Source organism: Schistocerca serialis, chromosome 3 (genome assembly GCF_023864345.2).
Source record: "Schistocerca serialis cubense isolate TAMUIC-IGC-003099 chromosome 3, iqSchSeri2.2, whole genome shotgun sequence".
NCBI classification, from domain to species: domain Eukaryota; kingdom Metazoa; phylum Arthropoda; class Insecta; order Orthoptera; family Acrididae; genus Schistocerca; species Schistocerca serialis.
The window spans coordinates 636,807,358-636,951,536 of record NC_064640.1 but is presented as its reverse complement, the minus strand read 5'-3'; the positions used below and the strand labels follow the sequence as shown (position 1 = coordinate 636,951,536).

The 144,179-nt window shown below is 43.0% G+C and overlaps 1 protein-coding gene across 1 annotated transcript; it reads left to right on the top strand.

Moving 5' to 3' along the window:
* The first annotated feature begins 50,201 nt into the window (after positions 1-50,201).
* LOC126471062 (bone morphogenetic protein 2) lies at positions 50,202-101,630 on the top strand. Its single transcript, XM_050099127.1, has 3 exons — positions 50,202-50,425; positions 75,090-75,234; positions 98,289-101,630. The coding sequence occupies exons 1-3, from the start codon at positions 50,264-50,266 to the stop codon at positions 99,128-99,130; spliced, it is 1,149 nt and encodes a 382-aa protein (XP_049955084.1). The 5' UTR covers positions 50,202-50,263; the 3' UTR covers positions 99,131-101,630.
* Positions 101,631-144,179: the final 42,549 nt, after the last annotated feature.

Below are 144,179 nucleotides of genomic sequence, written 5' to 3'. Positions count from 1 at the left end.
GGCGAAGCTGGTCGAATGTTCACGTGCTACTGTCGTGAGCATCTACGGAAAGAGGTAGGAGAACAGTGAAACTTCCGCAAGGAGCTAAATGGTTGGACGTCCACAACTCTTCACAGAACGTGGGGTCGGAGGCTTGTCTGTTCGGTAAAGGAGGACAGATGGTGATCTGTGGCACAGTGCTGATGCACGCACAATTGTTTCGGAGCACACCGTTCATCGTACATTGTTGAACATGGAGATCCGCAACAGACCACCCCTACGTGTTCACATTTTGACCCAACGACATCGTCAATAACGATTGCAGTGGGCACGTGTCCATTGGGATTCGACAGTCGATTAATGGAAATGTGTGGGCTCTTCGAGTGAATCACATTTTTGCTACACTAGATCGGTGGTCGTCTTCACAAACGCCTCATCGAGGTGAACAGTGGCTCGAAACGTGCAGCGTGCCACGGACGCAGGCTGGTGGGAGCAGTATTATACTATGGGAGACAATCTCCTGTGCTTGCATGGGACCTGTGGTACTAATCGAAGACACTCTGACAGCTGCGAATCACCTGCATCCCTTCATGTTTGATGTCTTCCCCGACGACCATGTCATCTTTCAGCAGTATAAGTGTCCGTTCTCGGAGCCAGAACCATGCTATAGTGGTTTGAAGAGCGTTACAGTGAACTCACGTTGACGTCTCGGCGACCAAATTCACCTGATAAAAATCCTACGGAATCCATCTGGGTCGCTATGGGCGGCCCCATTATTTACGCGAATTACATGACCTGTCCGTAGACATCTAATGCCACATACCTCCACAAACCTACCAACAAACCATCGGATCCCTGATACGCAGAATCAGTGATGTATTTCGTTTCGTTCCAAAGACGGTAGTCGTAATGTTTTTGTTCATCAGTCTAAGTGACATGGGCCTACTTGCGGTTTTCGATGGTACTGACAACGATTTACAGCAAAAGTTCCATATATTCAACCACCTCCAAAAGAATCAGATTTGCTAAAGAGTTGCAAAATAAAAACAGGGAACTAATTGTTAGATTTGAAACTATTTTAGAGCATATTAAATCAATATCGTTATTTTCTATTAATCCATCTATGCAGTGAATATAATTCCTGCCCACTCTTGCCACATGGAAGCCCAAGAAGCCGCATTTTTTCACCCCACAGCGAATCGCTCATTGAGCACACTTCTAGCCAAGCAGAGTTCTTAAAAGGAAATAAATATGATCAAATCGATCACAATTAATAATGGACACCAACCATATGTAGTTGATCCCATCTTAAGGGAAAAAACAGCTAGTAAATGTTCATCTTTAAGTAGCAGCAATATGAAGATAGAAAGAGGGAACAAGAAGATTCTTTCAGTACCGTTTTCAGGTAATGCATTGTATAGATTTAGTATATTGTTGACGCAGAATCGCGTTCTCAGTTACTAATAATTTGAAATAAAATCTAATCCACACAATCGAAGTACAAGAAAACCTATTCACCAACTCAGATGTATATAAAATTTGTGCAGTGACTGTCCTACTTATTACACAGGTCAATCAGGGAAACCTTTTAAAATTGGATATAATGAACATATGCTGGGTAAGCGAGATAAAAATTTTCACAACTCAAATGTTGCCGAACACTTGCCATTCCACGAACACTCATTGTGGAAACTTGAGGATTTAGTGCTCTTACATAATGCTACAGACTAGATTTCTTGGAATAATTGGAAATCTTTCTACACGACTACCAGAGACATATTACGGTAAACAGTCAAGGTCGCATAGCTCCAAGGACGATATACTGCAAAGCTATATGTACTCGTATTAATACGTCTCTCGGATTTTCGCAACATGAATGTGCAGTGTCAAGGGAGGCCACTTGGACCCAATAATATGAAGTGGCAAAATAACATATTGCATCTTCAAATATAGGCTACATGATTTCATCGCAAAATGGATATATGTATTGCGTGATGTAACCTATACCTAATGGAGACATAGCAAGAGTCATGGTGTAGGCTGACATTTTGGGCTGTTACTTTCATTAATGGGAGTGTATACGTTAAATTATCCACCAGACTTTAATATGATCTTCCTTCTAGAACTTGAAAGCAGCAATTACTTTAACTAGTTACGCTATATCAATATCTCTGCTACACTTGGCAGCGAAACCGGCTGTATATTTTTCAAGAGAAGACACACAGCCTTCATTGGAGGCGTTCATTGACAAGAAATTAATGTCAGATGAAATGTTTTGATGTTGTGAGCTTTGTTTTCCTTGCATTTCTTATTTTGTTAAGTACTTTAAAAGTATTCTAACTCTGACAGTCTCGCCCCAGTCCTCAGACGCCAAGAACCGGAAGCCTTCAGTCATTTAGCATATTTCCTTCAGCACCCGCTCGATGACCTGTGAATCCCTACCGCAGCGTAGCGAAGTAGTAGCAAGAGCTCCATTGTTCAACACGAGCGATTTGTGTACGCGGTAACTGTGTGAACCAACCGCGCTGTTGCCGCATAAACTAAGTCAGCGATAGACGTTTTTGAGATAGCAGTCGTTTCTTGATGATGCTACTTGTACGAAATGAAATTGTAAAACTGGCATTGCACAACAGCATGTGTTTACAGTCACCGGCCGTCGGAAAGGATTCTTCAGGTAAGATGAATTTGGGAACAAGAAAGTTCACTTATTTCCCTCGGTTAATTTTTTTTTTTTTAACTGGTCAGTTTTGTGCTGCCTTTGGGCCTGCGCCCTTGGCTGAGGCCTACCTCGCCGTGCTCTCGATACGGCCTGCATCAGAGGCGTATTTTGGCGTAGGCAGGCTAGGCAGCTACCTAAGGCGGCGGATTTTGAGGGGTAACTTATAAGACTCTTGAAAAGGAAATGCGTACTTAGAATGAAATGCCCATGAATACCATTGGCAAAAGTCAGCTCAAATTTCATGAACGGTCTGGTCACGCAACGGAAAAACGACAGGCTTTGTTTTAATAATGGCGTTACGTTGTGACAATGAAACCACTATTCACTTTATTCACTGTTGCGTCTTCTCTAGCCATGAGAAACTCGAAAACATACAGTGCCGAATATGTAGCTGTTCTAGTATTTGTTTAGCCATATCATACACACACATACGCACACACACACACACACACACACACACTAACGAGTAAATAGTTCTCTGTAACCTTAAAATATCTTTGGCAGAACTTTGAAGTACACAATGAGCTTACAAATACCACATTACACTGAAGACACCAACTGAAATTAAAGAAAACTAGCAAAATAACCAACAGCGTTTACATTAAAGCGGAAGTGAAACAGGGCATTGCTTAGTTCGCAGTCCTGTTTCATTTAGCATTGAAATATTCTGATGCATAGAACAGGCAATAGGGATACAACAATAAAGAAATTTCGTCAGATATGAGCATTTGCGGATGATGCTGTGATTGTGACTAGAGATATAAACATTTTTAAAGAAATATATGAAATAACTGGAGCAGAAAAAGTGAAACTTGGACTCACTGTAAATGAAAATAACACATCATATATTATAATGTCCATTTCTAAGCCTATAAGAACACAAGGCGCCCCGAAGGCCTCTGGAAATATTTTAAAGGAGTAAACATTTAAAATTATCTAAATTTTCTTTCAGTCAGTGATAACATTGTGAGACACTGAGTGGTATCGTCCAAAGATCACCCTGTCACACGAAAGTTGGTAACGCACATTGGTGTCACAGACATTAGCGATGTCTCAACGCAATCTCCAACGACAAATGGGAGAGGCTGACGAAGACACGCCCTCTCCCTCAGCATGGCAGCACCCTCACGTGGAGGCCAATACAGAATCGAGATTGGAAGCGCTCTGAGTTCGTTACTTAAGTCGAAGCAGTCAAAATTAACGAGTAGTTTTAAGGAGTTATTCAAGTCTCAGACGGAAAAGTACTTCTGTAAATGCTGAACACTGTACTTCAAGAGAAGAGTTTATTAATTAATGGATCAAGTGATGCTTAAATAGTCGAAGACAATTGTAAATTATCAAGCACCTCCGCGGCAAAGAATTATATCAAGTTAAGTAGATCAATCCATTCATTCCTGTTTTGTAAACAGACTCTCTTAGCTCAAAAAAATTTTTAAAAAATGGTTCAAATGGCTCTGAGCACTATGGGACTTAACATCTGGGGTCATCAGTCCCCTAGAACTTAGAACTACTTAAACCTAACTAACCTAAGGACATCACACACATCCATGCCCAAGGCGAGATTCGAACCTGCGACCGTTGCGGTCGCGCAGTTCTAGACTGAAGCGCCTAGAACCGCTAGGCCACACCAGCCGGCTAGACTCTCTTAGCTACGTCAAGCTGGAGCGCCCTGTGAGCCTGACACGGCAGTTCCGTCTAACAACACTAACTTCCGCATAACACAAAATCGGTTTCATGTTCAGACCAGATACATCCAAAATTCTAAGTACTGTATTCGAAACTGCTGACCGCATGTTAAGAGTGAAATACCGTTAAGTTCGTCGCTTTTACAACAACGATATTAGCAGTAGAAATTACTATCGTTCCATTACAAAAGCGAAGCTGACACCAATATCTCTGCGATTAATATAGCTATCGAAAGACACCATACGTCAAGAATAAAACGTTCTCGGTTTTCCAGCCGCGTCAATTGGGACATTGCGAATACCATGTTGTCAACTCGAAGAAATTTGTTGAGACACTCAAGAGAATGAAGATAGGCGCAAACGACCTAATGGTTAGCCTGGATGTTTTGTCACTTTTTACGAGGATGCCAATACAAGATACGCTGGATCTTTTGGCTCAACATTTTCCATCTGGAATCATTAAGTTGTTGCATCACATCTTAACAACAACGTACTTTTTGTACTGCGATGACTACTATGAGACGACTGACGGCACAGCCGTGGCATCACCACTGTCTCCAGCAGTCGCAAATTTCTTCATGGAGCACTTTGAGGATCAGGCTCTGCAAACTGCGACATTACGGCCATCTTGCTTTCTACGATACGTTGATGACACCTTCCTGATATGGCCTCATGGTGAAGATACACTACAGCAGTTCGTCGATCATATGAATGGTATCCATCCCAACATTAAATTTACTGTCGAGATGGAGAAGCACGGCAAGCTACCATTCTTGGATGTTTTGGTTGAGCGGAAGGCAGGAGGCCAGCTTGGTCACTCAGTGTATCGGAAACCTCCACACACTGATCGGTACTTGAACGCCAATAGTTTCCACCACCCTGTACACAAGAAAGCTGTTCTTAACACGTTGGTTCATAGAGCCAAGATTATCTCTGACGACGACCACCTACAGTCTGAATTGCAGAACTTAAAACGTGTTTTCGGGGAAAATGGATATAGCAAAAAAGGCATCGCAAACGCTTTCAAGGGCCGCCGACGAAAGACAGCTGGTGAATCAGAAGAAGAGGCCAAACGGACTGTATTCCTGCCATACTGTGGAGCAACTAGCAGTAAGTTAGGACGTCTGTTGCAGAAACATGGGCTAAAACCAGTGTTCCGGCCCGCCCCCAAGATACGAGATATGTTACGCCCTGTTAAGGATGACATTGATCTCCAAGTGTCCGGAGTGTATGGTGTACCTTGTGAATGTGGCAGCATGTACATTGGACAGACAATTCGCACGGTTGCGGAGCGTTGTACTGAGCACAAGCGCCATATAAAACAAAGGGAGCTTGACAAGTCGGCCATAGCGGAGCATTGCCTAAAAAACGGACATAAGATACAGTTCGCAAATACAAAAGTGCTGGCTCATGCTTCTACATATTGGGACTCCGTTATAAAGGAAGCGGCCGAGATTCGCTTAAACAGAAACAATTTCAATAGAGACCAGGGACAGACACTCAGCAGGGCATGGGGACGGGCGTTGGACATGGAAAGAAAGCAGAGACAGATGCGCGACGCGGGAGCGGCAGTTTCAAACGTGGCGCCTCCCCCTAGCGCCAGCTGACGTCACCGGTGCTGCCACGAGCTGCCCGGGGTCGACTTACGCGCGCGCGCCTCATTGGATCGATCTGATTGGCTGCTCATGATGTCATCGCGCCTATATAAGCGAGAGACCGTAACAGCCCCAGCAGGCCATCCGAGGGTTGGATCCCCTCATTCGAAGGCGCCAGATTCCAAAGCCTGGGCTACTCTCTGGTTGGAATCTCCGCTTTCGAAGATTGTGTCCGTCTGTCTGTCTGCCTGTCTGCCTGTCTGCCTGCCAGTCTGCCCGCCGCTTACTGTTGTAGCTGTTCGTCCGTCCGTCCGTCCGTCCGCCTGCCTGCCTGCCTGCCTGCCTGCTCGCTGTCCGTCTCCGCTGCTGCCTGCTGTCCGTCCGTCTGTCCGTCTGTTCGCCGCCGCCGCCGCCTGCTGTCCGTCCGTCTGTTTGCCGCCGCCGTCGCCGTCGCCGTCCGCCCTGGTCGTCCGACCCTGGTCTTCGTCCGTCTGCGTCTTCGCCTGTTCCCAGTTTGTGTCCTTTCCTTTTCGTGCTGTGCGTTTTTTCTTCCTGTCGTCATGTCCGCCCCCACCACCACCGTCACTACTACCACCACCGCCATCGTCTATACATCCCCTTCCGCCGCCTCCACCACTATAACTTGGTGTGCCCAGTCCCACCCCCCTCCTTCCATCCCACCTCTCCTCACTCTCCCTTCACCCTCTCTCTTTGTCGCCCCCTCTCCCGCTTCTTCCTTTCGCTCCTCTCGTTCTGATCCTTTCCCCCCACTCCCCCAGCCTGTCACTGCAGCTCCGGCTCAGGTGGTGGCCCGTCGGGCCACTGTCCACGCCCAGCTCTCCCCGTCACCTTCGCCATCACTGCCGCCACTGCCACCGTCATCGTCATCGTCGCCGTCGCCTTCGCCTTCACCGTCACCATCTCCGGCGCCGACTCCAGCCCCGGGACCTGCCACTCCCCCCCCACATTCCAGTTGTTCCCATTCCCCACACCTCCTCTGCCGCCGTCAAGCGCCCCAGTGGCACTCCTGTCTCGTCTGCTCCAAAAAAGGCTCCGCCTCGTCCCCCTTCCCCCACCCCTGATGCCATGGATGTCTCCCCGCCCGTCCCTGCCCCCTCCTCCTCCTCCTCTACCCCCTCCTCCTACCGCTACCTCCTCTCCCGTCCGGATCCCTCCCTCCTTGAAGCCCGGAACCTCACCCTCTTCCTTCGCCAGAATTGTCCTGGTGCCCCCATCTCCCTCCTCACTCCTCGCCGTGATTCGGTACTCATCTCCTCCCCCAGCCCTACCCTCCACACGGACCTCCTTTCCCGCATCCTTATCACCCGCTTTGGCCCTCATGGCTCTCTCACCGCTGCTCCCTCGCCACCTCCCTCCCGCCAACTGCAACCTCCGCGTTGCCTGCCGACCCTCACCGCCGTGATCACTCGGCTCAGTCCAGTGATCACGGAGGAGGAGGTGTTGGCGGAGCTTCAGGCCCATCCCCATCTGGAGGTGCGTGCGGTTCGCCGGATCCATAACGCTGCCGGCCCCACCTGCCTTATGCGGGTTTTTTCTGAGCATGCCCCCTCCATAGACCATCTCCTGAAGGAGGGTGCCCTCCTTTTTAACCAGCGTTATAAAGTTGACCCCTCCCGTTCCCCTCCTCAATCCCTCCGCTGCCAAAGGTGCTTGCGATATAATGTGCACCCAACATCTGAGTGCTGCGAGGCCCCCACCTGCCCGCACTGTAGGCAAGCCCACTTTTTACGGCAGTGCCCCAATCTCCAGTCCCCCCCCTCCTGTAATACCTGTAACCTCCCTCATCCCACCTACTCCCAGAAGTGTAAGGCCCGACCCCCTCCTACCACTCCTGAACTCACCATTCCTGTCCGCCCTCTGGACGCCCCCACCCCTCCCGGCAACTCCCTTCGCCCACCCCCTACCGCTGAGGATGTCATCCGATTCCTCACCATTGTCCTGCAGAATGTACATCCTTTTCAGCGCCCACACGCCCTCCAACAGATCTCCCTCGCCACCCGATCCGTTTTCCACCTCAAAATGTACGCCACCTACTCTAACAGCCAGGCCCATTTCACCTTCTCCCGTCTTGACACCCTCGTTTAAATCCCTGTCATGGCGCGACAGCAACGTATCCTTTTCAACAACATCCGCTCCCTTCCCGCCAACAAGAACCTCTTTCTCCATACCCTTGCCACCCACCGCGTGGACGCCTTCCTCCTTATTGAAACCTTCCTCCAACCCCACCACACCGTCCACACTTCGCCCTACCTCCTCCACCGCTCCGATAATCCCCTCCCAATTGCGCGTGACGGAGTTGCCATTGGGCACCATCGCCAGATCCTCGTTCGGCTCCAACCTCTCCTTCCCGACCCCACCGAACACCTGATCCTTAGTCTCTTCTTCCCTGGCCTTACCGTTACCTGCGCCACCATCTATGTCCGCCCTAACGCCCCTATTCCCTTCGACTTCCTCTCCCACATTGACCATACCTTCTCCTCCTACGTGATCGCCGCCGCCGGCCGAAGTGGCCGTGCGGTTAAAGGCGCTGCAGCCTGGAACCGCAAGACCGCTACGGTCGCAGGTTCGAATCCTGCCTCGGGCATGGATGTTTGTGATGTCCTTAAGTTAGTTAGGTTTAACTAGTTCTAAGTTCTAGGGGACTAATGACCTCAGCAGTTGAGTCCCATAGTGCTCAGAGTCATTTGAACCATTTTTTGGATCGCCGCCGACCTCAACATCCATAGTTGTTCCGCCGCCCAGTTACGGCGGTGGCATCGGTTCCTCTCCTCCCTTCAAGGCGACCTCATTCCCATCCCCCAGCACACCCGTCCTGAATCCAACTCCACTCCTGATGTTATCCTCTCCTCCCCCAACCTCCTTGGCCACATAACGGTGGATGTCCTGGAACCTATTGGTAGCGACCATCTCCCTGTCCTCCTCACCGTTTCAGACGGTCGTCGCCCTCGCCCCTACCCTCGTACTGACCCTCCCCCTAAGTATGTCCACGACTATTCCCAAGCCGACTGGAATGCCTACCGGGATACCCTTTCCACCCGGGTCGATAGCCACCTTCTCACCTACCACCACCATGACGATGTCACCCATGCTGCCTCCTTTCTCCAGCAGACCTCGTCTGAGGCCGTGGAGGCCCATGTCCCTACTGTCGCCATCCACCCCCACCGTCCTACCTTACCCCCACAGGCCGTTCTCCTCCTCCGTGAATCCCGTCGTCTCTACCGTGCCTTCCTCCGCACGCATGACCCGGACACACTACGACGCCACCGGCAACTCCAGCGACACATTCGTCTTTTGCTCGCGGCTAAGAAACGCCGGGACTGGCGACAGACATGCACCCGTTTAAATGCTACCCTACCAATCAACTCGTCCAAGTTCTGGTCGGCCTTCCGTCGCCTTACCGGAACTCAACCCTCCCCCTATTATCCTCTTCTCCATGATGATCACCCTTTCCCTGACTCTCTTAGTAAGGCCAATCACTTTGCCTCCTACCTCTCCGATGTATTTTCCATCCCCAATGATCCCCAGTTCGATTACTCCCTCTTCCCGGATATCCGCGATCGAACTGACACCTCTTCCCCTCCCCTCGCTCCTGGTTTCCAGTACTTGGACAACATTGCACACATGGAACTCAATGCCCCTATCACTACACAGGATCTCATTGCCACACTCCGCACAAAATGCAACACCGCTCCTGGTCACGATCGTGTCACCTACCGTCACCTTCGTCAAGCTCCTGTCTCTTTCCTCTCCACCCTGGCCAGGCTCTACAATGTAGTCCTGTCCACCGGTTACTACCCCGACCTGTGGAAAACTTCCCGTATCCTCATGTTCCTTAAACCCGGCAAACCACTGTCTGCCGTCTCCTCCTACTGCCCCATCAGCCTTACCTCGGTCTTCAGCAAGGTCCTGGAATCTATCCTCACCCGCCGCATCCACCAGCATCTCCGCCAGCACCGCCTCCTTCCCGTCACCCAGTGTGGCTTTCGGCCGTCCTTCTCTTCCGACGACCTTCTCCTTCACCTCACTCATCTCCTTTCCGAACAGCCTAATTCCCGTCACTCCGCAATCTTCCTCTCCCTTGACCTCGAACGTGCCTATGATCACGTATGGCATTCCGGTCTCCTCTTCAAGCTCCAAACCTTCGCCCTTCCCATTAACTACATCCGTCTGATCGGCTCCTTTCTCTCCCGCCGTCCTTCATATGTCACCGTCCATAACTCAGATTCCTACACCTTTTTCCCCTCTGCCGGTGTGCCCCAAGGCTCCGTCCTCTCCCCCCTTCTGTACCTTTTGTACACGGCGGACATGCCGCCGCCGTCAGCCCCCGTCCACCTTCTCCAGTTTGCCGATGACACCGCCTTCCTTGCCCTTGCCCCCACCCTACAGCGCTCCCAACACCTTCTCCAATCCCATCTTGACCGGTTCACCGCTTGGTGCAACCAGTGGTTGCTCAAGGTCAATCTCTCCAAAACCCAGGTGATCATTGTAGGCAAAACCACCCCTTCCTTCCGCCTCCTTGATTTCTACATCACCATCTATGGCCGTCCTATCGCCCTCACTCCCACCCTTAAGTACCTTGGCGTCACCCTCGACCGTCGCCTCTCCTGGACTCCCCACCTCCGGACAATCCAAGCCAAGGCACGCTCCCGACTCAGTCTCCTCAAGCTCCTCTACGGCCGTACGTGGGGTCTGGACCCCTCCACCATCCTCCACACCTATAAATCCCTCATCCGCCCTATCCTTTGTTATGCCCATCCGGCTTGGATCTCCGCCCCCCCTCCCTTTTATAAATCCCTCCAAATCCTTGAACGCCATGCTCTCCGCCTCGCCTATCACATCCGTCTCCCCTCCCCCACGCGGATCCTGTATGATCTCATCCCCTTCCCCCACCTCCTCCTTTTCCTTGAAAGGATACGGATCCTGTACACCTCCCGTAAACTCGACCCTCCTCACCCTCTCGTCTCATCGATCCTCACCCACCCCCGCCCACTGCCGCGCCTGTATTCCCACGTCCCACCCGGTCTCCATCTCTCAACCCTCCTTACCCTCTCCCAAGGTGGCTTCCGCCAGCTCCCCCTCCCTGATGATGTCCTCCTCCCCTGCATCTACCCCTCCTATCAACTTTGATCCTCCCCCCCCCCCACCTCCTGTGTCCTTTCCTTTAGGCACCCTCCCTCCCCCCCCTTTCCCTTCCCTTCTCTTTCCTTTCCCCCCTCCCTCCTGTCCTCTCCCCCGGGCTTCCCCTCCCCCTTCCTCCCTCCCCCTCTCTCCTTTGCCCATAGCATCTCTGCTCTCCCCTCTCCCATTTCCCCTTCCTCCTCCTCCACCTCCTCTCTTGGCAGGTCCCCGGACTCGCACACGCTCAGTGAACATTCGCGCGCCGGAGATCATCGCCATCAGTGTTTAGTGTGTGTGCATCGTTTTGTGTTTCGTGCAGTTACATCTCAACTTTTCACATGTGCCGTCGCCATTCTCCGTGTTTTGTGCGCCGTGTCTCCAAGTGTTAGTGTTTTTTTCGTCCAACATGAACGGCTTCTTGTTTATTGTTTTTTTGTATCTCCATTTTTTGCCCACCGTTTTTTGTATTGTATATATCAACTCTCTGTCATGTTTATTGTTCCACTTAAGGCTGAAGAGCAGCGTACTATGCTGCTGACAGCCCGCCTGTATAGGTGTTTAAAATTACAATAAAGGAAAAAAAAAACAGCCCCGGCAGTCAGTGAACTCCTGACGACGATGGCGGAGATGGACATCGAAAGCTCGAGCATTTTATTTGAATTGACGTGGCTGGAAAGCTGAGAACGTTTTATTCATGAATGCCGTCGCGAAAGACTCCAAGGACACAGACACCATATGTCGTTTAATGAAAACCATTTTGCAGTATTTGGGTGAAAACAGAATTCTGACTATCTTAATTGGCCCAGAAACAAGAGAAGTGAACAGGTTAGCTGAATAACACTGTATATTTAGCTCCAGATGGAGGACAGCGAGGACAAAACGCCTCCCATGAGCATCATTGGGACGGAAATCAAGTCCCGATATCGAGCTAATCCCTTCTTATCCCTAATGTTGTCGTACACGATACGACACTTGTTATCGTCTTTTAGGATGTAACAATCACCTATTCCTCTTACGAATGTATTACATAAGCAACAACATCATCATCTCTATGGACCTGCGCAGTCAGAGTTTTGTGGTGGAAGACAAACTGCTCTGTATCCAACATTGATTCTAATTCGCTGCAAATTTGCAGTATCGATACGGATTCCGAGATTAAGTCGATGGTAAGCAAACACAGTTCGTTGCGGCTCCACAGGCGGCGCAAGACGAGAATACAACGCGTGCGCCTCTGGCGAAATTCTGTACTCTGCCACTTCCCTGTTGACACTTGAAGTCTTCAAATCGCGACATTTGATAAACTGTTCGGCTGTTGCTGTTCTTATGGTTACATTCCTTCAGGTATTTACAATGGACTTAACTTGTTTACGTAGGACGACCTTGTTGTATTCTGAACTACACTGACGGAAAAAGAATCGCAAAAAGTAATTGATGTAGAGTAATGAAATTTCAGGAATATATTTTTCTAGCTAAAATATTTTAGTGATCAACGTTGCAAAGTCACAGGTTGATGTAAACGCGAGGAAAGCCATTCCAAATGTGAAGCGCAGATGCATAAAATAGGTGTAACCGCCAGAATGGTGAATGCAAGCATGCAAACGTACATCCATTGTGTGGTACAGGTGCCGGGTGTCAGTTTGTGGGATGGATTTCCATGCTTGGTGCTCTTGATTGGCTAATACAGGTATGGTTAATGGTGTACGTGGATGTTGCTGGAGTTGTCGTCCGATGATGTTCCATATATGATCGACTGGAGAGAGATCTGGTGATCGAGCAGGCCAAGGCAATATGTCAAGACTCTGTAGAGCATCTCGGAATACAACAGCGGTATACGGGCTAGCGTTATCCTGTTGGAAAACTCCCCCGGGAATGATGTTCGCCGACCGCTGTGACCGAGCGGTTCTACGCGCTTCAGTCTGGAACCGCGCGACTGCTACAGTCTCAGGTTCGAATCCTGCCTCGGGGATGGTTGTGTGTGATGTTCTTAGGTTAGTTAGGTTTAAGTAGTTCGAAGTTCTAGGGGACTGATGACTTCAGATGTTAAGTCCCATAGTGCTCAGAGCCATTTTTGAATGCTGTACATGAACAGCAGTACGAGATGTCGGATCAACAGGTTGACGTACAAATTTTGCAATCAGGATCCGTGAGATAACCACGAGAATGATCCTACTGTCATACGAAATCACACACCAGACAATAACTCGAGTCGTAGATCCAGTGTGTGTAGCATGCAGACAGATTGTCTGCAGAACCTCAACTCGCCTTCTTCTAATCAACACACAGTCATTATTGGAACCGAGGCAGAATCAGCTTTCATCAGAAAACACAACGAACCTCCACCCTGCCCTCCAATGAGCTCTCGCTTAACAGCACTGAAGTCGCAAATGGCGGTGGTCAGGGATCAGTGGAACACACGCTATAGGGCATCTGGTTCGTCGCTGTCCTCGAAGTAACCGATTTGTAACAGTTCACTGTATCACTGTGGTGTCAACTGCTCTCATATTGCTGCTGCGAATGCAGTACGATGTGGCAGAGCCATATGCTGACCACAATGATCTTCCCTCTTGGTAGCGCCGCGTGCCCCTTCGGAGTCTGGTCTTCTTACGACCGTTTATTCTCGTGACCACCGTGCTAGCAAGGATGTGCAGTGGGTACATTTCTCCCAAGTTTTTCTGCATCATCGGAGAAGGAGCATCCAACTTCTCGTTGCCCTGTTACACGACCTCGTTCAAACTCAATGATTTGTTCATAATGGCGTCTTTGTCTCCTAAAAGGCTTTCTTGACTAACATCAACTCACAACGTCCAATGTCAAAGGGAAACAATGCGCGCCACCGTTGCAGCTTGTATTTAAAGCAAACCTGATTTGCACTCTGACAGTGACACTGCTGGTGACACATTCTTATGCGACTAGTGCGAAATCTGAGTAGACATCATCTTTCAGCTTCCGTTTATGTCGGACAACTCCTTCTTGTTACTGCGACTTCTTTTCGATCAATGTGTATTTGTAGCCAAGCACTTTGTCGTTTCATAGCACTCCCCCTCACTTTGTCCATATTCTCGTTCTTCATATATGTGTCCATGTCTTCCTTCTCTCTCTCTCTCTCTCTCTCTCTCTCTCTCTCTCTCTCTCTCTCTTCTTTCCCCATAAGAATAGGAGGTGGCTGGTTCTTACTCAATCAGTATTCCTTTCCGGATAGTAACTACATTGTGTACCAAGTTTGATTGAAATCGATCCGGAGTTGCAGGAGGAGCTTCTCACGTGCAACTTTGCCAGAGTACACTCATGTTACATATATTTAACATGTACTTAACATATTTCACTCACATTTGTACATATATTTCATCTGTATCTGGTGCTGATTCCGCCCGGCAGTTTCTTTTCACGAATCTGAATTTCTATGACGTCGTATCTCCTGAACAAAGAGTCGTACAATGTCATTCAGTGGCATATTTGGATACTGTCCGTGAAATGTGTTGCGAATAGAATTAGAAGTAAAGATGTAATAAATTGAAACGTCATGCATGAAAAATTCGCAATGGACGCTAATATAAAAGCGAATTGAGGCTCAAAATTCGGAATTACGTAATAAATGGTACTTTATCGTGGATTGTTACCAGAGGAACTGCTTTTTCGGTGATAGTTTCAAACAGTGTTATTTTCTGCGTACAAATACCTAAAAAGTAATCTGTTTCCAGTTACTGGGATTGTACAATATCTGGCATAGCGTGATTTGGAAAGAAAAGAGAGACAAACGTAGCAGTGTGTCATTGTACTCGTAAGTTAAGTAGTGAGAGATGTTACGACAACAATGGGACAGGAGAAAGATCTTTCACAACAAAGATAAATACCATATATCGCAACAAAGAAAGTGATACGTGCAGCAGATCAGTTGTATACTTCGCTTATTACTCCGCGGTTGTGGACACTGCACACGAGTAAATTTTGTATCACAAGCTATATGTGAGTGGATTCCTTTCATGATTTATGTACACACAGTAAGTTACATTTTCTAAATCTTTTCCCGGTCTTCTTACAGTGTCTCCTCCAATTTCAGATGGAGGAGTGCGCAATACTACGATTACTTAATCATTAGTGTATGTGATTATTAAGGACAATTTACCCTTATCTTGTGTTGAGAAGGAAGGTATGAAAAAATTTGTTCATGAAATATGTCTTCGATATAAATTACCATCAAGATTCAAGGTGAATCCTCCAAATCTCCTAATATTTTTATTTTACGAAATGTTGCTAGTTATATACTTTTGGAATTCAAGGCTAATTTCAAACAATTGATGATTTTTAGGTAACTGGATTGGAGGAAGATAAATACAGTGCTGCAAAAACATTGTTCTCAAGTGGCTTGTTAGAAGTAAGGCTCCTTGCAGTAAGCAGTAATATTGTTACAGTGACAAATTCCACCTCAAGTTTTTTAATTATGGCTATCCACTATGTCTGTGTCACTGATGCAAGTCTCAGCAGCTGTTGCCTTACTGCTCATAACATGACTCAGGTAACGCAAGTTCTGAATATTGTTTTTCATGCTATGTAAGAAGTTGGTAATATAATGTTAGCTATGTTATTAATTATTTATTGCTTTTCAGGGACACACAGGAGAATATATCAAACAGTGTTTTGAAAAATTCGCAAATAAGTTCTCAAATGATAAAGAAAAAGTTATAAATATTATCTTTGACAATGGTAACTACATGGTAACTGCTGCAAAGCTATTTTTGGGGGGGGGGGGAGAGGGGGTGAAAGAAGTCCCTGTGTTGCTCATGGTATTAATTTGATAATTGATGGTATTGTGAAAAATAATCCGAGTTTTTCAAATTTGGTTGTCCATATAAAAACAATTGTGAGATATTTTAAGCACTGTCTTAGCGCTTCCGATGAGCTCAAATTCGAGCAAGAAGGAGAAGGAAAAAAAGAAGGCCGATTACTAATGCTTATTCAAACAGTAAGCACTCGGTGGAACTCATGCCTGGACATGATACAAAGGTTTTTGCAACTACCTTCAACTGTCGGAAAAGTGTTAGCAGGATGAAGCAATCATAATTTCGCAGACATGGCGACAACTTCACAATTAACTGTGCTGTGTGATTTAGTTGAGCTTCTTTCGACAGAAAAACGAAGTGCAGAAAAATATGTGACAGTTAGTTCAGTTATGCCTCCTGCCAATTTTTCGGAGACATGAAGTTCAACACAGTACACACTCTGGAGTACGCAGTTGGAATATCTGTGCAAAACGTGAGTTATTAAAGGCACAGTTAACCGACTGGTGCCTTTGGAACACAACTTGTTTTAGCCAAAGCCACTGTAAAGGATCCGCGTTTCAGAAGACTTCACTTCAGTTGACACAAGCTGTTTCTGAGGCAATTTCAGATTTAGCCAATGAAATTACCATGGAACGTAAAAAGAAAATAAATTTATTACCTGCTGTAGGAGCTACTCCCTGTGGGGTGGAAGAAACCAGATCATCCCTTTGGGATAGACAAGAAAAAATACACTTAAAAATGTGTCAAATGAAGTGCTTAGCAAGAATTTTGGTACAATGGCAGCGTAACTGAAGCAATATTTAGATCGGCCTAATATTTCAATAGCTACCAATGCCCTTAAATTATAGACATAAAGCAAGAATTTTATGCCAGTGCTGTCAGAAACAGCTTTAAAACACATGATTTCTTCAGCAACATCAGTTGCTTTTGAACGTATTGCTTCGACATTGAATCCTTGAGTTCCTAAGAATAGGAGCAGCCAAACAGCTGAACATATTACGCAAGGGCTGTTTTTAAAAATACTTCCTGAAAAATACTGGAATGTGTAACTGCAATTATTTAATAAAAATTATTCCAGTAATCTTACATTTTAATTTATTTCATTACGTTCTTGTTTATCTATTAACTGTCATAGACAAATACAAAAGTAGGCCTGTAATTTGATCTACAGTGATATTGATGATAGTGACTAGTGAATACTTCCACAAATAAAATGTGAAGCTATATTCTTTTTTTAAAACAAGAAAATTAAATGATTCAGGTGTATCTGCAATCTGGATCGGTTAACCACACTTAGAATAGCCCACAGCAGAATTATACAACAAATAATTCAAATTACATAATTGTAGTTGCGGTACTGCTTTTGTGCTTTGCTTACACAACCGGTTATCTATAAATGATGAGAGTTGTGTTAGCACTATAAAATAAATTTACATTTTGACACACTAAGAATACAAAAAAAAGAAGTTTCTATAATGACACAGTTATTACATGATAAATGTGTTTTTGAAAACTAGTATCCCTATGACGAAAAGGCAAACTTACCTACTACATTCCACACATGAGGATACTCGATGGAACACTCGAAAGTTTCTTCTAGTAACGAAAGCACTGTGTAAGATATTTTGAAATTTCGTGCATCAGCGTGACAAAGGTTTATTTCGACATGCAGCCAATGACAAATTAAGAAAATAAGGAATGAGAGGTTAACTGGAATGAAATATTGCATGACGGTGCACCATGTACACAGTTGTTAATCAACAACACAACAGTCGAGCAGAAAAGTATTGTAATATGAATATATCTGTACAAAGTCCCATTATTAAATTACAAATTTTCACATTGTTTTTTTTTTAATTTCAACAGTCCTAATCCCCAGCCCAGTAGGAGGTTGCTGGTTCTTATCTCCACAGCATTTCTTTCCAGGTAGTAATATGTGTACCATGTTTGGTAGAAATCGATCAGACGGTTTAGGAGAAACAGTCGAGCCGCGGCTTTGCCAAAGTATACACATGTCACATATATTTGACAAATATTTAACGTTTTTCATACTTATTTGTACACATATTTCACCTGTATCTGTGGCGGGTTTCGTACTGCAGTTTCTATTTCACGCAACTCAATCTTTATGACGCCATATCTCCTGAACAATGTGGAGTACAATGATATAACTTGGCAGATATATTCAGTGGCATGTTTTTATACTCTGCACGAAATATGCTCCGAATAGAGTTAGTAGTAAATACGTAATGAATTAAAACTTCACGCATGATGCAACAGTTTCTCTCTCATCTCTTTTTTTATCAAGTGAAATCTCCCGATCGAAATGCTTTGGAAATGGAGTTAGCAGTAAAGAAGTAATAAATGAAAATGTCATGAGTGAAGAGGGCCGCGCGGGATTAGCCGAGCGGTCCAGGGCGCTGTAGTCATGGACTGTGCGCCAGATCCCGGCGAAGGTTCTAGTCCTCCCTCGGGCATGGGTGTGTGTGTTTGTCCTTAGGATAATTTAGGTTAAGTAGTGGGTAAGCTTAGGGACTGATGACCTCAGCAGTTAAGTCCCATAAGATTTCACACACATCTGAACATTTTTTGAATGAAGAGGCACTCTGTCGCGCAGCTCAGTATTTGACGTCATATCTCCTGAGCTGTGTCGTACGATGATATGATTTTGTAGATACATTCAGTAGCATTTGTGGAGATTGTCTTCGGATTTTGTTGTGAATAGAGTTAGTAGCAAAGAAGAAATAAATTTTTACGTCGTGCATGATGCGGCAGTTTTCTTAAGCTTCTCAGTATTTTTGGCTGGGAGTGGTGGCGTGCTCCTGTAATCCAGCGACCTGGAGGCCGGGTGCAGTGGATAGTCTGAGGATGGGGGTACTGTTTCATAGCATCCTGTGTTGAACTGGCGTCCGCACTGAGATCGCCATCAATATGGTCGCTTAAGAGGAGTCTTGGGCGACCAGGTTAGCTAAGGAGGGGTGCACCGGGCCAGGCGGGAAACTGAGCAGCCAAAGGTCCCCGTGGCGGTTAGTAGATGTAGATGTCATAATATCTCCCGAACTCTTTCTCGTAGAATGATATAATTTTGAAAGCACATTCAATAGTAGTTATGAGTATCGATTGTTGCGAATGCAGTTAGCACTAAAGAAGCGACAATAAAAAACATGATGCCTTATTCGGCAGTTTTATTGCATGAACAGCGAAAATGTACAAAGAGATAAAAAATTTCGTTTCACTATTTTTTGGGGTTGTCAGAAAAAAAATAATTCTTAATGGTTTGAAATTATATGTAAGTTTGTTGGTAGTTACTAAGTGCCCTGATTCTCAAATACTGGATGAATAAATTTTGTGAATTCAGGCGTTATACTTCTTTTTCACCCCGCCCTGGACCACTTTATTGTTAGGTGGTTCTTATCCATACATGGATTCTCTCCAGACAGTAAGTGGTATATGTAACAACTTTGGTTCAAATCGGTCCAGTGATTTAGGAGGAGATGTGGAACATATACACATATAAATATACGTACGTTCACTTTTGTAATATGTATGGATACCTACATACGTAATCACAACCATTTTTATAATATGTATGGATACCCTTGTGTCGTTGAGTGCTTTAACGGTAGACTGGTTTCAGTGCGTTCGAAGCTCTTCTCAGGATTCTAAACAAACAGCGGGAACAGTTTATAAAGATCACTTAATAATGGAGGCAGCATTTCGGTTGTAATCCAATAGTCTAGCGCGAGAATTTCGTTGCATACTGCTAGTACTGCTGCGTTGTTTTTCCACAGCACCTCCGACAAGTTCGGTTCTATTAGGGTTACGAAAGGAGATTCCTAAAGCATTCTAACGACTGGCAGTTTTCGGTAGGTCTGTGGATGTTTTTTACTTGTGTTTATTTTCATTGGCAAAGAACACTGCGTAATTTTCTTTAAGTATATAATACATAAGTATATCTGTTAATATAATTTTGTGTTTAGACCAGAAAAACACCTCTCATTTGAAAGTTATTTCTTTCTGTTTATTCTTAGGCGCTCAGAGGCGGGGAGGGAATGGACTGCGAACACTCATTCTGTAATTAAACGTAATTGCCACCGAGAAAAGGGAAGACGATGGCTGCAAGCGGTGAGAGCCGCGAAGTTCAAATGGTTCAAATGGCTCTGAGCACTATGGGACTCAACTGCTGAGGTCATTAGTCCCCTAGAACTTAGAACTAGTTAAACCTAACTAACCTAAGGACATCACACACATCCATGCCCGAGGCAGGATTCGAACCTACGACCGTAGCGGTCTCGCGGTTCCAGACTGCAGCGCCAGAACCGCGCGGCCACTTCGACCGGCAGAGCCGCGAAGTGTGCTGGCGCGTACTGGAGGGTCTTCGCACGCGGGCTTTTGAAAGGCGGCATTTGAAGAAAGAAACACTTCCAGGCGGAAAATCCACTCCTACATTGCCAAATACAAAAACAATAACAAAAACATGTGTTCAGAATTTCAGTGCCGAAAACGGCAGTAAAATAGAGTGGTTATCAAAATGCAAAAAGACATAGAAATTATATTATTAGCCATGCGTGCTTTTTTCAAATGAAAACTGTGTGTGGCCTTCCCCAGGATTCGATGACATAAACAGTCTTCTAAAAGCTGCAGATCGTCATGAGCAAGCACAGTCGTATATAAGGGCTGAAATTTTTTTCAGAATTTTTGGTACATCAAGAATTGATTCGTAGTTGGATCAGCAGCGTAAATTACACATCCTTAAACACCATGAGATTGTGAAACAAAACAAACTGATGTAGTTATCTTCCTCGCTAAGCAAGAACTTTAGTTTTGGGTTCACGCGAGATAGAACATTCGGCATACCTCGGAAACTATGTTGACCTAGAGTGCAGAGCGAGGCGCAACTGCTCTGTGAGATCATGTGTACCTTACACTGTAAAAGAATGAATGTGGTCCGAAACTAGTAGCTCAGTACTACGATGGGGCCCCTGTGTTGTCTTCAGAAGAGAGTAAAGGACAATTACTCTGACACAATTTTCATACACTGTCTTGCTCATAGGTTAAACCTAGTGCTTTCTTAGTCCGGCCCTCTATAAAGGAATGAAAAATATTTCTCATCACACTAAGTACTTTTACAACCTTTTTCTCTAACTCTACAAAGAGAATTGCTGCGCTGAACAGGGTGTTTAAAAAACGATTTCCAAACGTCTGTCACATACTGTGGATCTATAATGGAAGGCTAGAGTAAATCTTTAAAGAACATACTTCCGATCTTTTAAAACTGCTTGACAGCATTTTTGACGATCCTGACGAACTGGACTGTGATATACACCATGAAGCTCGAGGTTTCACTAATGTTCTTCGAGAATTTAAGTTTCAGTTCTTACTTGAGATATTGTTTTAAGTATTTGGGATGACTGATATTCTTCTTGACATTCTGCAAAGTAAAATCGTGGATGTAAACTTTTGTATGGCTAAGATAGCAGAAACTAAATTGTACGTTCGCCAGAAAAGAGATGGGTTTGATTGAGTTTGGTCTAGTTGAGAAGAAATCTGCGAAGGGCCCAATAAGACACGTTGTTATCAGTAATCTGGCCCCAGAACCAACTACCGACGTCTATACTATGTTGTGTGCGATATCATAAATTGGCAAATGTAAGTTCGGTTTGAAGGACTTGAAAAACTGAAATTTCTTCAGTTATAATATGCTGCATAGTAAAATAAGAGAATTTTCCTGAAGAACGTCTTGGCTCGCTAAAAGCTAATATGGCCAAAATTTTGATTTTTGTCGTCTCAGAAGATAAATCATTGTGGCATATTCGATGGACGAAAACGTTCTATGGAACTGAACCAGCTTCTTCCCTACTTGAACATTACTGGTTTGTTATCCTGTGCACTCACTGATCTTTATAAGGTCTGTGCCTTTGTGTTGACAATACCTGCAACCAGTGTAGGAGTTGAATTTTCTTTTTCTGCATTTCGCATAATTCATAGTTACTGCAGAAACTCCGAAGGGCAACAAAGACTCTCGAATCTATCAGTACTGTCAAGAGGAATGAAGCTGCTGAAACATAATTAGCTGAATGTGAGGAAGAGTTCTATAGGCATATAATGGAAGATCTTAACCGGAAGGAATAAAGAACTCAATTGGCATTCAGGTAAAGTAAACGCAGTAAGACAAGGGTGTAATTTTCATTTATCATCTTTTAGAAAGTTCATATGGAAGAGCATGTACAGGGTGGCGCAGGGAAACGGGAAATTTCGAAATAACGTCATTTCCATGAATAAATTCATAAAACTAGTAATTTATTAACGAAAGTGAATGTATTCAGTATGCCATTATTCACTATGTCTTACAATCAAAATGTCCAAAAGTGTCTCTTTACTTTTTAAAGATGACATCGGAAAGATGTGCTCCCATTCGGTGTTCACACTCTAACAGCCTGTTATGAAAACTCTGGAATGCGCGGTGAAGCAAATCTTGGGGAATGGCAGTGATTTCGTTTTCAATGTTCCCCTTCAGTTCACGGATTGTTGCAGGACGTGTACGGTACACCTTCCCCACAGGAAGAAGTCGCACACACTAAGATCAGGGGATCTCGCAGGACATGCAATGTCACCGTTACGTCAAATAATGCGTCTTCCGAACAATTGACGAACTGCTGCCATCGATTGTCGAGCAGTGTGTGACGTGGCTCCGTCCTGCTAAAGCCACATGTTTTCGACGTTAAGATTAAGCTCGTACAGTCTCGGTGTAAAGAGTGTTTGAGGCATTTCAACATATCGAGCGGATGTTACTGTCACTGCACTACCATCCTCACGTTCAAAAAAATAAGGGCCGATAACACCATGACATGATACAGCACACCATATTCTGACCTTGGCGCTATGCAGTGGTCGCTGGTGAAACTCACAAGGATTGTCCTGTGCCCAATAACGAAAATTCTGTTTGTTCACGAAACCGTTCAGGTGGAAATGGGCTTCTTCTGATATCCATAAGTTACCAAGGAAATTTGCGTCCTCGTTGATTTTAGCCAATATCTGGCTACTAAACTCCATACGTGACGCTGGGTCTCGTTCATGTAAGTGTTGCACAATCTGCAACTTATAGGGATGGAAGTCTAATTCGTGCAGTATTCTTTGTAAGCTTCGTCGCTTAATGCCTAGCGAAGATGCATGCTGTCGAACGGAGCGGCGATGACTTCTCTCGATTGCAGCTCTAGCAGCTGCAATGTTCTCTGGGGTACGTACCGTTGGAATGCCACCTGGAGGTTTCTTTTTCAAGGCAGATCCTGTTTCTTCAAAATTACGCACCCACGTTGTAATCGCATGCGCAGATGGGACACGTCCAAGCTGGTAATGCTATCGAAATGTTCTCTGCGCGGCAGTCGCACTATCAGCATTTTTGTAAAACGCTCTCACAGCTACTGCACGTTCCGCACCAGTCCAATTCTCCACGATTACTAAATGGCAATGCGTTCACATCAATTGTGCAGAGCTGCCAACTGTAACATTCAAAATTTCCCGTTCCCCAGCGCCACCCTGTGTTTATCACTGATGTCCTATTTCAGATCTGCCTCCCAGCTATTTGATAGCTTGCATACATCAACTTAGAATTTATGATTAATTGAGAGTAAATAGTTTAACGTGTAATTTGCTTAAAAAATTCTCCTAGAAATAAAGACTTCTTTTGTTCAAATGTTACCGCACGCCACTACTCACAGTTCCCTCAATCACTACCAGCCGTGACTTGAAGTCGAATCCGACGGCTCCCACCCGCGACGCCAGGAGTAACACCGCCACGCCTCTCTAGTCATTGGATAGTGGAATCTCTCCCCAGACTGCCGCCATACTCACAGTCGATAGTCATCTGGGATAGTGCATTACTGCCTTTCACCGCTGAACACAATCGAAGCTATTCATCCTGCTTCCAGGTGATGGCTCCACTCCAAACGCAGCCGTTGGTGTTGTGGTATTACGGCAGCCTACACATGCGACGGTGACCTCCTAGTCTGGCTGCCGTTAGGACACGGAATGTTATAGGAAGTCCATTACTTTTTCACTGGTGGTTGCAGATGTGGAGGGTTTATGATGTGCTTGGTGCGCAATATGGCAATCCTACCTCATGGCGGTCAAACGTGGTCGACCTGAACCTTGACAACGTGTGTGCCTGTCTTCACATTCTCATGTAGTCCAACAATGGGCCATTGTCACATTCTAAGCTCCCACAAATGTGTAAGAGACACTATTCGACCAGCCACCCGAATGGAAAACTACAATTAGGCTACTTTCAAACTCTGTCTCACTAGAGCACGTGGCATCTTCGTGTCCTTCACAGTGTTTTCTGTGGGCTTCACTTTTTTCTCGTGCAGTGGGTGCATATATATTCACACTGTTTCTTCGGAGGAGCTCCCTTCGATTAAATAGTTATGTGCGATGACTGATCCTGGATTTTCATCAATTGGGAACATGTCTTCTGTCACGTTGTTAACAAATACAGTCTTAATTTTTGATGATATCAGTCCTTCTGTGATCTGCAGCACAGTAGACATATGGACATGCCACCGTACAGGCTTTCTCCTTTAATGAATGATGTTTGTGTCCAGACGTGACTGTTTGCATTTTCACGAAGTCCTCTGGCCGTAATGTTTTCAAATTATAGTCCGAAATACAGTCCTTCCTCAACTTCATAAAGTACCAATAAATCAGCATTTTCCAGTAATTAGCTCGTTGCACGACGCCTGCCTTCACTAACAACTGTAACATATTCCACAGGGAATGGTATCAGTCTTTCCTTTGCGTGGATGTTGAAAACCTCGTTGGTCGTTGGTAATCTATGAAGACTGTTTTCATGGTAAGCAGAGCAACGATGCCATTGATGAAGAGAAGCTGGTAGCTGACAGCTCCCAATATAATAACAGAGACCGGCTGCGTGACTAGTCCTGTATGTAGCGCTGATTAGCATAATTATTTCACAGTAAATGTGCTTCAATAACTTTCAAATACATAAGGTCCTTACCGTGTAGCCATTACATTTGAAACGTACGTCACGTCTACTATTCTCGTGATCCGAAAGGACTACGGAGATGGCTAGAATTGCTGTGGTTAAATTTCACTTGCTTCGACTAGAGGTCAAGAATGTCACCAGAATTAAATTAAGAATGGAATTGCATTTATCAAACTCACTCGATTCGTGATGCACTATAGAGTGAGCTCTTCCTGCGCAACCTTGAAATCCTTGTACTTTTACTTACTTATTTTTCTACTAAATGAACCTCTATTAGACAGTTGTTATTGCTTACATCAGTTTAGGTTACCGAAGAAACACTTTCGGTCTGCTTAACTATGCTTTCTTTCTAAGGAACACTGCCGATGATTATCCACTTCTATGTGATCAAGAAATTCCAGAGCGAACGTTTGTCTTGCTGGCAGGTCAGCAGGAAGCAGTTCCTCAATATGGGTGATTTTGTATGGAGAGCAATGCAGGATGTTTGGTGGGATTTTATGCATCGGGCTAGAAGGCCAGTCCAACGTTCGGGCAATTCCCTGTGCACTGCATGTTTGCACAGCACCGCTCCACTTCTCCTACTATGCTGTAGCCATATGTTCGACAGACGTCGGATCAACTGCTTTTCTTCCTCTGTCACACTGCACCCACGACTCATGTACTCAGAACCGGTCTTTTCCAGTTTTGTAATTTCTCCAGACTCTTAGCAGAGATCGGACCAATGCCTTTTTCTATACCCTTGAGTGTCTGGAACTTCTGCAGGGCTACTGGCGCACAGGCACCGTTCTGGTAAAAGAGCTTTATCTACAGCACGCAGTCCCTCATAGAGGCAATCATGTTGGGTCTCTCGAACGCAAACTGAGGAACAGCATGTGCCACACTTCTGTTGGTGTGCATATACTGACGCTTACAGCTCCATCCGTTGATAGCATTTCCGTTTCTTTTCTTTTTCTTTTTTTAATGTCGTTTCCCTCTGCTTCAAAAATATGCGGTTAAAATTTGACGTCATTCTGAGCAGTGGTTCTCTTTCTACAGCGTTTAATTTGGGACATACTGTACCTATTTTGTTTGACTTATCCCAGTGCAACTACTTTCCCTTCGTCGTGTAATGCATATTTGTCTGAAATGCCGTAGGCGGTTCTCATGTCGTTTTCATCAAAATTAGAGTGCGAGTTTGTAATTCAGAGACTGACAACAGAGAAAATCGAAATGAGAATGTTTACCAATGATATGGAAACGTGATGACTGGCAATATGGTGCTCTATGTAATTTTCTTTTCTTTCCTTTATTAATATGGTGACGGGGTCACTGGTTCGTTAAGGTTTCTGGCGGGCATGCGGATACACAGCCCGTTGGATGAGACAGAGGCAAACAAGAAACGCTACGGCCAAATGGGACTAGCCGGTAGCAAAGACCAGGGTGGCGAATTCTTCAAACAGAGGCCTGCCAAAGCTCAGAGGGGCGGCAAACTTTTGTCCACCTGCAGATCTGCACAGTCTAATGTGCAGATGGAGGACAATGAAGTTCTGAGTACATGAGCCGTGGGTGCCGTTTCGTTTTACGGAACACCTTTGAAGATAACCATCTACTGCATGTAGAAAGCATGGACTACAGGAAACAAAATCTAGCCTCGTAGTGTAGCGGCTCTTTCTTTATTCCTCAAGCCATGAGTTGCAAGGCAAATGGCATAGGCGGGAAAACGCGCGGTTGGCCTAATGGCATGTGACGTCAAGAGTACAGCGCGAGGGATATTTTTTTTTTTTTTTGCCTTGGTATTATGGGAGATTTTGATATGGTGATAGGTTTCTGAAGGAGACGCTCTATTTTGGCGGGGTTCGATAGTTCGAGGGATACCTCACGACTAGGCCGCAGTGCTTCTTAATTTTGTAATTGACAACTGGCGTTGTGCGGTAGAAAGGAATTAGCAAAGTGTAAGCGAGTGTCACAAGAGAATCACTTGGGGTTAAGATGTGTAGTTGTCCGCATCACTTTTGGTTTAGGGCGCAGAGGTATCAGCACCAAATCCGAGTACGATGTCGTTTTAATAGATGCGTTTGCGAATAAATCTGAGTATTTAACTAATCAGCGTTTTTGTTTGGTACCTTCACTTACATTTATATCAGTGTTCGGGTAGATAGTTTCAATCATATTAAATCACATTCAAATAACTATTTTTCCAGACAGACAGCGTCCATCAGATAAAGGTTTTTGGAAATTCCCTACTTGATGCTTATGGACGTAATTTCGCGTTATCCACATAACTTCGAGAACAATTAAATTTTAAAGAATCGTTCTTAAAGACCTGGCCTGCACACAGTCTTAATGGACAAAGAATTCAACCACGAAGGGATTTCGGATAATTTGACAAAATATGCGAGGATGGAGCTTCGGTTCTCTGGGATTCAGTGTCATTAATAGTAGAGTTGGCGTAATTTGTGAGTAACAGAAATTTCAGTTTGGGTACTCGTCGTAAACGCGTAGGTGACTGAAACAAGAGACAACAGATAGTATTGCGGTGGTTGTGGTACCCGATGGCACAATTACCTAATGTTTGTGTATTCTTTCCTATATCTGACGATACACCTGCGTTGGAGACAGCGTTGTGGATATTTTGAATGTGTTCAATATGTATAACATGTTATAAATGATTCACTATATGTTGAATATCCAGGACTGTCATGGAAACTTTAAGTTTGTTGTTGCGGTGTTTGTCGAACGTGTATTTTTGTGTTCCGTTGTTGGAGTGTGGAGTTTAGTGGTAGGTGTTTGAGAAGCATAAAGAGTCCTAACACATCAGTAGCAAAAGTACGGAACCTGATTTTTTTTAATTCAGTGGAAACTCTTGGTAATCAGGAAACTTGCGTCCCACGAAATGTAGCCAGTGCAATCTCAAGGGGGACAGCGCATCATGCAGCCAAATGAAACGGGTAATCTGTGGAAAATGCAGACAATACGGACGCTATGAAAAAGATTGCGAGAGCTCAACATGGTTGTTTGTATGGAAAAAGAAGTAGTGGAGCAGCAAGCGTGGTGTAGTGATAGCTAGCAGATGCAGATTTTGGATGGAGTTATTATTTGTGAGAGAAGTATCATAATCAGAAGAACACGAGGAATATTTAATGTGATACAAAGGGGGAACGTTAAGGACTTTGGAGATCATAGATTCGTGGTCAGTGAGGGAAATTTAAAATTTTTTACTTGGCATCATTAAGTCAAGGTAAACACATAAACGAATATGAAAGCAACTGCTATACAGGAATTTAAGGGATGTGAATCTTTGGTGACATATGTTTCGCACTTTGTTGCACTAAAGAGACTGGTAAATATCATGGCAGCAAAATTATCGGTCTCGGTTACGTTATTTGTGAAGTTACGTGCGTTGCAATGCGGTGTGATTTCGTAGCCTGCGTGAAACCGCAGGATGTACCGCATACCTCTGACGTAGAAAAAATTAAAGGCGAGGTATATGAGATGAAAGAAACTTACATCAGTCGTGAAGGTCAAATTAGCTTCGAACGGGTACACTGTGAAGACCAGGAGCAGCGAGAGGGACTCAGTGATGCAAGAAGCGTTGGAAACAGGTGGAACTACGAGGCAATAAAGAAGAAAGGAAGAATCGTAGAGCAGGAGGAGAAGAAGGAAGTCTGTACAGAACGGGTACCACAGACCACAGCGATCTGCTGGTGCATGAGGAGTCAGTACATGGTAGAGAATAAGAGGAGCAAAGAGAGCCAGAGCCAGGAATAATTTCTACCGAGGAGAAAGAAAATAACAGCAAAGCAAATGAGGATGCAGATGAGATCGACCCAGTACATTCTAGAGCATCTTCACCAGATAAAAGTAAGAGTCAGGAGATAATGAATTCTGCATCACAGACTTTTTAAAGGTGTTGTGGGGAGAAAATAATGACGTGGCGGAGCAGAACAGGCAGTAAAGTAAAGACATAAGGAAAGAAAATAGAGACACATAGGAACAGAAAAGAGAAGAGAATAGAAACAAGGAGAAAAGTTTATGGAAGGAGATTCGAGAGATGAAAGAAGAAACCACAAAAATGGACAATTTGGTAGAGCAAATGAATATGATACCAGAGGAAGTGCGCATTAAGACACGGGAAGCTGAAAGGAAGGCGATGGAAGCAATGGAAGAGAATAAAAGAAGAGAAACATTAAGTCGCAAGGATTTATCAGAATTAGAGAAGACAATCGAAAAATGAGAAAAGTAACTTGAAGCTCGGGAAAGCTTGGGAGTCAAGACGGTGGCGCTTAGAGATCAATTAGAGAGGGGTACAGACGCAAGATTAGATGAAGGCATGCATCAGTCACGGGGCCAGATGGTCGAGGCGACAGTAGACACCATGGGCGGAAAGCACGACGTGGCCTGGAAAAATTCCACAGGAATGCAGCATTTCCAATCTTCGAACGAACGCAGGGTAATGCTTTTGCCATTGTGAATCCAGAGGAGGAAAGGATGTGGAAGAATACGGAACAACGGAGATAGGGAAGACGTGCGGTAAGCGGTACCTTACAGATAACACGAATGTAACGGATTGTTGAACATTCGCAAAGGTGAATGTCCGCAAGATATGAGGCGCAGAATCCCAAGGGACCTTGGGGCTGTCAGTCATAAGGATGTTGAAACGGAAAATACGGAAGGGAAGAGCGAGGCGCATACCACAGTTACACCGAAAGAACAAGCTAGGATCGATTGCGAGAAGTACCTGTTGCTCTGTAGGCTCACCGAATTTAAAGACGATTGATTCTCAATTCACCCGGTGCCTTCGGAACATCAATTTTACGATTGACTCCCACCACGATGAAAGAGCCGACAATGACTATGCAGAGACACACCTCGACCTGGAGACACTGAACAAGCTGATACCCGTCTTACAAAATGTTCACCATTAGTGGTGTTTCGAGAGAAACTACTAAACATTTACTGTACATGTTCGAAACAGAATGCGATACAAGAAGAACTGATATGATTATCGGCGTTAAAGGAGTCGGGACTCGAAACTCCAGCTCTTGTACTTCTCGAACATACGGAGAAAAATTTATACCTGAACGAAACTTTTTGCGATACCGAAATCATTTGATTATGCAAAAGTAAGCTGCCGAAGAAATTTTAATGGGTACCGAAAGGGAGAAACAAGAAGAATATTAAAAAGTTCACAATGTAGATTGAACACCTGTGGCGAATAGAATGTGAGGAGAGAGAGGAAGGAAGAACTCCAGCTCTTGTACTTTTCGAACATACGGAGAAAAATTTATACCTTAACGAAACTTTTTGCGATACCGAAATCATTTGACTATGCAAAAGTAAGCTGCCGAAGAAATTTTAATGGGTACCGAAAGGGAGAAACAAGAAGAATATTAAAAAGTTCACAATGTAGATTGAACACCTGTGGCGAATAGAATGTGAGGAGAGAGAGGAAGGAAGAGATCGACATTTAATTAGGAAGCGGCTTGGACGACGTTAATGGGCGCAAACCGACCATTGCAAGAAAGCAGTGACTGTAGTGGACATCAGTTTCTTTACGCATAGGGTGCTAGGCAGCGGACACGGAGGGGATGCAAATGGCAAAGCTCCAATTAATTCCCTATTCCATCTCATCGATAAGTCATTCCATCACAGAAATTGGTGAGGAAAATTCTTCATTTGTGTGGCCATATTGTCCGTAGCTGCTTTACAGTTCCTTGGTGTATTTTCGTTCTGTCGTTGCAACCACAAGAAAATGCGTTTTTGTTTTTTTTTCACTAGGCCCCGTAAGAAAAAAGCAACATATTTGTTAACTATCTATTTTTCGATCTTAAAAACAAATCAAATTATAAATATCATTAATTAAAAACCACTGATGATACTTTACCTCAATAAAGCGAAACGTGTCTGGTGAAATAAACACGCATTTTCTTATAGTTGCAACGAGTGAACGAAAAAATCCTCAGGAACTGAGAAAATATTTATTAACATGTAGTAGATAATAAATCCTGTTCAAAAAGGATTGTGCAGGATCATGTGGTGATGAGAAATGGGGGCGCTGGCATCGTGGTACACGCTGGTAGCTTGACACAATCGAAGGGAGATACAGCGGAGGCAGTGACGTCAGAGCGAGCAGCAGGCGAGCTGGGGGAGCGTCCGGGTGTCAAGTGCTGTGGCCAAGGTCAGCCGATTCCAGCTGCTGGGCGTCCTACAGTGGTGCGCTGAACTGAACCGAGTGCCTCAAAGCACAATGGAGAAGATCCACTAGACGCGGTGGCGGCCAACAGGTGGCTGCCGTGGTGGTCGAGTGACATAACGGGTCTGCTACGGCTGAGCGTGTCGTCTAAGGAATTTCCGCAACCTGCGAGAGCTGTTACGACTTGTATGCTGCCACACACAAGATTTCTGCAGTCGGCAATCCGTAGCAGAACGGCTCATCTACAACTTGACACACTTTACATCCACTTTTCGTGGTGAAACCCAGTTCAGAAATTAAATTAAATCCATTTCTTTTCTCTTCTACCACCTAATACGGAAAAACATAAACTATTTACGAAGAATATTGCAGTATTGCTCCAGGAGAGGCACTGCATTATATATTTATGATTTATCGACCTGTTAATTTTTTGTGACGTACTTACTAAAAAGTTGCATCATATTTCAAATCCGAAGAATTCAAGATAATGAGGGTATATCCTCATGATGATCAAGAGTTTAATCCATTCATCAGAAGCGAACTATTTTCTATGACTATATGATCATGAATCGTTTCTACTGGAAATCGCTTATCCTCAATTGCAAAGCTTAAAAATTTATTAACATGGTGAATCAATAACAGAAGGTGAGTACCAAAACCTTGCAATGTGTGGAATACATTATTAAGTAAAACTCTTGGAGACTTTTCCGATTTAAATTTGAAAATTGGCATGCTGTCGTTGCTGATGAGTTTGAAAACTTTCATTTTCTATGCCTTAAAACAACTAATTTGATCCTGTAGTTTATATTAATTTATCTAGTTTGGCATGGATGCTCTGCCAAAAGTTACTAGAGCGGAGTTCCAACTTATTACCGATGTTGAACAATTCCACAGTGTAGAAAGAAGCAGTAGTGGCGTATTGACCAGTCTTCTTGCAGATATGCCGTTGGAAATAACAGAGTCATGACGAGTTATGGTGAAGAACTGACGAATATGATTATAGCTGGGTGATGTTGCAGTATCTGTTCTTGTACTGTTTTGTGTAGATTTCTCCAGCGAGTGCTGTAATTTTTGACGTGGGTAGCATACCAGATGACTCCAACATAGCACACATTTTAGAAGTGGATCTTAAAAGTCCCAAGAATAATATTGATTTTCATGCATATTTGCTCTTATGTCCAGAAAATGTCACCACCATCGGATAATAAGAAACCTAAGATATTATTTTCGACTTGATATGATGAGAAGACATGTTACTCACTACAGAAATCTAAAAAAATTGGTTTTAAAAAAGGATTCATCGAATATTACCTCATAGACAACCTCCCTGGATGAGACCATACACTGATATTAACGCAAAAATATGCATCAGCGCAAGTTATGACTTTGAGAAAAACATTTTCAAACTGATGAATAATAATCTGTTCGAAAAAACTATGTAAAATGTGCGAGAGGCGCAGGAAATAAGGTAGTAACCTCATGAGAAGACAGACATTTAGCAGCTGCGTCAGTTGACAAATCAAATTTTCAAATGAGTCTAATTTTTATCAAAAATTTAGTTGACATTGAAGTGAACAGACTTAATATAGTCTTTGAAACAACCATTGCAGTAACAAATGTCGATTTTCAGTATTTCAGAAACTCTTCTTACCAATTGCCATTGTGGATACATATTAAAGAAGTTTCCAGTAAACCACATAAAACTATGCTAGACAGATACTTATAGAGTTATCTATCACATTACAAGTCCAAATATTTATAAGGATGACAGGAACAATTTCCATACAAGGCTCGATACTCTGGGTTTTCCTTTAAGTAACAGATACAATTATTTTCAGCCATAATGGCTATGTTTGTAAACCGTAACTGCGTGGGAAAATTATTTATTTCAAGTTTCCGCTACTAGTTACTTTTTATTTTATGCTTAATCTAACATAATGCAACACGTTTCGAACATGTTTTGTTCATTTTCAAGCGTTTGTACATACATACATACATCGAGAAATGTTACTTGAAAATAAACATTTTAAAACTAGATTAATTTAGAACACTTTGTTTTTTACTGCAGCTGCTGGTGTGGCATTTGGGGGGAAAGATGGGGGCAGTGTATATCTAGAAATCGAAGTCAGTGAGTCTTCCGCTGGTTTTCTTCTTTGTTGTTGACTATGTATATCACAGCCTGTATCGGATGCAGATAGATTTGCATCAGTTATGTGTTACGAAAATAGTGTGAAAGGCTTTTATATGACAGTTGATCACTTACAGTTGCATCTTCTTGCTGTTTCACTTGTATCACTGGTGTAATGGCGGAGCTGTTGATTGACATTACACTATTGCACATTATATTTTGTCACTGAATGCCACTGCACAAATTGCTTCGATGTTATACACACAACATAAGATGGCGGACTGTAGCATGTGAGTCTGTATCGATTATCGAGGTTTTGTATCGATATTCTTGGTTCTAGTCGATTATTTACATTGAAATTTCGTGAATCTATTGAGTTACAACTGGCTTAAGACTGTTAAGAATTTTGAGTATTTAAATACGATTATTTCATTAAGAATGTTATCTCCATGATTTGTGTCATGTTTGAAAATATCCATTTCTTCCATGATATCCATTCTTTTACTTTTTCCTATTTTGTGTAAAATTTCGAGGTTGTCTTCGATTTTCAAAGGGTGGCCGATGTCTTTAATGTGAGTTGCTACAGCTGATTTGTTACATTTATCAAGCCTGTAGCAGTCTAAATGTTCTTTGAATCGGGTTCTGAAATTTCTACCTGTTTGGCCGATATAGTATTTATTACATTGGCTGCAGGTAATTTTGTAAATACCAGATGCATCAAGACTTGTATCTGGTGGTTTTATATTGTGAATATGCTTCCTACTTGTTAAAGCTTTGAGGGGTACGTGTTTTTTTATTTGGTTAATACTTTTAGGGCTGGTATCAACGAAGGTATTGAAGCAAGTACTTTTTTTTTTAAATGGAACCATATACTAATTATAGCTGCTTGCGATTGCTCTTGATAAGACAATTATAGTGATATAGCGTTTGTTAATGTTGACGTTGAAACCTGTCGTACAAAAAATTCGAGAAACGTCCTAGAATTTGAGAGCACGGTCGGCGGAATCGGCAATAGCGGTGCGAACACCGCCAAGCAGAGCTCTCGTGCTGCTATGTGTCGGAATGTCAACACATTTGCAAGTTTACTTGTCTGCACTGCAGGCCGCTCATTTCTGCTTCAACATTCGTTGCATGGAGACATGTACACCAGTGAAGAGAAGTTGGATATAGTGAAAGTAAAAGAACTGAAGTAAAAGCAGTGCAGCGGTATAGGGGCATCTATCCGGATCGCCGATGTCCGACGCCCCAGGTAATTGTACGAATTATTAAGACGCTATGGCGAACAGGCTGCGTGAACGTCAAAAAGAGGACAAGAAAGAGGACTGAAACTGACAGAGGATACGAAGAAGCAGTTCTGGCTATGACGTTAATGAATACGCACAGTGGTACGAAACATATTGTCAAGTAACGCGGAATCAACAGGACGAGTGTCATTCACATCCAGCATCGACAGAAGTTCCATCCGTACATCTGTCACTACATCAGGCGGTCGACGACCGTGGTTTCGAATTTTGTCGGCTTGCTCTTGAGCAACCGAGAGACGACCTTACGTTTTTCATGTTAGCTGTTTGCTGATGATGCAACGTTTACTAACCACGTTAAAGTAAATTTGCATAGCGTGCACTACTGGGTAGCCGAAAATCCACACTGGCTTCGTCAAGTGCAACATCAAAGGCCGTGGGGCATAAACATATGGCGCGGCACCACAGGAAACTACATTGTGGGACCTAACTTCATTTCAGGCATTCTAAATGGGCATTTGTACACACACTGTCTGAAAAACATCCTGCCCGTTCTTCCGGAAGAGTTACCACTGGATATTCGTCTGTGTACGTGGCTGCAACACAACCGTTGTCCAGCTCAGTCGTCCCGTGTTGAAACGCAGATACTGAATAAGAACTTTCCTGGACTTTGGATAGGACGAAATTCTGTTGTCAAATAGCCTGCGAGTTCCCCCCGATCTGACGCGTGTTAATTGCTTTCTTTGGGGAGCACTCACAGGTGACAAAGCCCCAACTACCAGAGACGATATGTGTTGTCAAATCGCCAATGCATGCTCTAGCATATCATCTGTTGGTCGTTTATTCGAACGGCGATCGCAGATGGGCCTTTCAGGCCATGGTCAGCAGTTTGAACACATGCTTAAATAAAAGATAAAGTTATTTTCTTGGAAGACAAAATTCATGTTATGTGATCTGGATGCTTATCAAATCATTGTTAGTAAGGTGTTTATTTCATTTATGTGTGTACGAAATTGCACTGCAGTGTCAAATAAGTCGACAGTGTGTATTCCACGTAGCTGGTAACATTGTCATTACGAGCTTACGTTCACCATGAAACAACACTTCGTTAAGAAGAATATTTATTTTGCCGTGTAAAGGTGGTCACCAAGGCATTTTTAATAAAATGTTTGGTTCAACGAATGTATCTCATATGATATAATTTAGAGCGGTTTAGATAGAGACAGTTGTTCGACATTTTACCTCTTACAAGCACACAGATCCTTATAGAAAAAGACAGGCTACATCCTCCTTCCAACATTTAGATATTGAATACAGTAGTTGCTTTTTGCACCGCCCAAGACCTCATGTGACATCTTCCTTCAAACACTTAGGTATTTAATTCAATAGTTACCTTTTGCAGCGTGCAAGACCTCTTTATTTCTGATGAATGAACAGTTGATTTCTCTGTTTCAGCTCACGTAAATCTGAGAGGATAACCAAATCTGAAGCAGTTTTTCTAAGCCCTTTGTGATACGCTAGATTCTAGCCCGTGTCGTATTTCCATACAGAACATTCGTAGGTGAACCTGCACCTAGATCGTAAACTGGTTCAAGGGGAAATAAAACTTCATCCTCGTAGCACAGGTCTACCTTACGGTTTACAGATACGCGGCCTGGTCCAAGACGCCTGCTTGGCAATGTTTGCACCAGTAATGCCGAATCTGGCCACCGTTCTTTCACATTATAGGACATTTCTCCAATTTTTTGTGACAGGTTTCAACGTCAACATTAACAAACGCTATATCACTGTAATTATCTTCTCAAGAGTATCGAATGCAGTTTATAGAAAATATACGGTTCCATTAAAAAGCACTTACTTCAATATCGGAGTAGATACAAGCATTAAAACACTAACCAAACAAGAACATACTTTCCCCTCTATGCTCTGACATTTGCCGAGAACCGTGTTTATGTGTGTGTGTATGTGTGTGTGTGTATGTGTTAGGAAAGCTATTTGGTGTGGTTTGCTGTTTATACGTCGATTGCGTTGCAGATTTTATCGGGTTTATAGCTGAATTATGGATGTTAATGTATGTTGCTGTAGACTAGATACACTTTTCACTGCACATTAACGTATCAGATAAGCTGCTGACAGTTCTCTGTTTCACTGTGTATGTGTATATGTGTGTGTGTGTGTGTGTGTGTGTGTGTGTATGTTCACGAATGATGGGGAATGTTTTTGGAAGAACATGATATCATGTTTGCATTATGTCATCCGGAAATGGAAGGTATAATTAAGGAACGAAATATGCGGGCAATTAACGATTCGAAGACTGAGGTATCTGTGACCTTACAGTGTACATGAGATTCTGTAGGACGGGTAAACCGTTCCACAAAGAAACAAGCGCTCGTGGAAATCATGTTACATGACTACCCAGTTATGCAATGTCTAATAGTCAGTAGCTACTGAATGTGGCTCTAGCCTTTGGGCAGGTTTGGGAAACCGGAGCGCAAGCTGAAACACACACAGCCGTCCTTTGTGCCCGAGTGGTTCTAGGTGCTTCAGTCAGGGACCGCGCTGCTGCTAGGGTCGCAGGTTCGGATCCTGCCTCAGGCATGGATGTGTGTGATGTCCTTACGTTAGTTAGGTTTAAGTAGTTCTAAGTTCTAGGGGATTGATGACCTCAGATGTTAAGTCCCATAGTGCTTAGAGCCATTTGAACCATTTTGAAACACACACAAATCAAATGAAAATATATCGGAACATATTCAGACTTTGTGGCCGCGAATCGGAAACGAATCAGTGGGACAGGCAAATGTCAATAGCGTATCTGATACGTAAATGTGCAGCAAAAATTGTGTCTAGCCGACAGCAACATATATTAACATCCAAAATTCGTCAAAGAGCCCGATAAAATCCTCAACACAATCTATGTGTAAACAGCAAACCGCACCAAACAGCTTTCCTAACCAAAACACCACTAAATTTTACGGATATCTATAGGTTATGTTAAAAAGAAAAACAGTAACAGTAACATACACTCCTGGAAATGGAAAAAAGAACACATTGACACCGGTGTGTCAGACCCACCATACTTGCTCCGGACACTGCGAGAGGGCTGTACAAGCAATGATCACACGCACACCACAGCGGACACACCAGGAACCGCGGTGTTGGCCGTCGAATGGCGCTAGCTGCGCAGCATTTGTGCACCGCCGCCGTCAGTGTCAGCCAGTTTGCCGTGGCATACGGAGCTCCATCGCAGTCTTTAACACTGGTAGCATGCCGCGACAGCGTGGACGTGAACCGTATGTCCAGTTGACGGACTTTGAGCGAGGGCGTATAGTGGGCATGCGGGAGGCCGGGTGGACGTACCGCCTAATTGCTCAACACGTGGGGCGTGAGGTCTCCACAGAACATCGATGTTGTCGCCAGTGGTCGGCGGAAGGTGCACGTGCCCGTCGACCTGGGACCGGACCGCAGCGACGCACGGATGCACGCCAAGACCGTAGGATCCTACGCAGTGCCGTAGGGGGCCGCACCGCCACTTCCCAGCAAATTAGGGACACTGTTGCTCCTGGGGTATCGGCGAGGACCATTCGCAACCGTCTCCATGAAGCTGGGCTACGGTCCCGCACACCGTTAGGCCGTCTTCCGCTCACGCCCCAACATCGTGCAGCCCGCCTCCAGTGGTGTCGCGACAGGCGTGAATGGAGGGACGAATGGAGACGTGTCGTCTTCAGCGATGAGAGTCGCTTCTGCCTTGGTGCCAATGATGGTCGTATGCGTGTTTGGCGCCGTGCAGGTGATAGCCACTATCAGGACTGCATACGACTTAGGCACACAGCGCCAACACCTGGCATCATGGTGTGGGGAGCGATCTCCTACACTGGCCATACACCACTGGTGATCGTCGAGGGGACACTGAATAGTGCACGGTACATCCAAACCGTCATCGAACCCATCGTTCTACCATTCCTAGACCGGCAAGGGAACTTGCTGTTCCAACAGGACAATGCACGTCCGCATGTATCTCGTGCCACCCAACGTGCTCTAGAAGGTGTAAGTCAACTACCCTGGCCAGCAAGATCTCCGGATCTGTCCCCCATTGAGCATGTTTGGGACTGGATGAAGCGTCGTCTCACGCGGTCTGCACGTCCAGCACGAACGCTGGTCCAACTGAGGCGCCAGGTGGAAATGGCATGGCAAGCCGTTCCACAGGACTACATCCAGCATCTCTACGATCGTCTCCATGGGAGAATAGCAGCCTGCATTGCTGCGAAAGGTGGATATACACTGTACTAGTGCCGACATTGTGCATGCTCTGTTGCCTGTGTCTATGTGCCTGTGGTTCTGTCAGTGTGATCATGTGATGTATCTGACCCCAGGAATTGTCAATAAAGTTTCCCCTTCCTGGGACAATGAATTCACGGTGTTCTTATTTCAATTTCCAGGAGTGTATTTAGTAGATAAATAAAATCTAATAGGGCTTAGGAAAGGCGAACTAAAGCGACGGTAAGCGTAAAAAAGGGGCATATTCTGCTTTTTCCCGCAATATAAAGTTAAAGGTTATATTGTAATCGAAATATTCAATTCAGAAATTTCCCTAATGTCAAGGTGTTGCAGATGATGTATTAATTTAGATTTTTAGCTAATTTTTGTTGGTAATCACAGAGCACACTTAATGTCAAAACAAAGGTAAAGTACATATGCAGTCTAAACAACAACAAAATTTAATGTCAACATATTCCTAATCTACATAATGTTTGCACGTACATATTTCAGAAACAGTAAAAGAAAGTAAAACTCACTGAATATGCCATTTCTATGGTGAGACATATTTAAGGATTAAGCAATTCAAAAATTGTGTTCATGCAAGGAGATGGACCCTCTTTAATTTAATGTTTTATGATTTTGACAGCAAAAGATCAATTTCAGTTACCTATTCCCAAGCCCACCACCTCAGGAACTATTGCATATTTTCGTGCTATATCTCTGATCACTAGGTCCAGCCACAAAATCTCGGCACCTGTGGAAGTTAATAACCCGCGATTCATGAAAATAATACTCTCTATCACAAACAGGCCTCTACGGGCTGTCGTCTATTCACGTAAGTAGCTTCAAATCGTTGTGACGCGCACACTATCTGGTCAAAAGTTTCTGGACACCATGTGTAATGCAGAATTGATCACTAGATATCACCAGAGGCAAACCCGCAAGTAACAGAGGAAGCGAAGAGTTGTTGTTGGTAGAGATGCAGTAACGGCAGAATGGGTCGATCAGAATTATATCAGTGACTTCGAATGTGGATTAGTCATTGGATGTCATCTCAGTAGCAAATCCATCAGGGAAAACGCAACATTTCTAAAGCTCCCCAAGTCGACTGCTGGTGATGTGAATGTGAAACGAAAACACGAAGGAACAACTGTGACATCCCTTACGTGCAAAAAGTTACCCAGATCCAAAAAACTGACTGTGAGCCAGCCTCGCTTTTAAACTCTAAGCTATAAATTCTAATATGTACAACTTTAATGGATAAAGAGATTTTTAAGGAACTGGCTGTAGATCCCAAAGTAGTGACTTACACATAAAATAATATGAATGGAAGGTGTTTGACGCAAGCAGTTTTTTTAGTTAACACACTGATTTATTCAGTAAACATATTCATATCGAATAGATTACCAAAGACTGTGGAAAAGTTTAAAAACTCTATATATACAAATTCTAATTAGTGAATTTCTGTCGTATCGTAGTGTTATTTGACTGAATGGTAAAAGTATGCTCACCTAAAGGTCGTATCGACATGAACATGAATCTCAATATTCATCTCCCAAACCAAAACAGAAACTGTAAACCCGATGGTTAGTTAAAAAAGCTGAAACACTGAACACAGCAGTGGTGGACCTGCGACAGGGGATCGTACGATGTTACCAAGTGCGGACCAAGAGACGTCCTATCTCGCTGATACTGCTACTTATGATCACCGTAACATACATGACTGACATTCACAAGATTTGGACAGCTCTAAGTCTCGTCCGATCCACTCTCCCACATACTTAATGAACGACTCGACTAATTTTCACTGATTCCTAAGCCGTGCAATCATTTGCCTCCCAACACTGCATGCCTGCCAATAGCGAAAAATGCAGTCACGCTGGCACAATAGCTTGGATCCTTACTGCACACAAATGCAGCCAAGACAAACAGTGCCAAAACGGCTTCCCATTTCAGAAAAATGGCTGTTGCAGCTCTGTCTGATTAATTTACTAATGGCCCGTTTTTGCATCCAGCACTAGGCTCACATCAGAGGTCCTCTGAATCTGCAAAGCACCTCACGTGACAAGGCCATTATTTTCTGCAAGCTCTGTTTCGTTTGGAAAGCGAGCGATGGTTATCAGCTACAAGCTGTCAGTAAAACATGAGGAAGTGGTGCTCTTTTGCTGCTGGCATGTCATCCCGGCCACAGTCTGGCTGCTGGTCCAAACCTACACTATACCCAGCACTCCCCTAACTTGCCCTTGGCGTCCCGACTTCCGCGAAGACAGACCCATTAGGCTCCAGGCTGCCCAGATGGCAAAGTACCGCTTTTTTCGTAGCATTCTCTGCCCAACCTGTCTCAATGCCAATGTGCTGTGCTTTCCCACGGCCACAAAAATTATCCAGAAAACAAGTATCCCCGAACCCTGGGAAATGGACATAGAAAGAGTGCAGAAAATTCAGTCACTGTCATTCGATATATTTTAAATAAAAAGATTGTCTAAGGAAACTGCACATTTATCTCCTTCTAATTACCTAATCAACCTCGAACTGAATGAAAAACGCATGCAAAATTGCTTGCCACGTTCTACTACCGCAGCTAAACCAAGACCAAGCAGACTTCATTTACTGATGAACAGTGACCATCGCTTACGGCAGAAGATGGTTGTAAGAATTCACATAAATCACTGGAAGGAATCACTCGTGAATTCGGGTGATGAAGCAGCTCCAATGGACAGTGAATGACTGGAAACAATGATTTGGAGTAATGAATCAAGCTATTTCCTGTGACAATCCGATGGAATGGTTCGGGTATGGGGAATGCCTGGAAAATATCAGCTGCCATAATGTATAGTGGAAACAGAGAAATACAGAGGAAGAGGTGTTACGGTACAGGGGTGTTATCGTGGTTAGGGTACGATTCGATTACCGCGCTTAAGAAAACGCTAAATGTGGAAGGACAAGAAGGCATTTTACAGCAATGGGTGCTGTGTCCAGCAGAGTAACAGTTCACAGATGATGAATGGGTATGTCAGCATGACATTGCTCCCTGGCATAAAGCAGCATCTGTGAGGCAATTGTTTCAGGACAACTGCATTCCGGAAATAGACTAGCCTGCCCAGAGTCGTGACTGGAACCCAATGAAATACCTTTTGTATGAGTTAGAAAGTCGACTTCATTCCAGACTCCAGTGTCCAACATCATTACCTTCTCTGGTTTGGGCTTCTGAGGAGAAATGGGTTGCTATTCCTCAACAGACATTCAGACGCCCTATTGAAAGTATTAACAGCAGAGTTCGAGCCATCATAAAGGCAAAGGGTGGACACATCACATATGGAGATTCCCTTATAGGTGTCCGAATACTTCTGATCAACTAGTGTCGCAGGCTGACAGTCATGTCTCCATGACCTATTCTGCGCTTGCTTTGTGCAGGACAGAAGCTCAAATTCTCGTCCTGACATACATATTTAGGTTTTATATGATTTCCCTAAGTCGCTTAAGGCAAGTGCAAGGATGATTTCATTACATCACGGCAGAAGTGGAAGTGTTTCAGTTGGACCTGCAGAATCGATTTGTTTACAAAACATTTTAAAAATAGTAGTGTTTCTGTGTTTCTTGTACATGGATGAATTAGATCAGAGTGCATTCATAAAAGTCTTTGTAATCACTGGTCTATCTCTAATGGGAATTAGTCTGAAATTTACGAATCTATTTCCCGTTTATCGACAGTATAGAAACAAGCGGCAGAATTTAGACACGTTCGTACTTCTCATAAAACAATATACGTGAAGTCTCCAGAAACTGCTTAGACAGATGAAAAAAAGAGCAAGTGCAGTTAATGGTAATTAACAGGCGAAGCTCTATCCTACGATTCTTCTTCCTCATTTAACACTCATTTCCCCTCTGGCAATGACGTTAAAGTGAAAATGTTGGGTTGCACTGTCGTTCGGATTCTACTTTGAACTTTAATTCCCTCTTTAGCTAGTCGAGTAAGTCAGTTTTAAGGACGGAAGAAGGCAAGGGCGTAGAGGATCCTGTGGTGTGAAACCAACCTTTAGGTTGATGAAAGGTTTGCTTAATTGTGGTTAAGCTCCATGAATGTTCATGAAATTCCTTGTATATTGGCGACGATACGAATGTATTACACCAAATGTAGGTGGATGACAGCCCAAAACATGTCTCGGCACAAATGGAGCTGTATAAAACATATCTGGTGGCCGTATTTCTTCGGGTAACATTGCCTCCAGTCCCAATGTAGGGAGTATGGGATAGTGTTGTACCTAGAGCAAGCCTGGCCAAAAAGCGCTTCACGAGCGCCAGCGCTCTAGCCGCTCTCCCGCCTAGCCCTCCGGGCGCAGCTGCGAATGTGCTCGAGGGGCAAGGAGGAAGAGGACAATGAAGTCTGCAGCCAGACGCCGCTAGAACTAGACACTCAACTTGTCAGTCACTAAGCAGTTTGTCGACCGTAGTACATGAGTTAAATATCATTTATGTTCTGCATTAGGAGTGCTATGGCGTCTACGCATTTGACAAAAAAAGGAAAAGTGGAGAGGCCATGGGAAGTGCCTTACTTTTCATATTGCTTAAAGACCAAGCAAAGGGCTTAACATGCCATTGCACTTTCATGAGCTGGACAAATATTAACTGTAACGTCATAACAACATCAGCAAATGGTGCAAATGGCTCTGAGCACTATGGGACTTAACTTCCGAGGTCATCAGTCCCCTAGAACTTAGAACTACTGAAACCTAACTAACTTAAGGACATCAAACACATCCATGCCCGAGGCAGGATTCGAACCTGCGACCGTAGCAGTTGCGCGGTTCCAGACTGTAGCGCCTACAACCTCTCGGCCACTCCGGCCGACATAACAACACCAGCCAAAAAGATGATATGAAGTACTTCTTTTCTGACGAATGCTGGCTGAAATGAAAGCGGTCATTATGGAGTACAAGTTAGCTAAGTATAAACAGAGTCGCGATAAAATCTTTTATTGTTGTCATCAAAAATTATTTGAGTTCTTTAAGTGTCTTAATGATTGGGGAGAATCATTTGGTAACAGATGTGGTGGACAAGACTGATGCTATCAAACAAAAATAAATCCGTTGGAAAAATGAGCTTGAAGCTCATGACACGAAATATTTCTCATAACTCAAGGCAGTCGTTTGTGGATGAGACATGACTGAATACGTTTCAGTAACTGAAACATTCCCTCACGCCTTCTCAAAGAAATTGCAAGACATTGCACTACTGAAGATGTATGTAGATTTATTTCTCAGACCATTTTCGGATTTCGCAGCCTATATACTTCATTACTTCAGACTTAAGGAGATAGATGTACATTGGAGCACACAGGTCAATGGTCTGTTTGTTCAATCCAGAAATCTAAAAGACCTTTATAAAATGTTACAACAAGAGAAAAATTCTCAACTGCATAGGCAAGCTGCTGAAGTTTTTTCAATGTTTGGTTCAACAATGTGTTTGAACGTTTTTTCTTCACTTGTGAGTCCCACCAGTGTTCGGGTTCAAGAGATTATATCTGCGTAACTCCATGGATTTGATTGTATCACGGCAAATAGTTCCAGAATTATTACAGATTATAAAATCGAAATGTGTATAAGTTTATAAACAACACAACGTAATGTAAAATGCCTGTATGTAACGCTTTTTCGTACTTCTGATCACCGTATTAGCACTATACAATGTATTTACTTAATCGAATAATAAAAGTAATTGCCTTGATGGAAATAAAGAGTTGAAAACAAACACACGTGATAAACGCCTACTTACGAAAGTTTTCTGCGATATTCGTCTCTTGTAAGTAGCCGTACTCTGTTGCAAACAAGTAATTGGAAATTTGGAAATTTGTGGTAAGTTCTACGGGACCAAACTGCTGACGTCATCGGTCCCTAGGCTTAAACACTACTTAATCTAACTTAAGCTAACTTACGCTAAGGACAACACACACAGCCATTCTCAAGGGAGGACTCGAACCTCCGACGGGGAAAGCCGCGCGAATCGTTCAAGTCGCCTAGACCGCGCGGCTACCCCGAGTTGCTGCAAACAAGTCTTCCTAAGTTTCTCTCCTATGTAACCTTCAGTATACAGGGTGACTTTTTCCACCGTGTACAAACTCTAGGAATTGATAGATGAGAGGATACGAAACAAAAAGGACTAATGAACTTATGTCCGCAAATACATGGTTTCCATGCTAGAAACCATTTATTCAACCATATTTTGTTACAGAGACTGCGGTCTAATACACGCTGTACCAAGCAGCCATAGTTACAGCATGCATGGTTTCCTCCTAGGAGGTGGTACTGTTCCTCATACGTTGCCCTAGTGCTACCCTCCCCCCCCCCTCCCCCCTCCCAATTTCACTGCAAATGAAAATGTGTGGTAAGGCCTTATGGGACCAAACCGCTGAAGTCAACGGTGCCTAAGCTTACACACTACTTAATCTAACTTAAGCTAACTTACGCTAAGGACAACACACACACACCCATGCCCGAGGGAGAACTCGAACCTCCGATGAGGGGAGCCGCGCGATCCACGGCAGGGGGCCTAGACCGAGTGGCTACCCGGCGCAGCTCCTGTCATTGCAATTGGTAATGTTGTGTTCGATTCACTTCTCTTGCTGACTCACCTAACTGTGGATGTGATACAGTGTTGTACACAAAGGCTGCGTATTCAAATCGAGAGCCTGTCGGCATGGTGTTTGCTTACGGAAAGGCAAATGACAAGGGACGGCGGCAGAAAGGTTGCATCATGAGACCTATCCCAGCCGACAACAACCACAGCATTCAATGTATGCAACAGTGTTTCGCCGTTTGTCTGAGACAGGGTCTTTTCAGGAAGCAGAAGATCATGAAAGATGTGCTCAAAATGTTCGGACACCAGACTTGGAGGAAAATGTGATTAACACTGTGGAAGGCGACCTCCGAGTCAGCACCAGACAGTTGGCTCGCCGGTACTGCGTAAGCCAGACGTCCGTGTGGAGCATTCTCCATGACAATTGTTGCTACCCTTATCACTCACAGCGTGTGCAAGGCTTCTAGAGACAGACTTTCCGCATCTGGGGCAGTTTTGTCACTTGTTTCTTCACAAGACAACCACGATTCCAGGATTTGTGTCATTCACTCTGTTCACAGATGAGGCCACTTTTATGCGGAGTGGCATATTCAACTTTCATAACAATTATCTGTGGGATAGTATGCAGAACCCCAATGGTATGGTGACAGCGAATCATCAGCATTAATGAAGCCAGAATGTGTGGACCGGGATAATTAGCAACCATATTTTGGGACCACTCTTCCTTCCACTTCGCCCAACAGGCCGGAACAATCGGCGTTCATTGCGACTGACTTTGTCTCCCCTGCTGCAAGAAGTGCCATTGATGATTCGAAGAGTTATGTGGCTCCTACATGATAGTGCTCCAATCCACTTCGCCGTTAACGTCCGGACGTATCTCAATCGTGTCTTTCCTGGTCGATGGATCAGACGAGGGGGTCCAGTTGCGTGGTCTGCTAGTTCACCGGACCTCAACCCGTGCGGTTACTGGTTATGCGGCCATCTAAAAAGTATCGTGTATACAGAGCCCATTCCAGATGTGGAGACACTGGAGCAGCGTATTCATACTGCCTTTGACACTGTTCGGATGCAGCCTGGCTGTTGTGAATGAGGGAGAGAAAACATGCTTTGGCACGTATACACGTGCGTTGAGGCACATGGAAGTTATGTTCAACACATACTGTAACTGTGGTTGCATGGTACAGCGCGTATTAGACAGCAGTCTTTGTAACAATGTGTGATTGAATAAATGCATTTCCGGACGTAAGTCCATTAGACCTTTTTTTGTTCTGTATCCTTACATTGATCAATCAAAAATGGATCAAATGGCTCTGAGCACTATGGGACTTAACTTGTGAGGTCATCAGTCCCCTAGAACTTAGAACTACTTAAACCTAAATAACCTAAGGACATCACACACATCCATGTCCGAGGCGGGATTCGAACTTGCGACCGTAGCGGTCGCGCGTCTCCAGACTGTAGCGCCTAGAACCGCTCGGCCACCCTGGCCGGCATCGATCAATCCTAAGAGTTTGTACAGGGTGAAAAAATTCCCCGTATAGCTCTCTCACTCACACATCTGCTTGGAATAGTGCAGTGGTGGGGGAAGCCGGAGTGTTGAGCAGACTCGACTGCACTCATGGAGCGCGAGAGCTTTCCAGGAGCGCAAATGTTGGCCAGGATAGTGTACCTAGGAACACATAATGTATTTTGGTCGGTGCTTCAGTCTAGTGATTGATTTTAGAGTCGCGTGAAGGAATACACACTAGAGACAGACATAAGCAGTTTCCACCGTTCTCTACAGTTCTTTTTGTTGTCCTTGGACAGAGGTTGTGTTTTGTGCAATATCTGTAAAAATTTCGCGTTCAGCACATTCACTGCTGCATACTGTATTAATGCTATTCGCAACATATTGTTAGTTCTTCAGTTAAAGATTTTTATGGTGAGTAAAATGCTGTACATTTTTACAATTACTTGTATAACATGTGGACAGTTAAACCATACTTCGTCGTCGGTAGTGCACCATTTTGTACCTTGAAACACAAGACCTTTTACCATAGAACATGTGATGCTTGCAAATGAACTGAGCTTCTTTAAAGCCTTAACAGTTTTACGTGTCTTGAAAATGGGATTTGGCGTTTGTTTCCAATGGCTTCTCTTTCAAAGTGTATTTAACATGGGACTGGCTTTTGAAAATACAGTCGTTTCAAAATCAATGTACGGGTTTTAAAACTTTGTAGCGTGTATTACATTGAACTTGCAGTTGTAAATAATACATCAAATGTAAGAGCAACTCAAATAGTTTTGTTTGTATACCCGTTCTCATACTGAAGAGTATGGAACGGTCAAGGGTGACTGAAGAATGCGCTGAAAGAGTTAAAGTCTTTCACGGGTAGCCCCAAGAAATCTGTTCGTATATTACCAATTCTAGTGTGTATGTTTGGAAACTTTTAAGGAGACGCTTGCAGCTACGTCCTCATCTTTTGCAGTTGTTACAATCTCTATGGCCTACAGACTACTACTTACGTACAAACTGCGGAAACGAAATGTTGCTGCATGACAATGTAGTTTTGCTGGATCGCGTCGTCTTCAGTGATGAATCGATATTTCATCTGAGTGGAAATGTGAACACAGATAATGTGTGCATGTGCGGGGGTTAGCTAAACTCCACGTGATGGTACAGCTGCTACCAGATTCCACAAAATGAATGTTTTTTGTACCATTTCCCGGCGGAAAATTTATGGGCCCTTCTTCTTCGCTGAAACGACTGTAACTGGTGTTTCTTATCTTGATGCGCTGCAGCTATTGCTCTTTCCTCAGTTGGAAGAAGCTGAACAACAGAACTTTATTTGGCAGGAAGATGGTGCGCCACCTCAGTGGCATAACTCAGTACGCGATTGGTTACACGACGTTGTACTAGACCGCTGGATTGGCCCTAAGGGACCAAATGACAGAGCTTGTAATGTATGTCCTCCTCTTTCAAACACGATCTGACGCCACGCGTCTTTTACCTTTGGGGATCATAAAGTGTATGTGCCTCCGCTAGAAGACGATCTACCTCACTTTTGAAACAGCATTGTTGCGATAATTACTCCAGCCACACTGATCGATGTTTTGTAAGAACTCGCCTATCGACTCAATGTATGACGAATGGTGGTCACGTTGAACAATTGTAGGATATCCTGTTTGTTCTTTATATGATATATTATTTACAGTTGTAAGTTGAATGTAATAAATTCTGAAAAACCTTAGAAACCGCATATTCTATTTGATTTGATTTCACTTACTGATTACTGGTGTGGAGTAGAGTAATAATATAACAAATAGACGATTAAATACAGAAGTGACAAGATTTTCTCGATTGCAACGCTTTTAAATTTGAACAGAGTATTTGTTCCTAAGTACATGACCGTGCTGTACCTTGGAACATGTTCTCACATTTGGAAAAACCCTAGTTTCCCGGAGAATTGTTTGTAAATTTAGAAATGGTTCAAATGGCTGTAAACACTGTGGGACTTAACGTCTGAGGTCATCAGTCCCCTAGAATTAGAAGTACTTAAACCTAACTAACCTAAGGACATCACACACATCCATGCCCGAGGCAGGATTCGAACCTGCGACCCTAGCAGCAGCGCGGTTCCGGATTGAAGTGCCTAGAACCGCTCGGCCACAGCGGACTGCTAAATTTAGAAAATTACAGCAGCACATAACAAGGGGACTGCCGTCATTTAAAAACCAGACATGTGCGAGAAGGACTCTCGCTCTGAGGGTTCCGAAGAAACGTAATTAAGTAAATAGGAAATAGATATGTCACCTATTGATTTCGGTGAGAGTTTGCGAGTATCAAAATATGTGACATCAATATCTATATCTGTTGATTGCACTGGCTTAGAAACTTCAATTTGTTTCACCGCGAAGGGACTGTAGACCTTCGTGTTTAACATAAATTTCAACTTCACACATCTACCCGTTCCTAAGAAGAAAGATGTCCTAACAGACGGACGGAGAGACTGACGGACAACAAATGGCAAAAGAATGCATTTTTATGTGATATAAATACAAATTAACCATTTTTGGATTTTTTCATTCACTTGTACTGTCAAACCTAGTTTCTTGCCAAATTTCATGATCCAGTGTCAACCAAATGGTCCCTACACGCTCTGAGGAGTAAGTTTGCGAGAAGCGAAATATGTGACATATAATGCTTTTCCCTATTGACTGCAGTATCTTAAGAGCTTAAATATTTTTCACCACCAAGCGATCGAAGATTTCAGTGTTTGACATAAATGTCAACTTGGTACCTCCACCCGGTATCGAGAAAAAGGGATCCAAACAGACGAAAGACAAAGTGATCCTATAAGGGTTCCATTATTACTGACTGAGGCAATCAACCCTAAAAATGGAAGAGGAAAATAAATTAAAATTCTATTCCAGGGTTGGCTAGAAGCGAAAGTGTACCAAAGTACAGCAATTTTGCCTACTGGTAATAAAAACTCGTGGAAAAGGTGCATCTTAGTTACGCAACCAGGTGCAGTGTCGATGCCCTATACATTGCGTTTGCGGTGGACAACGCTACAACCACCGGCAGGCACGTCATTTGGTTACTCGAGCACCGACTGCACGGAAGCAAAGCAGATGATTCTGCGCATTCCGGAATGGGGGAATTGTTTCATTCGTGGGAAGCGGCCAGCGAGGGGTGGGTGGCGTGCGCGCTGCCGGTTTTCCTGGAAGCCCGGCGCGCGGCCGCCTCTGGGACTTCCGGCAACACGCGGCCACCTCTGCCGCTGCCGCTGCCGCTGCCGTGTCGTGCGCCGCGGCCAGTAGCGGAGAGCTGCGCGCGCGCGCGCGCGCGCCACAAGGACCGCCCCTTGGCCAATGGCAAAAGAGCACGCCGCGCTATCTTTATATAAAGTATGTTGAGCGGCCTAGCGGCGGTCACAAGTGTCGGGCTGGGCTTTTAGTGTGTCGGTAGTCGGCGGAGTGGGCAGCTGTCAGCATGAGCTGGTGCCTGTGAGCGATGCTGAGCTCACACTCGTCTGTGCTGCTGCTGCTGTTGGTGCTGACGGCTGCGGCAGCGGCCGGTGCTGCCGGCGCGGCGGCTGCGACGCCCGCCGTCGACAGGCTGCGCAGGCGGATCCTGGCGGGGCTCGGCCTGGACGCCGTGCCCGACGTCACCAAGGTAACCACACGCTTTCCTTTTGTTGCCTCTTCCACCGCCGCCAGAGGGCAACCGGAACGCTAGCGTACGTACGCCCGTCGTTCCCGCGGTCTCTCGTCACCTGCTTAAATCAGCCGACTCATTCAAAAAGTGTGTAGTTAGTGGCGAGTGACTGGTCTCGACGTTTTACCTCTCTTCGGGCCACAGGTCCGGCTTAGACGAACTCGCCGGCATTCGAGTACCGCCAGCGTTCATTGAGTACAGTAACTACTCTCACCGCTCTCGATGCCTCTGCACGGAACTAAATGCACCTAAAAGTTATTAGAAGCAGTGAAATATTTCTTTTAATTTTCCTTTGCATGTTATTGTTACTACACCGGTAGTTTTTGACCTACTGACGTTATTGTGGACTGACTGTATACCTCTTCTGCTTCAGTGACGTTGGACTGTGAAAAACGAAACCCATCTGCGAAAAGTGAAACGTAGTGCTTAGATATGAAAGTTTCATTATATAGCGTCAGGGGCACTTACTTGATCCTGTACCACTGCCCACTTAATGTGAGATGTCTTATGTACATTACACGCCGTTAGATAGTTCTTCGGTGGTGCAGTGATGACGATAATAGATTCGCATCCGAGTGGAGTGATGATTAAATTTAGATTTTACAGTTATGCTAAATTCGTTTAGGCAAACGTCGGTATGATTCAGTTAACAAGGTAATGACCGACGTTCTTCCCAAATTTTGTCCTACCTGATTTTATGCTTAATTTATAATAACCTCGACAATATAGCCCGAATCTCGTGGTCGTGCGGTAGCGTTCTCGCTTCCCACGCCCGGGTTGCCGGGTTCGATTCCCGGCGGGGTCAGGGATTTTCTCTGTCTCGTGATGGCTGGGTGTTGTGTGATGTCCTTAGGTTAGTTAGGTTTAAGTAGTTCTAAGTTCTAGGGGACTGATGACCATAGATGTTAAGTCCCATAGTGCTCAGAGCCATTTGAACCATTTGAATCGACAATACAGCGACATGGAACTCTTAACGTTCGTTCCTTCCTGTTGATTACCATTTGGGACGTATGAAGTTGAACAGTATTCACCGTGTAAGATTTTTATTTTACCAAAGTGACACATATTAGATGCTTACAAACACGAAAGGTACCGGAAGGTTAACCATTATTCATATATGACTTCCGTGAAAGTCACTGCACGCAGTTGTCAGCTTTGAAGTGTTCCATCACTTTTTCCTGAAACCTAAATGATTAATTCGGCGTGGCAACCAGAATTTGCGCTGACGTTCCATTTCCATCTGACACAATCGTTGGTTTAGATTTAATAAAGCTACATCACCACTTCGAGACACACGGTCAGTTCATCGAACTTAAGTATGTTTGCCAGTAATATGTCATCTATAAGTTGTGCTTTCATTAGAACTGTTAAGTTCTAGGCGGATGATGATGAGGTCACTCCCGAAACTTGTAAATTAAAAAGTTTTAACAAAAGGGGTCTTGATATTAGCGGCAATAAGGTCATGTTCAGTGACCCTACAGTGGTCACCGGCGTTCCGTGCGATTTCATACCGCAAGTTAAACTAAATCGTACCACATTTCCACTATCAGTAACACTGAGAACTGTAGAATAGTACCTGGGAGTCCCTAGTCTTAATGTGGTACATCATGTTGTGAAAAGGAATTCGTATTCTTGCTATTTGTATCGGAATTTGGATTCATTTTCAGAAGAATTATAAAGGCTTACATCTGTACTACCCATAATGGCGTTAATAACAACGTTATAACGTTAGATACGGGCACCGAGGTTAATGGCGTAGTGGATAAGACACAGGACTCATACTGTGAATGAGCCAGTATCGAATACTGTTCTGCCACCTTTATTAAAATCTCCATAAATTAATTCAGGCGAATTTTCGGATGATTACAACTGCAAATGTTCAACACCCTAGCCCGACTCAGCTAATGCTTCTTGTGTAATGACCCGACGTTGATGGACCGTTGAAGTCTATAATACCCTGTTAGGCACTTGTTGCGCTGGAATTGTGCTTGTCTAGAAATCGACGTTTATGACTACTAATCGACAGAAAAGAAATGGCGTAGCACGCATTAGCAAACGATGACTTTTTGTTGCGTATTACTGTGTGCCCGTTTCTCGATCGTGAACTGTGTCCTACAGCTGTGACAAATTTTATAAAAATAGATCAGATCATCGGCAGTGTACGAGCTGTTTACTGCGGCTTGCCGGAAATTATCGAATTCTTGGTATGACACAAACTCAACGAGACTGGTGCTGCAGATACGTGCAGATGCAAGTTCAATTGATTGTGGTAAGACTCGTTACGGTCCACACACGTCTGCATACGTTTCGTACAATGCTCAAAACATTTTCATATATCATTATCCGTGAGCCTGCACACCAAATCCACCGCTCTTTCTTCCCAGTCGACAAAAGAATACATATGCAGAAAAATGGTTGGTTCAAATGGCTCTGAGCACTATGGGACTCAACTGCTGAGGTCATTAGTCCCCTAGAACTTAGAACTAGTTAAACCTAACTAACCTAAGGACATCACAAACATCCATGCCCGAGGCAGGATTCGAACCTGCGACCGTAGCGGTCTTGCGGTTCCAGACTGCAGCGCCTTTAACCGCACGGCCACTTCGACCGGCCCATATGCAGAAGACTGATTGTGTAACACTAATGATCAATTTCAGTAAAACTGTTCACATAGTAAGAACGCAGTTCTAGGTCTAAAACCAGTCACTCACTAATGCACTACCACATATAGTGTCTAAAGAAACTATAAAGTTTTAGAGTATTTAGAGGAGACAAAAAGAAATACTTTCTTACGTCACAGAAATGTCACAGGGGCACGTATTCCCCTCTAGGTGTGTCTGAACATTTTGACTCTAATGATCTTAGGAGAGGGTGTTCAAACTACCGTACAATGCATATTGTTTTAGATGAGATCCTGACATCGTATGTCTTTATTTTTGTCAGGGGAGGTGGAGAGTTTGGTGTACGAGACACTGATCCAGATGACCTGGTTGCCTGTTTGGCTGAAGCTTCAACCACAATTCGGGAAACAACTGGTTATTTTGAGCGTGTTAGACAGTCACTAGCTCACATATGCCATTTGTGGACTTACGTACTTATTTACCAATTGCCTTAAAGCAATATTCATCACTCGGCAGTTTTCACCGTCTGTGAACATCAAAATTCATGGCCACCTAAGGGGGCAACGCTGCTACATTTTCTGAACGTAGTATTCTTACAGCCTGTGTAGCATTTTAGTAATGTGAGTAATCTGGCTTTTTCTATGTCTTTTTCGATGCCACTAATAAGCAACTGCAGTTAATAATGGCTTTCGGGATGGCATGAAAGAAAAAACAGTTGTCTGAAATCAATAGTGCTGATCGTTTTGAAGCTGGTATGCTCTGTAAACGTTCGATTTAGGAAGTACAAAGGACCCCGTTGTGGGAAGATACAGTATACGGGTGAATCCGAACCTCTACATGATTTGTTATTGTTCGTATACACGAAGTATTTTGTGAGGGACCAAGTCACCTTGTATAGCGGAAACATCGTAGTATTAATTAGTGAACGAAAGGTAGCTTATGGACTACTCACGTGACTTGGAATCTACCGCTTATCTTTGGGTTGCTAATGAGAGACTGAGCCAACTGAGCTGCTGAGCCACAAATGGTGATATAAAACACTAAAAGGGTATGCTAAGCTGTCTCAATGTATGGACTGAAATGTACGTACTGTAGCAGATTCTCATTTTTTCATTTCTGACTTTTAATCTTCGTAATGAGTGTGTGATTTGTTGCGGTTAGCGCAACACTATCAACCTAGGCTTGTAAGGAAGGTGTTTCCTCAAGTGGTGGCTGCTGGCATAGTAACCCTACAGTTGAAAAACTAGGTTCTTCCGCACCAGTGGTGCGGAAACTCGGTGCCGTGGGTTGCTGCCAGATGGCTTCTGAAGCTCGGGATTGAAAACGTAAATGAAAGGGAATGTGTTCTACTTTCAAATCTAACACACAAATAGTTTCATTCGATTTTCATATTTGCTATTTGTAGTCCGCAGAATACACGTGGGCACTAAACGTCTCATTAAAGCTCAACCAGAGATCTGACTACCAATTATTTATAACACCGCAGCATTATGTGATGTGCGAGGGACGATTTAGCCTTTTGATTTAAAGTACTCTGCCCGAAAATGTTAAACTGATGAATGATAATACACCCAAATGAATAGACAAAAATTTGTTCCTTAGCGATTCCTTCCAGTTTTTAATCTGACGGTGGAGTACAGAAAGGAAAACAATAGGTACCGTTAGTAAATACTAAGCTACTATGTATTATCGCTACAAATTTCATTTGCTGACTTGTTTCCTGTAATATGAATATTGATCATCGAAAACATTTTGACAAGATCTCGTCTTAGTCTACTTTTTTAAAATTTATTTTTTCTGTTTGCACAAAATAGCCCGACGTGATACAGATCGTTAAAGATGTCTGGTAAGAGAGGAATGGTCCAGAAGTGTACGTTTTGTCTATCTACCGTACATACAATGTGTGGGTTGACTGACGACACGAATGATGGATAAACTGCCATTTTATAGCACATTCGAAATTACTGATAGATTTGAAGAAAATAATATTGCGCTTACTATGGGAAAAGTGATATCCCGCACTGGAAGCAAAATGAGACTGGAGATATTTTGATTCCGAATTCAATTAATTACCGATTAGACATTTTGAAACGAGTTAAACGGATGTGAGTTGGTGTCCACGATGACTGTAAACTAGTGTGTGGAATTTATAGAGACATCGCTTTCGACAATATATCCGTTGCCTATAGTCTGAATCCATTTACCGAGGATTTCATCACAGCTCGTCGGAGAACGGTTTCATGTAGCGGTCTACACGAAACAGCTCGCTGCACCGTATGAGTCAGCACTTGTCACAAAAGCTATTGAGCCGAAACGGTTAAAGACAACGTAAAACATTAACAGCACGCAGTCGCTCATTCTCGGCTCGTGTTTTATCAGTCCATAGCTGTACAATATTTCCCGCTAATCGTGTTTGTGTCATAATTCCCTTCCTGTTCTGAATAAAAGACTTTCTATCTACTGATATTTAGTTGCAGAAATGTAAACATAATCTCTGCATATTGCCGGAGGTAGTGTAGAAATAACGTATGCGGAGTCACACATTTTTTGTGATGTCCTGGTATTTTTCCGTCGTATTTCCGATGCTGAGGCGATGTCCTGGCGCCTTCTCCGAGGTTTTTTACTCGTTAACTGTTCTCTGACTTAACATTTCTCCAGTCTTCTATCTTTTTTCCACAGTTTACCTATCTGCATAACCCGATTGGTGTTATTCTTCGTGCAGTTTTTCTTATTCTGTGTTTAGATTAGTTCAACCAGTGCTTTAATTTAACTTAGAGATTAATCAAAAATACGTTTTCCACAAATGATATGGTAAGCCTGCAAGTGCTGTTCATAATTGTAGAGACTGCAAAGCTTTACTCGCTTCATGACTTTACATTCTAAAAATTATCTGTCGTCCGTATCAGAGACAGCTGGACAATACTACTTTTATTCACCGCTCTTAGGTTACTAACATATTAGAGAAAATTCCTCAAGCAGGAAGGCAAATATAATCCTGCAGAACGCGCTATCTATGTTACCCTTTAACGCTGGAGCTTGCGCGTTGCTTGCGACGCAACAAGTGTTAACGCGTGCTCCTCGGGAGTCTGGAAATTGCGCTGCTTAAGGAGCATTACAAAAATAAAGGGAAACTTCTCATCTATACGGAATTTAGAGCTTCACGCATCAAATAAGAAAAAAATTCTCCCAGTTTCATGCCTCACAGAAAGCGCTATCTGATTTATCCAACAATATAAATCCCATTTCCAACTGTAAAAAATAGTTTGTTGTCATATTAGATGATTTATTATCAAATGTAGATCATGCAATGATAAAAATGGTTTTAAATGTTTGACTGTGAAAGAGAGAGAGAGAGAGAGAGAGAAAGAGAGATAGAGAGAGAGAGAGAGAGAGAGAGAGAGAGAGAGAAAAGGAACGACCACTAGATTTGAATGTTCTGTCGACATCGAAATCATCAGAGACAAAGTACAAGTAAGTTCATCATGTATTGACATGGTCCTCTTGACGAAACCATCCAAGAGTGATTTAGCGAAACCACAGAAAAATGTTAAGTGGAATGGTCGTTTGGAATTTGGAGTATGCTGCTCCCGAACATGGGTCAAGAGTCTGCTACATTGTTCCCTCATTTTTTTTTTAAATAACTCAACAGAAATGTTATCTGTATCTGCCTCCTGTAAGCTACCTCCGATTTAATCCGCTGTTATATTCCGTACCATATATATATGTAGTATTCCATCAGCGCACTTTAACGACATACAGAATTTAGATTGAAACTGAAATAGGCTGGAAAGCTTCAGTGAAGCCTTTTGCTCTGGTTCAGTAAGCTTTCCAGACATTGTTACGCCTTTACAGCGTAACTGCTATTCTACACAGAATAATTATGAGGTTCAAATAGTTATTCCACTGACCAAAAGAACCGGATTACGACTTCTTTTCCACTTCTGATTCAACATTTTAAAAAGCATACGGAAAAACCCAGGTGCGGCGTGTTCCGTGTGGAATGCTAATGACACATCTGGTACTTTAGGTTTCGGTTTTTGTTCTGCTTTTCGTATCATTTTCTTATGTGCGGTCCATTCATTTCCGGTTATCATTATCTGCCCAGTTGGCCCAGACGCACGGCGGCAATTGCTGGCCAGGAATTTTATCTTCACGTATCCGTGCTCACTGCCCGCAGACGTCTTCACGGCCTTTCACTTCTGTTAACGACCTGGAACAGATATTTTAATCGTGCCAAGCCGACGGCGAGTCATAAATAATGAGGCGTTACTCTTGCGAAGTGAAATGTTAATGAAATACCGAGACGTTTTATTGCCACTTCTGAACGTAGTTCATGTGCAATGTTTTTCGCGCTCCTCCTTCTATAATTCTATAACGGTGATAATGTATGTAGAAATGTGTGTGCATGCCAGCGATGTCTCACTTTGATTTCTTGCACCACGTCTTCGGCGAGCTGAGAGCATCAGGAGAGAAGTGCTAAATGAAAACAACTCTCGGTCTACTCGGAGCTTAAAGCAGTATTTGTTTGTTTATTCACATCTTCATAAGTAAGCAACGACGTAGGCTGTAACTGGTGTGGTCCAACACGTATTTTTGTGTCAGCTGAACGCTTCTTTCCGCTGTCGGCTATATCCAGCACGTATTTACCGACAATTAACTGAAAACACTTAGTTGTTAGTATGACCAATGAGTTCTCGCTAAAATTTGGTAACTGACTAATTATTTCTCCACGATGAAGCCTGTCATATTATATCTCTGTCAACAGACGATGAAGCAGCACGACTTTATACCTTTTGCGCTAATAACTTCCAAATCGATTTTTACTTTTTTCGAATGAGCACTATATAATTGTTCAATAAATAGCTCTTATAACGAAATAACGAGAATTTAAAGTAGTGTGACGGCATTATACTGGTGTGTAAATCGTGGATCTGATGGCCGGAAGAGCGGAAAGTCTGGAGAGTGAACAGAGTCCAGACAACAGGCTGTTTCGTGCCCATTTCATGTTACGAAGATCCGCGATTGATTGTACGTAGCAAACTTATTGCCAGCGATAACATGCTCGGGATGTACCATATTAATGCGTACTGTAATCACTAAAACTAAAGGCAATGAACACATTGATTGGTTACAGCCTTTGTATATTAAGCTTCTTTAGTGCCTAAGATTGTTACACCATCTTACGTCAAAACATACAATTTCACACGAGAGTGTGAGACAAGCTATTTTCTGATGTGCTGAGAATCTGGGAAAAAAATGTTGAATTTCCCTCTTACTCTGACATAATTAAAGAACACGGTGCTGAATATTTGTAGTGAGAGAAAAATAATGTAAATAATGTTATTGGTTTTGATTTCTAAGAGGTCGGAAAATATGCAGTTAGTCTACTAGACACGTGACAATGCATGGAACCGTTTATAGTTAGTGTGGAACACCACTAAACTTCAACTGTGAATTACACTTTTTTCGCCTTTTGTTATCTTTACAGGTGAGGTGAAAACGGACGCTACACGCATGTTAAGAGATATGTGGTGCCGATTCTCTCTTCTCCCAATCTATATATCTATCTGTCTACCAATATACTTACCTGTCTCCCTCTCGTATTTCATTTCAGGTCACAACCTTTTTGTTTTTCGGGGCGTCCGAACATACGGCATCACAATATAAAAGGTAATATGTTGCTGTCAAGCGCAATGCACTGTTCCACTGGATTTATCGCACACTCTTTAAGGTTGACGAATTTTGATAATAATATTCACTTATATTTTATTAGCAGGAGATCGTTTAGTTTAAACAGAAGTGTGTAAGGGACGAGTAGTGCGAAGTGGTAATAACAACACTGTGAACTTCACGTATACAAACTTGTTTCATAACTTGCTTTAACTAAATGCACAGATGCAGAACAGGATTAAGCAGTCGGAAAATGGCATAAATTCCACCTTCCGCCATAACACAGCTTCAGAGAGAAGTAAATGTATCCCACCATTAGAGACAACGGCGTTTCACTATCCAGCTGAGAAGAAAAGAAATTTCACGAATGATTTTTCGGTAGCAACCACGTCCTTCTAAGTGTTAAATTAACTTTCGTTTCATAATATTTTGAAAAATACTAAGAGATTCATCTTGACAATATACATGACACTGGATAGTGACAGTGATATTTCCAAATCACAGCTCCTGCTTCTGCTTCAGACATACAGACATAACTGTTCGTCTGTTCGTAGAGGAATTGACAGAGGGAGCGGGGGGTGGGGGGTGGGGGGTGGAGAACACACCTGTGGCCTCGGCAGAGCACAGGTGCTGTGGAGTAGCAGAACTAGCCTCTATTACTGCTGACACGTTTCATTGAGAAACCCCGTGCTGATCAAACTGAAGACATCTTGTTTCACAGTACATGGATTTCTGTCAAAATTAGTGAAGACCACTCGCTCTATGCATCCTATTACAGGTAGAAATACTACCTGCGAAGTCATGCAGCAGCTGCATTCTCAGTTGTTATTTGTCGTAATGGTTTTCTGGTATTTTCTTTTTTGTCTTTGATAGTATTAATTCTGTAAAGCTTCGCTTCAATGCAGTACATATAGTACCATGTACAGGGAAACACGTTGACACTTACTAACATACTGTTATCCAAAAATACAAAAAGTCCACTTCTGTTTTTCTGAAATTCTCAGCAAGAAAATAGCATCTGAGCGTATCCGATGCTATTTTTTTTGGTAAACACATGTGCTCAGGCTGGAAACTAAAATACAACCGTAGCTTTAGAGGTAGAGGTCATCCTGTAAGTTGTTGGCTTGAAATGTTTCTAATGGGTACAGATCTAAACCCCTCTTCCATAGCCACAGTAACTAAAGCACGCTTGTATAACCTCACTCAACTCAAAGCTAGCCGGTTCGAATCCCGGTGTTTGACAAATTTTCATCGCCAATATTTGGCCAGCAAGAGGAGGAGAGATGGTGGCACAAAGTTTCCTATCACCAGACGTTAACCCAAATCATCGGGCGAAATTCCAGACCTCATTGCAGTGTCTCATGTAGTATGGGAATGTGACACAGTTGTTGAACAGTTGTCTGGGCTCTCTTTAATGCAGTTCGACAGAAATCGGGTACGAGCCGACACCGGAATAATTCGCGTTGCTCATTCCTTTCAACTACAGCAACAGAAACACAGCAAATCACTCATAACCGGCATCCACAGGGTACAGATACACAACTCACAGTTCATAACTGTACACGTCAACCCCCCCCCTCCCCCCCTCCCACACACACACAGAATCACTACATAGTCCTATTTCCTGAGTATGGGATTGACTATTACGCTGTAGCTGATGTGATGATAGCACCTAGCTCTAAATGTAGAAAAATGTAAGTTAATTCGGATGAGTACGTGAAACAAACATGTAATATTAGAATACAGCATTAGTAGTGTTCTGCTTGACACAATCATGTCGTTTAAATATCTGGGCGTAACGTGGCAAAGAGATATGAAATGGAACGAGCATGTGAGAACTGCAGAATTTTAGGAAAGTGTGGTTCATCTGCAAAGGAGACCGCGTATAGGATGCTAGCGCGATTTATTCTTGCGTACTGCTGGAGCGTTTGGAATTCGTACCAGGTTGAATTAAAGGAAGATATCGAGGTAATTCAGAAACGGGCTGCTGGTTTTGTTACCGGTAGGTTCGAACAACACGCAAGTGTTACGGAGATGGTTCAGGCACTCAAATGGGAATCCCTGGAGGAAAGGAGATGTTCTTTCGGAGGAAATTGTTGAGACAATTTAGAGAAACGGCATTTCAAGCTGACTGCAGAACGATGTTACTGCCGCCAACACACATTGCGCATAAGTATCACAAAGATAAGATACGACGTATCAGGCCTCTTATGGAGGCATATAGACAGTTATTTTTCTCTCGCTCTGTTTTCGAGTGGAACCAGAAAGGAAATGAATAGTAGTCGTATTGAAAAGTAGTGGTACAGGGTAGGCTCCACCACGCGTCGTACAGTGGCTTCCGGAGTATCTATGTAGATGTAGACGTAGGACATTATACAACCAGATGAATGGTTGGAGAAGTAAACTTTAATTAGCAGGAAGATACGTATAAAGTAGTGCCAAGTTCGGCGTTGTACTCAATCTAGAGATATATATTCATCACTATTAGGGCAGATATTTCGCGAAAATCGGAACACGAATTATTTCTCATGAATACATTGATTGTGGCCTGACAACTGTGGAAGATACTGTCATAACTGCTACTTGGAATCACTGTGGATTGTGCATCAGCCATTTCTTCAGTACGTTGCTAGTACTGCAAACTGCGATTCGGAGGTGGGATTATGAGGTAGTGTCATCGGAATCACCCACTGCCAAGGCTACTCAGAGTATCACATAGCTATAGACACATAGACAACTCGCATCTGTGACCTTTGTAATAAAACAGTGAACACGGGTAACTAAGTAAGTTATTTAAATACTGTATAAGGAACGCCATCAGTTAAATCAAAATCTTTTCTAAGCTAATGTACGCCCCAGTTTGCTTCGTGAGACACTATATGGCTTTCTGTGCTATAAGGCGAACGGGCAGCTAATGAAGAGCAAACAGCGGCGGCGCTGCGTCATTCGCCAAGGCGAACGCTCGCAGGGAGGGTTAAGAGCACCGACTGACCCGAATACAAGCGGCCGGTCGATGATACAGGCCAATGACTAAGCCCACGCGCACACCCTCTTCTGCGAAGTCCGCGCTCCTAGCAGCAAAAGAATACGCCGGTAGTCAGTACGCTGCGTCAGTTTCGGGGAAGCGGCGCGCGAGGGCGCAAGTGCGGGGGCGGATGTGTTTGCCGTGGCGTGCCGCCGCCGCTGCCAGCTTCTCGGTAGCAGGTGTGAGCCACATGATCCGGCCCGGCTGCCTCCGCGCTAGTACTTGGGCTTACTGGGAACTTATTTTACGTGTCACTGCGCCGGCGAAACAGCGCGGTTCGGTGCTGATGTGCGAGCTTCTGGCAGCACAGGTGACCGCCTTCCACGCCGCAGATCAAAGACGGTTTTAGGAAATGTTCCAACGATATATATTTATCGACTTTCTAGTGCTAGCACGTCGGTGTGATGACCTATGGAAATGCGACAGAATCTCCTGATCGAAAATGTGACAACAGGATGACGCAGGGAGTCTTCTTGCAGCTCCTCAAATTCTTAACACAGGAGTTACTTTTGCCTAAAGATTGAATTCCATCTACTTTAGTCGTTGTCACGCACACGAATTAGCAGTGAAAAAATGAAGTTGATATCAATCATATTTTATTTTCTAACATTGTTAAATCTTACGCAGTAACATTCGTCAAGTGTGAACTTGGTCTGCGGAATAGTGCTGCTTTTTTAAGTAGCTTGTTGAGTGTTTCTCGTCCATGTCGATCTTCTACAATACCATGATGCCATAATATTCTTTTCGTGGGCGATTTATCGCCTTCGAAAATTAATCTAAAGTTAGTAATGGCTTACATGGACTGGGCTCCATTGTTTCCAAATGTTAAGAACTGGGTAGCTGACTTGTAACGTGGCTGCACTTTTCTTCGCTATGGTACACCTTAAGGACGTCGTTAACTGCAAACTGAAGTGAGAACATCGAGAAAATGAGCCGCAAGTTAAGTCGTATCTCATACTATCACATAATTCCTCGCCCGAGGAAATGTGATGATGGAGGGCGCTTAGAGATCAATAAAGAGATCTCGTAAGCTGTTTATGAGAAGTTCACAGACTTCCAGAATCTTACTTCAGGTGCAGAATATGCGCCCGGTTGAAACGTTGAGCAAATGGCATTTATCTAAAGAGGCACTAAATCGAATAATGATTCAGCTTCCTTTTTCACCTTAATAACACAATTCTCACATTTTTCCTTTCTCTCGCAAAATTTGTATTTCGCTTTTCATCTGGAAGGAATATTTAATATATTGTAAAATAGTGCTGCCACTCTCTGAGATCTTCAAATTTGCGGCGAAATAATGGGTGAAGGCAAGATTGGTATATTGCGTCAGCCATTTCTATGTTATCTGACAAAGATCAAGCAGCACCAATATATTTTGATGCTATGATATTGTCATTCGAGTTGTAAGTCCGAAAGATGAAACATTATGAGAATAGCCATATTATATCACAGAGTGTTCGGTAATTTGGAGACGGAATTATTTCACATTTTTAACAAATTCTCGTAAATATATTTTAATTAAAGGTGTTTGTATCTTGTAATTAAGGTACAGGAAGCAAGAACAATGCATGCACTCCTAAAAACTACACATTGGTGAAACTGTACCCACGAATGTGTGTTTTCCCATTCTTCTTTTGTACAAAAATACTAGATTGCGATCTGTATTAATGTAATATGACACAGAATTGAAGTGGTACAAACACTTTCCTCATATATAATAACCTATTTAATTTTTCCTTTGGGTCTCTAGGACATTACATTCAATCGAAGACAAAACTCTTAATGGGTGATGTGGCGGAAGTAACAGACAGTTCACTGTGGCCACGATCGAAAGTGACGCATCCTGTACGCATTCCGCATTCAAAGCCCTTTTAAAGGGCGATCCCATAATACTTTCTTATTTAGGAAGTTACGGATTACCTTTTGGGCAGTTACAACACCATTATCTCCCGTAGTTTTTAGATCAATCAGCAGTAATCTGTAAATTAATTTATTTAATGGCTGAACCTCAATTTAATGTTAATAGCTGTGCGACGATACTGTGGCAGTAAATATTTACTCATTTGGAATGCAACTGGAGCTATGTAAACTACCATTGCAAAATATGACTGACTGTAGTACGACCTACTGGAATGTGGGTTTGAACAACATAGGCTCCTGATCTTTAATTTTAACTAAAAATAAAACGTGTCTTTGCTTTTCACAACGTGTCAATCAGCCTCTACACAGGGTGATTCCGTAATGATGTTACGAAGTTTCAGGGATGATGGAGAGGGGTAAATGTCTCATTCTGAGGTAAGGGGCCCTGATCGGAAACGACCGAATCGAAAGCTATAAACGAAAATTGTAATGGTTCAAAAGGCTCTAAGCGCTATGGGACCTACCATCTGAGGTCATCAGCCCCCTAGACTTAGAACTACTTAAACCTAACTAACCTAAGGACATCACACACATCCATGCCCGAGATAGGATTCGAACCTGCGACCGCAGCAGCAGCGCGGTTCTGAACTGAAGCTCCTACAACCGCTCGGTCACAGAGGCCGGCGAAAATTGTAATAATACCTCTGATAGTGGAACACGTATACCGGTACTGTTGCTGCTCAGAATGCAGGATAGGCAACTTTCAGAGGTGGTAGTATAGACCAAAACAAGAAAAAAAGGTCTGGTATCCGTGAGCTCTAAAATGCATACCTTAAGAGCTGTGAGCACCTGTTCGCACTAGACACTGCGAAACACATCTTTTCTACTGCAAGTTCTTTGAATTCCATATTTCTGGAGGAAATAATATGCACCCAAAGAGAAAAAAGTCTCTAAAATGCATACCTTAATAGCTATGAGCACTAGTTCACCGGCGCTGCTGTGGAACGGATGTCTTCAACTGAATAATTGCCCTTAGCCCTTCAGGTATGTATTTTAGAGCGCTTATTTACCGGACATTTTTTTCTTGTTTTGATCCGTACTGTCACCTCTCAAAATATGGAAATCAAAGAACTCGCAGTAGAAGAGACGTGTTTCACAGTATCGAAGATGAACAAGTGCTCACAGCTCTTAAGGTATACATACATATTAGAGCCCATGTTTACTTGGCATATTCTTCTTCTTTTGGTCCATACAACCACCTCTGAAAGATGCCTACCCTACAATCTTAGCAACATTAATTCCGGCACGTGTATTCCACTGTCAGAGGCGTCAGAACGGTTTTCGCTTACAGCATTCGACTCGGTCGTTTCCCAACCAGGGCCCCTTACCTCAAATTTATACATTTACCCTTCTCCGTCATCCCCGAAAATCTGTAACATCATCACGGAATCACTCTGTATATAGTGTCGCAGTACTTTCGTTTCTGTCTGCCGTGCCCAGTGCTTCACTTGAGAATATGAAAATGAATAAGTTACGATATTACATGACAGCAAAATACCGCCATATAGAAGTAATTTAACTGCTTTAAACCTAGGAAACACGGAACAGGAGGTTTCCTTAAAAAATGGCTCTGAGCACTATGGGACTTAACATCTATGGTCATCAGTCCCCTAGAACTTAGAACTACTTAAACGTAACTAATCTAAGGACATCACATAACACCCAGTCATCACGAGGCAGAGAAAATCCCTGACCCCGCCGGGAATCAAACCCGGGAACCCGGGCACGGGAAGCGAGAACGCTACCACACGACCACGAGCTGCGGACAGGAGGTTTCATACTTTGATGTATTTTTTGTAGCAGTCGATAGCATATACTAACTGTTGGTTACGTTGTTGTACCAGAAAAAAAAGAAAACTTAGTTTGCTTCCTTGTTGACGTATAAGTCGATAGAGTCAGAGGTTCGACTTGAGGTGTTACAGTTACAAGAAATCGTAACATGTACCACTACGTTATAAAACCACTGGCAGAACTTTTAAAACTGTCGTTTTGTTTAATACTTCCAATACGTCAAGTCCTATGAGAAATTGTCAATCTAAGTCTGAATGAATATGGAGAAGAGGCAGCTCTTCACACGATTTGTTCTTAAGTTATCAGCGTCAAATAGTGCGTCAATGGTTGCGCCACTACGTTCATCAGCGAATGCTGAAAATGTATTACGGCCTTTTATCTGTCATTTTCGTTTTAATCTTGGTATGTATGCCGTTCAAATTAGCCACTGATACTGCACAGTGTAACACAAAAATTCGTCAATGCTTAAAGAATATCATTCGAAGCTACGCTAATAGATACCGTTATATATCGTGTGTGGCATATAGATTCACCAACTTCGACGTCAGATTCTCGAAAGCAGAGAACGGGCCAACTAAACGCATGTCATAATACAGGGTGATTCAAAAAGAATACCACAACTTTAGGAATTTAAAACTCTGCAACGACAAAAGGCAGAGCTAAGCACTATCCGTCGGCGAATTAAGGGAGCTATAAAGTTTCATTTAGTTGTACATTTGTTCGCTTGAGGCGCTGTTGACTAGGCGTCAGCGTCAGTTGATGCTAAGATGGCGACCGCTCAACAGAAAGCTTTTTGTGTTATTGAGTATGGCAGAAGTGAATCGACGACAGTTGTTCAGCGTGCATTTCGAACGAAGTATGGTGTTAAACCTCCTGATAGGTGGTGTATTAAACGTTGGTATAAACAGTTTACAGAGAATGGGTGTTTGTGCAAAGGGAAAAGTTCTGGACGGCCGAGAACGAGTTATGAAAATGTAGCACGCATGCTGTGAGATGTTAGAGAATTGGCTGTTCCCTCAGCTCGAACAAGAAGCACAACAATTCATATTTCAGCAGGATGGAGCCCCACCACATTGGCACTTATCTGTCCGTAACTACCTGAACGTCAACTACCCGAGGCGATGGATTGGCCGCTAGGCAGCCCGTGACAGAGCACTTCATCACTGGCCTCCAAGAAGCCCTGATCTTACCCCCTGCGATTTTTTCTTATGGGGGTATGTTAAGGATATGGTGTTTCGGCCACCTCTCCCAGCCACCATTGATGATTTGAAACAAGAAATAACAGCAGCTATCCAAACTGTTACGCCTGATATGCTACAGAGAGTGTGGAACGAGTTGGAGTATCGGGTTGATATTGCTCGAGTGTCTGGAGGGGGCCATATTGAACATCTCTGAACTTGTTTTTGAGTGAAAAAAAACTTTTTAAATGCTCTTTGTAATGATGTATAACAGAAGGTTATATTATGTTTCTTTCATTAAATACACATTTTTAAAGTTGTGGTATTCTTTTTGAATCACCCTGTATATTTAGTGATTGATTTATTAATGATCGCAAATTTTGCAAAGTTTTCAAAACGAGTAAACTCATGACAGTTGTTAAAATTGCCTCCTGCAAGCCTATGAATACGCATGCACTTCTACAAAACTATTGGGCAGATTAAATTCTTCGTGTTACAGTTCGGGTTAGTGAGCATCAGTAGGTTAAAATTCATTTTATAGGCTAGAATAGTGTTCATAAACCCTTGTATTCGAGCGGCACTTCTGATATGTGCTTTCTATAAGAACATCAATCAGACACTCTTTGAGACTTTTCACAATGTGTGTAACTAAGAGGAACCACGTCTTACGTGGATGATTGGGCTCCAGCACATTTCAGGCACTTTATTACCATGACTGATAGGGGATGACTAGGTCAGTGGTACGCACGTTTTTATTCTAGAAGCACATTATATAGCATACTCTATTGTTATGGGAGTCATGGCTTCGCTAATCCGCATTCGTATCTGTCTGATCAGCGTGCCTGACTATCAGATGAAGAACTCGTATTCAAAAGTAGGTGGCGCAGGACGGCACTGGACTAGGAACTGCTACTAAGGAACTAGTGGTAAGACGCTATTTGATGGGAAAGTGGCATTGCTGAGACATGAACAACTGGGCGAATGCGAACCTCTCCAGCTATCTGTCGTCATCACATTGTCCTCTTGGCTTTACTGCGGAACTCTTTTAAACATTCACACAGTTTAGTGTACTTTACATGTGATACAGCATAGTGAAACTTCAAGTGCATTGATTTTCGTAGGTGAGTTTCTGAAAGCGTACTTTTTTTTTTCTTTTTTGACTTCCTAGGATTATGTAATCACGTAACTATTCGTTACCTAGAGAAAAACGGAAATTAAAGTTAACTGAGGCTGATATGCAGATACATAAATGCGAATGAATTTAAACCTCACTCGTGTAAAAGCTAAGAATAAAAATTTAAATTCTAAATTAATAATGCTAGGAAGTTAATTACAGACATGGTACGTTTGTATAAAACTTAGTGTGTACTGCATACGCCTATAACAACTGTATCCAATCTACTGACACTATTTCACCGTAATGATATATGATTTACGATCCGTGTCCTATAACAATGAATATATGATTTGTTTTCCGAGGATTTTTATACTGCAACCGAGCGAGGAGATGCAGACAATGGCCTCTTATTTTGGAGGAGAGGCATTCAAGTAGCCATCTAATGAATTTGGCTTAGGTTACCATCGGTTCTCTACACTACTTGTGAATAATAGAGTGATGGATCTTTGAGCAAAGCCGTAGCCAGTTTTCTGCATTTCTTCCCCATCCTTGTCCATCTCCAATGTTGCTTCCTCTCTGATGACCTAGGAGTCCAAAGGACGTGAAGCTGTATTTGTCCTACACTTACATCGTTGAATTCTATATCCGGGTTTCTGCAGTGCTATGGCTTTAAATGGAAATAATAAACTACCAAGCATTGGTAAGCTTAGGAGGTTACGTGTTACACTTATTTCTTCCGTCGACGCTTCTATTAGCCAAATGTTTCTAAGGTATTTGTGATGCTACAATTGTTGAAATAAAAATATGTTTATTTAATTTTAAAATGCATTTAATCGTGTGACTGTATGTATAATATCTACCTCCGTAACAAACATTACTTTCTTAGGTTATGTTATATTTCATCTTTGAAATCGTTACATGGTTATGATTTCAATAGGTGTTGTGGATCCAGACTGGCAGATACAAGTTGCCCTCAACAGGCATGCAGCCATGAGCTTTGAACCGGACTCATGTGAGTGTACTGGCACGGTTGTCTACTTTCTCTGGCCTCTGCTACTTCGCAGAACTGTCGAGCACACGAGCGCACGCTGGCTTCCGTGACTTGTCCTGCATTGGGGTGGTGTGTGCGAACAGTTACTGATGCAGGACCTAACTCTGCTATAGGCTAGTTTATGCTCTCCGTGACACACACCTGCAGTGCCGGCACAACGTGATGCCCCGAGTACGTAAATTCAAAGTGCTGTCTAATGCAATCTTCTCCAAACTGATTATTTATGAATAAGTGGAAAGGTATCCTGCCGCTTGCGGTAAGGAATTCGTCGTCAATCTTATGCAAGACGCAACAGCAAGAACGTTTCTTAGAAGGATGTGGCGCTGGTACGGGGTCTCTGTCTGCCTACACTGCAGTGTAAGTTACGTCTGCGCGTCATTGATAATGCTCGGATATTTATTGGGGTGGGACGGTTATCCAATGAACTCCAGAGGCAAACAGAAAGTACGATGTTAAAGTTCATGAGATAGAAAAGAAGGTCCTTTACGTAAGGCGGTCGGGACAGGCATTAGCTTAAACTCTTTGGAGTATGCACCAGTTCATCCTCATCGTTAGGGATTTTGTTCAAAGATGAGCCCCTCCGGAAACTTGTTTCAGGCACTTAATAGCTCTGTATAGTACCAGTTAAAATCTTAGCTCCATGAGATTTGTCTTTTTAAAAATTTTATCTAGTGTTATAGGGGTTACGAATTGCCACAGTGACGTCTGAGATAGTCATTCACTGTAGCTAAGTGAATTTTATCTTCATCACGTATTTGTTTCAGGGAGATATAGTAGTGTTAATTAACAACAGTGTTCCATCATATACCTTTGTTTACTTGCCATAAATATCTAACCGCACCACACAGGAAGCGCCGAAGGGTTCTCATTCAGCATGCATCATCAAGTGTTGGTTGTGTTAAAGGTACTGAAAGCTGTGATTTGATGCTCGGGTCAGTTACAGCCTGCTGAATGACGAAGTTGTGATAAACATATTTCCAGAGAGACGGAAAGAAAGAAATAGCTCACGGAAAGCAAGATACTTACACATGGACTCATCAGAGCGTTCTCCAAATAGAAGATCAACATATTTAGTACTGTACTCTTTTGTATACTTATTATTGCTCTGTGTTCAGAGCTTCTGACACTTTTTACGTATACATATATACGCCGTGAGCTACTTTAATTTTCAGCGAGGTAAGAACTGACAGTCTGCTTGCCTATGGACGACCCCTGCGCCCTCATTTCCTTTCTCTTTTGCTCATGATGCCTATCCGAGGTATAGGCTGTGGGTAACATAATGGTCTCACAGTCTTCTTCGAATATTTGTTCTTTAAATACACACAAAACAGTGTTTCAAGAAATCTACGTCATCTTTCTTCCAAGGATTCCTGTTTGTGTTTCTCTAGCATTTCCGTTACAGTTTTGTATCTACTGTAGAAAGAAATTCGGGACAAAAAATACTCTGTATGCCGGGGAAGTTTTAGACCTATATCAGTCAGCTTAACTACACTGAATACGTTTTAAGGAATTATACAGTGTTTACTGAATGTGATAGTCAATTATTTCTGTTAGCGACCAAACGTTACTTTTTCTTCGTAAGACTGTAGTTTTTATCTCTGGATTTTACATAATATAAAATTAAACTTAGTCAAGTGACTATGTTGATAGCAAAAAATGGTTCAAATGGCTCGGAGCACTATGGGACTCAACTGCTGAGGTCATTAGTCCCCTAGAACTTAGAACTAGTTAAACCTAACTAACCCAAGGACATCACAGACATCCATGCCCGAGGCAGGATTCGAACCTGCGACCGTAGCGGTCTTGCGGTTCCAGACTGCAGCGCCTTTAACCGCACGGCCACTTCGGCCGGCTGTTGATAGCACGTTTCCGAAAGTACAAATGTAACTTTTTTAGTTATTTGTCACGTAAGTATGTCGCAAGCAACTGTACGGTGAATAATAAAAGGTATATTGTAATGATACTATCGATTTATGTCCTATTGGACTGGTGTAGGGAGCGAAGGGAATATGAGCATGTGCATGCATCGGTACCCGCCATAGTCTCTCTTATCTTAAATTGGTGGTTTCTATGCAGCATTTACAATGAAGCTACCAGCGTTGCTGAACAATCTTCCTTGAATACTGGTTCTCCTTATTTATTCAAGAGGACTTGATGAAAACAGCGCCGCCCTTCTTCGCAGGATACCCGTTCCTGTCCCTGAGCGTCTCCATCTCTGTTTAATATGGCATATAGGAACCTGTCACGAACCTAACGGTGGGCATCTTTCGTCGTACTTATTTCATGAAGATTTCTAATACTGGTGCAGTACTATAAAATAAGTCCCATTAACGTCTTGTAAGCAGTTACATTTACAGATGCACCGCACTCTCTCAGGATCCTCCCAACAGATCTGTATCTTCTGTTCACCTTCCCTGCCACTGACTTCATATGCGCGTCCTCGTTCATACCCGTAAAGAGTCGACGGGAATTGTCTTGCACTTACATTTAAAAATGTTGCCATGCAATACACCAAGTGAAAATATTATCTAAGTCGTTATACGTTTCAAGACCATCATCTGATGACTATATTTGCCTCCAGACATTATCAGTAGTAAATCCAATTAGTGTGTCGTAGTGCGTATCTGATAAATCGTGTATACTTAGAATAATGGCAGTCCCGTTGCGAGCCTTTGAGAAACACTGTCTGTTATTTCCGATTCTGTTGAATAGTTCCCTACCACTATAGAGTACTGTATGTTATCATTTAAAATGCTTCACACCTTGGTGTAGGTACTACGAGTTATCGTGTCTTCATTAACAGTCGACAGTGTGGCAAGTCTTTACACGCCTTTCGGAAATCTAGGTAGCTGGAATCTGTCTCTTCAATTGCATCAGCTTTTTGCGAGATATTTCTGTGAAAAATTGAGCTACATATCACGTGAGAATTTATCCACAACACTTGCTAATTTTCGGAGAGAGGCTGTTTTCCTCTAAGAATGGTATATGGGCTTTATCTTTGCACGACAGAATCACGCTATTAAAAAGGTAATTCTGTAGTGTCTCCGATGTAAAATCTGAAATTCCCTCACCGCTGATTATCAGATGAAACATTGATGTGAAATGTTTAGTTCTAACTAATTACCCAGCGCCTGATACGACGATGAGTAGTCACAAAAATGATTAGTATTGTTAAACAAGCAGCTATAAAACGTTTTTCAGACATTAACAGTAGTAACTATACAACCATACTCGTGATATGAGTTACTAATAGACTGCGAAAATCGACAATGCTGTTAGAAATATTTGATCTAGCGCCCTGTATCGTGTGAAAATTTCGGTCTTAATACTGGAGCCTTCTTCCAGAGTGATATAGTTGTAGGCGTAGATGTATCCATGTATTTGTCCCATACTGCTAAGAATGCCGGCTTCAGTTTATAATTGTCCACAGATATTTGCTCTGACATTGGACAACAGTTACACGTTGATTTTACGTAACGCCCTATACAGTTATCGGCACGTGACAGTTTCTTCGGCTTAAGCGTTGAAGAAACAAAAGAAACTGGAAGTAGAATTGATCCTCCAAAGCCTAAAAGTCTGACAAGTAAAAAATCAAGTTTTAAATCTAACCTAAAATCATTTCTCTTGAACAATGACTTCTATGTCATTGACAATTTCTATTTAAAAATTAGTAGCCTGAAAAAATGAAAAAACTAGTCTTTAAGTGAAGTTGCATAAGTAGGACTAAAATAAGTTCATTAATGTTAACACTAATCAGGTATATATAGCCTGTGAGGTGGCTCGTTCTGTATCATTTCGATAAAAAAAATCGTTCTGCTCTTGTCTTAGTCCCAGTCAGGGGATAGACTAGGATTGTTTTTCCTTTTCTTTTCTTTTCCTTTTTTTTTTGTTTAGAATTAAATGTCTCACATCTTTAACCCACGTTAACTTACTGCTTGTTTTACGAAGAAAATTACGAATACTTGTCATCTATTTATGATATGTGTAAACGAAAATTTACGCGCTGTACGCGTTTATAAATGTAACACATGAGTCAGGACATCTGGATGAACGTAGAAACCTGCCTGTGAGTCACATGCGGGCTGGGTTCCAAATTGACATCTGATGGAATTCGAGTGTGCTTCTCTTCGTCTAGTCTGAGAGCGGGATTTATCGCACACGCCCTTTCAAGCAGTTCTTCTAAGAATACACGGCATGGAGAACTATATGTGGCGTAAATGCTCTCAGTACTATTGTCATCTCCCTCTACGTGACAACGTATGTCGTGCGTGAATGGAAAGATGTGTATGGCTGGAGCAAAATTGGTGAAGATACTTCTAAGTCGTATGTCCAAAAGAATTCTAGGTCCTTGATGTCTCCCAGTACAATTAATGATGGTGTGAAACGAATTTCATGGGTGTACACAAAGCTTTCGGGAATATACACTCAAACTGCACCCGAGTGGTGTTATTCACATTTTACCTAATTTCACTGAATGACTCTAGACGAATTCCAACATGATTTGCACAGTGAGGCTACAATTGAAACGTTTTCCTCTTTGTGTCCAAGTAACGTCGAACTACATCCATCGTACTGAATGCATCGCTTTAACATTTCGTTTGCTGTTACCTCAATGCGTCTCAATTGAAGAAGTTTGGAACATACAGCAATTCGAAGAATCTTTTTAGTGGTTAGTTCAGTGTTAGGATTAACACCCTGTCGCAACGACGTCATGAGCTAAGCACCAAGCCAAAGGACAGTAAAGGGCAACCAATGTACTGTGACGACATTGGAGAATCCCTCGGGCATTCAGCTGAAAATATTGATAAACAGTTAAAATCTTCTAGAAGCATGTTGGGGCGATATTTTAAGCTGCATCCATTCCGAATGCGAGCCCAGTTTTCTACCACTGCCCTACCTTAGTCGATTCACCTTTCTACTGAGGTCAGAGAACTGTAGGTTCTATCCCAAGACTGATATTTTGTTTCATGCGAATGTTAAAATTCGACGTTAGGCAGTGTTTATCGTTCACGTACTTGGGTGGTCAGCAAGTCAAACGAAGAATCCGGATTTGATCCCCGGCGATGGCAAAGATTTTCCTTTCCTTGATGGATGGAGTAGAATGAGCTCCACTTTGCCTCCTACCGGAAAATAATAAGCTACTTGATGAAGAGGTTTCGAAAGCCGATGTTTACGGTCAGGTAGCGTTGTATTAACTACATGCTCCTCCAGCAATATCGTGAAGTGACAGATTAGGACAGACCTGTTACCGCCACTCTGTGTAAGATCACAATTATGGCGTCTTCTTTTTAGAGTGATAGTAGTTATTTGACATATCTATTCTAACTAGTACCGTGCACTAGGAAATTTGGTGCCCCGCAAGTGAACACATAATTGGTCCTGTCCCGAAATTTGCGGTATTGGTTGCGTATTGCTTTAAGTATGAAACATTTCTATGTATTGTGTTTTACTTGCTGACAAGAGGGTTCCCTTATATCTAATCGAGGACAAGTTCTGTATTTTAGGTGATAAGTAGATTAACACGCTGCGCATTTTAAGAACGGAAGAAAGATAGAGATATAATGACCTGTCAAATAAGATGCTTGTAAGAGGTATAGCTTAAGTGCGGAATAGGACAAATATCGGGAAGAAAGTGGCCTCGAAATTTCAAGGGTATCATTAACTTCATCACGTCGCTGGATAGTGCGAATTTTAAAGGTTTTTCGTGCAGCCGCCCTCCTCCTCAAATGGGTAGGGTAGAACAGTTTTAGCCGGCCACGGTGGTCTAACGGTTCAGGCGCTCAGTCCGGAACCGCGCGCCTACTACGGTCGCAGGTTCGAATCCTGCCTCGGGCATGGATGTGTGTGATGTCCTTAGGTTAGTTAGGTTTAAGTAGTTCTAAGTTCTAGGGGACTGATGACCACAGATGTTAAGTCCCATAGTGCTCAGAGCCATTTGAGCCATTTGAGAACAGTTTTAGTCCGAACAGTTTTAGTCATTCTAATCATCTAATCCACTCTTAATTGAGAAACATTTCATCTCGTTCACAGTACTCTGCCGGACCAAGTGAGTGTGTGAGTGAGTGTGTGTGTGTGTTTGTGTGGATAGATGGGAGTGAAATGAGTTTGGAACGAACATCGCAGTCAGCATCATCAATAGGTTTACCTTTTGATACTGAAATACCTCAAACGTTCTTTCTTCAATCACACCGTTGGCGAACTTTTATGGCCCCTTAGGACGGAAGTGATGGTTGCGCTGTGTGTTGGCAGATGAACGTGAGCCGGGAGGAGTACGAACACATGTACGGCGTGTACCTGCGTACCGTCGAGGAGAACCGTCGTACGCGGCGGGGGCGGCAGGCGGCGGCGGAGGTCGCGCCGGGCGCGCTGCAGCTCCTCACCTACACCAGTTCCGGTGAGTCACTCTGGCCTCAAAATACTGCCGGCCACGCCTACTCACTCCAGCTGCTCGCTTCGCTCATTCAAACCGAAACTCACTTGCTGAATGTCGCACCAACGTACGCACACTCTCGGAAATCGCTTCCGGGTGTCTCGCTTGTCTTGAAGCCGTCACCTAGAGTTCAAAAGCGAAATACGGTGACAGTTCATTCTGTTCAAAGTAAGTGTACGATATGCGCCTCAGAACATTTTCGAGTTGCGGTCGGGAAGCGGGTAGAGCGGCTTTTCATATCACAAATATATATATATTACTAATAATTATCATCTCATTACTATGCGTCTCATTCAGCTACTAAAACACTTCTTGCAAATGTGTCACAGAATGGGGTCTCACCGGCGTTTAGGAAAAATGCGGTACTTGTTTTTCGATTCAGTATTAAACTTAATTTAATAACAATCTATAAATAATAACACACTGACGTTTGTGTAATTGACAACGCAAAGGACATGTATGATTGAATTAAATTTAAACTAAAGGCCAGTTACTTGGGAGTACACTCATTGTTAGGATTACAGAAATCTGAATGATCTCTGACCCTGAGAATTCAGTCAAGGGTGTTCCCTTTATCTTGACCACCCCAAGCAACGTTTTGTCAAGAGGAAAAATGAAAAAAAAGCAAACAAATATTGTTTAACTAGCAGCGAGACTTTAATCAGCAGACGGCCTTTCTTTTATATTCGTTTGTTACGAATTTACTAACAATAGTACTTCTGTTTTAAGTAACAATCCACTGTTTTTATTCGGTAATCCACCACCTCTTCCTAAGACCAGTTCAAAAACGCATCACAGTGTACCATTCACATAAACGTGATGTTATTAGAAACGTAAAACAAAACTGACTTTCACTCACCTGTGCTAGCACGCATTTCACTTACACGGAATGACGTACCTTCTCCATTCGATGGAGTTAAGAGTCAACAAACAGAAAAACAAGGAAAATGCACACAGGTCATTCAGGCAGTCGTCTTCAATTGAAGGTTTGTGGTACAATGTACACCAGCGAAGAGAAGGTAGATATGCTGCTCATCTATGGAGAAAGTAATCTTCCTTGTATTTCCAGTTCTTTACGACAACACCAGCAAGTGTACGACTTACGTTATCCCTGGTGCCTGCAGTGTGTGCTAGCACAGGAGACTTAGAGTCAATTTCGTGTTACATTTTTAATGACGTCGTGTTTACGTGAGTGGTACTCTGTGATTCAGGTTTACCAGATCTTGAGGAGAGGAAATGGATTACCAAGTTAAAAATGTAAAGCACTATTTAAAAAGATGTATCGCTGTTCGTATCTTTCAAAAGAACAAAGATATAAGAAACTCAATTATATTGGTTAAGGTCCCCTATTAACTAAAGAATATTTGCTTGATGCATATTTTTGTTTCTGTACAAAATGTTATTTGTGGTGGGCGAGATAATCAGGAATCATTGTGTAGTGTGAAACCCTAACGTACAGGTAACAATTAGAGCTTGCAGACGTCATGGCCTGGAATAATCTAGGCCCTAGATATGTTAGAGGGGACCTCTCTCTCTCTCTCTCTCTCTCTCTCTGCAGCTTAGTTTCGGAGTCCACAAAGCATAGGCGAAAAAGGTTTCAACACTCTACATCCCAGACATGTTCAGTGGCTTACATGTAAGACGAATATGAGGGTCAGAAAAGCTGTTATAGTCCAAGTTCTTCGAAGAAGTCTTCCCATTCCTCGTCAGTGTGTCATTCAGATTTTTGAGTTACCCGCAGAAGATTTAGTATGCCGGATGATAATATTACTAAGTTACCAAGTGCTGCCCACAGTGACCACAATAGAGGATCTGAGACCAAATGTTGTTTACAATGGCATCCCAAATCATTGCGCTTGGAATCAGTCCGTTACTGTGCTGAACACTGCAGGCTGCCAGACTGCGGTCGTCGAGGTAGCACCTAACTCGTTTGAGGTCATCAGTTTAGAGCAGGATAAAGCGAAACCCGTGCAACGACTCCACATTGAGCCTCCCCGTACGTTAACGATGGCATTGACATGCTCACTCCAGTCTAATACGTTTTGGTTTCTGGACAATAGAAGCCGACGCAGCGATATTCATGGCACCAGAGGTGCAAAAATCAAGGCAACAAATACAGGAAAAAACACATGCAGTTTCCATTTCTACCTATCTGTCTCACAGTTCAACCGGCAGTTCCTTAGGTTAGTTAGGTTTAAGTAGTTCTACGTTCTAGGGGACTGATGACTTCAGAAGTTAAGTCCCATAGTGCTCAGAGCTACTTGAACCATTTTTGAACCAATCATCACGTTTCATCTTCTTTAAATTTTCACACACTCTCTGTCCTTCCCCAGGGTATTTTCGATCGAGTTACCTCGTAGATCATGAATTCGTTCCTGAGATCTACCCAACCTATCAGCTACAAACAATCCAACTGTTTCTGTCGCAAATGAAGGCTCCAAACAATCCCTTTGCACATAGCTACCGTCGATTACCTACATTCGATCTCTTGATTCTTCGCAAGTCTCATTCCATATGCTTCCTTATATCGCTTTCTATTTTGTTCCATCTGCATCCAAATCCCTCACCAAGAAAATGTTGCCAGAAGCCCACAGCACCATCATTCTTATAGATGTCACGATCACACACACCAACTCCTCATGGGTTAGATCATTATCTTATTTTTACCAATGTATTTTTTATGTATTTTAATAAAAGTTTAAAGAGCAGCAACGTGGCCTCTGCGAGACCAACTACCTACTATGAGATTGTAAGCAATGGATTAAGTAAGTAAGGAAAGGAAATAAAATAAAAAACAAGTTGCACCTTGTTTCAGAAAAAGACAAATGCACTACACCTTGCTGCAGCGGTCAAGATTTGATCTCATGTTCTCTGGGAGCAAAGTTCGTATCCCATTTGAGACATGCTGATATAGCTTCGCCGATTTGTCACTCCATTCCTCTGAATTACAATTATTTTCTCTTATTAATCTTCACTAAATTCTAATTCACCGTCACATGAACAACAACACTGGAACTGCTCTAATGAGGAATTTCCCGTCTGTTCATCCTCATTCAGTTTTTTCGTTTTTTTTTCTAACCAGCTTCAGGCAATTACCATTATCATATCTTTCACAAGATAAAAACTGGCTCTCTCCCTATACTTATGTGACAGACTAGTGCTCCATCTCAAGATTTCGGTACATTGCCTTCATTTATTTAGTTATACTGACATAACAATGAATTCCACTATACCAGATACACTGATGAGCCAAGGAATTACGACCATTACTTGCTTAATAGCGCGTTGATCCACATTTGGAGCGCAAAACAATTGTGATTCTCCGTTGCATATTACAGATTAGCGGTTGCGGTTTGTGAGCGCAGAGCTAGCGCCTGATAGCGTCCTAGATGAGTTACATCGAGTTCCTGTCAGGTGATTTTGATGGCTAACACATGAAAGTGGGTTCACAATCACAGTTATCAAACCACTGTACCAATATTCTGGCCTTGTGGCATAGGAAGTTATTCTGCTGTAAAATGCCGTCACCGTTGGGAAGACATCAACGTGAAGTGATGCAGGTGGTCGGCAGTAATGTTCACGTAGTCCACAGCTGTCATTGTGTCTTCAATTACTGCCACATATCCGATGGTAGCCCAGATGAATGTTCCCCGTAGCATAATACTCTCCCAACTGACCAACGTCCATAGCACAGTGCGTGTTTCGAGCAGTAATTCGACTGCCAGATGGAGTTACCCGCCCACTACAATCGATGTGGCATAACAAGAAACGTTATTTATCCGATCAGGCAATGCCTTTCCATTGATGCACGGTCAAGTCTCGATGGTCTCGTGCCCACTGCAGTCGTAATTTACGATGTCGCTGGTTCGACACGGAACCACATAGGGGTCGTCTGGCGTGGAGCCCCATGTTTAATAATGTACGCTGAATGGCGTTCTCCGAAACATTTCTGTCTGCGTTATCGTTATACGGCGTCGTCGGCTTTGCCGCAGATCGCCGCCTACACTGTTTCAGAGAGCGGGCAATCATCTGACATTCCCGTTCTATGACGAGGCAAGGAAATCCAACAACCTGTCACTACTAGTAGTTTCACTGTCTTTTCAACTTCTTTTCATACATGCTTACGACAGTAGCACACCAAAAGCCGACCAGTATCGCCGTTTCCGAAACGCTCGTTCCGAGGCACTGGGCCTTAGTAAGTTGTCTTTTTTAAACGTCGCCTGAACCTCTGGATTTCCCAATTTGCGGCCCGTTTTGCGGTTAGAAAGATCCCACATTCGTCTTTGCTCGATTCATATATTTTCCTTACAGCGTCTTGTGTCCGAAACTCCACCAGGCAGCGTTCTGTCTCGCGGTGGGCAGTGGTCATAATGCTTTGACTCATTAGTATAGCTACTACGTGGACTCGGTCTCACAAAGTAGATGGCGTGTTAGAAGAGTGCAAACAAAAGCTCCAACAAATGTTGAATGAGAATCGGAAAAACTAAACGACGCTTAAATAAGAGCAAACCTTGTTCGAGTTAGTTGTTATCTGCATCCGTGTGTTGTGGCCTAATTTTATGAGTGTTCCTGAGCCGTGCAGGTATCCAGAAGTAGGGTTCTCTTGTATGACGAATATAGTGTATGACACCGGGTATAAGTGCAGATATTATGATCATTGGTACCTTAATGTGCAGCCACTTCAGTGTGTTAGTTTCTTTTCTCTGCGTCTAATAGTATTCCTACAAACACGTTACATAATTCAATACCTGACGTTTTCTGCACACTCGTAACTGCACCAATAAGTACGCTACGCATATCAGTATAGACTTCAGCAGTTGACCTACTGCCCAGGGAAAGATAAGCATCAATGGCTTGCTCTTGCCACCTATACTAGGCTAAAAGCTGTAATTATGTCTGCAAATGAAGTAAATACTGATGTAATGTTGTTCAGTATACCGTCCTCTGTCACCAATAAAAAAAATCTGCACTTACACCCTAACACCTAGTATGTGTCTTGTGGATGAACTTGATGTTCGTTTTGTAGAGCGTATAGTACTGTGTTTATGCTTTTAACGGAGATTACGGTAGTGAAAAGATGATACACCTTGTACACACGTACGATATTACTCCGCTTCAACGTTGCAGTCGGAGTATGTACTTCGTATCCAATGACACTGACGGGAGTTTATACTCCTGTACACCTTTCATTCCACGGACGGTTCACATGCCCTAGTTATACAAGAATCTACGAAGGAGTCTGAGATTCAACATATGACATTGAATTACAATCTGGTAACTTAATTCGTATCCCAGAAATTCTTCTACCTAGCAGCTAAATACTGGCGAAGAAAACTTTCTCGAAGACAGAATTCGAACAGGGAATCTCCCTATAGAGCTCTACTGCCCTAGGATGCAACCTCGGAGGCAAGTTACAATCTACGTTCCTCGGGAAGAGAGTGAAACGACGAAGCAGTATCCAGAGAAGAGCACCGATTACCGGTTGCGGGTCCGACGCTGTGTAATGGGAATTACGTCGAAATTACTTTCCAACGAGCCGGGTGGACCGGTAGCCGAGATCCGGGCGGGGGAGCTGGCTTCTCGGCCAGTGGCGGCCAGCGGCCGGTGGCCGGCTAAGAGATTTGCGGAACGGTATTTCCGCGGAGCTTTCAAAATAACCGGCCGCTAGGAGCCGCCTTCACGCGCTGGTGGCGCGCGGCGAGTGGGCGTGTGCTGCACGCGCTATATTTAGGCCCGGCGGCGCCTGCTACGGAATGGAGGCACGGCCGCTTTCCCGTGTGCGTGCTCGTGCGTCTGCGGGGGAGGGGGAGGGAGCGACGCCACGTGCCACGCACGCTCCATTCATGAGAGTGGCGCCGCACGTGGCCTACTACAATCGATATACTGCCGTCGGCCGTTTCCCCGTCCGACCGCCTCTGATACGACACCTATCGCGCTGGCCGGACGAACATCCGCAGTGAAAAAGAAAGAGGCCGGCGGATTTCATTTCACTGCAGGAATTCCATTCCGTGCTGGAAGTTTCCGTATACAACCACAGCACTGTAGCTGCTCGTTGTACTTACAAAGTCCGATTTGGACTTAAGGGCTAATGTTCACAGTCTTTTGTGTACATTGTTCCATTCGGTGTTAAGTTCGGTGGCATCCTCAGGGCTATTCGAGAGGAGCACGTAATGTGCTAACTCGTGGATTCGCCCTCTCCCTTTTCTCTCGCCTGTATCAGTAACAAAAATATAACACTACACGCACACACACACACACACACACACACACACACACACACACACACACACATACATACGAACGCGCGCGTGCTCTATAAACACCTGCAGTAAACAGCTACACGTCAGACTCTTCACTACGTTCTGCCAAGGAAGGCTGCTAATGAGCACAACGAAAAAAAACTTTCCAAATAAATGGCTGAATGTAACACTGACGGATTTTTCCGCCTAAAATGCGACACAACTTACCTTACTATAAATATTATTATATTTCTGAATTGTGTCAACATTCTCTCATTATGATATCTGGTTGATTATGTGATTCCAGGTTTGAACTCGCATTTTCTTGGAAATAGTATAGTTCAACAGAGGGTGGGTCAGTGCGACCCTATTCTCTTGGCTCTTCAGTAAAAGGACTCAGTTATATTTCAGGGAACATTTCCGATACGAACAAATTATTTTAGTTTTTATTTTTGTAATTGTGTTAATATCCTTCGTCATTTAGGTTCTTTTCTCATTTCTCTGCATTTATCAAGTTTTATGTGGCATATTAACCATTTCTGCATGTTGTGTTTCGCAACTGTAGAACTCTGTAGAAAGTCGTTGCTCGTTTCGGTATTCACGAAGATCATACCAGGTATTTAATAGAGTGCTCTATATAAGTTGAAACCGTAAAATACCTCGAAATGATAGGATACGTCCTCTACGTTTATGTATTTTTGAATTCATTAGTTGCTTTTACCAAGCGAAACTAACAACCAAGACCCCAATAGTCGTTTAAGCTGATGTAAAAGAAACACCTACAACCATAGCCAGACGACTCAGTTTATCTGCGAGCATCATTAATAATGCCAGTGGAACTGAATGTAGCTCATTACACCTATTTCTCTAGAGGATTAATGTATAAAGCAGACAACTGTTTTGGTGGTCGCGCAATTAAAGGGTTTGCCATTGTTGACAAGTGGTACTCGACACATTCTTAATGGAGATACGGAACTCCGTTCACATTTGCTCTCATCTGGGACAGCTAACGAAAGCACTCTCAAAAGCACTGTTAATAGCCGTTGCATCTCAGATTTGTGGGATCCATATGAAGCCTAACAACATGGGGGAATCAAGAGTGCTCCAAGAAGGGCAGCGTGAAAGGTCCCTGTCTTAGGGGGATTGCACTAGAAACGCAGAAAAATCTAATTTAGCAGTCGCTCCAATAAGGATGCTTAATTGCTCGAGAAAACCAACTTAAAAAAATTGTTGGAACCAGTTTTGAGAACAGAAATTACGAATCGTCTTGAGAACTCCACGTTTCTCTCACAAGCTAAGATATAAATAGAGGGACAACAGCGCACGCAAAGGCTTATATGTAATTATTCCTGATATGTTCATTTACGAATGTATCGAGGAGAAACCTTAATATATATGGTTCAATAACAAAGTAATGTCTGGCACCTAAATGTGTTTGTCTTTATTCACATTTACCCCCACCAAATACAAATCCATTCCAGTCGATAATGTTCCAGTGTCCCCATTGGGAGAATTATTTACAAAGCAACGAGAGGTGCACCTGAGTGACACGTGCGCGCTCCAAATTCGACCGAGTGCGGCTGTACTGGTGACTCGCACAGGCTACTCCGGCCGCCTTAAATTTAGACTGCGCGTCCCATGACGGCGGTGGAAAGACGCGCACAAGTCATTCAAAAGGATACAGAGAAAGCGGCGGCACTCTGAACAGCCAGTATCCATCAATAAGGACCCAGCTGCGTGCTGACGTTATTTCACAGAGGCGGACTTCCCGGCAGCGACCTTATGAATCTGGTGATATGTTAATAAGTCGAAGGACAGGGCGTCGCAGTGTGTGGTCCGGCGGCCGCTTTCGATATGCGAGCGTTCTGAGAACGCAGAGGTCAGTCTTCGCCGGCGGTTTCCGCGTGCCCAATATCCGCCACGCGACCTTCCACAGTCGCTCCGCTGTATTTTTTTGTTTTGCTGCGTCATGCGGTTTACTACTTCTTTACGCAACGTTAGCCCTTTGGCAATGCAGTAAGCGCACAACTGAAGATCTACTACACATCAGCTATGTGTACTATGTGGAACCAAAAGTTACTCGGTGCACTGAAAATCGAGATAATTAGGAGAACGTAGGTGGCAAGACAAATTGTAAGGCAAAGGAAGTTGCGATTTATTATGCTTCGAAGTCGAATACAGTGAGAAAATTGTGTGAAATCTTATGGGACTCAACTGCTGAGGTCATCAGTCCCTAAGCTTACACACTACTTAACCTAAATTATCCTAAGGACAAACACACACACCCATGCCCGAGGGAGGACTCGAACCTCCGCCGGGACCAGCCGCACAGTCCATGACTGTTGCGCCTCAGACCGCTCGGCTAATCCCGCGCGGCCAGTGAGAAAAATATGGTGACAGAAACGGACTGTGCGACAGAACGCTGCGAAAATGACACATCACTATTTCCATATTTACGGGATACGTTGATTAACATTTCATCCTTATACGAGCTTACTTTCCGGCTGTAGTTCAAATGGTTCAAATGGCTCTGAGCACTATGTGGCTTAACTTCTGAGGTCATCAGTCCCCTAGAACTACTTAAACCTAACTAACTTAAGGACAACACACACATCCATGCCCGAGGCAGGATTTGAACCTGCGACCGTAGCGGTCGCGCGGCCACAGACTGTAGCGCCTAGAACCGCTCGGCCACTACGACCGGCGGCTGTAGTTCAATTACTGCAGAGCGAGCGGTGGCAAGATGGACCCACGGCAGTCTGTCAAGAGGGGTAGACATAGTTCCATCTAGAAGGGCTACTCAACGACAGTATTGTAGCTTATTTCCGAGTGTATCTGACGAATAGATAGAAGACAATAGATGGAATCCCGACGTAAGATACAGGCGAAGTGCCATCTCAAACTGAAGGGAACAGATAAATGGAAACTGGTTTGAGATCTCGAGTTGCCATAAGACGTTTACTGCTGGCACCGTACCACAGACAAAAGAGTCTTGCATAGTGTAGAGCCAGGGTCAACGGGATATTGAACGTCAGCCTATGATGTTCAGCGATGAGCCTGGTTTCTGTTTCTGAGAGTCAACTCGACGTCAACGTATCTTTCGACGACCTTGTGAACTGTCACAGGAGGCAGCAATTCTCGAGATTTATACTTCAACCAACGTCCGGAATCAAGGTGTAAGGAGGTATTGGATATGGCAACAGGACTGTTTCGGTAATTGTTGAAGTGAAGTTGAATGCTCGCCAGTATGTGGGAAGAATGATAAACGCTGTTGTAATAACCTTCATGACCAAGGTACCAAATGGCATATTCCAGCGGGATAATGCAAGACCCCATACACGCCGCAAACACCTTGAGGAATGTACAGATTCGACAGCGCTCTGCTCGGTCCCCTAATATCTAACCTATAGATCACGTCAAGGATGCGATGGGAAGCTATCTACTTCCATACAAGCCTCCAGCCGCAAATCTTCATCAACAGAGACAGCACATCTCATACTGATGTCGGTATCCCTTATGTGATGTACATCGTCGCGAAATTCGAATAATCGCACTGGCTGCGAGATTCGAATAATCGCACTGGCTGCGAAATTCGAATAATCGCACTGGCGTATCCTAGCAAAGCACTCCATTTCCAGTAGTGTATTTACAGTGCGCCAGAAAAGGCTATGTTACAAACACACACACCCATGCCCGAGGGAGGACTCGAACCTCCGCCGGGACCAGCCGCACAGTCCATGACTGTTGCGCCTCAGACCGCTCGGCTAATAGTAAAAATACCAGAAAACGTTAAGCATCCTAGATGACAATGTATCTTGCTAGAAGTCAAGCTGTAAAAGCAATACTTACGAATTATATCTGATAGCACATGCTATAATTGGTAAAACTGTGACGTAACTAATGTCAACACAACTTTAATACAATTAACGGTAATCTGTCAATGAAAACAGCATGGTCGTCGCGCAGCACCCACGCCGTTACGAGCTAGAAATTGGTCGGTATTTGAGTTACTCATAGACGGAGGAGGGAAGGAAAACCTAATTTTCTAAATATAAAATCTATCACACGCATTTGATACTGTTCCTGGTAAGAAAGCTTACAGCTTGACACACTTTTTGAGGAAAGTCATTACGTAGAAATTAATAAGAAATCTGGTTACAGAACCCGAGACGTACATAACTAATAAATGAGACTTACAAATGTGTGAGAGAAATCGCTAAGCAGCATCAGTTGCGGCCAAAATATTACATCGCATTTTGTTGTTTTTTATCCGACATTTGATTAAGCTACTTGAGACGCTTAAGTGTCTATTCAGTATCATACAGTCTAGAGCTAAAAGAAGTTTCATTTACAATATCTTCATCAATAACACTGTTCACGGAAGTGAGCAACTGTATCACACCAGAACACTTCAAGTCACTTTGGGCTCGACTATGAATACTTTGAATATAAACTGAAGATACAAATTTGTGTAACCAGTCACTAGTTGGAGTAATTTGTATTTTCAATTGACATCAGTACGGATTATCACAACATTCTTGTTCTCCCCTGCACAACAGAACACAGTAGAATATCTGAATGCCAATGTACACACACACACACACACACACACACACACACACACACACACACACACACACACACACTCCTACATATAGGCACTGAAGAACATAGCGTTGAACATATTTGCTATCAGGCTATCAAAAGTAACAGAAAAATGACAGGGTACGTACATATACACAACAGTACTAATTCATAAATAAGAAAGTAGTTAAAAATTTTCATTTCCTTTGCGAACATGAAGTGTGGCACTAAAAATGAAAAAAAAAAAAAAAAATCAGAGGCAATAGGGAAACCGACAGACGAAGAAACATTTTGTATTGTTGGTGAATACCTTGTTATGCTCCTCATTTGTACAAGTGAAATATGCGTGAGAAATTACGCAATGCATATTAATTCACGCGGTTAACCTAAGGCAGCATTTGAACTTCGCCTTAAAAAGTACTGAATAGTCGATGGAGGGTATACACAGAACCAATTATTCACTAAAAACATCCGTTTTCGTAATGCTGCTCCAGAGCTCTTAAACAGTGTTCAGAAAATTTATTTTAGTAAAGGAACACAATTTGATATGGTTAGAATCTGCATTTTGTATTCGCTGCACGTCGTGTCTGCATTCGTGCAAAACAAGCAGTGCATTTGTTTCTTATGTGTAGCTCGTTAAGAGAACAGATGAAACTGAGTTCTACTGGCATTCCCGGGAGACGTAAGAAGAGAAAACCTGACTCTAGCTCCTTAAAAAAATTGAGCCGTATGTCAGTTGACGTTAGGTGCTCAGCTTTATGCCCGTACTTTTCCTGGTAGCAGAGAAGGTCCATTGGAAAATCCAACTGCTTACGGTCCGTGGCACTGCGCCAGAAATACGGACTCGTAACCGGGAACGCCCCAGTTTGACTCTAGGTACTGATTCTTCGTATTGTATTTACTGAACTGCGCTCTAAAGTAGGTGAACAACTTAAAGTTAGGTTAATTAAGAAATATCGTTAGTAGTTCTATATCTAAAAAATTTTAAGCTAGACGAATCAAAGCTTACAGTAACCTCTGTTGATAATTATATCGCAGCTGACGACAGTGCGAAGTCGTACGAAGGCTTGTGGTTTATATTAAGATATCACCGTAGCAGCGCCACGCCGCAGTATGACACATACGCCTTGAAATGTAACTAGCGGAACACCAAAATATTTATTACTGTTCAATAAAATGTGGGATTATGTAGATTCAAATACGATCAATAGTCTAGCTTGAAGGAATGAGCATTTCTGAATCCATGCGGTGCGATGAAGCTGTCTGATCTAAAGATTAACAAAATAATTGCCACATGCAGCGGACAGTGGCGTACGCTACCAGCCTAATGGGTAGATTTCGATAAAAAAAAAAGAAAGAAAATATTAAATCAATACAACGAAGAAAGTGGGTAACTAACTCATTCTGTAAAAAAAATTAAAAGAAACTCTCGAAAGCAAAGGTCCGAAGACAAACAGTTTGGATCGCCAGGAAGTTCCATTGCAGCACGCATTTCTCTGCAGAAAGGAAGAGACAACCGAGTCTGGTGTTAAGCGGTTGTACCACTTATTCTTTCTTACTCTTCTTTCTAATTCTCTTTCTCGCCATCCAGATATGCAGGAGAAACGGTGCTGTCTTTGGAAAACGGGTGCTTGTCCGGTAAGAGCAATTTCCGCGAAACACAAGAGCTCATATAGTTGTCTAGCGCACAGCTTTTGTGTCTAAGGAAATTCATGATGAACTTCCATGCATCTTTTTCGTGTTAATTTTGTAATTATTCTAACTCCCACCGTTCGGTCATTTTTCCGGCAGAATAGTGTCTGTGTAATGAGCAAATTATTTCAATTCAGGCAATCAGCAATAAGAGGAAACGTGTCGTAGATGATTATTATACCAAAGAGTGACATGTCGTTTCGTGGGTCGTAAAACATGAGTTCTTACTGGAAAAGAGGTAACATAGAGTCCTCCATGTTAAACTACTGAATGTGTTGAAATGGCTGGCCAGTTCCAACAACTTGAAATGTACATCACGTTCATGGTTACCAAAACCAATTTCTCCATCTTTAAAGGTTTTGTTCAACATGAGGACTTAATTTTCTTTTGTAAACAAAGAAAAAATTTCCCAACTGTTTGTTCAACAACTTTATATCAAGATAAGAAGTGGTAACAATTTATACCAGTCAAAGTATTTTCTGTAACTATTTTTCTTGACTCAGGAGCATACAAAGGGAAATTACCTTAACGAGTAACGGGTTGGCATGGAAGTGTTAAAAACGTATATGCATCGAAATTAACCTCACTAGACGTTCTTCACCAAATGATGGCATCTGCTCTTTAACTTGACGTGATTGTTTAATTGTGTTCATCTGTTAAGCATTTATTCCAATTAGCCGTGCTGCGTTTTCCCTTCTGTAACGACCTGTTAAATACTCCAACGGTTACAGGTAGGCGTCAACTGAACATAGATTACGACATACAAATCAATATTGTGTTGCATATGTTACGAGTCCTTGCTACACAGCCCGAAATATATAGCCGGTTCATGTTCGTGATGGTGTTAAGTGACATTTGATGAATTATGAAACCAAGTGCACAAGCACCGTGGCATGATATTGTCCATGTAATTTTGACCATTGACGTGCTGGAACACGTAATGTGCAATCGAGAAAATGTCAGCCATGAAATAACGTATACCATTTACCTGACATTCATGTTTAACCTCAGGGGCGTTTCATCTAATCTCCGCTTGTATTGTCGACGGACAGTTTGCTTTGTATCAGAGAGACTTACTGTAGTCCCTTATGTGATTCCACATTAAATAATCGTGCTCATTCCCACTGACGACAGTTAGTCATGGACTTTCTAGCTGATCGGGGTCGCTCTCCTGGTATCGTATTTTCATCGTTTCGAAAACGCCGTTTTAGTAACCGCAAAGACTGTACGTTAACCAATGCACCAGTTGTGTTTAACTTCCTCTCTGCAGAGAAGGAACATTAACCAAGCTTCATTAGAGAGCAAATTCATTGCGATCATACTGAAGAAAGTAATTCTAACTTATGTAGAGTGAATAAAAACAACTTTGTAGAACTGGAATTTGGATGGGCTGACGGAGGTTTGGGCCCTTTTGCTCTGTTACATGTCACGATTTTAGTGGCTTGTTTACTCTGCGGATATTGTTGTGAACATCTTGTAATCAACAAGATTCATAAGGACTGCACAGTATTTTAGTGCGAGTAAATATATTAAATGCGTCTGCGTTTCTAGTGCAAACCTAGCTCACCACGTCTATTAGAGGCGCCCGCGTCACGCGTTATTTGTAATGTGATTCTCGTATAAAACTATAAATAGCGCTGAAAAGCAATCACCTGAAAGAATTTACTTACTAAATGTGGATCGTAAACTGAACCTTTGAGATATTTCCCAGACTCTTAATTGACAGTGCTGCGCATATTCTAACAACTTGCTGAACCGGCTAATACATTGTTACTGCGGTTCTCTCAGAACTCGAATGCCCATGCTTGTAGTCCTGAATTTAGGCTACTTTATTGAGCAATAATGAATTTGCACGAGTCATGCTTCTGATACCACCTACGAACATTTCTCAAATGCAAACATTCCTGAGTTTGCTGTAGCTGACGCCAGGCGAATTTAAGCACTAAAGAGCTGACTCTGGCAATTGCAGATCAAATAATATTAGCCAGTTGAAAAGAAAAAGGCGTCAAGCTTTTACTGAGAAAGGACTGGCAGCAAAAGCGACCTGTTACTGTCAGCCCCTGTTACCAGAATCTCACGCAACTTCGTTTCTCGCAACTAGTTGCGCAACTGTGCCAGTCTGTTAGTCAAGTTTAATGAGTGAACGAGCTGTATGTACCGTATCCCCAGTGTTCTTACTCGACAGCTGCCATCCATCAACGTTTTTCCGCCGTAATTTCGGCGTTATTTGTTATTGAGTAGCTCTGTTTCCTCATCGCGTTGATTAATTGACAGCTCCGCATTCTCTCCCTTTCGGTCAAGGTGATTTTTCCTACTGAACATGACCGAGAACCTGTTTCTGGAATAAAGAATGAATTTAAAGCGGTTGTTCATTCCGTGAGAACACGCGTAAGCTTGTAATAGTCCCGACTTCATGGTGCAGCGCGCTCCAATTACGCAGGCTCGTTAAATACGACGTAATACACTTCTGTTCCCTGTGTTTCTGTCTACATTCAGTGATCAATCATTCTCGGATGAGTAATTCCAAGCGTGCGTTTGAGAAGGGTGAAGAGTGTACTACATACAGTGCATTACACATACAATACAATAAATCAGTTGAACATAAATTGTACTTCTAAGACTCATGTAATCTGATGAAATAGTTTCGAGTCTATTTACTTTGAGGAGGTTATCTTTTGTCATACCCTTGAACTTAATGTTTACAACCCATTTCAATAATTGTTAGCAGAAGATCATTTTCAAATAGTTTCGTAGTTCAATTTTACTTCGTTGATTATGCTATTGGAATATTTCAACTCTATTTACGATGAAGGGGTCATTACTTGTCATATCGTTGAGTTTTATCTTTAGAACTGAAACTATGGTTTGTTTGTGGAGGACCATTTCGAAACAGTTTCATCCTAATAATTAACAAGAGTCGCTTACGCCATTGCAATGAAAATGAACAAAAATACTTCATGTGAGGTTCAAATGTGAATTATAGTTATCAAGTAAACACTGGATCAGAAATTATTTTTAACAGCAAGTACTACATAGTCCGACATAAATATCACGACCGTTTTTTTTTTTTAACATACAGTGGAGATTCAAATGTTACTTTCGTTTTACGCATTACACAATTTTGGTCACTGAAGGAAACATTTAGATAACAACCGCCATTCTTGAATGACGTATACAGAATTCAGTTGACAACTGCCTGTGGTACTTCACCATGGAATGGTAAATACTCTAAATAATGAGAAACGCGAAATTTTCAACCGATTTAAACAGCCAACAGTTAAATAATTCATTTCAGGAAATACAGTCGGAAACAGAGGAAATTTTATGAGGTAGCCACAAGTTTTCTGTGGAAATTGTCACCTTGTTGGTGAATTTCAAAAACAAAACTTGTTACTTGATGAGTGATGAAGGTAAGGTAAAGCACAGTTCAGCTCGTCGAGTGTCTCCCGCAATAGATTTGAAAAATGATGACACATACGATCGCTATTTGAGTTTCCGCTGGGGTGAAACAGCTTGGAACAAGTTCACTACATCAAGAATAAATGGCCAAGGCCGTGATTTGTTCGCACTCATTGTCACTAATGGTCCATAGTATTCCACGTGTGGTTCTCTGTATATGATATACAATGCTTGGCAGCAGTTACTGCGAGACATTGCCTGTTCAACAAATACTATTAGCGTCGCTCAATCCGTTTGAGAGAATATTACTAGACGAAGAAATTTTTTTTCACATTTGAGAGGACACCAATGTGTCAGTTAAGTAGGGGCAAGTGAACAATTTCTAGGATCATTGGCAGCCGCCTTATCTCAGTATGTTGAAACTGATTGCGGAGTGGGCCAAGTTGTTGACGCAGATTAACTGTCATATGAATGTCTTCTGAAATCAGACGCCAAACAAGCCCGTGACGCAGTACTGTTGCTTTTGTTATGAGTCTAAAGCATTTCCGCAGCTCGAAAAAGTGGAACACACAATGAACTGATGACGATCGTAGAGTTGTGTGCTGAGTCTCTGCGTAATTTCGAATAGGCTAGGTTATTTCGATAAAACTTTTTAAAAGCCGTTTGATACGCATCAGCAGTCCACTGGTCGCTCCTTTGTGCAGATAACCTACGCTCTGTAACCTCTCATGTCACACAGTGGTCCCTGTTGCATCTTGCACAGCATTTAACAGTACATCTTTCGAAGCACACATATATACTTACGAGCGACTTCCATTTAGTTATCTTCGACTTCCATTTTAGTAGTTATAGATTTAAAATTGTACAGTTTACCACTGCCCCAGTATCTCATCTCTCATCTTACAGCTTTCTGTATACCACTGTATGTGATCGGTTAGACATTTCAGTTTTGCATTCCTGAATGCTTATCATTTCTTTACACGTTTCGATTTCTCCACGTATCCATGTACACTTAAGTTTTATGTTCTAACGTACTAGGTATTTGTCAGTGACCGATACGAACACTGCAGTAACTGCGCGCTGTCTTCATGGAAATAGTTTTAATAAAGTTGACCTATATTATCTTAACTGGCGTAACATGTGTTATACACATAGCTGTATGCTATAGTTGACTGCGACAGCCGAATTTTAAACGATTAATTGTGTCTATCTACTACCAACATTGGTATGAAAGGGATTGAGAAAATAAAATGTACAGCATAGCACACACCTGAAGGCGACCAGCTAGAGGATTTTAAGTGTAATGTTACCACTATCCTTAACAATCTCTCTCACTCACACACGATGTACGAACTATAGTCTTTCTTAATTCAGAAGCCCGGCTGGGGTGGCCGAGCGGTTCTAGGCGCTACAGTCTGGAACCGCACGACCGCTACGGTCGCAGGTTCTAGTCCTGCCTCGCTCTTGGATGTGTTTGATTTTCTTAGGTTAGTTAGGTTTAAGTGGTTCTAAGTTCTAGGGGACTGATCACCTCAGAACTTAAGTCCCATAGTGCTCAGAACCATTTGAACCATTTTTAATTCAGAATGTTGCAATAATATGGTAAAATTTCGTTTCACGTTTGTGATTAAAGCAGATATTTCTGCATCGAATGCAATACAGTGTCACCGTTGTAGGGGCATGGGTCACCATTCCCTTCGTCAATAGCTGCTACACCTCAATTAAATAAACAAAATTCGTGGATTCGTGATGCAGGAGAAACGCTCTGTGTAACTAATGGAACTTTTCTCGTGTAAATAAACACAGTTTTATATGGTCTGTTACAAAAAGAACACGCCAAGTGAAATTGGGTTTGGCGAGCTACTTCATGAGTTTTTTTTACACTGGGAAGAACCTTCTCGTTTTTACTGAAAGTTTCGTATGCGTTAAAGAGTGAGGTACACTTCACATGATATGATTAGCATCACAATATATGCGAACATGAACTGTAACATTTACTGAAGCTTACTATAATGTGTTTCAACATGAGTTGTAAAAAGAAATGAAAAAATTAATGACTTGTTAATTTACTATCATCATCACCATGGGCACTGGAGACAGTAGACAGCAGGGGCATCTCTGAGAACATTTAGACTACAACGATAAATGAGATAAATGGTTAGACATCTTTTAGTGATGCAGCTGTACAGCTAGCAAGGAAATCGGCTGTTTCTTATTGAAAGGAGCGATTTCGGCGAATGCTTTATAAGATTATAAAAGGACCACGAGAAACACATTCAAATGGGCAAATAGTGGCTCCTCCCAAGTACACAGCGCTACACAGTTGCCCCGGAATCCATTAGAGAATAATTTAGAGGAATTGTATGAATATGGACACTACTTCGATTTACATGAATTGCAACAGTGTAGTTGATTGAGGTGTTTTTTAAAATTAACTGTAAAATAAAATTAAGAATGAAACATGAGCATATTTCTCCTTGATAAAGTTTCCTGTCATACTTCCGTTTTATTCTGAAACATCCTATGTGTTTCCCCAGAAATTTTGCAGTCACAGCGTGACACTTAGAAGAGCATGAAGAACGATACTACTTATTTTTAATGTACTAAGCCGTCTTTGTGTTCCGCTGCTTGACCGACCATGAGAGCTATATTTTAATGTGCGCCCCCGAACTGGCTGATCCTTGCCTAAGTTTAACTACAGGATGTCTGTGGGATCTGTACATAGAGGTCTGAAGGGTATTCGTAGTTTTTGCACTAAAGGCCAGTTCTTCGAATTTTATAAGCAGATTATAGCGCATTCGTACGAGCGTCTACGAGTTAAGGTACGTAAACATTTAAGACTGCGAGTATCTGCTCTGGCAATTTCCATATGGGTCATAGGGTGACCTGATATGAAACCCACACTAGAGCAGTAGTGTAGTAAGTAAGACCCGTACAAGTTTCATATAAGGAAATTCTTTTAAGACAAGCCAGTGTCTCATTATCCTACCAAGTCTTCCTTCCACTTTACCTACAAATGGGCATCAGTCAGACTCTTAGAAATTTTTGTTATCAGGTAACCATATGATACGATTGTAATTAAAGGCTACCACATATTTTAGTTTTCGAAGACTGTAGAGCTTTACATGGCTCTGTATTAAAAGCTGGTAGGTGGATGATACATCAGGCGGATATTTAGTCAATATCCAACAAGAAATTAGTGTAGTTTCTATCGGATAACACTTCCTCGCATTTGGAAATGCTGAGATGACAACTGCACGTTTCTAAAATTTGATCTCCTAGAAACATTCTTCCGACTGAATCCAAACACAGCGAATGTATACAACAACGAATGGCCAATGAAGTGATGGTCTACACGTAAGCGTAATAACACCCTGCCTTTTGCCACCAGATGGCTCAATGCTATGTCAAGCTCAGGAAGATACGAGCCGTCAAACAACGTAGGAAAAAAAAAAAAAATACCAGCGTCCCCTATGGAGGTCAAAATAAGCAAAACCCATGAGTCAGTCACTTCTGAATGAGATACGGTGTTTGGTATGCGGGAAATGTTTTTTCTCATATAGCGATATTAAGGATCGCACGGGATATACTGCATTTATTGGCAGGCTTATGTATAAACAGTGGATAGAAGCAAATCGCAAGAAGTCAGTTAGTTCAAAATGACTTTCTTAAACGTGGGGTAACGAGGGAAATTTTCGACTTTACACCCAACCCTGCCCTAAATGAGAACTGTCCATTTCTTGTGTAATCCTAATCGCTCTTCAGCTTCTTTATTCGTTTATTGAGGTCTTCACGAATTCAAATTAGACTAAAAGGGGTACGTCTGAATAACTCTTTTTGAATAACACAATCCTAACGTGGTGCTTGCAACAGAAACTCGATTGCTCTTTCATTGTTTCATTATCGGTCGATGGAAAGCCGTAATAAATAAAAGATAAAATGAAATCTACTCTCTAAAACAGCCTTGCGTTGGCTCACTTGATATAACGTGAGTAGCTCCATTTAGTACCCATAAGGAGAAATAAGTCTTCTGGAACTGTAGCACAACCTACTCCTAACCGAATTTCCTCGTGATTTCCTTTCGTACATTTATGCCCCCTCCCCATTTTGGTGCTCTCGAATCATTTCCGTACTTACAATTTCTTCCCTTTCTACTTCGCCCTCTCCATTCCCCTTTTCTTTTCCTCGTCGTCATTGTTTTCGCCTGTCAAAAAATTCGCCCTGACGGAACGGTGCTGAAGGCATGCATCCGTACTGTCATACCCTTTCTACGCCACTACCTCCATGTACAGTTCGACAACTGCACCTGCTGAGAAGATATTTCTAGACTTTGGTTAGCTAGAAATTAGATCATCATTGTTTTTCAGAAATCACTATTGATAGTTGCGGACTCGGCTAAGACCACAAACCAAACGAAAGAAGGTTCTGGAGCACCGTAACAAGCCTGTGTTTCATTCCATGTCGCAACGTTTAGAGGTCCTGATTGCTGCACGTGACGGCTTAGCAACATAATGTGTTCTCAGTGTCAGAGATATTATTCTGTTCGTTTCGCCTACAAGTGTATTCTTTGGTGTACCATAAAATTTAGCGTAATATATTGACGGAAATGGGAAGTGTTACATCATGAAAAGCTTGAGTGAACGCTAACAAGCTGATTCGCCGGTATTTCCATGCCTGTTGGATACGTTTATTATAATTTCATCCTCATGCGAGCTTATTTCCTGTGCTTTCAGTGTAGAAAGAATCGTCCTGCAAATAAAGGACGTTGTCAGTACATTGTGGCTATTGGGTATGTCTAACGTTACTGAAGGTTTCCTAGTAGAGATAGCAACACAAGATGTCCAGATAATGTGCGCATGAAGCCTATTGCCATCTTCCGGAATTTGAGAAAGTTCGGATCACTGACATGCAGGACTTGGGAGCTTCATCTTACTGGCAGTTGGCTGTAGTTCAGTGAATGCAAAATAAGTGATGGCGAGGTGGACTCAGGACAGCAGTGTGACAAGAATAGTAGACACAGGTCCATTCAGAAGAATTAAACCATTATGAGATCGTCGGACTGGTTCTGACAATAAGACTAGTGACAATACCTGAAATCGGGGAACATTTAACAAGCAGAGTGCCACCACCTATGACCTGGAAGAGAGTGCTGAATGCTGTAGTCAGACCTCGAGTTGCCAAGCATCGTTCACCATTGACACACTTGCACAGACGGGAGAGATTGATGTGCTGTAGACCAGAGTCAACTGGAACAGTGAGTGGATTCTGTGATGCTGAGCGACGAGTCTCGCTTCTGTTTGTGGTGGTCAGATGGACGCCAGTCTGTCCGTAGACGACATAGTGAAAGGTCAAAGGAAGCAGTACTTCTCGAAGTGCAGATCTCACCAATACCTAGAATCCAGGCGCGGGGAACAATTTTATATGACAACAGGACTGATTGTATAACTGTTGAAGTCAGGCTGAATGGCCACCAGTGTGTGACGAGAATGGTAAACATGTTGTCGTGCCCTATATGACCAAGGAACCAAAGGGTATATTCCAGCAGTGTAATGCAAGACTCCACACTGTGGTTCACATACAATACACTTCGAAGAATGTACGGATCCCTGACTAGCCTGACTGGCTTGGCACCCATAGAAAATCAATGAGGCAGTGAGGAGAAATGTACTTGCATACCAGTCTCCGACTGGCAATGTTCAGGAACTGGCATAGCACGTGTGTCAGGGATGCCAAGAAATATTTGTCGCGATGACACTAGTAAGCTGTTTGCTTTCCGTGATACAACGAATATAGGAGTGTATTCGTGCCTATGGGAGTGATGACCCATACTAGTATCGAACGGAATGAAATTTCAGTCATTTAATAGCCGTTGTGTGATGAATATCCCCACAAAGTTTGATACATTATGAAACGTCCCCTTAGAATAATTAGTGAATTACTGTGCTGATAAACCTCTTACGTTATTTGCTCTTCAAACAGCTGAGCAAAACTGAACGTACTCAGACATTACTCTCTTTACTTATTCTGATCAACACTAAACTGACACACAATATTTTTAGTGCAACGCAATCTCACTTTTAATAATGCCTACAAAACAATGGCCCTGACTAACAATAACCTATACCTTTCACGAATCACTTACCTCACAAAAATCTTCGTTACTCAAACTACTGCAATACAGCGAGCGCCAATACTGCCAGCTAAATAAAAGATTCTAACTACTGAAGTCACTAACTACTGATAGGCATAGTTAGCAAATGAAAGATTTTGATAAGGAACAAACAATGTATTTACCTTCATAGTGTTCAAAAGTCATAATATATATATCAGTTCATGACATCCAGTCTTACAAATTTACTGTCCCTGATGGGCACACGTTCAGGTCATCCGCTCTCAAAACTCCGCCATCTCTCTCCCCACATCCACCACTGCTGGCGGCTCACATACAACTGCACAATGCTACGCGTTGTTGACAGCCAACTGCCCAACACTACAATAGCGAATATTACAACAATGCCAACCAGCCACAGACTGCACACAGCACAGCCAGTGATTTTCATACAGAGCTGGGGTGACGTTACCAACATAAAAACCTAAACAGCCTACTTACTACCAACATAAAAACCTAAACAGCCTACTTACAACATATGTGTTTCACAGTGTAACACTTCCCTTTTCCGTCAGTCTTCTATATTCTAAGTGATTAACGTGTGAGAGTAGTCCGCAGCTCGTGGTCGTGCGGTAGCGTTCTCGCTTCTCGCTTCCCGCGCCCGGGTTCGCGGGTTCGATTCCTGGCGGGGTCAGGGATTTTCTCTGCCTCGTGATGACTGGGTGTTGTGTGATGTCCTTAGGTTAGTTAGGTTTAAGTACTTCTAAGTTCTAGGGGACTGATGACCATACATGTTAAGTCCCATAGTGCTCAGAGCCATTTGAACCATTTTGTGACCGTAACTGTTCTGTTTCATTCGCCTGAAAAAAAGGTCCTGGTGCACAATCACGTTTCTTTAAAGAGTCTCGAGCTTAGCACGAGCATGACGCCTGGCCAAATTTTGCTACAACCGGTTGTGTGGGCTCTGTTAAGAGAGTGATTTCTGTGTCGGACAGATGGCGGCGACGTGCAGCCCCCCGTGCGTCGCTGGCGCCACCAGCGCAGGCGGAGGGTGTCGTCGTCCGAGGCGTGGCTGCAGTTCTCGCTGCCGGAGCGGCACACGGCGGTGGTGTCGCACGCGTCGCTGCACGTGCTGCTGCGGGCCGCGGAGTCGCCCGCCGCCGACGGGCAGCCGGTGACGGTGCGCGCCTACCAGCTGGCGCCGTCGCTGCGCCGCCACCGCCTGCTCGACGAGCGCCGCGTCCACCTGGCGGCCGACGCGCCCAAGTGGGCCGACTTCGACGTGACGCACGCCGCCGCCTCGTGGCTCGAGGTCGGCGAGAGCGACGCGCGGCTGCAGCTCGAGTGCGCCGGCTGCGCGCAACGCAACCTCACTTTCGGGGTGCTCCGAGACGACGCGCCCGCGCTCCACATCCTCGCCGAAGTCTTCCCCGACGGGGCGTCGGCGCGCCACAAGCGCAACGTCGTCGAGTACGAGAAGGTCAACTTCCGGCAGGTGAAGTGCCGCAAAGAGAAGCCGCGTTGCTGCAGGCACATTATGCCCGTCGTTTTCAAGGACATCGGATTCGAATTCATCCGCCAGCCGCTCACTTTCGATTTGGGCTACTGCAAAGGAAGGTGCCCGCGCGAGTTCAATCCAGTGAACAACCACGCTTTCTTTCAGTCGATTCTCTGGTCGAAAGTGAAACACGATAACAAGTACGGTGTGCCGCGGCCGTGCTGCGCGCCTAAAAGACTCGAACCCTTGGAGATCTTGCACTTGGACGAGCACGATCCTAAGAAACTGAAGCGCGTAGTTTGGGACGATATGAGAGTGATCGAGTGCGCGTGCGCGTGAACGTACCGGCGCTGGCGCCAGCGACTGAAGCTCACACTGCTCTGTGTTGTAGTAGTGATTCTTACCAAAGATTTCGTTTTGTGGATATGTTCGTTTGATGATCTTTGTTTTCAGAAACGAATTATGTCGATACGGGTTGTAATTTACTGTATGTTTTTTTAACAATTTTTGTATCGTACGATAATGTATTAGTTACGAAAAGCGATGTAAATAGTCTGTTAATATTAATGTTATTCTGACAGCTGCAAAATTGTGTCAGTTCAATTAAAAATTACCTATAACTCAATATACTGAATGTGCTTAACTGTGATATTTGCGTAGTAAGCTTTAATGGATCACAATGCAATAGCGACACTATACGTTTACGCGTTAACTGTTTACAAATAATGTTTAAGATGGCCAGGATTTATTATGGTGAACGTTTATACATATCTTGCCATTATTATTTATAAGTTGTAGCGGCGTCTGTAGTGATACTGTATGTCTTCTATGCACCACCAGTTTCTTTAAAAACCTCTCTAAGTTCCTTTCTCAAATAAAAACCGGTCATCTTCCATACATTCGTATTTAGTAAATTCGTAGTGAAACAATATCTGTGACCATAAAACACAGATACTGCTCAGAACACGAAGTTGTGGACAGAGAGCACATGTCTGAGAGACGGCCGGCAGTGGAATTCTTTATTAGTATGCAGTGCTGTGTATTACTGAATTTGAAAATCTTTACTAGATTTTTGACGTTATACTGAGCTCATATTCCAAATTATTCTAGTAAAATTTTACAGAAATAATAAAATTGTCAACATAATCCTGTATCATTGCCAAAGCGAAATTTATCCAAGGTTTCTATGAAGCATATTGTGTACACATTGCATAGCTTATCAAAGATTTAAAGTGGCTGCTGATGTGTAGTAAAATTAGTTTAATTCGAGATAATTATGTTAGCAGTAAAAATTAACTAGAGGTATGGCTGCTTTAGACAACGTGTGGTTATGGAATTTGATGTGTAACTGTGTGTCATGTGATCTTCCACAGATATTGTATATTTGCTCGTAGTGCTTCCTAAACAACAGGGAATTGTAAGAAAATTCTCAAAATTTTGGATGGGGCAATAGGCAATATTTTCACTGTTTGATCAGAACTTCAAAACTTTTGCATATACGGTATGAAAACAGTGGGTTTAATATAATTATTCATGCAGTGAAACAGACTTCAAAAGTGTGCAAGCTATATCAAGAAAATCCTATCTGTTGGTGGTAAATAATACATTTTTGACTGCACCACAAAATATACGAAAGATCACAAAAACAATTTTTGCATCAGCAAAAACAGGTTATGAACCCCAAAAAAGTTTTTGTTGATCTACGGCGATTTATACTTTTTACATAAATTTGAATCATGTTAGTAACAGAATTATGGTCAAATATAGAAAATGTCACCTTATGGCTTTGCTGCACTGTCATTCAGCAACACAGGTCTTGTAGTACAAAAGACAGGTCATCGAAGTTACCCACTGATAGTGGTGTTCATTGAGCTACTGTAGTTCTGTATAAGACTAAGCATCATACCATGGGAGGTACTATTTCTTAATAAAACATGTCTTCAGGAGAACTTGCCCTGAAATACAATAATTATAAAAAAGAATAGGGCAGATGGCACAGTACAATATGTAGAAGACCCAGACTAATTCTTTAAACTTAGATCTCATGCAAGCAACATTTATGTAATGATTTAAACTCTCTTGTGTTCGTGAAATACTACATTACATTCCGGAGAAATACACATATTAATGAACAAGTATTTATAAAGGAATTTAAAATAGGGGTCAGTAAAGTCCTGCTATATTTCCAAAATTTTACAAGTTGTATCTAATGATTTTTCAGTAATATTCACATAATTTCAGGTGTTTTCTCCCAGTTTATTTCAATTATTTCAGTCCTCCACATTAAGGTATTTTTCACTGAATCATTTTTATATACAACAAAAACTGTACATTACTGTTAAGTGATAGTGATAATTTTAAGTATAATGATCTATGTATATTAATAGATATAAGAGATGACAAAAATGATGAATGTGATCAGTAAAGTCCAACATTTTCATAACTTCCACTCTACATTCAGTCAAATACTATTATAACATTTTTACTGAGTAATAACTGTTTTAATGAAAACATGTTTACTGCAGACTGATTTATTTAAAGATGTTCTTTGAAAGAATGCTCGTGTACATCTGTGCACTATGCAAATTAGAAATGTAAGCATTAGTGATGTGGAAGATAATGTGTTATAAGAATTTAATGTAGAAAAGTCCTGTGAAACAGTTTTAGGAATTATATAAATTTATTTAATATGAAGCTGTTAGAAATTGTTGTATAAGCCCGTCAAACTGATGGGAACTGTGAATAAGATATTAAAATGTAATGTGTTTCACAGGACTTTTTAAAATAACTTAATGAAAGAAGACTGTTTACTACTTTTTATGATGCACTCTTCTTGCTCTCTCGTAATTTGTGTCGAGTTTAGATGGTATATAAATTTTATTCCTCATACTGATATTATATTTATTTTAATAAATTATTGATTGAATGTCTACAAAATATTTCTGCAGTTATTAACTACAGTATCCACCTCTACTATCTATTACAGTACCCACCTTTCCTATCCATTTCCATTTTATGCTTTGCAGTCATGTTGATACATTTAAAACTTTGGAACATATTGTCTGCACAGTGAAGGTATTCTCTTCAGAGGTATTTGTAAACTGACAATAAAACTAGAAACAGTTTTTTATTTTCAAAGTGAAATTACACAGCTGAACATGAAAAATAAAAAGTAACTTAAAGTTCATCACTGGTAATTATTTTTGAAGACAGAAATGATACAAAAATTAAATCATTTTCTGCATAGACAGGGAAGTAGAGAACCAGTGTAAAACCCAGGCTCATTACTTTCCCAGGTGTCTGTCCTCTAGGGTATCAGTCTCCAGATGGTGATAGTTACTGATGATAAGGTCCTTGTCACCACATAAATTGCTGCATGTATTAAACTTGGAGTTTTTTAAAGATCGTATCTGTCCCTATTAGATCAGTTGTCATGAGATCTGACTAGTTAGATTTATGTGTAGAACTGAGCACTTAATTAATTTATTCAAATATTTCCTATAGCTGTTCTACACTGCAGAAAACAGTAGAATTTCTTCAGAAATACCTTGGGATTTTACTTGTTGCCCTGCTGTTGTGATCCGCCACTTGTATGGATGCTAAAAAAGAAGAGATGAAGGCATCTATAAAAACCAATTTTTTGTTGTTTGGCTGGAATAATTTAGTCTATGTTATTGACACATACACTCTTCATTAGCTTAATACTACTTCTAGGTATATGTCACTGACATAAGATATGAAGTACATTTTTTAAAGCAGAAAATAGAAGGCAGATATGTGACTGATAAAAGTTATATATATTGATCTGTGCCAAATATTTGTTTTGGAAACCATTTCCTCTTGTGGACTGATTTTCATCTTGATTTACTAAAAAAATTATACTTTAATTTATTTTCATGTGTTGTTTATTAAATTGAGAGATACAACTGATAGCTCAGTGCTATATGTGTATCAGTTTTGGTATCTACTTTGTATGGAAGGATAATGTCAGTGAATAATAGATGGAGGGAAATATTTTTGTCTTAAGAACCTTAGCATATAGTACTAAGGGTTGTGGAAGTTTTAAAGTATGGTCTTTTTTGTTATTTCAAATGCTATTCTGTTTACAGTAGGTTTATTGTTAGTTTTAAATCCTTTATTTACACTGTATTGCTTCAGCTGATGAAGATGGAATATCAAAAATTTTGTTCTCTTCAATCCATGTGTTCCACACTTCAGTTGTGCCATAATGTTACACATCATGATGGAATTTTCTGCTTACATTCCAAATGTCGGTTCTTCCTGCTTGGAGGATATCATTCAGGCCTCACAGACATCCCAACTACTCAGTTCCTGTTATGCTGTGTGTCTGGTATTTTATGGAGCTGTTTCATTCTAGTGCAGCTCTCACTTTATTGTTACTCTTCTGTTGTAAGTAGTTTCATTAAATCCTTCCTGTCAACTTACCCAACTCTGCATTTAAAACCTTGTTGTTCCCACTATGAAATCTCTGACTTAAATATTCCTTTCTTTTCAATTATGCACCTAATATTCCCAAGAGACTGACTTGTTTTTGAAGTGCCACTAAGCATTCCTGCAGTCATCAAAATAATTTTGTCCAGCTGATTACATAGGTTTTGTATGTCAAGGACTGTTGTCTGTACTACTTAAACTGTTATCTTTGGATCTTCAGGTATTCTTCGACTTCTTCAGTGCTCTACAGCAGACTTCTTCCTGCACCTGAACTTCCTTTCTGAACGAGTATTAATTTGGTGAAGTTCAGTACTGAAGTGATGTCAATTTCCTGGTTCCTGGGTCCTAAATATCCTGTACTTCTATTTATGCTTAATCTTTTCTTGTTTTTGTTCTTGTCTTCAGTCTTCCAAGCTAATTTGTCCTATGCAAATATCTGCATAACTGTTGTGTCCTATATCCATTTGCACATGCATAATGCATTCATTCTCCTTCTACAAATTTTATTTTCACACTTCCGTTCTTGATGACAACAAGAAGCATTAAGAAAGAAATCAGTAAAAAGCAAATCGATTACCCCTTAATCTTTGAAAAATTGCAGCTCATCCAGTCTTGTACAGAAAAAAATAATCCACCTCCATGTTAAGCAGTATACTAAAAACGAAGATACAACAGAGTATAAAATACTAAGTTCTTAAGTGTGCACATTGATGAAAGCTTCAACTGTAAACACCACATAGCAGATATGCTTTAAATTTTTAGATTTTAATGCTTTTGTTCTAAGAATAATTGCCAACTTTGGGAGTATAGAAACAAGTAACTTAAAATGATTTACTTATATTGTCATTAACTGGGATAATATTCTAGGGTAATTCCTTACTTAAGCAAAAAGCATTCACTATCCAAAATAACGCAATGACAACTGTTAGTGGTATTCACTTACAAGTATCTTACAGTTAACTCTTTAAGCAGCTGTAAATGTTAACCACAGTCTCACAGTACATTTATTAAATAGTGAAATTTGTTATCAACAATACATCTGAGTTTCAGATTAACAGAGATAATCACAGGTACAACAACAGAAGGAAAAATTATCTTTTGGCTCAGAAAGAGGTGAAGTACACAGCTATATAACTGTTTGACAATCTAACCATACAAATAACATGTCTGACAGATAGCAGAATTATTTTCAATTGTAAAATAATGAGGTTTCTTCTGAACTATTCCTTCTATACAACAAAGCAATTTTTAAAAGAAGTATTTGGTCATTTTTGCAGAAAAAAAACTGTAAATCGCCAGTGTGTACTCTAATTCACGATGTGTCTAAACACTTGATCCGTTCTTTTTGTCAAGTTTTGTAATAAATATTTTTGCCACATTGTTTCAGTAACTCCTCTTTTTCATTTGATGTGCCCATCTAACATTCTGCATTGTTCTATAGCACCTTGTCTGAAATGTTTATCTTTTACTATTCACTTTTGTACAGGGCTACACTCCAGATAACTACCTTCAGAAAAGACTACCTAACATTTACATTCGGTGCTAACATACATACCTTTTTCAAAAATATTTTTGTTGCTATTTCAAGTCCACACATCATATCCTCTTTACTTCGACTGTCATTAGTTATTTTGATGCCCAAACAGTGAAACTCATCTACCGTGTTCAGAGTATGATTTTCGAATCAAATTCCCTCACCATTGTCTGATTCAAATCGATTACATTCTATTCCCTTGTTTTACTTTTGTTCAGGGTCATTTTATAATCTCTTTTCAAGACACTATCCACTTTTTCAGGTATCATTCTAAATTCTTGGCCGCCTCTGACAGAACTACAATGTCTTCAACAAACTTCAAAATTCCCTTTCTATTCTCTGAGATTTAAACCACTTTCCAAATTTCTCCTTGACTTTACTTACTGCTTGCTCAATGTGAATTTGCAATATGTAGTATATTTGACTTAATGTGCAATTGTTTGTAGAGATCCGTGCCCATATTGCAAGTAGATGTAATTATTGTATTAGATGTCAGTTACAGACTGATTCTGGCTAAAATTAAAGCGATTTACTGTCTGTTCTTGATCATTTATCCTCGTATAGCCACACAGCCATACAATTCTTTATTTCCCATTGTTTTTTGTACCAATATTCGTTAAAGTATTGCACCATACTTGAGAATGGTAGACATAAACTCGCAGAAATGACATGAATATGGAATAAATTAGTATGAAATCAGTAAAGGTACAATGAAAGCAAATGTGTTCATGGTTAAAAAAATTAACCCATATTTCCCACTTTACGTCACCAGTCACCCACCTCCTGTTAGTAGTCTATCTGGATGCTACTGACTATATATTTCATTATCACTGATGTTTCCCCCATGATTTCCAAACATTGTGGCCACAGATTTTCCAGCAGCATACGTGAGAATAGCACTGCCGGGTGAACAGATTTGGTTGAGGACCTTGGCATACAATGCATGGAACAAGCGATTTATGTGAATTGTTAGAAACACACAGAAGCAAAATGAATATGCTACTGATGAATTTGAAATTAATAATCATGTGATGGCCGGCCGCTGTGGCCGAGCGGTTCTAGGCGCTTCAGTCCAGAACCGCGCTGCTGCTACGGTCGCAGGTTCGAATCCTGCCTCGGGCACGCTGTGTGTGATATCCTTAGGTTAGTTAGGCTTCAGCAGTTCTAAGTCTAGGGGACTGATGACCTCACATGTTAAGTCCCATAGTGCTTAGAGCCATTTGAACCATTTTTGAAATATGTGATGGCACCAAATAATATAACCGAAAACCGGTCACATGTGCTGAATTCGCAACTTAGCTATTCCTTATCGCTGTAGCATGTGTCCTATCAGCCGATCCCTACTTTTAGTCAAGTTGTGCCATACATTTCTTTTCTCCACGATTCGAATTAGTATGCCTTTATCAGTTATCTGACCTGCTGACAATCTGTTCTGTATTATTCTGTGACACCACAATTAAATTCGCCCTATTCTCTTCTTTTCTGTTTTCTATCGTCGACGTTTGACTTCTGCCTAATGCTGCACAAAACAAGAGTTCATTCAGAAAAGACTTTTTAACAATCCAAGTAATACTAGATTTTATATAAGTTGCCCGTTTTTCAGGAAAACTTTTCACATTGTGATAGCCTGCATCTTATGACCTCCTGGTTTCTCTTATGATCAGCTGTTTTACTGCCCAAATAGCAAAGCTCATGTACTGTTGTTGGTTTCTTATTTCGTAATGGAATCCACTTATTAACGCTTGATTTATTTCGATTAATCAGCATTAACATTGTCGTTTTTTTCTCATATCACAATCACTTGAAAAGGTTCTATCCATTCTGTGTAGCTGAATTGACTTTTAATTATCTTTACAAATGTTTCGTTAGGTTCCTCGTCGGCTACTCCTAGTGGTTCTATTATTGTGCAGAAAACTCGTGCTAGTATTTTGGAGTCATGATGTACTAAACTGTTCGACAGTAGGGGAGAGTGTTGTACGTCAGTACACTTTTCAGGCTCTCGCCTCTGACCATAAATGTAATATATTTTAATATTCTGTTTTTAAATGATGGCACTCTGTATTTATGTGCTGCAGTCTTTTTCTGAAATTACAAAAACTGCTATGGAAAATTAAGGTTTCTCGTATGTAACATCTTCCAAGGTACAACATGCTCATTTACCTAGGAGCAAATATTCGTCAGATATTTAAAAGCATTGCATTAGATAAAATCTTGTCTGTACTGTAATTAATATTCTCTCTGTTACATTTTTCCTTTACTACACACCAATAATCAGTAAACGAAATCAAAATTTAGAGGATGTGTCATCAAAAATCAGTCACAAGTTATATATATATATATATATATATATATATATATATATATATATATATATATTGAAACAGATGCTATAGGAAATTAACAAAAATTTCCATTTTAAGACAGATAAAACTGTTAGGACAGTAAGGAAAATGAGCTCACATGCAAGTATTATGTGTTCCATGATAGAAAACCTTCTCCTGTTTCGAGGTACAAGGTGGTAAACAACGAACGAAGTATAGCGTAACTGTCCATCAACAATATACACATGTCAAAAAACGTTTTGAATCACCTCGGCCGGCCGGAGTGGCCGAGCGGTTCTAGGCGCTTCAGTCTGGAACCGCGCGACCGCTACAGTCGCATGTTCGAATCCTACCTCGGGCATGGATGTGTGTGATGTCCTTAGGTTAGTTAGTTTTAAGTAGTTCTAAGTTCTAGTGGACTGATGACCTCAGATGTTAAGTCCCATAGTGCTCAGAGCCATTTGAACCATTATTTGAATCACCGAGGGTTCCGGAACCTGTACAGAAAATTGGAATAGAGATCAATATAAACATCATACCCAAACTTCTTATTGCTCATGAAAATTACACATTGCATGTTGTTCCACCACACGGAGAGACCTTCAGAGGTGGTGGTCTAGATTGCTGTACACACCGGTACCTCTGATACCCGGTATCACGTCCTCTTGCGTTGATGCATGCCTGTATTCGTCGTGACATACTGTCCACAAGTTCATCAAGGCACTGTTGGTCCAGATTGTCCCACTCCTCAATGGCGATTCGGCGTAGATCCCTCAGAGTGGTTGGTGGGTCACGTCGTCCATAAAGAGCCCTTTTCAATTTATCCCAGGCATGTTCGATAGAGTTCATGTCTAGGGAACATGCTGGCCACTCTAGTCGAGCGATGTCGTTATCCTGAAGGAAGTCATTCACAAGATGTGCACGATATGCGAATGGTCGTCCATGAAGACGAATGCCTCGCCAATATGCTGGTTGCCCTATCGGTCGGAGGATGGCATTCACGTACCATACCGCCGTGACGGGGCCTTCCATGACCACCAGCGGCGTACTTCAGCCCCACATAATGCCACCGAAAAACAGCAGGGAACCTCCACCCTGCTGCACTCACTGGACACTGTGTCTAAGGCGTTCAGCCTCCAAACACATCTCCAACGGTTGTCTGGTTGAAGCCATATGCGACCCTCATCTATGAAGAGAAAGTGATCCCAATCCTGAGCAGTCCATTCGGCATATTGTTGCTTCCATCTCTACCGCGCTGCATGGTGTCGTGGTTGCAAAGATGGTCCTCGCCATGGACATCGGGACGGAAGTTGCGCACCATGCAGCCTATTGCGCACAGTTTGAGTCGTAACACGACGTCCTGTGGTTGCACGAAAAGCATTATTCAACATGGTGGCGTTGCTGTCAGGGTTCCTTTGAACCATAATCCGTAGGTAGCGGTCATCCACTGCAGTAGTAGCCCTTGGGCGGCCTGAGCGAGGTATGTCATCGACAGTTCCTGTCTCTCTGTATCTCTTCCATGTCAGAACAAAATAGCTTTGGATCACTCAGAGATGCCTGGACACTTACCTTGGTGAGAGCTCTTCCTGACACAAAGTATCAATATGAATGCAATCAAACCGCAGTATTGACTGTCTAGGCACGGTTGAACTACAGACAACACGAACCGTGTACCTCCTGACTGGAGGAATGACTGGAACTGATCGGCTGTCGAACCCCGTCCGTCTAACAGGCGTTGCTCATGTACGGTTGTTTACATCTTTGGGCGGTTTTAGTGACATCTCTGAACAGTCAAAGGGACTGTGTCTACGGTACAATATCCACAGTCAACATCTATCTTCAGGATTTCTGGGAAACAGGGTGATGCAAAACTTTTTTTGATGTGTGGAAATAGTTCTAAAAATATATAGCATTTTACTCACCATAAAGTTCTATACCTTAACGTTAGCAATATATTACAATTAGCTTTAACGTATTCTACAGCATTTAAATGTGTGAGAAGTTAAATATTTACAAATGCTTTGCAAAACATAACTCATATTTAACGATAACAGAAACTGCAGAAAATATCGGAATAGCTTATAGCGATCTCTAGTACGCTTTCCTTCTCATGATTTAAAAACATGAAAGACGCCGTGTGCTTCAAGGTACAATATCTTCTAGGTTCAATGCTTTCCCCCACTCATACCTGCCTATTTGTCACTGGATTTTTCAGGTTCTTCATGCAATGCGTGGGCGTATAGTATGTGGCAGATGCAGGGTGAGGCACCTAAGATGGTTCACTCCAAATGTATCGAATACGAGTTAACATGTCCAGATGCGGTTTTCGATAAGTTGCAGTGGACACTATAAAAATATTTTGACTTATGAAATAATTTTAACGTTTATTGCACCAACTGTCGTTTTATTGGGACTATATATGTTTTTGTGTACCACAGGAAAGAGCTTTCAAAGAGGTGTTCGACGACGTTTTTTCTGTGCAATTTGGTGAAATACTAACATGATAACAACGTTACAGACAACTGTCTCGGAAGTCAGGAGATGAGGTCCCTCAGTGGTCCGTCCTGTTGTTACAAATGCTAGCAAACACATAAATCAGATACGGTTCGTGTGTTAATTATCATGGCACTTACTTTGAGTGCTCAAAAGGAGCAGTGATACATGCTACAAAGGAATTCTAAAAGGAAAATACTAAACGTCGAGTTTTATGTAGAATGGTTCAAATGGCTCTGAGCACTATGGTACTTAACTTCTGAGGTCATCTGTCCCCTAGAACTTAGAACTACTTAAACCTAACTAACCTAAGGACATCACACACATCCATGTCCGAGGCAGGATTCGAACCTGCGACCGTAGCGGTCGCGCGGTTCCAGACTGTAGCACCTACAACCGCTAGCCCACCCCGGCCGGCTTTTATGTAGACTTATTCCACCAGAGCCTCATGTTAGACGGCATTTCACGCTTCCGGTAATTGTTGGTGTTTCCTTCTAGGGATCTTCGTTGGATTCTCCCCACAGTATAGTTAAATCTGGCGAGCGTCAGAGTGTATTACGGTTCTTTAAAGATCTTTTCAACGATCTTCGAGTTTTCTGTTAAAAAGATCTATAATTATCTGTGTGAAACGACCGTCTGTTAGGATGGTATTACATGCACCCACTTACGTCTAGTGTACTGCCTTTCAATAATTTTGGCAGCTTATCTATTAGGTACCACAAATATTGTGTGTAAGTAGAGTCCTGTGAATAAAACAGGGACCACTTCTGCGATTGATGAAAACTCCACATCATAGCTTGACGACATGGTTCAGTCTTCTGTCCATATTCCGTTATTCTATATTCTGTTACCCGTTTCAAGCATGATTTACAAATCTAAATGTTCACATGCTTTGATCGTTTCAGCGGTAATAAGGTCAGGTTCAGATGGTTAGTTATTTTTCAATTCAGCTATAGCTTTTCGGACCTCTTATTTTAAGGTGGTAGTTTCCTTCTCTACTGGTGTGTTTAAACGGCCAAGTTGTCGATTTTTATCCGTTTACTGCTTGTAGAAGTTCTCAATCGATCAGCACCTAGTTCTATATTAGTTCATCTCTTAGAAACGATGTTTTTGGTTTGAGGGATTCAGCTACTTTCTTTATTTAATTGACAATGCATTTTGTTTCACTACAATCCCGGAGAAATCTCAATTATCTTACGTGTTTCATTGATATAATTATTCTTGGCCCTTAGGTAACCTCTCTGTGTTATCACTGGCAACTTGCGGTACTGTGGAGTTCCTTGTAATCGTCTCAACTTCAGTACTTTTCTGTTCGCAATTAGTTATATCGTTACTTTAGTAAGTCATTTATTTTTATTCTTCACTTTATTTGTGTCCTTGACTACTTCCTCAGGTGTTTTAACTAACGTCTACTTCAGCAAATTCCATTTCAATGCAGTTGTCATATTATCTGACTGATCTGTCGAAAGTATTCCCTGGAATCGATTCCCAAAAATTTCAGTTTCTGCCGTTTGCTTTAAACTTCTTACATTTGAAGATATTCCTCTACATAACAATAATGAGTGGTATTACTACTATTTTTATTCATCAACTGATAATTTTGGAGAGTAGTAGGGGGAAGTCACATGGGAGGAAAGATACAGAATGTAGATAAGATTATATGGAAACAATCTTTTGTCTTAATAATGTACAAATACTTCGAAAATATCACATTGTAATGCATATCTTATCACTTCTGGAGTCACACACACACACACACACACACACACACACACACACACACACACACACACACACATACACACAAACAACACTGAGTCCACACCACCACACCACCGAAACCACTTCATAGATGCCGTTATTATCATTCTTTGCCAAGCTCGCTTCAACAGCTTTCGGGTGCCCGGCTGTTGCATAAAATCAGGAGAGAGAAGCTGCAGGAGAAACTCTCTTCATGTGAAAGTCATAGTAAAACATGTCATGTCTATTCTCGAACGATGTGGCGGGCATGAGTTACCATGAATAATTTTTGTGTTCCTCAATTTTATAAAAGCTGTTGGACATTAACACCTTTTCCAACCCCTTCCTGAAACTTGCATTTTCCCAGGACATCAGACCACTCTGTAACAGTCTCTACGCTATGCGCATTGCATGATTAGTGCACACTATTATTTCAGTGTTACAGAACTCTTTAGGCATTCTTAAGACATAGTAGTATTTACTTAGTCATTTGTTAAATAGCTCAATATGTTTTTTCCAGTGTTAAATGATCATCAAATGAAACTCCTGGAATGTTTATGTAACTTATTTTTCCAATGCTACCTCCCATAATTCTAGGATTTTGTTGGTTCCAGCTTTTTTTCTTGTGTATCTAAAGTCCATCCATGCTGTTTTGTGGGCATCGACCACCATGAAATTGTCTCTAAATCATTATCCTGTTTATTCCTTCGTCACAGAGCTGGAAATCAGATTCGCTGTAACCTTCGATAAAAATTCTAGTATCATCTGTAAACAACACTGACGCTTCTGCTAGCAAGTGGTACGGCAAACAGTTAAAAAATGAAGAAGAACTGAGGGGCTAATATAGAGCCTTGAGGCACTCCACAATTAAAATTCTTGTTTCATAAAATTTAACTTTTACTTTAATAACATATTTCTACCACTCGTTGCCACTCAGAGAGGTACACTTGAACTAGGTTTCTTTGTTTTATTTATTTGTTTATTCAACCAATAAGATTTCCTAAGCCATGTATCGTCATTAATCGGATCACGATCTTTGGACAGGTCTAGAAGCAGTAAAATTATCTTTAGTCTATAAATTTCATGCTTGCCTCAAGAGGTCAAAGACAATTGTTCAGTACTTTCATTTTTTCTGACACTGCTATAAGCATTAACTATAATTTTATTTTTATTAAAAACGTATGAAGTGTCTTTCTTTTCTTTTAGAAAATCTAGGCAGGAGTGATCTAAAATTTTTCATATTCTGTGTATTAACCTTTTCGTGAAGTGGCATTACTACTGATTTTTATAGGGTTGTTGGGAATATTCCGGTACTAAATAACAAAATGATACATCAGTTAGCTGAGAAACTTTCACATAATTATATTTATACTTTGGTTTTTAATCAAATTTCGTGGTAAGCTGTACAGTGTTTATGAAATATGTTTACAATATGTATATAGGAACTTCTATAGTTCTTTGTCTTGGTTTTATGTTGAATTTATTGTGTCTTACTTTATTTCTGCCACATTATAATTCATAACTCTCGTGTTGGTGAAGAAGACAACCAGTCACAAATTATTTTTAAAAGCTTTGTTTTAATACAATAGCCACTTTCAAGCTATGATGCTCATCTTCAGATGACTAAGTTTTCAGTTACATTAACACTCAGTTATATCTGTTGTGAGATCACTGTCTCATAAATTTTTAAATGACATCATAATTGCTTCAGTCTGAACTGTTTATTAAAATTTCCACGATTACAATTTCGAGCTTAGATCATTTTCAGGTGGTTAAAGGTTCCGAAAACATACCAGTTGTCGACATTAATAAAATAAATAAAAAGAATGTGATCGTTTACAGCTAAAGTCAGCGTTTGTCACTTCTACCACTGGTATGTAATGGATGGAATTAAAACTCAAGATACTAGATTCGTTTTTACTGCACATGTCAGTAAAGAATACTGTAATGGTGAAAAACAGTCTTCAAATTTCTCAGGAAATTAGGTCCAAGCTTTAGGGTAAGCTGGGTAACATACTAATGTACAAGAAGGTGGAAGTAAAAGTAAGAATGGCATGCCAAGAAGGAAATGCATGGATTAGAAAGGATATAACACAAGGATGTAGAGTTCGCCCCTTCTCGTCATTTTGTACTTTGAAGAATCAAAGACGAAAATAAAAGAAAGGTTCAGCACTGAAATTAAAATTTAGGGTAAATGAATGTCAATGGTAAGATACGCTGAAGACATTTCTATCCTCAGTGAATGTGAGGAAGAACTGCAGGACCTGTTGAATAGAATGACGAGTCTAATGACTATGTACTACAGACTGAGAGTAAACTGAAGAAAAAAGAAAGCAGTGAGTAGTAGCAGATATGAGATTAGAGGTAAACTTTACATTAAATTGGGAGAACCACGAAGTGAAGGAATTCTGCTAGCTAGGGAACAGTATAACACATGACGGAGTAGGCAGGGAGAAAATAAAAAGCAGACAAGCACTGGGAAAGGGGGCCTTCCTGAATAAAAGAATCCTATCACCACAAAAATCGGTCTTAATGTGAGGAATGAGTTTCTAAAATGTACATTGGAGCATATCATTGTATAGAAATGAATCATGGAGTGAGAGATAACTGGAAAAGAAGAGAATTGGAGGACTTGTGATGTGGTATGTGGAAGGTGGAGAAATGTGGCCAGGGTGGGAAGAGTAGTCACTGATTACTTTTTTCCTTCAACAATTCTGTTGCCTGCTGTGAACCAGTCAGACTAGTTCGAATATATATAGTCATTGTTGTCAGTGAATTTGTCGGAGGAAGCTAGTTCTAGTGAGGCACTGAGTCACATAAAGGAAGAATGAAAAGAGTACGAAATATTTAAGCATTTGGCAAAAACTCCTTCTCTGGTAATAGAAAGAACATACAGATTCATGCAAGCACAATTATCACACACATGGCCCCTGTTTCCAGCCATTGTAGCATAACTGTGGATTGGAAATGCATCTGTTGTGAGCAGGAATCTGGGGTGGTATTTGTGGTAAGAAGGTGGCATAGTGAGGGAAGGGGGCAGGATAGCAGGATAGGGATGGGGGAAGGTGTTGTGCTGCCTATGAGAACGGGCAGGGACATGATGGGGACAGGATAGGGCTGCTAGGTGCAGATTTATGATGCTGTGCTGGGTTTGGGAGGGGGAGGGGGAGAAGTACAGATAAAGGGGGACGGAACAGGAGAGAAGTAGAGAAGGCGAACAGACTACTGGTTGTGTTGGTGGAACAGAAGGCGTGTATAGTGCTGAAGAGGGAGCAGGAAGGTGGTTGGACAGGTGGAGGGGTGGACTAGTGAAGGTTGAGACCAGACAGGTCGTGGGAACGAAGGGTATGTTGTAGGAAGAGTTCCCACCTGCACAGCTCAAAAAATTTGGTGTTGGCAGGAAGAACCCAGATCGCACAAGCTGTGAAGCACTCATTGAAGTGGAACACAACGTATTGGGCAGCGTGTTCGGCAACTGGTTTGTCCAGACCGAAATTATCCTCACAACACGTTGCTCAGAAGCAGATCTCCCATGCCTTGTCTCTCCAAACACTTACCACCTCCCACATATCCAGCGTATAGCTACAAAGAAGCACACATCTCACAACTCAGTACCACCCAGCGCTGAAGACCATTAATCACATTCTCTGCCACACATCCCACTACCTATTGTCATGCCCTGATGTGAAAAGTATCTACTCAGTATCCTCCCCATTCCTCCGACAGTGGTATTCCTGTCCCTCTCACGCCTATACAGTATCCTTGTTCATCCCTACACCACGCCTGCTCCTAACCCTCTTACCTCAAGGCTCATATCGCTGCAATAGACCTAGTTGCAAGACCTGTCCCATACATCCTCCCATCACAGCCTACTCCTGTCCTGATATAAGCATCTCCTATCCCATCAAAGGCGAAGCTACCTGTGAAAGCCGCCATGCAATCTACAAACTAAGCCACAGCCACTCTGCGTGAATAGCCACTGCCAAACTGTGGCCAAGAGACAGCTAGGCCACCCAGTTGCTGAATATGATGTCCAATATGATGGGCTTCAGTTATAGGTTCACAGCGTGTGCCATCTGAATCCTTCTGACCAACACTAGTGTTTCTGAAATGCTCGGGTGAGAGCCCCCTACAATATATGACTTAACCTGCGTCCCCATGCACTCAGTCTTTCTTGTCCTAGTCCTCCATCTACCTGACCCCTTCCCTGCTCCCACTGCAGCACTATACACACCTCCTATTCCACCAATGCACCCACCAGTGTTTTCCCTTTCTCTACTTCTCTCCTATCCCCTCTCCTTTTTCTGTCTGCGACCCCCTCTCATCCCCCCCCCCCCCCTCACCAAGCACAGCATTCCAACTCTGCATTAACAAGCCCTAACCTGTCACCACCATGTTCCTGTACACGAACCTACTGTGCTATCCGTCCCCTTGCTGTATCATGCCTCCTACCTACCTACACCAGCTACCACCAACCCCAATCGTTGTTCACGTGACATTCAACTCCAGTTGACAATCAGGCCACGGTGGCTGTAGACAATGGTTGTGTCTGTGAGAGTTGTCGTTGTATGAGTGTGTGTTTGCTTTCTGTTTCTGAAGAAGGCCTTTTGGGCAGAAGCTTAAATGTTTAGCGATCTTATCATATAGCCCATTGCAACTCAACTGAGTAGAAGTCGTCTATCCTTTCCTTAACACTGTCGTAATTCCTTTCTGGACTTTCAATTATTCAAAGTGTAAACAATGTATTTTGGCTACAAATTTGGTTCACTGTAGTTTCCTTTGGTTTGATGATTTCACCAAAGATCCATTAATGGTGAAATGGTTTCTGACTGAGAAAAGTACCCACACTACTCTTACTCCAGTAAGAGTTAGTTACTTCAATATATCATGCATAACACTAGAAATCATACTGAGTATTATACCATTTTACATACATAGTTATCATCAAATTCTGAAGGTGGCAGGGGTAAAATACAGGGAGCGAAAGGCTATTTACAATTTGTACAGAAACCAGATGGCAGTTATAAGAGTCGAGGGACATGAAAGGGAAGCAGTGGTTGGGAAGGGAGTAAGACAGGGTTGTAGCCTCTCCCCGATGTTGTTCAATCTGTATATTGAGCAAGCAGTAAAGGAAACAAAAGAAAAATTCGGGGTAGGTATTAAAATTCATGGAGAAGAAATAAAAACTTTGAGGTTCGCCGATGACATTGTAATTCTGTCAGAGACAGCAAAGGGCTTGGAAGAGCAGTTGAATGGAATGGACAGTCTTGAAAGGAGGATATAAGATGAACATCAACAAAAGCAAAACAAGGATAATGGAATGTAGTCTAATTAAGTCGGGTGATGCTGAGGGAATTAGATTAGGAAATGAGGCACTTAAAGTAGTAAAGGAGTTTTGCTATTTGGGGAGCAAAATAACTGATGATGGTCGAAGTAGAGAGGATATAAAATGTAGGCTGGCAATTGCAAGGAAAGCGTTTCTGAAGAAGAGAAATTTGTTAACATCCAGTATTGATTTAAGTGTAAGGAAGTCATTTCTGAAATTATTCGTATGGAGTGTAGCCATGTATGGAAGTGAAACATGGACAATAAATAGTTTGGACAAGAAGAGAATAGAAGCTTCCGAAATGTGGTGCTACAGAAGAATGCTGAAGATTAGATGGGTAGATCACATAACTAATGAGGAAGTATTAAATAGGATTGGGGAGAAGAGAAGTTTGTGGCACAACTTGACCAGAAGAAGGGATCGGTTGGTAGGACATGTTCTGAGGCATCAAGGGATCACAAATTTAGTATTGGAGGGCAGCGTGGAGGGTAAAAATCGTAGAGGGAGACCAAGAGATGAATACACTAAGCAGATTCAGAAGGATGTAGGTTGCAGTAGGTACTGGGAGATGAAAAAGCTTGCACAGGATAGAGTAGCATGGAGAGCTGCATCAAACCAGTCTCAGGACTGAAGACCACAACAACAACAACAACAACAACAGTTATCATCCGTGTTGCTGTCCATTTGTGGCGATCTTAATTAATTAATGTACATTACTTAAAATCATCTTTTTTCCTATATTTAGACAAACACAAAAATCCTATTGGGAAGGCGTCTGCTCCAATCGCTTCGTATTGTTTCAGATACTAGAACATCAATAATTCTAGAAAATGCACCCAGAAATCAGAGTAACAAACAGGGCAAACTGTTGCGATGGCACTGGCCACATTATCGCCCTTCGTACGGAAGAGTGCCCACTATGTAAGACTTCAGAAAAATGTGTATAGTTTCTATATATTTTTTTCGTTTTTACTTAAAAAATTTGATGTGATACTTCATAATACACAGATTCAAAATGCGTAAGAGGCAAACCTGTATCAGTTACCATTGTTTGGTGAAAATCAGTTTCCGTTAGAGTGGCCACTTTACACATCATTCCCCTTCCACAAAGGTTGTTGAAAATTAAATAGAATTTTGAGATAAGAAATAGGGTGGTTCCGTGCAGAACCGTAGATGAGAGGAGCAACGGGAAAACAGTGCCAAGAAGAAGTGACAGGATGATGGGATACTGATCAGACATGAAGAAATAACTTCCATGTTATGTGATGCAGCTGAAGAGTTTATTATCCACCCAAACGAAGTTGACACTCGGCGCGTTTGCTAATGGAAGCGATTGTAAATTCATTTCCCATTCGCGGTCGCTCCCAACAGCTCAAAATGGCTCTGAGCACTATGGGACTTAACATCTGAGGTCTTAGAACTACTTAAACCTAACTAACCTAAGGGTATCACAAACATCCATGCCCGAGGCAGGATTCGAACCTGCGACCGTAGCGGTCGCGCGGGTCCAGACTGAAGGGCCTAGAACCGCTCGGCCACACCGGCCGGCGCTCCCAACAGCCATCCCGTCCATAGTCAACTTGGTTTATACTGATAATAAGAAACTGCAAACAGATAATGGAATATATCCAAAAACTAACTTAGGACGTTTGGTGCAAATGCTACTCTGAAATGAAGAGGTTAACACGCTAGAGAAAAATGTGGCGGGTCACATCAAACCAGTCATAATACTGGCGGAAATCCACTATCACTATCAGTATCTATCTCTAACGTCGGAGACGGAGGAGATGATGGTCATCGGTACGGCGTCGAGCATGGAAGAGGGAAATTATAATGCCAATTCTCAGAGAGGCGGGTACAAACAGCGTCTGAGTCATATTGAGCGGCTGGGTAGCCCTTTGACTATGTGGCAAGTATGGGATATTACCACATTGTTTTTTTCCCAGGGAACGCATGGTATGGCTCCCTTTGTAAAAGAATTCTGGGGCCAAACTTGCCCTCAATTGGATCTGTGGGAGCGGCTTATATCGAGATGAAATACAGAACCTCTGGAGGAGGATGGAGAAGGAAAGAGGAAATGGAGCAGGAAGAAGGAAGGGAAGCTAAAGATTGGAACATGGAATGTGCTGACACTATTGCTGGCTGGTAAGCTGGAAAATGCCAAACGGGGAAAGATGAACAATGGACTGTATATACACACATCAAAGTAAGTTTTGCATCACCCCAGTTCCCAGAACTTCTGAAATAGACATTGACTACAGATATTGTACCGCAGACACAGTCCCTTTGACTGTTCAGGGGAGTCACTAAACCCACCCAAAGATGTAAACAACCATGCATGAGCAGCGACTGTTAGACGGACGGTGTCCGACAGCCGATCAGTTCCAGTCATTCCACCAGGAAGGAGGTACACGGCTCGTGTTGTCTGTAGTTCAACCATGCCTAGACCGTCACTACCGCAGTTCGATCATGTCCGCACTGTTACTTTGTGCCAGGAAGGGCTCTCAACAAGGGAAGTGTCCAGACATCTCTGAGTGAACCAAAGCGATTTTGTTCGGACATGGAGGAGATACAGAGGGAGGGGAACTGTCGATGACATACCTCACTTAGGCCGCCCAAGGGCTACTACTGCAGTACATGACAGCTACCTACGGATTATGGCTCGGAGGCACGCTGGCAGCAACGCCATCATGTTGAATACTGTTTTACGTGCAGCCACAGAACGTCATGTTATGACTCAAACAGTGCGCAATAAGCTGCATGATGCGCAACTTCACCCCCAACGTCCATGGCGAGGTCCATCTTTGCAACCACGACACCATGCAGCGCGGAACAGATGGGCCCAAGAACATGCCGAATAGACCGCTCAGAATTGGCACACTTTCTCTTCATCGATGAGAGTCGCATATGCCTTAACATGATAATCGTTGGAGACGTGTTTGGAGGCAACCCGGTCAGGTTGAACGCCTTAGACACTGTGTCCAGTGAGTGCAGCAAGGTGGAGGATCCCTGCTGGTTTGGGGTGGCATTAAGTGGGGCCGACGTACGCCGCTGATGGCCATACAAGGCGCCGTCACGGCTGTACGATACGTGAATGCCATCCTCCGACCGATAGTGCAACCATATCGGCAGTATGTGGACGACAATTCGCGGCCCCATCGTGCACATCTTGTGAATGACTTCCTTCACGACAACAACATCGCTCGACTAGAATAGCCAGCACGTTCTTCAGACATGAACCCTATCGAACATACCTGTGATAGATTAAAAAGGGCTGTTTATGAACAACATGATCCACTAACCACTCTGAGGAATCTACGCCGAACTGCCGTTGAGGAGTGGGACAATCTGTACCAACAGTGCCTTGATGAACTTGTGGAGAGTATGCCATGACGAATACAGGCATGTATTAGTGCCACAGGACGTGCTACTGGGTATTAGATGTACCGGTGTGTACAGCAGTCTGGACCACCACATCTGAAGGTCTCGCTGTATGGTGGTACAACGTGCAATGTGTAGTTCTCATGAGCAATAAAAGGGGCGGAAACGAAGTTTATGTTGATCTCTATTCCAATTTTCTGTACAGGTTCCGGAACTCTCGGAACCGAGGTGACTCGAAACTTTTTTTGATGTGTGTGTTATGTATGTATGAAGTGTGATGGGGAAGTAAGGGGGATTTGAATTATGAAGAGTACAAATTGTTTCAATCAGGCAGGAACAACAGTGGCACGTGTGGTGTGGTAACTGTGATAGGAAAATGGCTGATGCAAAACGTATCGAAAGAGGAGTACACAGATGAAAGACTGATGAATATGAGATTACGAGCTGACAAGAAGGACGCCATTTTAACACAAATATACACGCAAAGATGTCAACACACTGATGAGGAAGTGCAGGAATATTATGAAAATAATTAAGAAATTATGGGTAAAGAAAAATGAAGTGCCTGAATCATCGTAAGAGGCGAATTGAATGCAGTGGTAGGAGAGGGATGAGAAGAAGGTGTGGTTGGAAGATTTGGATTGGGAAATAGGAACGACAGCGGTCAAAGGCTGGTTAATTCCTGCAGAGAAAATTCTCTTGTGATTGGAAACACATTGTCCAAACATCTCAGAAGGCGAAGATACACATGGATATTTAGACTGACTGACGACAGATACCAAATTGAGCACCTTATAGTTCACAATAGGTACAAAAACTGCGTAAATATTGCCAGAGCACACCCTGGAGGAGCTGGAGAAGACGCAGGTGCAGACCACAGCGTGGTGGTGGCGGACTTCCAAATAAGGTTGAAGAGAATGATACGAGAAAAACTAAGAAAGAAATTTGATCTACAAAGGCTAAAGGAAGAAGGTAAGGATGTTGAGCTAGAAACCATTATGATGTCAAAAGGGATAGAGGGCACAAGAAACAGAATGCAAACGAAAGAAAAGGAAATGATCATGTGGCATTGATGGCCAGGAGTCCCCTTTCAGAAGAGTTCGGTCGCCAAGTTGCAACTCTTGTTTCAGGTGACGCCAACTCTTGTCAGTGAGGACAATTCAACACGAGTCCACAAGCAGAGAAAATCTCCAACCTGGCTAGGAATCGAAACCAGGCGCATTGCATGTTAGGCAAACACGCTACCGCTCAGCTAACCAGGTAGACTTGCAAATGAAAAATGTAAGAGAATGCAACAAATCCTTACTGCAGAAGAAATTGTAGGGGTAAGGAAATTCGAAAGTATAAGGAAAGAGTGGGTAACAAACACAATGCTTGGTAGGATGGAAGATAGAAGGAAATGGCAGACAGACGAAGAGAAAATAATGTACAGAAGGCTGGATAATGAATTAAGAAGAGAAACAGAATAAGCACGAAGACGTGGATGAAAGAGAAATATAAAGAATTAGACGAACTAGAAAAGGAAGGACATTACAGAATATTGTATTGATTAGCCGCTGACCTACTCTTTGAAGCAAAGAAAAGTAGGACAACTGATTTACGTTGTACGTAGGACATCCAAGATCTCCAGTGGATTTCTTATGGTACTGTCTTTTGAGGTTTAGCAACATGGACACATGTGACCCACAGAGATCAACGTCATTATAGGAAACATGAGCACACGTGTTTTATGGACAGACATCGCGACAGTACATCTGTGGCATTGTCCAGCTGACGACAGTGGAAGCATTCACATGGAGATGTGCTATTTTGGTCACTAAGTATTTCTAAAAGAACGAAGTTCGTTGTCAAGTGTTGCAGGTCTGTGATCGAAGATAGATTGTAGCGTGGTACATCCATCCGACTTTGTCTCAGAATATGTGCAGGGAGTTAACTGTCCGACATATACATCGCATATTTGCACAGGGTCGTAAATCTTTACTGCTGAATGCAGCTGTAATCACCTCAGTAATACAGTGGCGTTGAATTTCTTTTTCTTGTCTGGGCTGCGAAGTTTACCAGATGTTAAGTCTGGAGATGTGTTATATGTCTCAAAGTGGATCCAACAGCGGGAGGACTAGGTCATGGGAGCCATCTGCAGCACAAACACTGACACAGAAATACAGAAAACAGATTAAATGCACAGCAAGTATGAAATAAGTGGTTGGAGGTGACTGGATGTAGTCGAGTACAGTGCTATGCTATACTGTCCAACCACAAAAAAAGTGCATTGCGCTAGGTGTTGACAACTGCACTACACTTACAAGTAATTTTAGAATATGTACTAACAAGTGATGTGATGATCACATGCGCAAATGTGACATAAAATTGATAAAATTACGAAAAATGATGGAAAAAAACATGTAAACTGAGGGAAAATACGCCAAAATGTGGGGGAAATTGAGGATGAATAAGGGAGTAATTGCCTTTCTTCTGCTTGGTGGAAGAAAATTCTTGTACAGGGGAACGCTAATGCGACAGCAACAGGAATACAAGAAAAAATTTACATGGAAGCAGTGGTAACCAGGGAAACAGTCATTTCTCGTCGATAGTGGTAAGACGGTTGGAATAGAAGGTTTAACGTGGATGACACCAGATGTAGAGCAATAAATCAATATATGTCGGAGCACAAGCCCAGGTGTGATCCCAAAGTTATCGGCAACCACTTTATAGATTTTTATTTCAGTGTCATTAGCTAAATAGCGTTGCATTACCACCTGGGGCAACTGCAATATACAACTGCAGAATGGATCCCGTGTTTGGCCCTGTGCAAGATTGTTCAGGTGTTTTAAAACCTAACAATCAGTGTTTACAATGTGCTTCTCTGTACACTCCACCAACCACAATCATTGGGTGTCAGCTAACAAGCATCTTACACAACAGTTGCTGTATGGCTTTTAAAAACATTCTACAGTAAGTATATTGAGATAAAAGTGATACATGCAAGTTGACTGCTGTCTTTGATGCTTTTATGGAAAAGAGAACCATCTTTCTCTCAATTGACAGGGATCAGCGTTAAGGGATGATAGAAAGTAGATGGAGAGAGGGGTCGTAATTAGGCATGATTTATTGATAAACTGATGTTGCATCCTTGAGACGGATATGTTGCTCCAAGTCACTTATCACGAATTTAATCATTTTTTCGTTGTTCTCTCGGGATGCATCAGTTATGTGGTATAACTTGCGATAGGCTTGTATTCAATTGCGTATTCTGTGTGTGACTTAGAGCGGTACCTACCTGCAATCGTTAACAGCCTATTTCAACACGCTCCTCCAGACGAACAAAGATGTATGTGAAATACTCCATTTCTCTGTCACATCTTGTATGTAAATGGAGTCTTGAGTTACATATAGGTACGACTGTTACTATACTTTTCACGCTCGTCTTATCCAAAATGCATGCATGTAGATCATCGGGGAGAGGACACGTCTTAGGATTGGGTGGTGTATAAGACGCGCAAATATTTTGATAGAAAATCAAACAGCACGTGGGTATGTCAGCAATATGGCCATACATATATGGAAAACTGTGGAAAACACATGAAAAATTAGATAAAGTCAGTAAAATTCGAGGAAAACTTGGTGTAATTATGAAAAACTGATGTGAGATACGTAAAAATTGAGGAAAATACGATGAAATATCTAAAATCGCGAAATCCCAGATAAATTACGGAAATCGACTGGGAATACACAAAATTAGAGAACAATACCACAAAATGAGTACTGAACGTAATCAATAAAATTGCGTGTTCTGGAAGAGGGGAGCAGACTGATGCTACAAATACATACCTTAATAGTGGAAAGAGCATTCTAGAGACATGGCGTCAAGGCAAAACGGCACTATTATCATGCATGTGAGCAATACAAGCTAACATCGGACCATGACCTCTGTGTGCAAGAGGAAGGATACCAGGGGCGGTAGTGAACTGCAGTAAGACTGTTACATCCCCTCTGGCCACTGATCGTGATGGTTATTTCCTCGTAAGATGTCAATGTTCCTTCATATTCGTTTTCGGCTGCCGACGATCATTTTATAGGATTATTAGGAAAATATCTTTATTTCCGAACCGTTATCGGGCTTGAAGTTCGTACATAGCAGGCGCCATACACCTACGGAAACATCACGAAGTATCAAGGGCCATACCAAGTTGTTGAAACAACATCTCCCGTTAAAGTTAAGCTTCAGATACCAACGAGAACAACGATAGTGCACATTGGGCGACTACGGCCATTTAAGGGTTGCCCGGATGTGATTCCAGGCGTGTCACAGGAAGGAAAGAGGAAGAAAAGGAGAGTGAACAGAGGTGCTAAGCACGGAGAAAACCAGGAAGATAGAGTACAGCATGAAGTACTGTATGCTTTGCGATCTAGAAAGTAGTAGATTATTTGTAGTTTTCTTTTGTTTCAGTGTCATGTATCATTGGGGTGCGTAGATTAATTAGGCATTGTATTTTATATGTGTTTTCGAGCGTTGTGAACCTGCTAGAGGCAGCAGTCCTGATCCCTGTCCTCAAGTCACTGAAAAGGGACGTGTAACGTCTGACATATGTGGAGTGTTGTTGAATGAGAAATCGAACGCATTATGGAGAAATAAATGCGTCGGAGTAAATATTGCGGCAAAGCCGTAATAAATATATTTTGAACGATGTCAGAATCGTACGATTTCCTGTTTAAACTTTTAGTTATCGACAGTGCTGGGTCAGAAAAGTCGTGTTTATTGCACCAGTTCATACAATGTAAATTTAAGGTGAAAGTACTCACACAATCGGTGTTGAGTTTGGATACAAAATAGTGAAATTTGGAGGAAAATCTATGAAGCTATAAATATGGGACACATGCACGGTGCATTTATTTTTAGCCAGGGGAAAAGGAATAAACTATCCAAGGGACATTGTGGAACCAAAATTGAACTTGCAGCGGGTCGGGATGCATTGGATCTTCTCCACCTACGAGAATTTGGTAGTAGTAGCAAGCTCTTTTTAGCAGGGAAGTAGCAATTTTTAGCAGGGACTAGTTGCAGAAGCGAAACGTATAGAGCTCGAGGGGAGCGGAATTTTAATCGATGGAACTAAGTGTAACATAATAGGACCAACCTTCCATCTGCCAGCGTCAGTTTCAGGAGTCGCACAATTGAATGTTCCGCAGCCAGAGCTGCACTGGCCAGAAACCACTTTAGAGTTTTTGCCAAGGCAGAATCTGACATTGTTAAATCAAAATCTGGAGCCAGGTCTGTTGTGATCCGTAAACCAGCTCATTTTAGAGCAAGAGGGGCGCATATCAGCCGAACAGCTTGTTCAACATGTCGCTCAGTATTGGGAAAGGCAACGGCAAATAACGATCATTGTGAGCACTTCTGTGCCAAGTATCATTGCAGCCTTAACTGTTATGTGTTGCTTTCTTTCTGATCAGGCGGAGAGCTAATTCAAAGAGGGAACCAAGGGTAGTCCAAGTCCCACTGGATTGGATACCGAGGGCGTGAGACAAGTAGGTAATGGGTTGATCGAGCACTGGTCGTCCAGTAAGGAATTTTTACGTTTTATTTCGTGTCATGGTTTTAAGGGGTACTAGACCACATTTAAGTTTTCTAATAGTAAGTAAGTACGCCATAAGTGCCAATCCAAACAAGTTAAAGAGTTAGTTAAAGGACAACCCGGGGACCGGGTCTTTCCAAAGAGGGGAATAATGTAGCGGCACCACCGCTTAGGATAGGGAAAGTTAGATTTGTGTGATATTCGGAGCACGAGTGCCGGCAGGGGTGGCCGAGCGGTTCTAGGCGCTACAGTCTAGAACCGCGCGACCGCTACGGTCGCAGGATCGAATCATGCCTCGGGCATGGATGTGTGTGATGTCCTTAGGTTAGTTAGGTTTACGTAGTTCTAAGTTCTAGGGGACTCATGACCTTAGAAGTTAAGTCCCATAGTGCTCAGAGCCATTTGAGCCATTTGGAGGACGAGTTACAGCCAGATGCGGGCCAGATTGCAGTAAGTTACGCATACCATCGGTTACGAAGGCAAATAGAGGCCGCGGGGGCATAAAACTGCCGGAGAGGGTGCACACAGCAGTTTCCATGGCGCAAGTCACAGGCAGAAGAGGGCCACTGGCCAACCTAAGTGTTATGCGTACGTGACGTGAAGCGGCGTGTTAGGAAAACAGAAGCACGCAGTCGAGTATAAATAGGTGTTGTTTTCTAACGAGAGTCATTCAAGTGTGGCAGCTCTCCTGGACGGCGGCACGTGTCACACCCCTGGGCTACACGGAGCAACAGATGGGGCGCCAGTATCCCAGTCCACAGCGGGTCGTCGGTTCGACCCTCTGAGGCCGACGCAGGGTCCGCAGCCAGCCAGCGATGGACCACTCTTCGGCTCGAGAACGCGGGCAGTCGTCTCGGCTCCCGACACGCGCCAGTGACTTCCGAGGCGAGGGCTTCAGATTCGGACGCCAGATCGAGGGCGGACGTTGCCTGCGCGTTCTCAGCTATGCCAACAAGGAAGAAGCAGCAGCGGAGACAGCCTACGGCTCCCGGCAGAGCAGAGCGGCTCACACCGAGCAGCACTGAGTTGGCTGCTGGCGCAGCCATCCTGGCGTAATCGTAATCTGCAGCTAGGGGCCGGCCGCGGTGGCCGTGTGGTTCTGGCGCTGCAGTCCGGAACCGCGGGACTGCTACGGTCGCAGGTTCGAATCCTGCCTCAGGCATGGGTGTGTGTGATGTCCTTAGGTTAGTTAGGTTTAAGTAGTTCTAAGTTCTAGGGGGCTTATGACCTAAGATGTTGAGTCCCATAGTGCTCAGAGCCATTTGAACCATTTTTTTTTTGCAGCTAGGGCATAATGCCGCAGTCCTATTGGCTCCCAGGTAAAATGGTGGGTGGAGGGGGTGGAGGTTGTATAAACCCTTGTCATAGTGCAGTCAGTCTCGTTCTGCTATTTTCCATGGTTGGGTCAGGTCGACTGTGTTGTTCTCGCTCACGTGTGTGCGTGCTAGCGCACCCATCAGCGTCAACAAGTGGCAGTGGCAATGCCAGTGGCGGCAAACGCCAGAGGCAGAGGGAATTACCAGTTAAGCATATATTTAATTTCATAGCATGAGGTCGGATTTCGCAGTGTATATTTTCGTAAAAAGGTTCGCTGTATCAAGTTCATATGTAGGTGTTAATTTTTTTCTTGTTGTTTCAACATGTATACACCAAGTCGTGGAAGAACTGGAGGCAGAGGTTCAAGAGTGGCAGCAATATCATCAAAAGTAGTATATATATTTTTCAGCGTTTACATAATATGTTGTTGTTGCTGTAGATGATTTTGAGAATTAAAGTCGATAAAGGTTACTTCTTTTTTCATTTCGCTAAGTATTTCGTATTGTTTGAGCATATATATCCATTAATTGTTCCATCTTCATTGTACTGTGTAACGTAATTAAATTTAATTGTATGTGTAATATGATGTATATTCTTTGTTGTTGCAGATGATTTCGTGGCAGACGAAGAAGGGGGATAGAGAGCAGTATTGCTGGAGATATGCAGGAGCCATCTCAGGTCTCATGTAAGTGTATATTCTAAAAAATAATTTTGTTTCTCATAATTTTTGCGTGTATATGCATTTATTATTAGATAATTTTTATATACTAAGATCGTATCTGTTCTTTCGGACATGTCCGAAAGAACAGATACCATCTTAGTATATATATATATATATATATATATATATATATATATATAGTTAAGGCTCACCGGCCACTTGACGATCTTCTTCTTCTGTGCGGATGCACAAATAGTGCCCGAACTCTTACGGGAATCGGCAACGCGCCGCGAGTAATGAGTATAATGGGCGGGGGCACTACGAATGTAGCGCGGGACAATATGTTGAGAATGTGGGTTTCGTGGGAGGCGTGCCAGAGATAAATCCCTGCAGTCGCGTTATCCTCTGTGTCCTCGGTGGCTCAGATGGATTTCGGTCAGAGGGCTGCGTGCTCTCTGTAATAAAAAAAAAACTGAGTCAAGGAACCAACGATCAATTTGAACGGATGTCTTGTGACGTCCGCCCCCACCAAACACAACTAACTATATCGAACAAAATGAGCAAAAAAAAAAAAAAAGATGGATAGAGCGTCTGCCATGTAAGCAGGAGATCCCGGGTTCGAGTCCCGGTTGGGGCACACATTTTCATATGTCCCCGTTGACGTATGTCAACGCCTGTAAGCAGCTAACGGTGTTTATTTCATTGTAGATCATTTTTGTTTTAGACACTCCTCAGTTCAGACGACGAAATGCCACAGTGGGTAGAGGAGATGGAGAGAGACCGTCATTGTGAGGAGGTGAGTGAGATGGCAAGGAGCCGGAGCGAAATAAGTAATACTTACTCACTCTACTTACAAATAATCAGTATTCTTTCTTTCCCTGCAGCAGCAGCGATAGCAGGCGATGTCCAGAACGTTGTAGTTATTTCTATTTCATTATTCTACAGTGGGTATGTCAGGTAGACAACTCCCACAATACGCCATGTCTCGGGTACTGGGGACGGCGAAGACTATAACATCGAAGTGAGGTGCTGGGCGGCGTGCTTCGCAAAAGCGCCGCTAGTCGCCTTGCGGGAAGCCGTCACCGCCGCCGCCACCGCTGTCTCTGCCGTCACTGCCACCAGCCCCGCCAGCTGGTAGTGGCCGCCACAGCACACTCTGGCGTCCATGGACTGCTGTCCATCAGGCTAGCGGGTCAGGGTTGCAGCAACCAGGCTGCTCGCAGCGGCCCAATCCCAAAACGTCTCCTCCTCCTCCTCTGCCGTCATGTCCTCGCCAATCTCGTGAGGTACAGCATATACCGCTCAACATATCAGCGCAAGCGACTTCATTTACTAGTTGTAGTTATAGTATCAGTAATCGCAATGATCCTGAGGCTAGTGTCAGTTTCCTCTTCCATCTTTTAGTGAATGGCAACAGGTCAGAGACAACATACCTCAGTTAGAATAATTGGTGATTGCAGACTCCTTTAAGGAACAAATCTCGTTCACAAGGATCGAGAACCCTTTGGCCCTGCTTGTTTTCTAAGGGCATGCCTTCTTATCGTGGAAAAGGAGCTCCTCAAGATAGTCAATGATCTGCGGTATCCCACCATTAAATACAGTGAGGTGCTCTGCATCGAACTGTTGCCCCCCTCCCCAAGTTGATTCTGGCATTGAAGAGACAAGCCTAATCCACCTTGAGTGCTATACTGGCCTGGTATTTTTGAGATGGAGTGAGAGGGTCAGCTCACCCAAATACTACACTGGACATCATGTCTATGATCCATTAAATGGAGGGTCCATCTATATCAAGCTCCCTAAAGATATAACTAATAAGAGGAAATACAATAACGTCGGCGAGCCGGAGTGGCCGTGCGGTTCTAGGCGCTACAGTCTGGAGCCGAGCGACCGCTACGGTCGCAGGTTCGAATCCTGCCTCAGGCATGGGTGTGTGTGATGTCCTTAGGTTAGTTAGGTTTAAGTAGTTCTAAGTTCTAGGGGGCTTATGACCTAAGATGTTGAGTCCCATAGTGCTCAGAGCCATTTGAACCATTTTTTTTTTGCAGCTAGGGCATAATGCCGCAGTCCTATTGGCTCCCAGGTAAAATGGTGGGTGGAGGGGGTGGAGGTTGTATAAACCCTTGTCATAGTGCAGTCAGTCTCGTTCTGCTATTTTCCATGGTTGGGTCAGGTCGACTGTGTTGTTCTCGCTCACGTGTGTGCGTGCTAGCGCACCCATCAGCGTCAACAAGTGGCAGTGGCAATGCCAGTGGCGGCAAACGCCAGAGGCAGAGGGAATTACCAGTTAAGCATATATTTAATTTCATAGCATTAGGTCGGATTTCGCAGTGTATATTTTCGTAAAAAGGTTCGCTGTATCAAGTTCATATGTAGGTGTTAATTTTTTTCTTGTTGTTTCAACATGTATACACCAAGTCGTGGAAGAACTGGAGGCAGAGGTTCAAGAGTGGCAGCAATATCATCAAAAGTAGTATATATATTTTTCAGCGTTTACATAATATGTTGTTGTTGCTGTAGATGATTTTGAGAATTAAAGTCGATAAAGGTTACTTCTTTTTTCATTTCGCTAAGTATTTCGTATTGTTTGAGCATATATATCCATTAATTGTTCCATCTTCATTGTACTGTGTAACGTAATTAAATTTAATTGTATGTGTAATATGATGTATATTCTTTGTTGTTGCAGATGATTTCGTGGCAGACGAAGAAGGGGGATAGAGAGCAGTATTGCTGGAGATATGCAGGAGCCATCTCAGGTCTCATGTAAGTGTATATTCTAAAAAATAATTTTGTTTCTCATAATTTTTGCGTGTATATGCATTTATTATTAGATAATTTTTATATACTAAGATCGTATCTGTTCTTTCGGACATGTCCGAAAGAACAGATACCATCTTAGTATATATATATATATATATATATATATATATATATATATATATATATATATATATATAGTTAAGGCTCACCGGCCACTTGACGATCTTCTTCTTCTGTGCGGATGCACAAATAGTGCCCGAACTCTTACGGGAATCGGCAACGCGCCGCGAGTAATGAGTATAATGGGCGGGGGCACTACGAATGTAGCGCGGGACAATATGTTGAGAATGTGGGTTTCGTGGGAGGCGTGCCAGAGATAAATCCCTGCAGTCGCGTTATCCTCTGTGTCCTCGGTGGCTCAGATGGATTTCGGTCAGAGGGCTGCGTGCTCTCTGTAATAAAAAAAAAACTGAGTCAAGGAACCAACGATCAATTTGAACGGATGTCTTGTGACGTCCGCCCCCACCAAACACAACTAACTATATCGAACAAAATGAGCAAAAAAAAAAAAAAAAGATGGATAGAGCGTCTGCCATGTAAGCAGGAGATCCCGGGTTCGAGTCCCGGTTGGGGCACACATTTTCATATGTCCCCGTTGACGTATGTCAACGCCTGTAAGCAGCTAACGGTGTTTATTTCATTGTAGATCATTTTTGTTTTAGACACTCCTCAGTTCAGACGACGAAATGCCACAGTGGGTAGAGGAGATGGAGAGAGACCGTCATTGTGAGGAGGTGAGTGAGATGGCAAGGAGCCGGAGCGAAATAAGTAATACTTACTCACTCTACTTACAAATAATCAGTATTCTTTCTTTCCCTGCAGCAGCAGCGATAGCAGGCGATGTCCAGAACGTTGTAGTTATTTCTATTTCATTATTCTACAGTGGGTATGTCAGGTAGACAACTCCCACAATACGCCATGTCTCGGGTACTGGGGACGGCGAAGACTATAACATCGAAGTGAGGTGCTGGGCGGCGTGCTTCGCAAAAGCGCCGCTAGTCGCCTTGCGGGAAGCCGTCACCGCCGCCGCCACCGCTGTCTCTGCCGTCACCGCCACCAGCCCCGCCAGCTGGTAGTGGCCGCCACAGCACACTCTGGCGTCCATGGACTGCTGTCCATCAGGCTAGCGGGTCAGGGTTGCAGCAACCAGGCTGCTCGCAGCGGCCCAATCCCAAAACGTCTCCTCCTCCTCCTCTGCCGTCATGTCCTCGCCAATCTCGTGAGGTACAGCATATACCGCTCAACATATCAGCGCAAGCGACTTCATTTACTAGTTGTAGTTATAGTATCAGTAATCGCAATGATCCTGAGGCTAGTGTCAGTTTCCTCTTCCATCTTTTAGTGAATGGCAACAGGTCAGAGACAACATACCTCAGTTAGAATAATTGGTGATTGCAGACTCCTTTAAGGAACAAATCTCGTTCACAAGGATCGAGAACCCTTTGGCCCTGCTTGTTTTCTAAGGGCATGCCTTCTTATCGTGGAAAAGGAGCTCCTCAAGATAGTCAATGATCTGCGGTATCCCACCATTAAATACAGTGAGGTGCTCTGCATCGAACTGTTGCCCCCCTCCCCAAGTTGATTCTGGCATTGAAGAGACAAGCCTAATCCACCTTGAGTGCTATACTGGCCTGGTATTTTTGAGATGGAGTGAGAGGGTCAGCTCACCCAAATACTACACTGGACATCATGTCTATGATCCATTAAATGGAGGGTCCATCTATATCAAGCTCCCTAAAGATATAACTAATAAGAGGAAATACAATAACGTCGGCGAGCCGGAGTGGCCGTGCGGTTCTAGGCGCTACAGTCTGGAGCCGAGCGACCGCTACGGTCGCAGGTTCGAATCCTGCCTCGGGCATGGATGTGTGTGATGTCCTTAGGTTAGTTAGGTTTAATTAGTTCTAAGTTCTAGGCGACTGATCACCTCAGAAGTTAAGTCGCATAGTGCTCAGAGCCATTTGAACCATTTGCAATAATGTCGAAAATAAAACCTATCAGGCTTGTTTTGCATGGTCAATCCCGGCTTGCAAGAGAAATTACACAAAAGATCTGCATCACACTTATCGATACGGTAGATACCTTTGCATTCATTAATGTTATAACTTTGATGGTATCGAGTTCCCAATCAAGATCCAGGACATACCTAAATTTGAGATGCAGTATACCCGAATATCGGTTTATGTTTATGGCCTGGAGAAGAAAAGTAAGTCATATGAGCAGGACAAGCACGTTTTCGTACGCCCCCTCCGTTTATAAAAATTTACCAGTGAGAGTAAGGTGCCTGTAAACATGCTGCTCTCCTCTGAAAGTAATAATTCTCATTATGTTTGGATCAAAGGCATGTCCCACCTTCTCGCCTCCCAGATGAATAAACATAAGGGTGTACAGCATATTTGCTTAAGATGCCTGAATTATTATTCCTCAGACAAGTTATTAGCGGCGCATCTAGCAGACTTCACTTCCAAGGACGCGGTATGTGTTATTAAGCCTACTGAGGAAAACAAATTTATACAGTTCAAGAATGTTCAGCACCAGGCGTGATACCCGTTTTTAGTGCACACTTACTTTGAATGCGTTCTCGCTACTGTGGCCCACTGTGAAGATGAACCCGCTGCCTCACATACCACCTTTACAGAGGAACACGTAGCATAGGTGGCAGGGTGCGAAATTGTATGGTCCTATGATTCGAGTCTTAACTGCTACAAATCTTATGTTGGAGATACTCCTGCAGCTTTGGCTGCTCACTGAGCTCAATAAACATTCATGGGATGTTGATAATCTGTACAGTGACAACTTTCGCATGAACATTTGTACAATAACGCGTGCGATCGACTGTCATATTCATGGGCTGTCGTTAGATAGAAAAGAGGAAAATCCTTGCAGAGACCACTGTCATCTTGTGGGGAAGTTCCGTGGGGCAGCTCACAATGCCTACAATTTGAAATACCAGCTACCAAGGTACATACACATTTTCTTCCATAATTTAAGCAGGTATGACGCTCATTTTCTAGTTGAGCACTTGGCTGATTTCGGCATGGAGAACGATCAGGTCAGTGCCCTACCTGAGAGCGTCGAGAAATAAATTTCATTCTCCAAACGAATGACCCCAAGAATTACGCTCTGCTTCCTTGATATGCTTCGTTTTATGCGGGTGCTACTCCAGAAACTCTACCTCACGATAATATGCATATCATTCGAGCTGCATTTCCCAATGAGGTAAAGTTTCAGCTTGTTACTAGGTAGGGGGTTTTCCCATATGAGTATGTGGATAGTATGGCAAAATTCAACAAAACCAGGCTACCTGACATAACTACACTCTCCAGCAACCTGACAGGCGACGCCACAATTGCTGAAGAGTATGAGCTCGTGATGAATGTCTGGTGGGAATTCATGCCCACTTTAGGAGAGTATGCACGGCTTTACGTGGACACAGATGCGTGCTTGCTTGCAGACACTTCTGAGAAATCCCGAGTCTATGCTTGACCACATATTTTTTGGATTTCGCCTTTTATAACACAGCACCTGGGTTCCTTGGGACGCAATGCTCAAGAAAACGAAATGCAGTATCGAATTGTTGACTGATGTTGGCATGCTTCTTGTCTTTGAGCGAGGGACCTGTGGGTGTCCATAGGTATGCAAAGGCAAATAGCCCACGGATGGCTGAAAGGTTCAGTGCATCCCTTGATTCGAGTTACAAAATGTACCTGGATATAAATAAGATATACGGGCACTCCATGCAGCAATCGCTGCCATTTGGTGAGTTTCTATGGGTGTCCAAAGAGGAATGCAAGGGATTAGGTGGAAAAATAATGGGGATATTGCAGCTGATTCTGATGTAGGGTATGTGGTGGAGTCAGAACTCATATACCCTATTAGTTTGCTTAACGCGCACGCCAGTTTGCTGCTATGTCCAGAGCAACTAGTTCTGCGAGGAGGCTCCACCCCAAAACTGATGACAATGCTGGGGAATAAGCGGTAATAGAGTGTTCATTATCGTAATCTTCAGCTGTGTCTCGGCTTGGTTACGGACTGGTCAGAATCACCTAGGCTATCTCCTTCAAGCAGTCCCCCAGGTTGAAAGTGTATATTGATTTGAATACGAGACAGACAGCTTCCGTTACGTGTCACTTTGAGAAAGATTTTTACAAATTAATGAATAATTCAGTTTTCGGTAAAAAAAAATGGGGAATTTGAGGAACGTCATGAAATTTTGATTGGAACCGCATGGGGTAGACGTTATGGCGTACTAAAATGCATTGTCAAACAAAATTTTTAGCAGGTCACCATATTCAATAAGAACTTTGTTGCTGTGGAAATGGCGAAGTCTGCAATAGAGTTTGCGGAACCTATTTATGTAGGTATGTGCATACTAGACCTATCCAAACTCCACATGTACTGGCTTCATTATGAGTTTGAGTAAACTCATTTCGCAGATCCTAAATTACTTTATATGGTTACAGATAGCTTCATCTATTGTAAGAGGAACTGCAATAAATTTGAAGTACTGAGGTACGACGGTAATGAATTCGACACGTCCTCATACAAAGCCGATAATCCTTAAGATATTGTTCCACAGAACAAGAAGGTTATCGGCCTTATCAAGGATGAGAAGAATGTACTTCCGATTGTGAAGTTTGTAGGTCTGTGATAAAAAATGTATGCATATCGCACACTGGATGGTGCCACCCAAAGGCGGGCTAAGGGTGTGCATTCCATGGTATCAAGAGCCCTCTCTGTCGGAGACTACTTGCGGTGCCTGTACACCGATGTTCATGGTGCTGCAGCGCAGCCATTGCAATTAGTCTTTAGCGTAGATTTATAAAAAAAAGTTTCACTGCTACTGGAAAATGAATTAAAAAATAATCTCAGCCAATGTTACTGTTGTAGCATGTAAGTTAAAAGTATCCCAATATTGGAGTAGCAGAGTCAAATTGTACCTCAAGAATACTATATTGTAACCTCAAAAACTGATTTGTAATCACAAGAACCGAATTATATTCATGTGCATTAAATTAAGGAAACAATTCGTTACCATACGTCTTTGTTGTTATTATTTACAAAAAAGCCAACCCCCTATCTCATTATGTATAGAGATGAAGTTTAACATGGAAGATAACACAATATATAGAATGGTTGCATGGAATTACGCCTATCGTGCAGCACAAATTGGGTTATGGGAGCAGGAGACATGTGACTCTGTCCGCTTAAAAAGACCTATAGCAAACATGTCTAAAATTATATCCCCTGTGCTTGAAGAGAACCACAGACGTCGTATCTGGGTAAAACTGTACACTGTCAAAGTGGGAACAGCATGGAAAAAAATACAGAGGTTGAGAGGTTAACATTATTTTATTTTTCATCCAATTTGAAAGTGATTTTACATTTTCATAAGCAGACACAGCAACACTGCTTTCACACATTTTCTTCTTCCTGAATCGATGGAGAGCAAGACGCACGTAGAATTCCAGGTCTTGAATAGCAGCAAACTTGAAGATTCGATGCATCCATGAGATCTTCTCCTTCCCCTTCATGTTGACGATGATTTCCGTGTGACTGAATAATCGAAGTGACGTCACCATATCTTTATAGGTTATGGCAGGATGATCCCAGTGAATTCCATGGTAGAAATGTGTTAACCACTTTGCACTCTTCCGTGTTTTAGCCCACTTCACATCACTGAAAGATCTCGGTGACGCAATGTTCAAGGGAATTTCTATATTATTCTGGTATCTTCTGTGTACACTAAAAATGCAACATCTTTAAATATAAACTGGACAGGAAGAAGATGCTGCGATATGCAAATGATTAGCTTTTCAGAGCATTCATACAAGGTTGGCGACGGTGGCGACACCTACAACGTGCTGACACGAGGAAAGTTTCCAACTGATTGACGGGCGTTGCCTGGTGAAACGTTGTTGTGATGCCTCGTGTAAGGAGAAGAAAAGCGTACCATCACGTTTCCGACTTTGATAAAGGTCGGATTTTAGCCTATCGCGATTGCGGTTTATCATATCGCGACATTGCTGTTCGCGTTGATCGAGATCCAATGACTGTAAGCAGAATATAGAGTCGGTGGGTTCAGCAGGGTAATACGGAACGCCGTGCTGGATCCCAACGGCCTCGTATCACTAGCAGTCGAGATGACAGGCATCTTATCCGCATGGCTGTAACGGATCCCAACGGCCTCGTATCACTAGCAGTCGAGATGACAGGGATCTTATCCGCATGGCTGTAACGGATCGTGCAGCCAAGTCTCGATCCCTGAGTCAACAGATGGGGACGTTTGCAAGACAACAAACATCTCCACGAACAGTTCGACGACGTTTGCAGCAGCATGGACTATCAGCTCGGAGACCATGGCTGCAGTTACCCCTGATGCTGCATCACAGGCAGGAGCGCCTGCGATGGTGTACTCAACGACGAGCCTGGGTGCACGAATGGCAAAACGTCATTTTTTCGGATGAATCCAGGTTCTGTTTACAGCATCGTGATGGTCGACATCGTGGTGAACGCACATTGGAAACGTGTATTCGTCATCGCCATACTGGCGTATCACCCGGCGTATGGGGTGCCATTGGTTACAGGTCTCAGTCACCTCTCGTTCGCATTGACGGCACTTTGAACAGTGGACGTTACATTTCAGATCTGTTACGACCCGTGGCTCTACCCTTCATTCAATCCCTGCGAAACCCTACATTACAGCAGGATAATGCACGACCGCATGTTGCAGGTCCTGTACGGGCCTTTCTGGATGCAGAAAATGTTCGACTGCTGCCCTGGCCAGCACATTCTCCAGATCTCTCACCAATTGAAAAAGTCTGGTGAATGGTGGCCGAGCAACTGGCTCGTCACAATACGCCAATCTCTACTCTTAATGAACTGTGGTATCGTGTTGAAGGTGCATGGGCAGCTGTATCTCTACACGCCAACCAAGCTCTGTTCGACTCAATGCCCAGGCGTATCAAGGCCGTTATTACGGCCAGTGATAGTTGTTCTGGGTACTGATTTCTCAGGATCTATGCCCCTAAATTGCGTGAAAATGTAATCACATGTCAGTTCTAGTATAATATATTTGTCCGATGAATACCCATTTATCGTCAGCATTTCTTCTTGGTGTAGCAATTTTAATGGCCAGTAGTGTATGATGGATCTAGGCGTCTCTAGGAGCGAAGAGTTTTTAATAGCCCATGTTTTTCTGCTTGCAGTCAGTAAAACTGGGTACTGGAAACCTGACACGAGCAAAATGTTAGTGATAGGTATGTACCAGAATTCAGAACTTTTAAAAGCTTCAAACGCTCCTCATCTGATACATTGATGTGAGACATTTTCCATATTATCTTGCTTACTGTGATCATATTCTCTTCTTGAGCTCCTTGAATGTATGAGTTATTATCCATCGTGCACGGTACCAGAATGAGTTCTTGGCTGGCTCTGAGCACCTGAGCACTATGCGACTTAACTTCTGAGGTCATGAGTCGCCTAGAACTCAGAACTAATTAAACCTAACTAACCTAAGAACATCACACACATTCATGCCCGAGGCAGGATTCGAACCTGCGACCGTAGCGGTCGCGCGGCTCCAGACTGTAGCGCCTAGAACCGCACGGCCACTCCGATCGGCGAATGAGTTCTTCTTTAGCATTCATAATAATCTGTCCCATGTCCTCAAAGTAGCCCATAAGTATTTTTAGAGGTATGTATGAGTAGTAGGAACGTGGGATTCTCGATGCAATTTTGACATGAAGTTGAGTTGCAAATTAATTACATTGATCAAATAATCCTCTCCAGCCACACCCATCTCCGCACTGACCACACCCATCCCCACCACCAACAATGCCCACATCCACTCCCAGATGACATCACATGTTTCTCTCAGCGTGCACATGGATCCCTATACCCCTCCCCCCTCTCCACTATCACCCTCCCCCCTCCCTCTACCTCCCATATTGGTGGGAATTTCGAATTTTGGCGGAAATTTCGAATTTTTGCGGGAATTTCGAATTTTGGTGGAAATTTCTTTATCCTAGAGCTCTGCCGACGTCAAAACCCACCCCCACTTAGGAATTGGCGAGAAATGTAAAATGGCAGTACCATTTCTGGGACTCAAACCCTGGTCCTCCTGGATGGAAAGCGCAAGTGCACTACCCTAACACAATTTCACCACCAGAGGCGCTTGGATTTGATAGGAAATTAAAAATGGAGGTGCCTTTCCAGGACTGGAGCTCTGATTCTACTACACTCCTGGAAATTGAAATAAGAACACCGTGAATTCATTGTCCCAGGAAGGGGAAACTTTATTGACACATTCCTGGGGTCAGATACATCACATGATCACACTGACAGAACCACAGGCACATAGACACAGGCAACAGAGCATGCACAATGTCGGCACTAGTACAGTGTATATCCACCTTTCGCAGCAATGCAGGCTGCTATTCTCCCATGGAGACGATCGTAGAGATGCTGGATGTAGTCCTGTGGAACGGCTTGCCATGCCATTTCCACCTGGCGCCTCAGTTGGACCAGCGTTCGTGCTGGACGTGCAGACCGCGTGAGACGACGCTTCATCCGGTCCCAAACATGCTCAGTGGGGGACAGATCCGGAGATCTTCCTGGCCAGGGGAGTTGACTTACACCTTCTAGAGCACGTTGGGTGGCACGGGATACATGCGGACGTGCATTGTCCTGTTGGAACAGCAAGTTTCCTTGCCGGTCTAGGAATGGTAGAACGATGGGTTCGATGACGGTTTGGATGTACCGTGCACTATTCAGTGTCCCCTCGACGATCACCAGTGGTGTACGGCCAGTGTAGAAGATCGCTCCCCACACCATGATGCCGGGTGTTGGCCCTGTGTGCCTCGGTCGTATGCAGTCCTGATTGTGGCGCTCACCTGCACGGCGCCAAACACGCATACGACCATCATTGGCACCAAGGCAGAAGCGACTCTCATCGCTGAAGACGACACGTCTCCATTCGTCCCTCCATTCACGCCTGTCGCGACACCACTGGAGGCGGGCTGCACGATGTTGGGGCGTGAGCGGAAGACGGCCTAACGGTGTGCGGGACCGTAGCCCAGCTTCATGGAGACGGTTGCGAATGGTCCTCGCCGATACCCCAGGAGCAACAGTGTCCGTAATTTGCTGGGAAGTGGCGGTGCGGTCCCCTACGGCACTGCGTAGGATCCTACGGTCTTGGCGTGCATCCGTGCGTCGCTGCGGTCCGGTCCCAGGTCGACGGGCACGTGCACCTTCCGCCGACCACTTGCGACAACATCGATGTACTGTGGAGACCTCACGCCCCACGTGTTGAGCAATTCGGCGGTACGTCCACCCGGCCTCCCGCATGCCCACTATACGCCCTCGCTCAAAGTCCGTCAACTGCACATACGGTTCACGTCCACGCTGTCGCGGCATGCTACCAGTGTTAAAGACTGCGATGGAGCTCCGTATGCCACGGCAAACTGGCTGACACTGACGGCGGCGGTGCACAAATGCTGCGCAGCTAGCGCCATTCGACGGCCAACACCGCGGTTCCTGGTGTGTCCGCTGTGCCGTGCGTGTGATCATTGCTTGTACAGCCCTCTCGCAGTGTCCGGAGCAAGTATGGTGGGTCTGACACACCGGTGTCAATGTGTTCTTTTTTCCATTTCCAGGAGTGTAGAAGGAAAGCCCAAGTGCACCCCAGAACATATAGAAACTGTCCAGACGTAGGAGAGGAAGGTTAGTTTAGTGCACTTTATTTATTTTGGTACGGAAAATGAAGTAAAGACAGGCCCTAATTACGTAATTAATCGTAACGATCAGTCTAATTACACATTTACAGCATAGCGCTACACAAGGACGGCGTAAAATCGCAATACCACTCAAAAACTGACGATACCGTACAACTGGTCTTATACTGCTGGGAAAAAATTTCTCAGTTCCACTCGAAACTAGTGACAGACACACTCAAACTCTAGCGTTCACCTACAAGCCGGCGGGAAAAAAGACTGGGATGAAAGGTACTACATTTATTCTTTTTGTCTGGAAATATGTTCAACTGATGTGATGCTGGTGTTGGACGGAGAGGAGTTTAAAAAGTGTATTACATGCCAGCGCACTGTATCTATCGTTGTTTGACGTCTGAGCTCGCTACAGATAGCCCGATCAAAAACCACCCTTCAGCTTAGGTAACCGAAGCCAATACACACTACCACAACTGATGGAAAAAATGAATCACAATTCAAATTACACTTCAAAATTGTCGTGAAAAAACCAGCACTCGTAATGAATGGGTCCTAATGCAACCCATGTACTGGGGAAAATCGTCTTTCTAAAACACTGCTGAGGGGGCAATAATTGAACGTGCGTTTTCCTCGATGTACAATCAGCAACTGCCGAAAATAGAACCCCTTCTGCCGAACGCCTCACAGCACGAGCTGACCACTGTCCACACTAGACCTTCGATAATTTGCTGTTTTTCTGCAGCCCCACTGTCACCCATCTGGGGCCACTGACCTCACCGGGCCTTCCGCTACCCTCTGCGGTCGCTCATGACATGCGGCCTGCCTTGAGGCGGTGCCCCTTAGCCAACACAAAAGGAAAGTTTAGCAGCGCCACCCCGCCCCTCCGGAGAATGCTCCAGATGGCTTTTTCAAAAGTCTGCTTCCTGGGAAACAAGAAGCCTTCTGCGTAAACCGACCACAGCTTCACACTGCACTGTCTTCAGTACAAAGCGCTCCAGCGAACATGCTGCTTGGTGGTCAGTGTTATCGATGCCGACAAAAGCTATACATACAATAGAGCGCGACGCTGGCATCCCACAGAACAAAACCATGATAACTGAGGGTTATCCTGTCCAAAGATTGTTTGTCTAAAAGGAAAGCCGCGACCTCTTAGGGAACTCGACCACGATGCCATTCTGAGTACAAATACAGAAAACAGAAAAAAGCGTGCTACAATTGTAGAATATTTGGTTGGAGTTGACTGGATGCATTCGAGTACAGTGCTGTACTATGCCACCCGACCAGAAAAATAGTGCATTTGCGCTAGCTGTTGGCACATGTACTACATTTACAAGCAATTTGAGAACATGGAACGAGAAGTGATGTCATGATCGCATGGATAGAAAGATATTAAAACTGCTTATGAAGGAACAATACAGGAGCTCTCTCGTATGATTAATACACTCCTGGAAATGGAAAAAAGAACACATTGACACCGGTGTGTCAAACCCACCATACTTGCTCCGGACACTGCAAGAGGGCTGTACAAGCAATGATCACACGCACGGCACAGCGGACACACCAGGAACCGCGGTGTTGGCCGTCGAATGGCGCTAGCTGCGCAGCATTTGTGCACCGCCGCCGTTTGCCGTGGCATACGGAGCACCATCGCAGTCTTTAACACTGGTAGCATGCCGCGACAGCGTGGACGTGAACCGTATGTGCAGTTGACGGACTTTGAGCGAGGGCGTATAGGTGGCATGCGGGAGGCCGGGTGGACGTAACGCCGAATTGCTCAACACGTGGGGCGTGAGGTCTCCACAGTACATCGATGTTGTCGCCAGTGGTCGGCGGAAGGTGCACGTGCCCGTCGACCTGGGACCGGACCGCAGCGACGCACGGATGCACGCCAAGACCGTAGGATCCTACGCAGTGCTGTAGGGGACCGCACCCCCACTTCCCAGCAAATTAGGGACACTGTTGCTCCTGGGGTATCGGCGAGGACCATTCGCAACCGTCTCCATGAAGCTGGGCTACGGTCCCGCACACCGTGAGGCCGTCTTCCGCTCACGCCCCAACATCGTGCAGCCCGCCTCCAGTGGTGTCGCGACAGGCGTGAATGGAGGGACGAATGGAGACGTGTCGTCTTCAGCGATGAGAGTCGCTTCTGCCTTGGTGCCAATGATGGTCGTATGCGTGTTTGGTGACGTGCAGGTGAGCGCCACAATCAGGACTGCATACGACCGAGGCACACAGGGCCAACACCCGGCATCATGGTGTGGGGAGCGATCTCCTACACTGGCCGTACACCACTGGTGATCGTCGAGGGGACACTGAATAGTGCACGGTACATCCAAACCGTCATCGAACCCATCGTTCTACCATTCCTAGACCGGCAAGGGAACTTGCTGTTCCAACAGGACAATGCACGTCCGCATGTATCCCGTGCCACCCAACGTGCTCTAGAAGGTGTAAGTCAGCTACCCTGGCCAGCAAGATCTCCGGATCTGTCCCCCATTGAGCATGTTTGGGACTGGATGAAGCGTCGTCTCACGCGGTCTGCACGTCCAGCACGAACGCTGTTCCAACTGAGGCGCCAGGTGGAAATGGCATGGCAAGCCGTTCCACAGGACTACATCCAGCATCTCTACGATCATCTCCATGGGAGAATAGCAGCCTGCATTGCTGCGAAAGGTGGATATACACTGTACTAGTGCCGACATTGTGCATGCTCTGTTGCCTGTGTCTATGTGCCTGTGGTTCTGTCAGTGTGATCATGTGATGTATCTGACCCCAGGAATGTGTCAATAAAGTTTCCCCTTCCTGGGACAATGAATTCACGGTGTTCTTATTTCAATTTCCAGGAGTGTAGGTTGGTGGATATGGTCTTCCTCAAGAACAGATAAAATTTTTTTTTGCAGATCTGAGCAAACGACTTCGAGCACTGGCTTCCAGCTCCAGTGGAGCGATACGGTATATGTAATACGCTCAATGACAACACGTAGACGGAAATTGGTATTCGATATATTGGTAAAGTCTTATAGGAGGTTCTATTACAAGGTGTGCTATAACTAGTTAAAGTTTGGATGCAGATAGTCCTCTCAAAATTACACCGATTTTACTCATAAAACTAATAAGAATCGGCTGTCTTTATTCTGGTGGACTCATGAATGCTTTTTTAAATTATTGTTTTCACGATTGTGTGTTTAAAGAAAGATGTTACTTCCTACCTCATAAACTGTTATTATAAAGTAGATAATACTTGAATTATAGTTCGTTGTGGAATCTAAAAATGACAGTCGTTTTTCTTTTTTTCGACATGTGAGCTAATGGCGTGAAAGATTGTGTTCTTTAATCTCATTCCACGAGTCTGAAATGTTTGTAATCTGTGATCGGCGTCAGTGCACTTCATTGGATGTAACAAAATAGTGAGATCCGAATTGTATCCTGCATTTGAACGTAAAAGCTATACCGATTTTGCTCATAAAACTAAAAGAAAAGAGCCTGTGCCTATTTTCGTGGGAAAAGGACATTTATTATCATCGCGACGGTTTTTTCGTTTTTTAATACTAGCTTTGTTATAGGAGTCGCGTTGATGGTAAATACCTAACGTTACAGCGCAGTGTTCGGAAAAGAGTGGTGGCCAAGTTCCTCTAATGCGTCTCGTAGCACCCATTTTGTTATGCTACTGTGCCGGCTGTGCTCTATGCACCCATTATGTAGCAGATCATCAGCGTCAATCCAGCTGTTTTGTGTTTCAGGAAAACCAAGCCATTTGACTAGTGCTCTAATGGTTCAATGGCTATGAGCACTATGGGACTTAACTTCTGCAGTCATCAGTACCCTAGGACTTAGAACTACTTAAACCTAACGGATCTAAGGACATCACACACATCCATGCCCGAGGCAGAATTCGAATCTGCGACCGTAGCGGTCACACGGTTCCAGACTGTAGCGCCTAGAAGCGCTCGGCCACCCCGGCCGGCGACCAGCGCTCTATTTCCCCTACGGTTTATGACTCTCTCCACGAGAAACACATCCGGTTCAGAGTTCTTCTGCATGTCCT

Bases quoted from the DNA above. Each gene is read 5' to 3' on its own strand.
- LOC126471062 (XM_050099127.1), top strand. From the start codon at position 50,264: ATGCTGAGCTCACACTCGTCTGTGCTGCTGCTGCTGTTGGTGCTGACG. The intron at 50,426-75,089 runs GTAACCACACGC...GTGTGTTGGCAG, and splicing joins CCGTGCCCGACGTCACCAAG to ATGAACGTGAGCCGGGAGGA. The intron at 75,235-98,288 runs GTGAGTCACTCT...TGTGTCGGACAG, and splicing joins CCTCACCTACACCAGTTCCG to ATGGCGGCGACGTGCAGCCC.